The sequence below is a fragment of the Xiphophorus maculatus genome, chromosome 19 (genome assembly GCF_002775205.1).
Source record: "Xiphophorus maculatus strain JP 163 A chromosome 19, X_maculatus-5.0-male, whole genome shotgun sequence".
Taxonomy (NCBI): domain Eukaryota; kingdom Metazoa; phylum Chordata; class Actinopteri; order Cyprinodontiformes; family Poeciliidae; genus Xiphophorus; species Xiphophorus maculatus.
Genome location: NC_036461.1, coordinates 17,368,626 through 17,496,978, shown reverse-complemented (window position 1 = coordinate 17,496,978; position 128,353 = coordinate 17,368,626). Strand labels below are relative to the sequence as shown.

At 39.7% G+C, this 128,353-nt stretch overlaps 6 protein-coding genes and 1 long non-coding RNA gene across 11 annotated transcripts; 4 read left to right on the top strand and 3 right to left on the bottom strand.

Moving 5' to 3' along the window:
• The first annotated feature begins 7,694 nt into the window (after nt 1-7,694).
• Nucleotides 7,695-26,129, top strand: LOC106699598 (protein FAM163A-like). 2 transcript variants are annotated; one of them, XR_002754457.1, is made up of 5 exons: nt 7,695-8,046; nt 8,618-8,670; nt 20,783-20,897; nt 22,679-23,381; nt 23,508-26,129. XR_002754457.1 is itself a non-coding variant. In XM_023352418.1 (4 exons), exons 3-4 carry the CDS (start codon nt 20,805-20,807, stop codon nt 23,048-23,050), a joined length of 465 nt encoding a protein of 154 aa, XP_023208186.1. In that variant the 5' UTR covers nt 7,695-8,046; nt 8,618-8,670; nt 20,783-20,804; the 3' UTR covers nt 23,051-26,129. The 2 variants fall into 2 exon arrangements, 1 of the variants encoding a protein (XP_023208186.1); XM_023352418.1 differs by having other exon boundaries at nt 22,679-26,129.
• An 837-nt stretch (nt 26,130-26,966) lies between these two features.
• LOC102226558 (rab GTPase-activating protein 1-like) lies at nt 26,967-33,730 on the top strand. Its single transcript, XM_023352169.1, has 8 exons — nt 26,967-27,474; nt 29,529-29,603; nt 29,707-29,817; nt 30,352-30,456; nt 30,547-30,630; nt 30,757-30,828; nt 30,946-31,191; nt 33,264-33,730. The coding sequence occupies exons 1-8, from the start codon at nt 27,364-27,366 to the stop codon at nt 33,486-33,488; spliced, it is 1,029 nt and encodes a 342-aa protein (XP_023207937.1). The 5' UTR covers nt 26,967-27,363; the 3' UTR covers nt 33,489-33,730.
• LOC111612137 lies at nt 33,367-35,224 on the bottom strand. Its single transcript, XR_002754428.1, has 3 exons — nt 35,146-35,224; nt 33,727-33,902; nt 33,367-33,459 (listed from the first exon to the last, which is right to left on the bottom strand). It is a non-coding gene; the product is annotated as an uncharacterized LOC111612137 (long non-coding RNA).
• On the top strand, nt 33,468-38,863 carry ebi3 (Epstein-Barr virus induced 3). Of its 2 annotated transcripts, XM_023352170.1 has the most exons (8): nt 33,468-33,564; nt 33,805-33,925; nt 34,028-34,068; nt 35,199-35,313; nt 35,412-35,511; nt 36,558-36,675; nt 36,838-37,001; nt 38,438-38,863. In XM_023352170.1, the coding sequence occupies exons 1-8, from the start codon at nt 33,489-33,491 to the stop codon at nt 38,591-38,593; spliced, it is 891 nt and encodes a 296-aa protein (XP_023207938.1). In that variant the 5' UTR covers nt 33,468-33,488; the 3' UTR covers nt 38,594-38,863. The 2 variants fall into 2 exon arrangements, with proteins under 2 accessions (XP_023207938.1, XP_005816969.1); XM_005816912.2 differs by lacking the exon at nt 33,468-33,564 and having other exon boundaries at nt 33,881-34,068.
• LOC102228007 (outer dense fiber protein 3-like protein 2) lies at nt 38,861-42,290 on the bottom strand. The gene is made up of 5 exons (XM_023352171.1): nt 42,169-42,290; nt 41,305-41,415; nt 41,024-41,146; nt 39,816-39,957; nt 38,861-39,227 (listed from the first exon to the last, which is right to left on the bottom strand). The coding sequence occupies exons 1-5, from the start codon at nt 42,215-42,217 to the stop codon at nt 38,882-38,884; spliced, it is 771 nt and encodes a 256-aa protein (XP_023207939.1). The 5' UTR covers nt 42,218-42,290; the 3' UTR covers nt 38,861-38,881.
• A 3,878-nt stretch (nt 42,291-46,168) lies between these two features.
• LOC102237421 (cytokine receptor-like factor 1) lies at nt 46,169-72,979 on the bottom strand. Of its 2 annotated transcripts, none has more exons than XM_023352227.1 (9): nt 72,474-72,979; nt 60,771-61,049; nt 58,460-58,589; nt 58,123-58,292; nt 53,724-53,881; nt 51,045-51,119; nt 49,445-49,538; nt 47,173-47,355; nt 46,169-47,019 (listed from the first exon to the last, which is right to left on the bottom strand). In XM_023352227.1, the coding sequence occupies exons 1-9, from the start codon at nt 72,544-72,546 to the stop codon at nt 47,003-47,005; spliced, it is 1,179 nt and encodes a 392-aa protein (XP_023207995.1). In that variant the 5' UTR covers nt 72,547-72,979; the 3' UTR covers nt 46,169-47,002. The 2 variants fall into 2 exon arrangements, with proteins under 2 accessions (XP_023207995.1, XP_005798404.1); XM_005798347.2 differs by having other exon boundaries at nt 47,177-47,355.
• Nucleotides 72,980-86,474: 13,495 nt separating this feature from the next.
• Nucleotides 86,475-103,590, top strand: LOC102226304 (kelch-like ECH-associated protein 1). 2 transcript variants are annotated; one of them, XR_002754494.1, is made up of 13 exons: nt 86,475-86,625; nt 91,586-92,391; nt 93,821-94,020; nt 94,119-94,275; nt 95,544-95,636; nt 95,790-95,936; nt 96,064-96,170; nt 97,376-97,505; nt 97,650-97,846; nt 100,273-100,478; nt 100,599-100,775; nt 102,343-102,569; nt 102,687-103,590. XR_002754494.1 is itself a non-coding variant. In XM_023352925.1 (12 exons), the coding sequence occupies exons 2-12, from the start codon at nt 92,179-92,181 to the stop codon at nt 102,516-102,518; spliced, it is 1,803 nt and encodes a 600-aa protein (XP_023208693.1). In that variant the 5' UTR covers nt 86,476-86,625; nt 91,586-92,178; the 3' UTR covers nt 102,519-103,590. The 2 variants fall into 2 exon arrangements, 1 of the variants encoding a protein (XP_023208693.1); XM_023352925.1 differs by having other exon boundaries at nt 86,476-86,625; nt 102,343-103,590.
• The last annotated feature ends 24,763 nt before the right edge of the window (nt 103,591-128,353 follow it).

The window sequence follows — 128,353 nt, the reverse complement described above, 5'->3', positions numbered from 1 at the left end:
TTCTCATTTGCACATTTGTTCTCGCGTACCCTTGAAGTGACCTTTATCATCTCTAATGTGTGGTTAAGATGTGTCACTCAGATTCATTCAGTCATTTATGCTCGCATTCAGAAGTTATGGGTTAAAATAAAAGAAGTCAGATTTTATAAGAACCAGGGAAAAAATATTAAATTAAGCTCAGAGCCAAACTTCTTAATTAAGAGGGAATTTGCAGGGTATTTGGTAATGTCCCTTAATCTTAATAGACCAGGGGAATTTTTTCTTTTCCAAGAAAATTGAAGGCATAAAAGAGGATTTGCTGAGCTGGCAGAAAATGACTTTCACTGAATGGAGAAAAAGCCTACTAATGAGTTTCAACACAGCTTAAACTAGACGTGATCTATGCCAAAAGTGGGGTGTTGTTACCACCAACTGTGCAAGGTGGCCAATCTTAAGCTACTGTGCCAAGCTTTTTTATATATATATATATATATTTTCCAACACTGGAAAAAGGCAGTGGCACTTTGCTCTACAGGATGTAATTAAAATCTGATCAAGAGCCCAGCAGAGCGTGTTAACACAACTGACTAATGTGCCCACGGGAAAGTCTCCCCTGGTAATAACGATGCAAAATAGGCCGAAAATAAAAGGTGCTGGAAAAACGCAGCCAGATGTACCTGTGGGATTGACGCTGCGGCTCTTCTTCCCACTGACTCGGTGTGGAAATCGTTTGACGGGTTCTGGGCATATGCTTGCAACATGCTGTACAGCAAAGCCCCAATGAGCTTTCTTGCTGATGACAAACAGATCTAATTAGCTCTCAGCTTATTGTGATCTGAGCTGCTCCTCCCTGATGGATCGGCCATGGTCATATCCTCTGGAGACTACAGGATATTAAGCATGGGTTACTTGTCCTACATTACACCGCGCAGACCTGAGATACTGCGGCTTTGATGGTGGAGCAAATTATGAAACGGCAGCTTTTTTAGCTCAAGAAAAGCAGCACTCTGTTTTTTGTCTCTCACCACTGCCGCCATTTCCTCAAGGGCCAAAACGGAGAAACCGCCGTCGATTTTAATGGACAAAGAAAATTCTGCTCTTTCTGGCTCTGCAACATTTTAAAGAAAGATTTACCCGTCGTGTCTAAAGCCAGCAAAAAGTACTCGACTTTATCGTTTTATATGAAATCCTATCAGAAAAAAAATATTACAACAAATGTTTAAAATTTCCATCCGTGAAGAACGATGAGGCTTCTAAGACATTTCTGATTACATACAGGGTTGCAAACCATGTTTTTCCACAATATCTGCGGTGCATGATCCGAACTGTGGCTCATAAAGTTTTCCTCAATAGTCCCAGAATAATAACATCCGGTCGCAACCTAACTCTATTAGCTTATTAGTCTTTTTTGGACGATATTTGGATGTGGATATTGAGTAGAAATGTTAATTTCTGAGACGTTCAAGTAATGTAAACAAACAATTAAAACCATTTTTAAAATTTAACTTAAAAAATTTGAATTCCAGGAAAGAAACTCCCATAACATCAAAGACGGGTTACATCAGGACAAACCCCTTTCAAAATCTTGAGCAATAGTTTACGCAGCATTTTGAAGGAGGTTTCAACCTTAATAATTCAGTCTCTGACGGTAACAGCCAGAGTGAACCCCATTGTGAGCTTGAAAGAGTCTGAGAAAGACTGCAGCTTGATTGTCTGGAAAGGGATTTAAAGAGCTCTCAAAATGACTTGAAATCACCCTTTCGTCATTTGGAGACTAGTTTATGGGCGGAGAACATTCACAACATCGCCAAGTTCACCTGAAATGACCGCAAGATGCTAATAGGAACGTCGAAACACCCTGGAATGCCTCCATAACACAGCAGCAGGTGCTCCCAACTGTTTATAAGAAGGTGTTTGATTGTAAAGTTAGAAAGAGACTTCACAAGTTTAACTTTGAAGGGCAAAAGCGTGTCCAGTTAAAGGACCAGCTGTGACAGAAGAGGACGTGTCGGTCTGGCCTGATCACCATCATGTATTCTACAACGTATCAGAGGGTGCTTAAGGAAGTGGTAGACCATCTGGAAAGAAAAAGAAAGAAGTCTCCAGCAGAACTGGACCCTTTCAATATGAGAGTGGCCCCCATGCCTACCAATAAACCCACCAAGGACTGGCTGAGAATTAAATGGAAAGTCCCAGATCTGGATCACATTGAAATGATGTGAGAGCAAAACAAGCAAAAACCCTTTAAAGCGTGTTGTTAACTTTTGGTTTAATGGGCTAAATGTATTCAAAACCCTTCTTTTTCAAGAGATAAATCACCTTAAATGTTAATTTGAACATTTCGTTTGAAAGAGCAGAATAAATAACGGGGTGCCAGGTGAGAAATAAACTTCAAATCTTCAAAGGAAACGACAGCATTTTCACATATCCGTATGTCGGCGACTTATTTTTGTTTTTGTTGTCTTGGTTCGGTTTATTAGTGAAGCTGAAATATGCAGCTGCTGCTGCGCCTCACTTGTGCGCCTACGCAGACAGCAGCGAAGCAGCGACGGAGCTCACCGGATGAGAACAGTCATGATCGTGGTCTTTGAGGCATGCAGCCGTGTCACTAGTTGTTGAGCGCCTAAAAGTGAACTCGGGTGGAGCTGTCCGCAGTAGCTGGTCCTGCTAAAAGAGCCCTTGTGTGTTTGTCCCACAGTGTTGTTTTCAAGCTGTGTTTCCCGTCGGAAGCTATTCGGTCTCCTCGTATGCTAGAAGGAAGCCTATCTCAAATGCATGCGGACAAGCTTGCTCGTGAATCAGCGAAGATTAGATTTGTTCACCGGACACACACACACACACACACACACACACAGAGGTTTTTGTGGCTATCTTTGTGAGGACTTTCCATTGACTTCTATTCATTTTTACAGCCTAAACATTACCCTTACTCTAGCCCTAACCCTACCCATTGCATACCTAACCCTAAACCAAACTCAATTCATACCTTAGTCCTAAATCTAACCCCTGACCCAAAAACAGCGTTTCCCCTTGTAGGGACCAGGCTTCGGTCCCCACAAGGAGCAGTGGGTCCCCACAACGTAGCATGTGGCAGGAAAATGGTCAACACAAGGTATTACAAACAAACTCACATGCATACTTGCTCTTTTTTTCGCCCTTTGTGAACTTCCTATTGCTACACTGTCATTCCTGTTGTCTTTCTAATTTCATCTGAGGAACCCTGCCAAGGCTGTAATGAACTCGAGTCATGAGAGGCCGCCGTGGAAGGCTGTGATGTGCAGCAGGGAAGGAAAAAAGGGAACAGGAAGGGAAGGCACAGACAGTGTTAAAGAGAAAGAGGGCAACCCATGTTAACGCGACTCGTTTCTGTGACTTGCGTTTGTGTCTCTCCGTGAGCTGTGCGTAATGTTGTCCAGGTTTTAAATTAATCAGTGCGGCGGGGCGGATCATCTAAGCTGGTGTAATGTGTCGACTCCTTTATTCAATTTGAGCAGTAATCTTACCTCTCCCCACTGGCGCTGCCTTCATCAGCCCCCCGCTATAAAACTAGCTTCGCTTAGCCACGGCCAGACAGAGCCAGAGAACTGCTACAGGGATGAGTCATTAACAGGATGGGGGTAATACTTAAATAAGGGAAGCCATGCAGACTAAATCTCCTCATTATATTATATTATTATGGTCAAGAAGGACTCTGTTTGCATGAGCAGTTTGAGCTCTATTTGGAGTTAAGTAGATGGGGACAGTGCTACTATCTTTTATTGTAAGGGCCATTAACCAGGATTACAAGTATTACTGCTAATGTGATTTTTTAATATTTTTTTTTGCCCCTTTTTAAATTCTGACCTACGACTGAAGCGCTCCATTAGGCCTCTTTCACACTACCCTGCGTAGATCATCATAGCAGATTTGGAAAACCTTATTTTATTGCGAAATCAATCAATTAACATCCAAATGCATCCTTGGTACTCAGGACATTGGTAACTCCCTGCTATTTTCTTGACCATCCGACCAGAATGTCACCATGGGCTTCACACTGAACAGAGGCGTTTCACATCATTCTACCAATTGTTTCTGTAAATATAATGTGAGGTTTCTGCACGTCCACCGTCGGATTCAGCCTTCCCTGTAAAGGAGAGCTGTCACTCGATGATTTATTTTAGAAAAGACAAAACATTACTCTGACTTGATTTGGCAAAGCCCATCCGCACTGATCTTAATTACTTAGAATTTGAGTCTGCATGTTGTCGACCAATCCTATTCCTGCTCCTGCCAGCCATTCTATGAAAGAGTTGGGCTTATGACAGGATTCCTCTTTAGCAGCGAGACGAGAACAAATTTTTTTAGAAAATTGGATGATTTTCTAAGAAAGTGAGTGAGTGGCTGTAAGACAACGATCAAACTACTCTCACAATTACAGTTACAGTTAGTAACGTACCAGGGAGCATTTGGAACTTTTACAACATTCAAGTAGTTAATACAGTTGAACATTAAAGTAAGAGTTCAGTGCTTTCTAACAAGGTCACACCATGAATATTTTAGCAGCTTATATACAGGAGAGAATGTCTTGTTGTTCAGCAGAAGCAGTGGCCATTTTTCCAAATTAATGTTACTGTGGAAAAGTGTTTTCTTTGAACAAAAAAAGGGCACATGAATAAATTCACAGCCTGTGTGTTTCTTGTCCTTTTTTTTTTTTTTATCCAGGTGATCAAACCAGTGTTCAGTTTTTTTGAGTCGTGATGCAATAATTCCAAAATCATATTATTAACCCAATGGGCCCTCAGCTTCTGTCTCTCCCTCCTCCTAAAGATAATGCCTAAGATTCTCTTTCACAGCTTCACAAATATATTTTGCATTTTAACAGCAGCCCACAGACCTCACAACTTCCCTCCATCACACAGCAACCATGTGCGCAATTTGGAGGTGTGGGTGCTTCTCATTTTGGGGGATTCTTGTGTAATTTGCCCTTTTCTCATCAGGAAGCTTTACACAAATAAATTTCTTCAAAGTGAAACAGACAGAGGAGCTTTTGTGCGATCACCTCTCCTTTTTGCCACCCTTAGCATCTGCCCAAGGTTAAAACTGTCTTGTCTGCATATAAGAGGGTGTAGTTTTGCAATCATGGTTTCTCTTATCATAAAAGTGTATTTAATGGCAATTTGTAAGGCCTTGCAGTTTATTGTAAAAAAATTTTAAATCTATATTTGTTTAACTTTCTGTATTTAGAAAGTTACAGGTTATGTAATGAGGACGACTGCATGAAGTTTATTCACAGCAACATCCTCTGATTGCAAATGTCAGACGTTAGACCGTTTACAATATTGGCTTAATCGTTGGTGAGATAATGGCGGAGTGGCCCACGCCAGAGCATGAAATGGCTTTCTAGTCAATTATCTAATTAAAATTGAGCTCTGCATAAACAGCGTGCTGCATACTGAACAGCAATAACACCTCACCGTTTTATCCAGTTTCAAAACAAAGCTGTGAGAATTGACTCAAAGCCTGTTCCTGCTAGATTAATTGTAAAATGTTCAAATCTTTGCACATAGACCAAATGGCAAAAATAGTTTTTAAACACTTTTCAGGACTCACGGATCATGTTGTTTTATGCAGACTTGGCTCTTTTTCTGCCCTTTGCATTAAAAGGAAAACATAGGTTGCCACTTCCTTATGGACTTTCCACTGAGTGAGATATACAGGGTATATATCTCTTAAAGCCAGACGTCCCTCGACTCAGCAGCACTTTGCTAAATGATTGTGAGGCCTTCCCAGGCCAGAAGGGATTTAGAAACCCTTTTTATAAAAATATCACATTTGCATGACATTGAATTGATAAATTGTGTCAGGCTACATCAGCTCTGGAGCAGACTGGCCTTTAGAAATACCAGGGGATTTTCTGAGTGGACTGCAGTATGAACAGGCCAGTAACCTATGTGTTATTAAAATAAGTAGAAAAAGCTGCACAGGATTGAGTGACTTGAGCATTTAGCAACCAGGTGTGGTGTAAAAGTGATGTTTGTTTTGTTTTTTTTGAGTGGCCCTGGTCTGCTATGTGGTTTCACTTACTTCAACCTTGGAGCGAAAACAGCTCCTTTACGATGGTGATGCTGCTCGATCTGAAATACAAACCAGGGCAGAAAGTAATTACTAATTGGATAATGGGGCAAACCGTGGTACCTAATAATTGAGAGATTTAAAGAAAGCAGCTCTACTAAAGTGAGCTGTAGCTCTTAACATCACTGACAAACACTTACTTCCTTTAAATCTAGACTAAAAACCCCACCTGTTTAGAGTTGTATTTGAAACATAATCAATTACGAATTTAACGGTTGCATGACTTTGTGCTTTTGTGTTTTTTATGATGCAAAGTATTTTGAAATGCCTTGCTGCTGAAATGTGCTATCCAAATAAAATTTGATTTGACTGATTTAAAGTCGCTGATGCTGCTACTTCTGCTAGCAGGAGGGGGAATAATAAGTCAGATGAAAGATTCAGAGGGTTAATTACTTTGGATCAGACATCAGAGATGACAGTAAAATAAGCTAATGAACCCGAAAACAGCTTCTTCAGTGATTTCCAGAAGAGCCTAAAGACTAAGTAATGTACGTTACCATAACAGGGTATCAATACAGAGTATTTTTTTTAAGTATTTTTCTTTTGTGCCATCCGTCAAGCATCACTGTGGAGAAATTGAATCCACTCCCTTCTGGATAATTATTTTTACTTCAGCGACGCTGGAGAGTTTTCTTCCATGAACAACAATTTAAGGTCCTACTTCACCATCACAGCTGGATCAAATCCAGATTCAGACTTTTTCAAAAGATCCTTGTTTTTGAGCCACTCAAATGGACTTGCTGGATCGGATTCAAGTTTTCATTAATTTTGTGACGTTGTCCAGGTTTCTGAAACAGCAATGCATCCCCAGACAATCACACTACCACCATCATGTTTGACGGTGGGCAAAATACGTTTTCCAAAATACTCACCAGATATTTTCCTCACAAAAGGACGTAACAAATTGTACTTCCTGAAGAAGTACAGTACAGCCATAATCCGTAAACGTTTTCTCCGTTTGCGGATTATGGCTCTCAGTGTGGTTCAATGGAGTCCAAATGCTTAAGAAAGGACCTCAGAACCCTTTTCATATGGACAGATGTCAGACACTTTGTTTGTTTTTTACCTTCACCTATGTTTATTTATATTGGAGTGTGATGTCTTGCTTTTCAAGATTAGCCTACTTCATGTTGACATAAAGGTTACACAGGTCTGAATGAAGTCGTGCAGGATGCAGCAAGGGAAATCAACTATCCAAATAAATATTGTTCAAATTTAGCATAAAACATTGGGGTAACTGTAGTTTCACATTGGCTCAGACTGGTTTGAAAATATTATATTCCAAGACAGTCAAGGCACTTTGAACTCCATTTCTGCAATAATGTAGTTCAAAGTGCTTCACGTCATAAACCATTTATGAAACAAGCAATGACCATTACGTTTTGATAAATAAACATTACATTTTGTCAAATGTCATCATCAAACCCAACAGGTAAATAAACATCAAATATATTGATCAATGTATTGATAAATGAAATCCTAGTTTATAATTATTTTTTTTTAATTTACTCAGCTAAATTGGGATCACTCAGAAGAGACACAGTCGTTACCCTGAGTGTTTCTGTTAATCCCGCCCCACCGGGACCACTCGGCGGCAGCGGGTGTCAAACCTCCCCCTCTCCACCGAGGACGCAGCCATGCCGAGCTGTGACGCTGCGCAGCCGGGCTGCTGCTGCTGCTGCTGCTGCTGGCGCCTCGCCTCGTCCGTCTCCAGCTCCTCGCGCTCAGGGGAGCTGCCATGAGATCTCCTCGCGCTCCTGCTCACCGGCATCTGGCTGCTAGAAGACGCGCGGGAAGCGGGACCGACCAGCCGCAGATCATGACTTCATAGGTTTCTGGTTCGGAAAACGGGCTCCGGGCATCTCTAATTGCGCTGACCGGTGCTGGGGGGTCGAGATCTCTGGACCCTGAACCCGTCACTCAAACAGGTTGTCGGGGTGTTTTTCACTCTGAAAGGTAAGGCTTTCAATTGATCTGAATGGATTCCTAATTAGGTTAAAATGGGCTTAATGAGGGCTGCGTAACTGACCTGGCAACCTGTTCAAACAGTACTTTCAAATGCGATTAATTCAGCAAAACTATGATTTAAAGTGGCTTTTACTGTAATTATAAGACTGTAAGGTCAGTGGAATTATTACAGTTTATTTTAATATTTTATATGTATAAAAAACGAAAATAAAAGTAGAAAATTCTTCTTTAATTAAAGCACAGACTAGTAATGTATGTATTAGTGAGTTACAAACCCTCTTAATGAGTAAATGGCACCAAATATATTATTATTATTATATAAACTGACATAGTAAATGTGTAAGAGAAGGGCGGGTAAATGCAGAGCCTGATAAATGAGATGAAAGTGATAAATGAAGGGATGCAGTCCCCATCCTAACAAAGACAGATCTGTGTTTGTGACTCTCTGCCCTCACCTTGGCTCAGTCCGGCTCATCTACTCTGGCTGCTGGGGGTGGAGGTGTCTCCTGACACCACGGCTGAACCTGAGCTCATCCCTCTTTCTTTCCCCCCCTCACAGGGGTCTTCGGGGCACAGCCGAGGATGCTATCCCCCAGATGGTGACTCCGAAAGGTAGAATTTGTCGGTGGCGTGAGTGATGTCTTGTTCGAATGCGTTCACGAAGTTGCAGGTGCAAACTGGACAGATGAGTCCGTGTTGTTTTTGGAAGGGAAGGTGCTTCTTCTTCGCTCGTAGGTCAGCCGAGGTTTAAACAGTTGATTTTGGTTTTTCTTGGCACAAAAGCAAACCAAAACTAGAACTGCAAGCAGTTATTATGGGTTCCTCGCCAGGCCCAGCAGGTCATCATCACGCCTTTTTCTCTTTCCTGCTGGATTTGTCCTCCCGTGCTCTGGCAGCAGATATCTCTGTCCCGAATCCAGTGGAGCTGGATCTGTTCCTCTCCTCACACGCCCAGCTCAGTGCTCTCAGCGGCGGACGAGGCGGAAAAAGTCCAGATTTTACTACATGGCTAAATTGCCCCTGTGATGGAAAAATATTGTTCAAGGAACAATACTTGAATAATTGAAGCCGCAGGCTTTAAATTTTGCAGGGAGAAACTCGCTGTGATTTCCAGCGCAAAGTTGGCCACCTCAACAAAATATTCATATTATTATTTCAGAATTGATATATCAGGCTTTGCTGTCGTCTCTTGCTCTCTCTTTCCGCCTGTGTGTCTTGTGTCCCAGCCGTCACTGGTTGTAAAATCATCTCATAGTGTCTTTTGTTCTGAAAGGAACAAACGTAGCTTTCATCAATAACTTTTAGAGGTAAAAAAGCTCGATTTTGGGGGGATGTTTTTTTGAAAATGTATAACAAGTCTTTTGCCCTTCTTAAAAACAGATGCAACATTTAGTCCATCATTCCTGCCACTTACTCACATGTTTCTTGACATATTTTCCTCCATTTCATGCATATAAACAAATCATTTTATACCTACAGGGTTCCTCTAAAGTTTATAAATGGCTGGGAAAGTTTAGAGTACAAAAGATGCAAAAAATCTTTTTTTTTTCAGACTTTATTCCCTTTCACATTGTCCAAATGTTGAGTTCTTCACTCTACCCTATCCTTCTTTCGCCCTTTCTTCTTTGTTCCCTTCCATCTTCTCTTTATTATTTCCTGCCTTTCTTCCTGTCATGTCATTCTCTCCTTTGTTCTTCTCTTTGCTGTCTTTCCTCTTTCTTGTTTATTCCTTGCATTCTTTCCTTCCTTAAAGTTCCTTAAAGTTTTTTTAAAAAACTGAAAAGTGAGAAGAATTGAGATAATTGGAAATCTTTGGAAAAGTCCGGAATGTTGAAAGGAAAAACGTAAAGGAACTTTGTACACAGTTATTGGTTTGTTTTTCCTGGTTTCTGAAGAATTATGGGGATAAATTCAAATACAAAACATACAAATTTTATGTATATTTATTTTAAATGTTTCTTTCTTCTTTCTGTATTCAAAGAATTAAGATAAAAAAAACTAGCAAAGCTTTCAAAAACGGGAAAGAGCTGAAATGACCAGCACCCAAACCAGTTGTGTAGATTTAGTACCTGGGTGAAATTAATTGTATTATTCAGGTGCTTATTGCGCTGGATATTACACCTTTCTTCATCCTGTGCTTGTTTTTTAGTGTCCTCTAATGTCTTTAATGTTTCTAAGTGGCAAAATGTCTCTTATATGTGTAAATCTAGTAGCATTTGTTCATCCAGCTGACTGTCGACGTGCAGCAACATGTGGGGGAAGGACAGTTCCTCATTTCTCCACACACTAAACATCTATTTAAGAGAATTGCTTGAGAGAGACTGAAGTTTGAAGCTGCTTGGGATCGGTTCACTTCTTTCCTCCAAGGCCACCAAGAGAGTCATCACAAACACTTTCACATCTAGTATCACCTACATAATTACTTCATAATGCAAATGGATTGGCTTCTTGCTGTGTAAATCATCACCTTTTGTCTCTTTGCACGTTTTACTCTGACATAGGTCGGCTTCCATGTTCACATTTCAGCTGCGCCGCAGACCGTATTTTCCCATATGTCTTTTCTGAGCTGTAGCTCACCTACAGGCCTGCATCTTTCAAAATAATCTCCTTTCCAACTGCCAACATGAACAGCAACTAATCCGTGACTAAAAAACTTTCACAGACTGAAAAACAGCGTATAGAAAACTCCTGCTTGGTTGACTTATTATTCTTGTTTTTGAGATTACTTATTGCCTTCTCCAAGTACCATCAAGACTCTTATTGCCTTGTAGTTTAGGAGAGTTGTCTGCAACAACATGCTTCGTGCACCCACTCATACCTGCTGGGTCCAAAACCTTTATTTGTTTTTTCTTTTGGAAAAGTAAAATATACACATATATTTCATTTTTGCATGCTCAACTACAAACTAAGCTTGTAATATTTCAATGAAATGACCAAAATGGGCTTTTGTTGAAAGCCCATTTTGAATGCGTTGTAAGTCTTTGAAGGTTCCAGATTTTTGGGGGGTCATTTTTTTTCTTTTATTTGATCAATAACAATTGTCGGTCTTTAGCAACAAATAAAGGATTTATGCTTTTTTTTTTTCAAAAATGTTTGCTGTATGTACTCAAGTTTAGTGAACTGATGCAACTAGATGTGCTTTTGAGTAATAGTCATAGATGTTCATGGTCCAACTTATAATAAAATTAATTAAACTGCCTTAAATCACCTCTAAGTCCTTCATGGTTTTACAAAATGATTCCAGAGTGTACATATATGAAATAAAAGTAGCAATAAACTAGGTCAACAGGAAAAACTGACCTAGAGCTGCTACCAATGATGATTTTGATTGTTGACTAAATTATTAATACTTTGCACAGTTTGCTGAATAAGTCAACAATTATTTCAATCCGTCTATATTCCCTGCTGGATCACCTCCTGTTGTTAGTGCTGGATTATATTTCACCACATCTGTTCATGTCTGAGGATGTAGGCAGGAATGTAATTATTGCATAATTAGGCATAATTAGTAACGTAAAAGAAGGATTTTATGTACCTAAATGCAAAGCTTTACTTAAACTTATGTAGTCAAACTTACTACAGAAGCTTTAAAACACAGTTTGTGGTCTGTAAAAATCTTTATTTTTGGAGGAAAAAATGCAGGGTTTGATTCAGCATCTAATTTGTGAAGTGCTCCAGTTCCTCCTGTAGCAAAAAAGCCCCACATTATCGCGCTTCCTCTACCGTTCTCCCATCTTTTGATGGTCCCTAAGCACTTTATTAGCTTGTAATTGGCTTAAATGTTTGTTTTGGAGTAATTTTCCAGCCCATGTTGGTATTTCATTGCAAATAATGGCATTCTCTTACCAACTACAGCCAGTATCTTCTCTATTTTCTTTTTTTCATTCTGTCTTTTATCAGAGACACAGAACCAGATCCTTCTTAATTTTCTGTCATATTATTTAAGAAGTACTGGAATGGTGATTTCTGTACTTTTGCGAGGCTAATAGAGATGACACATTCCAGATTTAATAAGCTAATGCAGTATCTCTTCCTACCTTTCTCTCAGCAGGAGTTTGAACAAATTTTGTACCTAAATGTCAGAATATTCCCATGCACCTCTGAGTTTCCTAATTAAATTTTCATTTCAAAGCTTCTGTAATTTCCATGGCTCACTCAGGGATCATCTGGGAGAAGAAGCGTCTATTTTCAGAACACAAATCAGCATCCTACATAAAATGTATCAGAGAAGATATTTCTTTATTTTATTTTATTTTTTACTTCTACCCCCTCACTGTTTGATTCATTTGTGGCTGTGTGTGTATGCGTGTGTGAGCTACATGTGAGGTCTTGCGCATGCAGCTGACTGCTGCAAGGATTGTTTCATTTCCCACAGAGAAAACGAATTAAATTATGACACCTTTCTGTGCTGCCTCTCATCTGCTGCTTTTCACTCTGTCGAGGGATGACAAAGCCGCTAAATATAGGTCCACAAGTGGAGTGTGAAACCTCTCCACCTCGCTCTGCGTTCGTGTGGGTATGTGGCAGCCGAAAACAAGAGGCTGTCGTGGCAACCTGAACAAAGGTTTAATCGTCTCACAAAACAACGCGATGTGTGCGTTTTTGAAGTAAAGGAGAGAAAAGAGTAAGAAGGGGTCATTTTAATTCAATATATTTACTCGCGTGATGGTGCGGAGAGAGAGAAAGGACTGGAGCAATAAAACCAACTGATTCCCTAGCAGGAAGAGCACAATTGCATTAAAAATGATGGCAGAAACATCAAGTCTGTTAGATAACTCAGAAAAAGAACGCGCAACCCTTCGCGTTAGCTGAAGTAATGATACAGAAAAAGGTTGATTTGGTTGTCGTTTCAAATAGTAATTATTCCCAAATTGCACAACGAATGGATCCAATTCATCTGCTGTAACACTAACCCAGAGAGCCAGACATACCCAACGCTACTTTAATTATTTCGGAGCGCGCTAGATATTTGTTCAATTTAGTAATTAGTTTTTATAAATTATTAAGAACTTAATTAGACTTCAAAGGGCAATAGATCCAATGCATTTGGTTCTGAACACAGACAATTCATGTAGTTACTTTTGTGAAGAAAAGATTTTTAAATGCATAAATGAAAAAGTATTCCACTCCATTGTAGATTTCTCTTCCTTTGCTTTAATGTTTCAGCTCAGCAACCAAGCTTGATGGTAAAATAGCTTTAAAAATTAATTTGGTCATGTATGGAAAAAGTTCCACTTTTTCCCCACCAGATTTCAAATATTTTCGGAAAACTCTTGGAGAAAATCAAGACGTTTCTGCCAAATGTGAGGTGGGACTTTGTGTTCATTTTGGCCAGCAGTGGCCTTGAACCCCCCCCCCCCCATGGAAATCATTTTTCCAGCCTCTTTATTATTGTTGAACAATGCTTTACTGAGGGAATAGAGGGCTTAGGTGTTCAGTGTTTTTGTTTTTTTGTGCCTTCCTGTTTCTTCCCTCCTGGAGTCATTTTGTTACGCTGACAGCTACTACAAAAGTTAACAATAGTTCTATGTTTCTCCATGTACAGATAATAGTTCCTGCTGTGGTTTGCTGGAGTGCAAAAGCCTAGAAGTGACATTGCAACCATTGTTCTAGACAGATAGTCATCTTTCTCGTCTGTTTTCGAATGTCTTTATATTGGAATTTGTTGCATTGTTGTTTGAGATATTTCATCCTTTTTAATGTTGTCTGACAGGCTGTGTTGAAGCAATTTCTTGTCTTTTACAGATGTGGTAGTAATGAATGAATCAAAAGTTAATCACGGTTACTTTGTTCACACAGGGCCAGGTTGGTTTGATTAGCTTCTTTCCCTTAATTAATCAACCATAATTTGAAAATAGATTTTTGGATTTGCACAGGTTACATATTTTTAGTAGTAAAAAAAAATAAAAACTTGCTTGCTTCAAACCGATGGACCAAGAAGGGAAAGATGTGCCGAAGAAGAGTTTAAAGGGAATAAGGGCTAAACAAAATTAGGGAGGAGGGAGAAAAGAGAGAAAAATGTTTAGCAAGAATGACCTCACTACAGTTCTAACAGCATTACTGTGGGTCAGTCGTGTGTATAATTCAGCACGGTGACACAATGGAGAGTACTGCATGGGGGAGGCATGCATGCTCGTTTACACTTCATTTTTTCTTTCTCTGATTATGTAATAAGTTGGAATTTGTCCAGTCACATCGGCATGTCTGCAGACTCTGGGGAATTTAATGTTTCAGTCTTGTTAGACTTTCAGCAACCTTTGATACTGTTAGCCACACACAGGTGTCCTGATTAACAGACTTTATCTCTTTGGTTTGGATCTCTGGAACATCTTCCCAGTAGATCCGTAGTCTTTCTTTTTATTGATTCGATGTAATGTTGTAATTTTAGACGTCTTATTTCTACGCTGGGTGGTTGGATGGATGGATGGATGGATGGATGGATGGATGGATGGATGGATGTCAGTGAACAACTAGACCTTTGGTTTCATTACCTAAGGTCATACCATTTTCTCAGTCTCATTTCTCAGGTATATTTTCGAATAGTGACGGAACGATGCGAAGATTGAACAAGTTGTTTTTGAGAATTTCAGTTCTGATCTGGGAAATGCACCACAGCTACAAAGCAAAACTGTAATCAGAATAAGCAAAAATAAATATAAATATATCACTCTAAGAGATGCGCTTTACATTTTTCATTTTTTGAATTGATTCACTTGGATGAATGACCTTTTAGATGATACTCGCATCAATTAAGATGCAAATAAAATCATAGACCTTGAGTGTTTTAATAGATGCATCTTAATCACATTGTTTTGACAAAGGAAGACAAACATTGTTATTATAACACTTTTTTATCTGACTCTCAAGCTGAGGAAGACGTGTCTCTTAGAGCCAATCAGTTCATTAAGTCACCCAAACACTTTGATTTATCAAAAAAAAAAATGCTAATACAGTTTATCAATCAAGTGTTTGTAGGTTTAATTTTTAGCACATCAACAAATAATTTAATTTCACTGCAAATTAATGCTTTGTGTAAATTACTTAGGGCATAAAAACGGCATAAGTAGCACTCGGGAGAAGGAGATTTTAAATAATCAAAATATAATTAAATGTTGCACCTCAGCTGAGAAATCTCTGCGTGTTTTAGTTAATCAAGTTGAACAGTAGACAAACAAAATTGCCTGGTGTTGTAATTACTATAATGGGAGTGTTTAAAATTAATCATTCTGCATGAGGTGAGCCACATAAATCATTCCAAATTAGTGTCAAAATAATTTGTTTTACATGCTGATTTAACGGGTTGTCCTCTGCAAGTGCTTTTGTGTTGGTTTTCTGAGCTGAGATGGTTTATGGGTATTTGATGCTTCTCTCATTTCTAGCGAAATGGAGGAATTCACAGCAGCCACTTGCAAAAGTCTAGACACCCCAGGAGCGTTTTTAAAATTACGTCACATCACAGCTATCAACTTCTACGTGTTTTATTGGGATTTTGAGGGTTAGACCAACACAAAGTGCTGCCAAATTGAGAATTGAAGGAAAACTATATAGAAAAATAAAATGTTCTTTGCAAATAAAAATCTGGAAAGTGTGTATTGTAGTTTAACGCCACAGTTTTGTTAGAGAACATTAGTGAAGGGACATTTGAAGTTTGCTACAGGTGGTTTAGGAAACAATGTTCATGCTGAGGTTTGTGGCTGTAATATGATGAAATGTGCAGAAGTAAAAGCACTATGATTACTTTTGCACTGTGCATTTTTTCACACTGGAAATTTTTCCCTAATCTTGGAACCTGATAAAGATTGGATAGACAAACTGTTAGATAATCTTCTGAGTGTGTTTGCTTTCTCTGTTGGATGTGATCACAGTTTGGATGACTTGATTTTGCTTCTTTTTTTTTTCTCCAAACTCTGTTTTCTCATATATTTCTGCCAATCAGAGCTTTTTGTTCAAGACTTGCCTGGAATACGGAGAGGAAAAAACAGGTGTTCAAAATTCAAGCACGGCTTTTTTTAAGATGGTTGTGACTAAATTTGTCTCATTTATGAGCCTGGTGTTTTCTTTTCAGAAAATTTCATAATGGGAACTCTCTGCACAGCTTTTAGAGGTTATTTTTAATTCAAGCCAATCTGGCTCTATTTATTTGTACAAATAGAAAGCCATCTCAGGGAAGCAGAGGAAAGCTTAGGATGAGTGGACTGCACTCAAAAGATGCATGGATAAAAGATAAAAACTGTAGTTGATTGCAAATATCTTTCCTAGAAACATAATCTATGTTGGTGGTAAACAACTTCAAGGTTTCTCATTTGGGATGGAAGGCGAAGTAATGCCAACCATGGCAAAGTGTTGTTGTTTTTTTTCTGAAACAGTAACATTGCAACGCAATTCACCCGGCCGCATGGATAAATGCATTGGGAATAGTAACATTGTCTTGGAAGTACATATAAATAAAAAAGTACTGCTTCGAGCTGTGGAACTGTACGGACCCATTCAGAAAAAAAGGAGAATATTGCCAAAATGTCATTTATTTCAGGAACTTTATCACTAAAAGAAACGTGATATTGATTAATTACACATAGACGTTTGAAAGCCTTTATTTCTGTTCCTTATGATAATTTTCCACTTATAGGCAGTGATGTTACATAGTTACTGACGTCGGACCACTTTTTTCAGTAATGAGTAATCTAACGCGTTACTATTTCAAATCCAGTAGTCAGACTACAGTTACTTATCGAGGTTACTTTGCGTTACTGCGCGTTCCTATTATCTTTTGTAATTTAATTGGGGAGTAACCACCGTTTCTATGCGACAGTATCAGCAGCGACAGAAATGTAAACAATGGAGGGAGGAGAGAGATGCGCATTTTGTTGCAGGAACTATTTTGAGTTTCGGTCACCAAGTTCGATTATTATAAGCAGCTTTCGGCTTGTTTTTTTCCTAAAGTCGCTTGCACATTTAATGAGTCTCGGGTTGCTCTTTTTGGGCTCGGAAATAAGCAGACATAAACCCCAGAATGTGTCTGACTTCCAGTTAGTTTTAGTCAGGCTCCCCCTGTCCATCATTTCCCGGATGATCCGTCCCGCTGTGTCTTTGTTAATGTCAATTTAATATATTACCTGACGTCGAGCTCCGCGTTGCGCTCCAAAAAAGCCTGCAAACATCAAGACTAATCTGAACAGCGCAATAAACATGAAAACAGCCACGAATGAACGAGTCCGTAAAGTTGTGCAACCAAACGCCATTATAATCAGTAATAAGTGTCACAAATCTGTGCAGCGGGACATCTGAGTTGTGGAGCCGCAGGAGGAGCAGCTGTGCGCTGCGCTCTGACAGCAAACGCAGGGCCGTAACGCACAACCTGGATGCTGGGGCAGGGTCCCCCAAAGAGATTTCACCTTTTGGGGGGGCTATAACCTATTTATAGTTTTCCAGACAACACTGGAACACACAAAAACACGCACAAATTACTAAAGTTTTTTTTGTACTGTTGTAACCATTAAACAATCTCCCCTTCAGTTCAGCCATATAAGTGGAGACATATTGTTGATGTTACCATTATAAAGTAACTTACAATTAAGTTTCGGCAAAGATCAATGTCATTTTCACAGGTGGCGGAGCGATGTTGTTTGCAGCTGCTGAAAGTAACTAAAAAAGTTACTTTTAATGTAACTTAGTTATTTTCCAAATAAAGTAATCAGTAATCTAAGTTACTTTTTCGAGGAGTAATCAGTAATCCAATTAAAGTTACTTTTTCAAAGTAACTATGCCATCACTGCTGATGAAAACATGACATTTAAAATGAAAATATTACATCACACCAATAAAAACAACATTATATAATACAAAAGTGTGGGTTAAATGAAAAGTATGTTTAATACCTACTTAAAGGACACTTTTAATCCATTTTATTGTATTTGTGTCGGCTGTTTCCATGACTCATCATACATATGACGTTTCTGCTGAAATGTAACACGAGGTTTGGTTTGCTTTAACTATTTATTGGCATTAAGAGATTTCACCTTTTGATTTATTGCAACCTGCCTTTCTCAAAGCCATTTTAAAAATAACAAAAAAAGCTCAGTTTTGAATGGCGCCAGAAGCCAAACCTGCTCTGGTTTAGTCTTTTTCAGGAACAGAAATTTCAGAATCGGTTTCTGTTAAATTCAATAGTTTGACCGTGTCAGAGTTAGTGTGCAGGACCTGCACTTCACCATGCATACTGTATATAACGTCGTGTTCTGTGGGTCATGAGCACAGTTGGTGCTGATGCATTCAGCATGTTAATCTCAGCAAAAGCTATTCTATTAAGACTAAGCACATATTGTAATTGAAGCTTTTAAATATTCCTAGGCGAAGGTAATTAGCCGCAGGGCATCTCTCTACTTTTGAATTTCATTACAAGCACATACCTTAAGGCCATATTTAATCTTTTCTTTTTTTTTTTTTAAGTTTTTCTTTTCAGTTGTGTTCAGGCCTGCAGTGGTCTTTGCAGTGTCTTGCTTGAGTGACGATATTTTTACGACCTTAAGGATAATGAAGTACTTTTCCTTATTATGAACTCAGAGGGTGTGTAGCTTAAATGCTGACGATAAACTCTATAATTTTTGAACCGCTCCTGCAAACATAGTTTTATGGGGGATAAACCAAAACTGATTAATGCAAAGCAGCGGCGGCGTGCTGTAGGTTTGCAGGCTTTTAAGAGAACCTGTTAATAAATTGAGTGGAAAAAAGTGTGAGGAGCAGACAGTAGTAATATTTTATGTATTTACCTGTAAAACATTGCAGCATACGCTCAGTGAAAACATATATTTCATCTACAAAGCAACTCCATGTCCGTTGTAATTTGAAATAGAGGCGGGCGATGTGAATTTAGTTGAATCACGATATTTTGTGATAACAATAAAAATGACGATAAGAACTATTTATAATTTCTTTTTAGATAACTATGGCTATTTCTTCATGGCAACACAATATTAACCCCACTAACACAAAAACCGCTCTTGAAAAACATTCCCATTAGTAATACACTTCTTTCAATCAATCAATCAGTCAAGTTTCATTTGTACAGCACCTTTCAGCAACAAAGCATTTCGAAGAGTTTTACATCTTAAAAACACAAAAATACAAAGCCATAGGACACACAGTCAACAACATTACATTAGACATCAGAGTACACATCAGATTATCTATTAATGTTTTATGATTATGTTTCAAAAGCAACTCTAAACAGCTGTCCAACACAAATAATGATCCCACCGGAACACGGTGCACTAAATAATAAAACATAATTTTATCAAACTTCGAGGCAGATATATTTTCCTCGAGGACTTTTAATAATCGAGGTACTCGAATCTTTCGAGGAATCGTTACAGCCCTAGCAGAATCGAGGAACTTTAGCTCATCTACTTTCAATACCTCCTCTTCTTGCAGATTATGTTAATAAGGTTTCAGTCCATAATGAAAAATAATAAAATTGTAAAGTTTCAAACTTCAGTGGCCACGAAAGCTAGCCTCTCATGCAAATGAGGCACTTTCCAAAGACACCTGATGTTTGGTTTTTTTTACGATTTGTTGTTTAGTTTTTGTATTCTGTTTTATATTATTATTATTATTCAAAGCTGAAGAGACGTTTGTCCTTTTCACGTCTTTGTTTGCATCACTTTGAGGAGCTCGGTTGCCCCTGACCTACAGAAAAATCTCACCTTTTTCCGGTCTGTTAAGGCAACACCACTAAGCACAACCAGAATGGAAAAGTTCACGTCGCAAGAGTTACCATTAGCGCTGATTGCATAGCCAGGGTGACAGCCATGGGGGGAGTGAGCTGTAGAGAGCTGAGCTAGTTTTAACTGCAGCTCTGAAAATTTCCAGGGAGGATCTGCAGGTGAGATCACAGAAATCTGCGACACTTGTTTCACTTTTTATGGTACTTTTCCAGGCAGCTAGATAAGCAGGAAGATTTTTCATGTGTGAAGACATATGATAGCAAAAATCTGAAGAGCTTACCACAGATGTGTGTGTGTGTGTGTGCTTCTGTTGACCTATATATTTTATTACTGAGACATTAGCGCTGTCTTTGCACAAAGACAAAAAAAACAATACAGTATCTTCAGATTTTGCAGCACATCTAAAACCATCCGTCCATGTTTAGATCAGATTCATTCCTGTCGAAAATATCCAACAATAAATGTACAACATGATTGAAAGTAACTCGCAAGTTTGGAGAACTATATAATTCTGACATCAAAATAGGATTCATCTCAAGAAAAGCAAACGTTTTCTCACTCACTAGTGAGAGTTTTAGCTTCTAGTCACCAGCTCAAACTCCAGTGAGTGGATTGTTTTTACTTTAGTTCATTTAGACAGCAGCATTTCCCAGCTACACCCTCAGAGTATGTTAAGACACAGTAAACATTTTGTCTGAGTTCTGTTCGTCTCAGCCACCAGGCTATAGAAATGACCCTCGTGCGTTATCGGCACTTTTCTGCAGATTAGCTGTGGGGCTCAGACATCATCGCTCATATATACTCGTATAGCGAGAAAAAAAATCATCTCTTTTCAGTTATATAACCCAATATTTGCAGCATGCATGCTCCATCATTTACAGGGAATTCAGAAAGTCTTGCTTTCCTGTATGTACAGGTACTCTGCTGCAGCAATGTTTTCTGGCTGCTGCTTTTTTCACCTTTGTACTCTGACAAGCTCTGTTTCTCTCTCCGTCTCTTCAAAGGGTTGGATGGAGAGCTGGTCGAATGTCAGCGGGAACTATCGTGATAACCGGAGGAATTCTTGCTGGGGTGATACTGCTGTGCATCGTAGCAGTTCTCTGTTACTGTAGACTCCAGGTATCTAAGAGTTGCACACAAATATGTCTCTCTCACTCTTTAAAAACAAAGAAAATATTTAAAATAAAAGAGCTATTCTTAAGTTGTTGTTTTATTTATAAAATGAAACTTCTTTTGTACCTGTAAAAGGCTGGCAATAATAAAAAAAATATCTGCAAATGTCATGAAATATTATTTCTGCCTGTTTCAAAAACAAAAGGTTAAAAGTCACCATGAGCAATATATAGATAGATTTGGATAATTATGTAAAATCTCTTTTAAAAAAAAAAGCTCGTTTTGTTGCAGCAACGTAACATTGAAAATTTAAGATAAAGGACAACTTTTGATTTTAATAGCTGTATTCAACTTTTTGGCTAAGACTCAACAAAGACATATTTTCAATTTTCTGGCATTTTGAACAACCTATAATAACCTTGTTGCTCCCAAACAAGGTTCCTAACAGATGTTCTGCTGAGGAACAACATGCTTTTTGTTTTGCCCATTTATTATTCCATATTGTTTGTAGTTTTGGTAGTTTCATACGTTCGTCATGCCCCCGATTCATAAATGTATACCTGCAGGAGATGGAAGCCTTAATGGGGCTGGCGATAAGCCGTTAATAGTTAAACAGCTATCAGCCCTCGTGTTGTTTGGCATGTTTAATACTTCACTCTTGTGGGAACGGGAGCTTTGCTGACAGTTTTATGCTCCTCATAAATATCACCGCCGGTCTATCTGAGGCTCCAACATGTTTGTGGAGCGAATCAGCTTTCTGGCCGCCGCTAACAAACACGAGGGCTCCCAGCACAGGAGCTCATCGACGTCCTTCTGCTTTTCCCGTTCGTCTCGAAACAACGCCGGCTGAGATTATTGACCAAAGACGGCGTGTTTTCCCACAAACCTGCCACTTTACAACAAGAGTCTAATCCTCCAGCACCAACTCATTGTTTTCTTTTTCAATCTCCAGGTAAGATGCCAAGTTTTGTGGCAAGGTGAAAATGAATGAGTTTATATTGATATTGATCTAAAATCCATAATCGATTATTTATAAATATGAATTACTATGACAGTCCCAATATATTTTAAGTTACAATGGTTTACTTGCTTGATTTTCTTGTTCCCTAAGAATAAACCTTATGGATTATTATCTGCCTTATTATTCTGCATTTTGTGCAACATTAATGTGCAAATTAGACGCCTCATAAAAGAAAAAAATATATATGTATGAATTAAATATTAATGTTATGATTATAAAAGGATTGCTAGGGGTGAATTTGTTAGTTTTATTTCTTATAGTATTATTTTCTTAGTGAATAAATGTACAAGGTGGATTTTTCACTATTTTTCAGTGTGAGATTGTTACTATAGTAAAAGATTATTTATTTTATTTTTTTAGCGTTTTAGGTGTCCCAATCTAATTAGATGTATCAACAGTGAACCCAGCACAGAAACATTTTTTTAAATTTTACATGAGCCTTTTAATGTGTTTGTGCGTCGTGATGTACATTAAACACTAAATGAGGAAAAGAGGAAAAATGGGATTATTACAATAATTTCTGAATCTCGTTACTAAAAATCTTAAATGATTACGTTCGTGTTTTCTTCAACACACAAGCTTATCTTCTCCAAGACAATCTTTGAGCGAACATGAATGAGCTCATTTCCGACTGTGCCACTTTCTCTTCAACACAGCCGAGTCTCGCTGCGTAAAACATCCTCGGAAAGTCTCTTACCCGCTCTCTCTCTCTCTCTCTCTCTCTCCCGTTCTCTCCCTCGCTGTGTTTACTGTCGACCTGCGCCAGTATTACTGCTGTAAGAAGAACGAGTCCGAGGCGGACGTGGGCTCGGTGGCGGGAGCAGATCCTCTGTCTCACTTCCCCTGCAACGCCTGCAACGCCCTGGCCATGGACGGGACCGACATCACGCCCGTCTCCCTGGACCAGCTGGACTCGGGTTCGCACCACAGCCCCTGCCCCTCGTGTTCGCCGTACCCCGTCCGCTCTGGACTCACAGACGACATGCGTAATGGAGGGGAGCGGCTGGGCTTCTACTACGAAAACCCGTCAGTGTCTCTTCCTTTGCCCGTCAACCACCCGACTTCGTCCCCTCTGAGCTACTACAACCCCACGGACGCTTTCCCTGCCCCGCCGCGCCCCTACAGCACCGACGTCTGACTCTCTCCTCACTGGACCCTTCTTCACACACTTTTACACCAACACACTTAACTTTACTTGCACAAGCCATTTAGAATAACAACAACAAAAAAGTAAATGTATTAAAACACAGCACAATTACACCTAGATTATTGCACATTCTGACTTTAGTCACAGTCACCCACAGACTCAGCCCACTGACTGAGCTCCTGTGTGGGCAACAAAATCATGCAGCAGCTCACAAACGCTGCAGCGAGAATTTATTTTCCTCTCCTGTAAAAGGCAGACTGTTCTTCCACGGCTATGGGGCTAAATCACTGGTGACTGCATCTGAGGCAAGACCACTCCACCAGTAAGGATAAACAAGATAAATAGATTACAAAATCTAAGGATTTGTAATCTGCAATATACAGTAAAAATTCAACCAACATATACATCATTTGTTTGAAGGTTGTTTTTTTTTGTGTGCTGTTGCTAGTCTGAAGGAGATGAGTGGAGGAGTCGCAGTGGAGGCAGAAGTTTGGCTTGGAGACTGCAGCCTCCAGGTGGAGCGGTATGGAAGAGGTGGCGCTCGGCAAGAGCGTTCGCTCCGGCTCCTCTGAATGGCTGCCACTGCAGATTAAAGGATTTCTCAAACATGCATGAAACAATCAAAGCAACACTCCAGGTATATTTTTGATGAGGGGATAACCTTATAACATGATGTAAAGCTCAAAAAAAGAAGCCAATCTTACATAATAGCCCCCTTTCAAATAAAACAACATGGCTTGCCAAACCTCTGTCAGTCTAGATTAAAGTCACTTTTTAAGAAATATGCTACATGACCAGTAATCTCTGCATAGAGCTGAAAAACATGGGCTTCCCCTGCCACTAGAGGAGTATGTGCACATCATCATCGCGCCGATTGCAGGAACCTTCTGTAGGGGAGCCATTTTGTGGTTTATGAATGACATTGCACCAAATTTGTGTAAATAAGGTTGATTAAGATTGTCGATAGATCTGATGTGTCACTCTTCTTCTCTCAAACTGAAAGCATAAATAGTCAAGGAAATTCCTGACTCTCAGTTCAAGCTTAAGTGACTAGTGGATTTTTTTTTACCTCTCATATCAGCAGGAAGTCACATGGGAACCGAGAGTTAAAATCCGATTAGCAATGAAGGCACATGATCGATCTGTGTTCATGTGTTGCTTCACCATATAAAGGACTTTCCTCCACATCGGCTCAGTTTCTGTTTCTCTTTCTCTTTCCGGATGTTAACTCAGACACTCAAAGTGTGACCCCCGCCCTCCCTGAGCCTTTCGGCCTCCTGTACATGAGGGCTAACAGTTTTCTACTAGGCCTAGTCATTTGCCAGTAATAGAAACTCACCGCGGAGTTTTGTCCAGAGGTGAAACAGGGAACGGAAAGGGGAGTTTTTATGCAATTTTGTGCATCTTGCAGTTTTTTTTTTTCAGTTAGTTTCAGTCAACAAAGAAAGTCTCACGTGTGTTTTAGCGGTGATCTCTATTCTGGTAAATGTAAGGAAGCCAGACTATTAAAATGAAAAAAGGTTTGTTTCATGGTGTAAAAGCTGGTGGTGCTGTGAGTCTTTTCTTGTTTGCGAATTCAGACGAAAGATAACGGACGATCCTTTTCTCTTTTTGTTTAAGTGAAAACGAGAAAAAAAATCCAACATAAAGTAAGATTGTGTACTATATTTTAGTGATTTAAAATCGCCATCCTGTCTGCCACGGTACAGTAACAACATGCAGTGTTATTTCACAGTATATGCCTGAATTGATATATATTTTTGTGAAACTTCTGGTGAATATCATTGTTGCTTTATTTCCTACTCTTTTATTTAATGTTCTCTTTGTATTCCTGTGTTTTTTTGTGTGTTCCTGTCAGAAAAATGCGGTACTGTAAGTAGGAACAAGAAATGTATATTTAGAGATGGAGTTTTACATTCCTAAAAAATTATGATAAAAGTTGTGCTCAGACAAACAAATATACTACTGCCAAGACTTCTATTTAAGAAACAGTATTTTGTCAGAAACAAGTGATTTGCACAAGTATTTATAGTCCGTTAACACCTTCACATTTTGTCACAACTTTCCTGTCAGTTTTGGGGTTTCGTGCCGTAGACCAGCTCAGAGCAGAGTCTAGTTTTGAAGTGAAAGAAAGGGGGGAAAACTCCCCAAAGGTTTTAGAATTTAAAATGTGAGAAATGTCACATGCATTTTTCATGTCCACTCCCATTTTTCTTTTAAAGAAAACATCTACCGGTTTTATCCTTCCAAACTTTTTCAGGGTTTTTCTGCCCATTTTTTATTGCAAAAGAAGTTAAGTTCTGTCAAATTAGGTTGATAACATCAGCCAACATCGACACCCCCCAAAGATTCTCATTTGGATTTAGGTTCAGACTTTGACTAGGTCATTCTAACACATGATTATTCTTTTATCCACACCGTTCATTTAGCTCTGACTGTGTTCAGGGCCTTTGTCCAGGCGGAAGGTGAAACCTCTTCTCCAGTTTCAAGTGTTTTGCAGCCTCTAAAACGTTTTTCTTCCAGGGTCGCCTCCTGTTTAGCACCATTCATTTCCTGATCAACTCTGAGCAGGAAACACCCCAGCATGATGCTGCCACCACCATGTTTCACTCTTGGGTTTCTTCCACACTTCCTGAGTTCAGAGGATTTTACTTCAGGGTGGCAGAGGAAAGGGGAATGAATGCATATAAGCATTTTTCTTTGTAAAATACTTGTGTTCGTCTGCTGCACAACAACATGCAAATGTGAAAACTTTCCCTGTGAATGAATGCGTTTTTTTAGTTTTTTTAAGGTGCTGGCCTCCTGTTGCATCACATTGTCGATGCAGAGCTTTGCTTCATCAGTTTGCTGTTTCAAACGCGCTTTTGTGTTTCCATGATGCAGCACAATGTCATTCCCTGTCTCTGGCAGATGAAGCTCTGTGCTTTTGTTCAGCGGTTTGCTCTTATTTTCAGATTTCTCTGATTTCTTTTCAGCTGCATTGATGGGTTATCTATTGGTACACCCTGTTAGAGTGAGAAAATCCATCACCTGTTCACACCTTTTTATTATTATTATTGTTATTATTTTGAGGAGAAAATAAATGTTTATATGTCTCCCTTGGCTTTTTTGTGTGTGTGTATGTGTGTGCATCTTTTCCTACTGTGACTCAGAGGGACAAGACACCATGTGTTGAAGTCACAGTTTTAGTGGAGAAACATATATATATATATATTCATATACACAATAAATTGACCACAAAGGGATAAACGTGAAAAAAAAACAGTAAACTCAAACACAGAAGTGAAAATCAACAAGAGAAGTGAGACTTTGGGGAAAGAAACAGTGGCTTCCTCCTGGAGAGAAATGACAGACTTCACAGTCAAATGGAGAAATTAAGAGAAACTCACATTAACTGGGACTTTGGAGCATGCAGGATCAAAGTGGAAGCTGCGTACAGGTGGAGCGGCACTGCAGAGACTTCCCCGTTGTTCTGCGTCGCCTTACCAGCTGGGCCTGTTTGCTCTCCGGTCTGGTTGCTCAGCCCATGACAATAATAGAGCTACCGCACCAACACCCCCTGGGAAACATATCACAGATGCCACATCATTTACTTCTTACACTCACGGCAGGTTTGACTTGACAAGTCTAGCAGGTTCACACGGCATCATGTCAGAGTGTGAATAAAAGGGGGCGGGGGAAACAAAGTGCATGTGAAAAACAACAACAAAAACAGTTTCCTCCTTAGACCTATTTGAATGATTTTTAAACCATTAACTAAATGGACATTTGCAGGTCGTAAACAGCTGGATTTGTGCATCACAGAAGAAGACAGGTGAGATAAGAAATGTAAACACAACTGTGGGTGTGTCCAAGGCTGTCTTTCCTTTCACACACTCTCAGGACACATATAAACCCTGCTGAACCTGGTGCTGCCCACACACACTGTGACACACACCACACCTGTGCACTTCACTTGTCTCTGGTGTTGCTGTGTGAAGATTTCTCACCTTTGGACTGCAAACAAAGTTTCTTTCCTTCCGGGAATCGTGGACTTCAACCTCACCTCTGGCCTTTTAAGATCTTTTGTGGGTGTGTGTGTGTGTGTGTGCGTGTGTGTGTGTGTGTGTGTGTGGACGGCTGTGTCTTCAGAGCGAGTAAAAACCGCGCGGTCAGAATCATTCTGAACGTGCTTCACATCGCTCGAGTCACTCTCCTGCGTCCGCAGGTGGATGTTCTTGGCTTTTACGGTTTTGAATCTTGGGCTATAAGTATTGGGGTCTGTTTGGGTGGGAGCAGCCCAAGCCGACGGAAATCCGGGCGCGATGATGCAGGAGGTGTCCATGGTGACGGCCTACGATGCCAACACTATAGAGCAGATGAGTGAAGAGGAGATCCTCGCCTATCTGGTTGCTGACACTGAGCCTACGTTCAATGTAAGATTCATTCACTCTGGAATATTTTTATTGTGGTGTTAATGTATGAAAATGCACTTTGGTTAACAGAACAGGTTTTTCGTCTCTTGCAGGTTTTAAATAGTTTAATTTACTGAAGTATTTTTGCTCTCTCTGGGTTTTTCTTTTGCCTCGACTTCATCACTTTCTGAACTGACTAATCAAGATTTCTGTCTCTGATGCCAATGTGAGTCATTTAATATCAAGTGTTTATTGATATTTTTCTCAACCCAACATCTGCATTGTTCACATCACAGGCTTGAGGATTACATCATCGAAACACAATAAAGTCCTTCAAACATGTTCAAGATAACAATGGTGGCTTTATTAAACTTTTGTACTGTCTCTATTTTTTATACACACCATTGCATTTGGAAACACTGCATATCTATTTGATTGACTGTGGCGTTAGCCAACAGAAATTACATTGTTTTCCTGACCAGCTCTAACATTTACTGCATAAACTGAAAAATATTTGTAGATTAAGTTTTCCTATGAATCATTTAACTAATATTAAGTTACATGACCACTTTTAATTTACACCTGTGTTACATGTTGACCCAAGTCTGCAACCTATTAAAATCCGGGTTTGCCGCTTTCACTGCCGGGTTTGGGGGTCTCGTTTTGTTGCGACAGCCACTTCACTGCGTTTTCCAAAAAGGCAACATGGCATCTTTAAGTATAACGATTTATTCAATCGGATTCAATCATTCCTGGTATGTGATAAATAGATATTATTCCACGACATGGAAAAGAAATCCCCATACCATCAAACGTGAGCCGCCGTGCTTCACAGTCTGACAAACTGTCTGCTCTTTCCAAATCCCAAAAGAAACATTTTGCTTCTATGAGTCCAGATAAAGCTTCATCCCTGATTTGTGTTCCAGTTAATGGGTTGCTAATGAACGCTGGAAGCCCTTCAACACGTGTTTTTACAGCAATATCATTCTTCTGGGGATTTTTGCCAACAATAGCCTGGCATCACACAGGCGACTTCTGTTTGTTGCAGTACTCACAGGTAACTGAGTAACCTGTCTGGTCATTCCAGACCCTCTCTGACCAACCATTGGCTGAATCTCTTGACATTTTTCTTCCAATCCATTTGGCTCTTCGTCCATTTCATTCTGGATTTGCATCTCCCCTTGAGGTCCAGATCCTCAAAACCGCTGAGGTTGACCAGTGAGCGACTCTGATCCAAGTTTGCATCTTGAGGTTTTAATATGCAAACCAATCTAAGAGTTTGATAAATACCAACCACATTATGTTTAAATCAAACATAAGAACAAACACGCTTCCAGTGGCTTTCTCTGCTTCAGCATCTTTGAAGAAACTAGCATAAATACTCGTTTCATATGTAACATGCAATTTTTTTTTTTTACATATCTGCTTTTACTGCTTAAACTCCTGATTATAAGAGTTAAGATAAGTTAATTCCTTTGTTTAAATACAGATATTCTTTAGCTATTAAGTTCGTAAACAAAGTCCTGCTTTTCTGTTTTGAAGCTGTTGTTTTGTTTTAGATGAAAGGCAGTGCCTCTGACCCACTGTTTCATTTTGAACAGGAAAGATCACATTTATCCAGAGCGCTTCAGTTTACTTTGTCTCTCTGCATTCCTCACGTGAGCCGTCGCTGACTGGCCATGACAAAGCATAAAGCCCAACGCCGAACATAATTCCTCCACAAGTAAGATTTCTGATTCGCGACACCCCGAAAAGATCTTAGATTCGCTGTTTTAGGTATTTAAGATACGAAAATCCATTTCATGCTTTGCCTTAAGCCCCTTCCATCCTCCATAATTCCCCAGATGCGCTGTAGATTACCATGTCCCCCATGTACTCGGCTTTATCTTATCTTTGAATTATCCTTGTTTGGATCTCGTTCTGAGGCCTGTTCTTGATTTGTCAAGCTCATCCTACATCCTACGAATCTCTTTTTGGGAGAGATGGATTTCTCCATTTCATCCAAACGTGTCAGGTTTTCCAAATTAACAAGAAGTGTCTTTTTTTCTTCTTCTCCTCCTTCTTCTTCTTCCAAGGTCCCCACAAAGAAAGTGAAACTCGGGGAAAGTCGGCTTCAGATCATGGACGATGACCCTGTGGACAAATACTTGGTCAGAACCGACTCCTGTCCTAGTCTTCTTTTTCCTGAAATAATTTGATTTTCTCTCTTCAGCTGCAGAAACTCAACAGAACTTTTTTTTATGCAATTTGCAGAAAGAAAACCGGCGGCTCCAGCAGGCCAGCCTTCGCTTGGAGCAGGAAAACGATAGCTTGGCCCACAGACTAATCACCAGCAAGGTTGCTTTGAGGAATTGTCTAGACGAGGTACTATTAAGAGGTCAAACTGAGAAAGGCAAAGGTTTTGCATTTCAGGACCTCATTTACATCACATCCTAGGATACAATTTATTCTGCCAGCTATCTAAAATGCAGCCTGGCCATATTTACAGTAGCAGTCAAAAGTTTGAGGTTTGTCCAGGTACAGCCACAGCTTTCCGTGTATTTTGTTTTGTTTTGACAAGATAGATCAACTTATAGCAAACTGGGTTTTCTTACACAGCTTTTCCTGTATTGAGCTTCATCAATCTTCTCACCACGTTTCCTTTCTCAACATGATTCTACCACCACCGTGTTCCTCAGTGGAGAGTGGTGTGTTTTTAATGCTGTGTTTGTACTCTGACATGTTGGGTCAGGGTACAAAGAGCACCTTCTTCCACATGTGTGCCGTGTCAAACTGCATATCGAAGGGGAATACCTACCAACTGTGAAGAAGGAAAGGGGATACTTTTACAAGGCATCACAAATATAATGAAACAAGCTTGTAAAGGCGAGGATCTGAGTCTATTTTCATGTTTCACAGGCAGAAGACAGAGTAGACGAGCTAACCAAAGACCTTCTTAAGATCCAACATCGACTGCAGGCAACTGAAGACGAGAAAAGAGGCAAAGAGGAAGAAGCTGCCATGGTGAAAGGATTTTTTTTTTTTTTTGATCCATACTGCAGTGTCTAAAATTATTGCAGGCTGTTGTAAGAAAGAAAAGTCTTTTTTGTGTAGCTGAAGGAAGTGTTTCGGAGAGAGCTGGAGACGGCAGAGCAGGAGATAAAAAAATCGTCCGGTATCATCTCCGACTACAAACAGGTACCAGTCCATTGATGGCGCTGTTTGTGCAATCAGAGTGTCCTTCAGCGTTCTCACAGATGTATGTAGGTGTGACTAGAGGAGGTTTCGTTTGATGAAGTCGAAACGGGATGCGTTGTCTCTCAGATCTGCTCTCAGCTGACGTCGCGTCTGGAGAGGCAGGAAGTCGCCCACAGAGAGGAGTTGGATGCACTCAAGGTGAGTGCTCCACTCTTGCTGCAGATGTCTGCTTTTTATGTTATTTTTATGTTACACTCATACATTTTTATTTTTTTTTGGTGTACAATCTTTTTCTTTCTAATTGTCATCTTCTAGAGCACGGTAGAGGCTTGCTCCCAGTGTCGACACGTTGCGGAATCGATCCCCGCAGGCCACAGCGCCGCCGCACCAGTGCATGTGGAGACCGAACCGGGCGGGCAGGAGTCCGGCGAAAGCCCCCAACAGGAAGTCGGGAACAGGAAGGACCAGGAGAAGGAGTCTCTGAAGGCCCAGATCAGAGAGCTGGAGAAGGAGCTGGCCCAGACCAAGCTGCAGGTGGTGGAGGCCAACTGCAAGATTCAGGTAAAATCTGATTGTTTGAGCGGCTGGACATGTGCAGACCGGCCAAGAGCCGTCAAGGTTTTAATAAGGATCAAAACTTTAAGGCGTGTTCTGCCATGTAGTACGCATGATGAGGTTGTTTGAAACATGGAGTATCACCCCTCCCCCACTTGTTGTTTGCTGAAACACAATTCTGGATTTACATTAAAGGGGGGACAGGGTTACATAAAGCAGACTTTTTGTTTTACCTTTATATCATGTTATGTTTTTTTTTCTCACAGAGCATCCCTTGCCCCACTCAGCACCTCCAAAGTTAGATGTCTTTTATTTCACATTTGATACATACATCATTTTTATAAGAACTGAAGGTAATATAGTTACTTAATTGTGCGCTAAAATGGCTCTATGTGCCTGGAAAATAATGTTACTGCCCCTTTAAAGACAGAATAACAACATGGGTAGTAAAATCTAACTCATTACTTGTAATAAGGTAGGGCTGTTTATGTTGGTTTATTTTATTAGTTTGCTTCAAATATGGTCGAAAAATATAAAACCAGTAAAAGAAATAAAGCTATAATCTAAAATAACTGATGTATATCAGTTATTTTGATTATTAGACCAAAAGTTTGGACACACTTTCTCATTGGATTCAATGAGAAAGTGTGTCCAAACTTTTGGTCTGTACTGTGTATGTATGTATGTATGTATGTATGTATCTTTTATTTAACCAGGAAAAATAACTCATTGAGATTAAAAGTCTCTTTTCCAAGTGTGACCTGGCCAATAACAGAGATTTTACACCGATTGCAGTATAAAAGCCCAACAGGGTTTCTGAAATGCAATAGGAAGAAGTGGAAATTTCTTGAAATCTTGTCCAGTTCCTCTGTCTCAAAACTGTTCTTGTTTCATCATGTTGGTGGATTCATCATTAGCCATGAGAGAGTGACGTTTGGGCATTCCTGTGTTTCCACACCGACACTTTTTCCACATTTCCACTCTGCAGATAGAAACACAAAAGTTGCTGCTTATAGAGAATACATATGCTGGACGGTGGACGCCTGTTCAAGGAGTAGTTTGGATTCTTATCAGTAACATTCACCTTATCTGCTGTAGGAAGATGACAAAGTGCAGAGAAGCGGAAGGCTAACAGCTAGCCAGAGGGTTAATGTACCAAGACAATCTCATAAAGTCACAAAAGGTCCCACAATCACTTTACACAGAAACATCAACAATCAGGGTCAAATCTATGACATGTAATGTAAGCAAACCTAATGTGTTTGCATCTAAAAGCCTTTAGATGCAAACACAAGGAAAAGTAATTATATAATCTGCGATAGAGATTTAGTCTTTTCATGGGGTTGCAGCAACATAAGAAAACCAAAAGAGAGGAAGTTGAGACAGTTTCACCTTAGTCAGGGTTTGAGCTAGAAATCCTGACACTGTCAAAGATGAACTACAGTAAATGCGCCTAATTTCCAGGAATAATTTTCAACATTTTCCAGGAAATTATTTCATTTCCATGAATCAATATATGCTTTTTACGAAATCATATCCTGTAATGTTGTCATATGTCTCAATTTGCTAAAAACTATCTATCTATCTATCTATCTATCTATCTATCTATCTATCTATCTATCTATCTATCTATCTATCTATCTATCTATCTATCTATCTATCTATCTATCTATCTATCTATCTATCTATCTATCTATCTATGTTAGAAGTGTTTTAACAATACTGGTGATGAAACATTATTGTTGTTTCTAACTTGTTTTTTTGCATTATTTGGGCTCTGAAAGCACTACATCTTTTTTGTTACTTCGACTATTTTTCATTTTCTGCAAATAAACACAAAATCTTTGCTTTTAATCTCGGAGACATGTTGTCAGTGGTTCATGGAATAGAAAAACAATGTTTATTTTACTCAAACATATACCTGTAAAAAAAAAGTCAAATCAGAGAAACTCATCATTTTAAGTGGGATCTTGTTTTTCTCCAGAGTTGTAGATGTGTATATATTCTTTTGACTAACTTATTGTCCCTGAAAAGTCAACAGCATTTCCGTTGCGCTTTGTCCGCATCTTCTTTCCTAGGAGCTGGAGCACCGGAAGGGAGTCCTAGCCAACGATCTCCAGGAAGCAAAAAACAACTGGATCAGCAAGGCCTTCACGTCGCTGCGGACCTCCGCGGGGGGACACCACAGCACCGGCATGCACAGAGACGGCCTCCTCATGTGGAACCTCCACAGCTCCTCCCTCTCAGGATGGACTCCCAAGAAGCTGTCACGGCCTCACAAAGACAATACAAAAAACGTTTGAATGGCTGGACTGCATGTGCGTGCCGGTGATATTCATCTGGAGTCGAGACGACAAACGCACAAACACGGACAGAGAGGTACCTGGGAGTGCAGGCGATGATGTCACAGGGACTTTCTATCATTTTAAACCAACTGTAGCTTGTGAATATTTGTATATTTTCTTTATCTAATGTCAAATACATCTTTAACTGTGAAAAAAACAAAACGAACATTTAATAAAATTCTTGTGATCTTCTTACTGTTTGTGACGTAAAGAAACATCCTTTTTTTAGTGGGTTTCCTGAGATAAGTCTTTGGTTCCTCTTTCCTTTCCTCAGTCCTCAGTATTAAAAGCGAAGACAAGCTCCTGCCTCAGCAGAGAGAGAAAGAAAAACCACCGGTGAGGCAGCATTATCTCTGTAGTCTCCACACTGGGCTGAAGAGAACAGCAGAACATAAGTAATTCATATTTATTAAAATTATTTAGACAAAAACTGTGGATATATTGATGGCTGGGACTGTGTGTATCACAACTATCATCCTCATTTTTGGTGTTGGAAGTCAAGCTCTGGATCTTCTCAAAGCAACTTCAGTTTTAGGAGGTGAGTCTGGATTTGATGGATAATAAAATATTGTGTGTGATGTAGCAAGAACTTTGCAAAGGGTCACCACAGAAACATTATTTCTCCGTGGGTTAGGACTAAGTAATGTCTCATGGGTCTTTGCTTTGATATTGCTGTTGTCCAAAAAATATGTGGTGTTCTGGCTTGTGTGGTGATCATGCTGTTTATGTATTTAAACTGTTTATGTATTTAACAGTGTACGCTGCACTCACACTGCCACGGCTTTAATTTCCCATGGCACGTCAAAAAAAATAAGAGTCAAAGGAAAGAATCTCACTACGATCTTACCTACTGAAAAGTTAGTATTTTAGTAAAAACTGTTTTTTTTTATCTCATAAAATCAGAATGGGAAAAAATAAAGACAAAAACCTCTTAACAAAATGTTATTTGTGTTGTAGATTGTGTGCCAAAAGTTATGCTCAATATGTCACACTCTATGTATTTTAGTAAAAACTGAGAAATTACATTAATAATTAAACCAGTGCAGCTAAAAAAAATTATTACTACACGATCACAACACAAGCTCGAAGTAAATGTAGCTTCTTAGCTTCTCTACTCTGTTTTATGACCAATTAATGGTCAATTAATTGACAGTTTGTCAATTAATGTTCAGCAGAGCTAAAGTTAGCAAGAGCTAACTACACAGCAGCTAAAAGGTTAATATAAAAAACAATAATTCTCTAATGTGAACTAAAATGATTAGGGAATTCTTCTGAGATTATTATTATACAGGGAAGCTCACCATATTATCGTTTCCTATGTTGAAATGTTTAAGAGATTTAATGAAGATCAATCAGTTAACCACAAAATTAGGCAATTTATGACCCATCGTTTGCTAAAAACCACCAAATTTCTCTGCCCGCAGTATAAACCTGCCCAGCATCTAGATGAGAGGAATTATCTGCAGTTTTCTAGTTTGTACCTCATTAAATAATTAAAAATGTTCTTTGTGTCTTCTTGTTGTGGATTTTCTACATCGTAGCTTTGAGTTAAACAAAACCCTTTCATGTGGCAACATAAGACAAACAGAAAGAGAAAGAAAAACAGAAACCATACCCGGGGGTTTGCTGATGAAAAAGACTAAAATCTCTTTTTTTTTTCTGGTTCAGATCCTCCTTCCACTCCTAAAGTGCACTGCTGGTGTTCCAGCTACCCCAATGTGACGTTTTGCTCCTGGCCAGAACCTTTGCCCTCCCATCCAACACAGTACATCGCCACCTACAGGTAGACTGCAAGCATGCTTTGTTCTCTTCCAGTAAAAAACAATAAAAGAAAAAAAAATAGCATAAATCCTTAGGTATATCAATATTTCCTCCTGACAGTGAGCGAGACAGTAACGCTGACCCAAAGACGTGCCACCTGGTCCCACCCGGCTCTTCATCCTCTCTGACCACAGAACCTCCGTCTTCACTGTCTGAGCAGGTAGGAGCAGAGCAGGGGGGTTTCCACAACCACCACAGCTGTTCTTAGATTAAATGAAACCCAAACAGGCTTGATCGTCTGCAGAAAGCGTTACACTCTACCACAGGATCACAGAGTGAAAATAATTTTCCAAAAATTCCAGAGTCAAAAAAAAAAAAAAAAAAAAATCCCTGATCAGATTTTTGATTAAAAGTTTTGGGAATTCTGAGGGTCCATAAGTGAATGTTTTAGAGTGACCACCAGAAAGCCCCGATTCGGTTTAATAGATTATGGAAAGAGTTGAAAAGGTTTGTGAATCAAGGTTGCTAACGAACATTAGTTCTGTCAATAGGAATGGGCAAAAATTACGGAAAACTGCGTGGAGAATGTTTTTGACCGATCCCCAAAAATGTTTTACCCAGCACATGTGGTTTAAAATGAAGCCTAGGCGCAAATTCAAACTGGAAGACTCTTTTAGCCCCACCTGCATCATCCAACCGGCTCCAGCTCGTCATCGTTGATTGATCGACGCCGGTCCAAGACTTGTCACGTCCAATCACCGTCCAAGCAACCAGCTGATAAGGACCACCATCCATGGCGTCCTGCGCTTTCCAGCAGAGCTCAACCCACCTCCACCCCTTCACCTCCACTCGCTCGGCTATCCGGCCGCATCCTTCATCGCCTCCACCACCAGTGCCGGGTCCCGGGGGATGATGTTCCTAACAGCATATGGAAAGCTCATCCGAGCCCATCGCAAAGTTTGCGATAATCAATGTCCTCAGCCGGGGCCCGAGCGCCAAAGATTTAATTCATGCTCTTAATAAACTTTTCTAATTGTTTCCCTTTTCTCCGTCTGAGTCTCCAGATTGAAAAGCAATTCTGCCAAACATTAGAGAAATATACAGTATGTCAACTCCAGAAACTAAGTGAAATATAAGGAATATCTTTTCTGCGTTTTTTTAATACAAATATCTACATCTCAACTCTCACCTGTAGATAGAGCGTTGCGTCAAATCGTCACAGTTCCAAATATATTTCTTTCTTTTTTTTTCTTTTCTCTTCTGCAGCTCTGGCACTGTCACTTGCCCAACCTGAAACTTCTCACTGAATACATTCTCAACATCACAGCAGTTCATTCTGGGGGAAGCAGCTTTCATCTAACAAGTTTCATGCTGGAGGATATTGGTGAGAGGGAACATTTTTGCTGGGTGTGACAAGTTTGTGTTCTTTCTGAAGAGAAAAATAAAGTAGACGTTTTAAAACTTTCTATCATATTTAGGTCATACTATGAAACAGCCCATCTTTATCTGTCATCCATGAAATGTCAAGACTCGTCTCTCTCCACAGTGAAACCAGATCCTCCTGTAGATGTCCGGGTTTCCCCTCTTACTACCAAAAACCTGCTGGTGGAGTGGTCTCCTCCTCCCACCTGGACAAGCACGGACATCTTCCCTCTGAAGTACCAGCTACTGTACCAGTGGGAAATTAGGGGCAGACCAAAGTTTATCAACGTAAGGGGGAAGGGGACACATCATCATCACCACATGCTGGGTCAAAGACAGCAACATGCTGACACATATCTTTAGTGGAAGTTGAAGTTGCCTCAAGGCAAACCTCATGAGCTTCTAAAATTCCCTTCATTTCCAAAATCCACAGACTTGCTCAGTTTTGTAATCTTTTCAACTTATGCTAAACCTGTGGTTGAAACAATTACACAGCCATCTTGAGGAGTAGAAGATAAAAATAAGAAGTTGTAGTTTTGTCTGTATTTCGTGAATAATTATTTGATTTCAACCGTCTTAGAAAAGTCTTTTAAATCCACAAATTACAACTCTATTAATTACAGCCACATGTCTATGCTAGGCGTGTTTGTGTGTCTACTTTTCTTCTTTTCTTCGTCACTGCATGCATACACTTATTTACGTTTTGAAAACCCCACCAAATAGATACTTATATAAAATGTCAGCACATGAAGAACAAGTTGGGACAGAAGTTAAATACATTTTTCCATGTGTGGAAACTTGACAAATAAAGCTGATTCCAGTACGTTTAAAACAAATGACTAAACAGATCAGTCAGACAGAAAATGAAAGTATTGAAAAATGAAGTTACATCCTCAACTCTTAATAATTAACACAATGTGGCACAACAAATTTATTTACCAAAAGAAAAGGTAACACAGAAAAAGGGGAAGGATTAGCTTGTAGCAACAGACATTTAATAATTCTGTTATTAACTAACTCAGTGACTTTTATTTTTTAGTTTATTTGGTTTATTATACAAAGAAAAGACCAAAAATGATTGCCCACAATTGTGTCACTGGTTATTTTGTGAGAGTTATTTAGTGTGATTTTTCAAATTTTCTGGAAATCCCATTTCAGACCATTTGTTGTTTTCTATTTTTTCCCGTTTTGCTGCAACAGTTCGTCTTCTGGCAGTAGGATCTGGAATAAAGACTAACGCTGCGTAGCTATATTGTCTTCATTTAATAAAATAAGGTCGTAGAATCATAACAAACCTAAATCAGATGTTCATCAGTCCTTGAAGGAATAAGAAAACCCATTTTAATGTACTAGATCTGCAATAAACCATCAAATAACTCAGGAGTAATTCTTCAGAGTTAGAAAGAATCAAATAAAAAGTGAACAATTTCCCATTTTGAAATGGTCAGTGGTCTAGTCAAATAATCATATATAAAAAATAAAAAGACTGAAGCACTAAGTTGAGCCTGCCTCAATGAGAAAGTCCCCAATTTTCTGCACACGGAAACATCAGTGTTGCTGCAGAGCCATGCTTGTCCTGTACTAAAGCAGTTTCAGTTTCGTATTCTTGATGTGTGATCATGTAGTGACATGCAGTTTCACCTGTTTGTGCAACAAGCTGTTTCTGTGGAGAAATAGCTTGATTTTATCTGACACTTTTTGATTGACTTGTTCTTTTTCTTCAGCTGGGTCCGTTTGAGAAAACCAAGGCCGAGCTGAGGGGGTTGATCCCAGGGAGGACCTACCAGTTCCAGGTGTGTGCTAAGGAAATGCTGGGCCTGGGGCAGTGCAGCGACTGGAGTTCACCTATAAAAATCACAATACCAACAACAAAACTATAGGAACTTTCCCTCGCTTTCATTTTCATGCAGACAGGTTGCTGCAAACCGACATGGAAGAAAATATGCTGTTCTTTATTTATGACCAGAGCTGCAGAAACAATGCAACTAAGAGTTGTTGATGTTCCGTTTTATTTATGCTAAAATGTATTAATAATATCTGTACAGCGCAGAAATCCCATTTATTTTTTTTGTATCTTTTTACGGTTGTTACATTGCTTGAACTGAAAAGGGAACGTTTAAAACGGAATAAAAACACGATTACACAAAGTATTTTCAGAGTCCGGTCAGTCAATCGGCCACATGCACCACCAGCGGGGTAACAAACTCAGAGTGCCTGATGCCCATGCTGAAGGACGGGGACTTGTGGAGATGCCCGTAGGTCTTCTCTGGGCTGTACGTTCCCGGACCCGGAGCGGCAGAGGGGTGGCTGAGCCTCTTGGTCCGGCGCTGCATGGTGAAGGAAGGCTGTCGCTGCCTGTAGACGTCCGGGTCGGTGCTTCTGTACTGCCCCGGTCCCGGTGTTTTGGAGAGATCCTCGGACGGAGCGCCGGCTGTCCTCCGGCCTGAGAAGCTGTAGCTGGCGCTGGCAGGTTTATTGGGGACTTGGGGACCCAGCAGTCCAGGAAGAGTGTAGCTGGTGGATTTGAAACAAAGTTAAGCAGGTTGAGAAAAACACGACGCTTGAGTTGAATAATAAGGTTGTTGAGGGTAACTATTAACACGTTCTTGCTTGGAAAAATATTCCAAAGTGTTTCCCAGCATTCGCCAGGAGATTACATTTATGAGCCACAACAGACGTTTGAAGGATATGGTTTGAGTCCAAGATGAATTTCTTTGACACTTTGGTGACTATTTTTCATTAATACCAAAACCACAATTTTCCTCTAATCAGTTCAAACAGATAATATATGCAAGGCAGCTGTGTTATTGTAGGATATAAAGACTTTTTCCAAAACAATGTTTTTACATAGCCATTAATTGTGCATTTACTGGGGCGAAACCATGTTTGAAATGAATAATAATTTATGCCAGCTGCTTGGTATCAGTGGAATAACTTAGAAGCCACTTGTGACTATTTCCAAACCAGAAAGAAAAGAAATCTGAAAATAATCCAGCGAAGGGAAAACAGAGGAGTGAGTTTTAGTTTGGTGCTGTTTGCACGCACGTTACCTCATGGCTGCCGCATTGAGGTAACGTGCGGCAGCAGGTGAGCTGCTCTCACCTGTTTGGCGCTGGAACAGGATCCACAGAGCGGTACCTGGTCCGCTCGGCGATCGTGTAGGACGGAGGCCTGCGCTGAGCGTTCAGAGGCGGCGCCCGCTCTGGGCTGTAGGCCCCCGGACCCGGAGTCTGGAACGGCTCGTCTGTGAGCGGGAAAACAGGGTTTAGACGAATCACTCAACAGAGAGAAAAAACAAAAACAAACTCAGAAGCCACAGTCTTTAAAAAAGAAATATTCACACCTCTTAAAGTATTTCACATTTTGCCTCTGATATCATTGTATTTTACTGGGATCAAATTACGTGGGGATGTTTGTGAAGTGGAAGACAAATTATACATGGTTTTCTTTTCTTTGTTTTTTGCAAACTTATTCCTGAAAAGAGTAGCATGGATTGATATTTTCCTCACCTATCTTCATTAGTATAACCGCCTTTTGCTGCTATTAAAGCTGAATTGACTTTTTAGTTTTTCTATACCAGCTGTGTGCATCTGCAGTCTTTACAAAACAGCAGAAGCTCTGTCAGAACATCTTTAGGGTGTCACTTAACATCAGTTATCAAGTCTTGGACTTGAGTGACCCAGTCAAAGGCCGTACCTTTGACTGGGCCACTCTTACACACTGATATGCTTTAATCTAAACCATTACAAGATCTAGGGCTTTTTGTCTTGCTGGGTCGGTGAACCTTCAGCACAGTATTGAGTATTTTGTGATTTTTCTTCCAGGATTACCCTGTATTAAGGTCTATCTTCTCATCCCCACAGCATGATGCTGCCACCGCCACATTTCACTGCTTAGATAATGTCCTCAGGCTTGATCTACAGTGTTTGTTTGCCATCACACAAAGAGCTTTGCATGTAGGCCAAAAACTTTCGTATTAAACTCGCCTTCCTGTCTGGTGTCAGACTTGAACTGACACTTCTTTTTTCAGCAACGGCTTTCTCCTTACTACTTCTTTTTATTTACAAAGGACAGATTTGTTATTGTACAGCCTGACGGTTTTATCTCCCGAACTGTGGATCTCTGCAGCCGATCCAGAGTTACCAGAAGTCTCTTGTCTCCTTCTCTAATTTATACTTTATCTAATCACATGAATGACACAATTTCCTATTGCTCATCTGGTAAAACCAACTTCCTCTTTCTGTTTCCTGAGTGATTTGGGATTTGTCTGATGCTGTCCTGAGTTGCAGCCTTCCCTGATTTGTTTTCACCTCTCTTCCCAATTCGTCTGCCTCTTCCTGACATGGAGTAGGACGGTGTCTCTGTCCGACCAAACCGGGTGAGCTTGTCCCCGATGTAGTACCTCGGTCCAGGGCTGGAGTCAACAGATATCACTATAAAATACAAAAACGCTCCTTTATCTCCTTCTGTTACAGTGGTTAATAGATGCTTTTAAAACACTGGAGCATTAAATTACTAATTTTATTATTAAATTTGTTGCTAAATTTTGCTTCCTGATAGATGTGCAGCAAGATTTAAGGCCCAAACTTACTGGCAGTGCTCATGCGGCCGTGGAAGGAGTACGCAGGGCTGCTGGGCTTGGTGAAGTCATGGTTAACGTATCCGACTGTAGGGGGCAGAGCGTAGCGGGCGGGGCCCGGTCCTGACAGGTGGGGTCAGGAGTAAAGGTGGAAGAGGAAAGAGGAGAGTGGTGAAAGTGATGCGACGGCTTCCAGCTCCGAGCGTCGCTGCCGCCTCCGCGCCCGGCACGCTGTGGCTCCGGCTGCATTGCTTCTGATCATTCCCATCTGGACCCCTTTGACTTATTTTTCTATGGTTATGCATTTTAACATTCTTCCTTTGTTGTTTTGGAAAAGGATTCCAAGCAATGTCAAGATCTCGAATCAGAAAAGGAGCAGTTACATTGTGATGCTGTGAAAGATTTCACGGCAAAACCCAGTTCGGCCCTAATACAACCCATGTGGATGCAAACACACACACACGCACGCCCACACACACATCTATGCGTGGCTATCTTTGTGGGGATTTTCCATTGACTTCCATTCATTTCTACAGCCTAAATCTTACCCTTTTTCCTAAACCTAACCATTACATACCTAACCCTAACCAAAACTCAATTCACACTTTAGGCCTAAATCTAACCCCTGACCCAAAAACAGCGTTTCCCCTTGTGGGGACCAGGCTTCGGTCCCCACAAAGAGCAGTGGGGCCCCACAATGTGGCATGTGTCAGGAAAATGGTCCCCACAAGGTATTACAAACAAACACACACACACAACCTCATATGGCCTACAGACACCCCTCTCCTCCCCCGCCCACCCACGCACACACACACACACACACACACACACACACACACACACACCCACACAGGCATATACATTTCTCCAACTGACCTCTTTCCCTGGCGGAGATTATTGGTCGCTTCCTCACCACCTCCTCCATGCTCCTCCACCCTCGTCCTCTTTCCTTCTGGCGCTAGAAAGACACATCCTTTCCTTTTGCTCTCTTTCGAGGCGAGTCGTGGCCTCCCATGTTGAATTATTCATGACCTGGAGCGGAGGAAATCCTATCTTGACCAGAGGCTTGTAAGCGTCCGCAACTTGCTCTCCACACCTTCTTTTCTCCAAGGTTCTCACAGAACAAATGGTTGCCTCCACTGAGAGAAATATAAGGTTGAAATCCAAAGAAATGAAAGAAAAAGAGCCTTGAGATTTGGTGCATTTTGACACCTAACACCCGAGTTACACCCAGGTTATATGGGGGATTTTATACAATAGAGGGGGAGAAAAATGATACTTGGTTTTTATTATTTAGTAAGGAAAAATATTGCATTCCAGATGCCCTTCTAGATGCGAATCGCCTGCCATTATCCCCAAAATGGGAGCGAGTTAAGCCCATTTTCTGTTGTCAAGCTTCATCGTTCCTGCAGAAGAAAAACAATCTCCACTGCATGACACTGCCACCACCATGTTTGACTCTGCCGGTTATAATATTCAGGGTGATAGTCATGTTTTTACTTAAATTATATTAAACTGACACACTGAAATTTAGGGTCTGTTTATTAACTAAGTTACATTTGAAGGAAGTCGGTTGTTCTGGATTTTATTTAGGGTGTCAGAGTAATAATATATAATTGTCGCCTTTTTCGTTTTTTTCATGTATTATTTTGCTTCTTCTTCACTGTTATGTATTATACTTTTTCTTTTCTGTCTCATAAAATCACACTAAAGCACATTCAAGGTCTATTAATATTTTTGCAAGACATAATATTTCCATGTCAAACAGTTTAGTAAACAAAAAGCACAGCAGCACGGCAAATGCAAAGGCTTATAGAGAAAACATGATCAATCATGCCAGTCACAAATATGCATTGCAGCCCATATTAAATTATGTTTTCAATTTGCCCTATTAGATTAAAGGACTTAAACTGCACAATAATATGTGAGTCGCCATCCAGGTGAGCAATACATGCTGACTAGCTTTAAGTCAGATAAATGTGAGGTCGATACCAGAGCAGGGAAGTAATGAAATACCTGCAGCTTCCCGTCCATGTCTGGAATTTCAGGACAACTTTCAGAGGGAAAGAGAAGCTGCGTTTCGCTGCTTGTTCAATGTCAACAATTCTCCAGTAACCAATTAGTCTGACATGAATTATTTAAAAACAAAAGACCCCTAAGAGCAGCAACAGCGTCGCCATAACCTTCCTAAGGCTCAGAAATACAGACCAACCAAGTGATTTAACTCTATTACTGAGACAGAATTGATTTCTTTTTGCAAGTGGCACGAAGTGATTAGTAAAAGGCGGACTTCTTCCTAGAGGTCAGGAGTCACCGTCTGTCTCGAGCTGAAGGATTCAATTGTCTTGGTGTCTTGTTTAGGTGGAGAATGGGGCCTCGCACTGCCACTTAGCGAATCGCCGCCCTATAGGAGATACGCAAACGGGATTGAAAATGAGCTTCAGAACATGAAGAGGTTAGATTCCTCGGTGGGGACTCAGCGTTTGAGAAAGGTTAAGACGCTCCGTCAAACAGGAGGAGGTTGGAGTAGAGCTGCTTCTCCTCCTTTGAGCGCATGAAGTGGCTCATGGTCAGCACGCCTTCTGGATGTTCCCTTTAGGAAGATTACCCAGCATTTCCCACTGGAAGAAAATCCCTGGTCACACCGAGAATGTGATGGAGGGACTATAGAGACCTTCTGGTCTATGAGCATTATAGATAGATAGATAGATGGATGGATGGATGGATGGATGGATGGATGGATGGATGGATGGATGGATGGATGGATGGATGGATGGATGGATAGATAGATAGATAGATAGATAGATAGATAGATAGATAGATAGATGGATGGATGGATGGATGGATGGATGGATGGATGGATGGATGGATGGATGGATGGATGGATGGATGGATAGATAGATAGATGGATGGATGGATGGATGGATGGATGGATGGATGGATGGATGGATGGATGGATGGATGGATGGATGGATGGATGGATGGATGGATGGATGGACGGATGGACGTCACTGAAAGGTTATTCCTACTAAAATCTTTAACATGCTTTGTTCTTGTAACCTGTTTTTATTTAATACTTTCATTTAACTGTAAATATTGTACTGAGTGTTCGATTTGTAGTCCAGATAAATCACTCAGAATCCACCTTTCATCTGCTTGCACATTTTTTTTCACTTCAAAATATCCTGGAAGTTTAAAAATAACTTATTACAACAGGTGGCATTCAAGGATTTCCAAACCATTCAAAAAAAATTATGTGAGATTACCTCCCAATAAGTAAAATTATCTTATTTTGCATATTTTTAAATTCAGAAGTTTATAAATAATACATATTTGGTTATAAGTTATAGCTTAAGTTGATTTATATTTTAAAATCTTGAATGTCAACTTGTCTTTTAATTCAATAAAATTCTATTTAAAAATAAAAATGTATAAAACAGCTCTTCAAGGTTTGTTTTTAGCATCGATTTAATAGTGAAAATCCTTTAGTTGTATGAATTGTAAAATGTATCAGTAATTAATAGCTCCTGTTGATTTTTGTCATAATTTCCAGATGAGTGCAGACATCTTACATTTTAAACAAATCAAAATGCTGAAAATACACAGAAATAGCCATGGGAAAATAACCGATCACATGAGAATAACAGTAATAATAAAAACAGGTTTCACATGGTCTTACAAAGGAATCATTTGTCAACGATGGCAGAAGAGCAACAAAACGGATGAGCTTTTGGCAAAGACAGAGGTAAGTAATGCCCTGAGAGCAAGGCCAGCGTTCAGACTAAGCTTCATCCAGGTTAAGGTTTCAGGCAGCAGTAACCGAGTGGTCACAGATGCAGTAACAAGACTCTAATGTGTCAGCAGAGGGAGATGAATCCGCTGCACAGTCGGGCACTGGCAGGAAAAACACAAGCGGTGTCTCGGGTTTCCCAGACTGACAATGAAACGGCACACTGAGAGGTGTTCAAAGACTCCCCGTCCGTCGACCCAAATCAGGGTCAATGGACTGGGATGAGAAGCAGATTTGATTCATTAGGATGATTATTATCACTCTTTCCCAAGTCTGCAGTAACCAGCAGGAACAGTCATGTTGCCAGGGGTCAAATATAGAAATCTTGGTTTAACATAAATGGTGCTGCAAAATCGAAATGACCAATTCGTGAAGTCTGAATAGGATTTCTCATAAGAACACACCGAGTCACGTTCCCATCATTGCACGCATGCCTCTGAAAGCAGCAAACCAATCCATCACGTCCATGTAGTTTTAGTTTTCAATTAAACAGAGAATGAAACATTTAATTACCTTTGACACGCTGCAGGTACTGCTTACTGTCAGCAGGTGGCAGAGCTGCATCATTTAGTGACATTAAACCAGCAGGGATTCAAAGATGAGACACAATTACCTCAGATCAGTTGTATTACTATGAAAACAAACGACAATAACGCATTTTTGGCAGCATATTATCTTGAACTTTTAGTTACTGTTTACTCACAAGGCAATGAGCCAAGCATCACTTACTAAAATAAAATAAAAAAACACAACATGATCAAACGTCTTTTATTAAGAACAGCTATTCATGCTGCTCCTAAAGCAATTCAACAAATTAATTATGAAAGTTAAATATATATATTTTATTTGCAAATATTTCGATTTCATACATAGAAATAACAATATAGAATGAAGATGTACTAAATTTAGTAGTTTAAAAGCAGCATTATGTTAGTTTAAAAAAAAAAACAGTATTAAGCAGGAAAAAATTGAAATTAGAATGTGATGAATTGCATTGATCTGTGTTGAACTGTGTATATTTCAAGCATTCGATACACACACACGCATACACACACGTGCAGTCACACACAAAAATCAGACCACGTGTTTTTCTGTCAACATTTTTATAGAACACAGTTAGAGATTGATAACAACTTCAGTCATTGTACAGTCTTTACTGACTAAATTTAACTTAAGAATTATAAAACATAGCTTTATACTTTAAATATGCTGGTACGATTTAGTACAAAAATAAAGGCTTTCCGCAGCCAACACAAACACCATCAGTCACATACTGGCACTCAGAAACAGACAAATCCTGTGTGGACCAGTTTGGCACACTATCCACCTAACATAGCGGAGCACTCGTTAAAATACTGAATCATAATTTGTTCATGTTTCTTTTTACATTGGGATGTGAGAGAAGGGAGCATTTAGAGAATTTGTGGATGCTGACTAGCCACTAGATGGCGCTCCGAATGCCACTAACAACACGTTTAGGTGCTTTAGCCAACACTTCAGCGGAAATCGGATTAGTTTTCATCTCTTCTGTGCGCATTCAGGTCAAATGCATGTCAAATGTCTTTACCGCTGTCCGACATCTTCATGCTACAATGTCGTTTGCGCCCACATAGTTTCTTTCTGGCAATGTCCGTGACGAGTAAAAACAGCTCCACCATTTAGACGAGCTCAAATCGACTGGAAAGGATGCAGAAACGAAGAGTCTCCCACTTTTTTTAAATTTATTCCCCTCTGGATTTCTTCTTTTACATTTCCGATATGAGAATGCAGTCGCTTTTTTCTTTCTCGTTATTTTTTTTTTCCTCATTCACACATATAGACAAAAAAAAACAAAAAAACAACAACAACAGACAAACAAAAGAAATACAAACTGGATTTGTTCAGTTCGTCTCTGCTTGCAGGGCCTGCATGTGCTACGACTTATCCCCTTGGAGAACCTGAATTAAAGACACAGGCTGTTACAAATCAGCTTTTAGAAAATCATTTCCAGTTTGTTTGTGTTTGTGTACGCGGGACATGTGGGCACGCCCGCTCGCGGTTGCATGGAAGACGTGTGTGTTTGCTTTCTTCTCGGCTTTAGGGATGCTTACCTACCTGGTTGCGAGTTTTTGGCGATTTCTGCATGTCCACCCTCCACTGGTCGTACAACTTCATGGACATACTGCTGCAGCCGTAGGCGTGCTTCTTCACCCAGCCGAGGAACTGCTTCAGCTCCCGCCGCAGGGTGGAGTTGGAGTCGCCGCTGGACTTTGAGTCGCAGGACATCAGTCGCTCTAAGGCCCAGGGAATTGGGGTAGGAGAGGAGATCAAGAAAGGATTTGAAGATTAAATGTGGAGAAACATCTTTATTTATTTATTTTTTACTTGCCTGCACCGAGTCATTTTTCTGTTTATTTTTTTTAAAGCAAGTTGTAAAAGAGTGATCTTAAACGTGTTGCTTTTATGGGGAAATTTTAACACTACGCTAGGCATGAGCTGGTTACAGGGACAAAAAGGTTTCTAAAACATTAAATGGAGAGTTCTCTCCAGCTGTACATTGTTTGTACAATGTTCTACGAATTTACATTCTTGGGTCCTGTGCTATGGCGCTATTTTCTTAATAAAATTATCCTCCGATGACAATCTCACACCCGTCACAAGCCAACATTACCACAGGATATTGTTCATACTACCTTCTGCTAATGATAGACACAGTAAGAAACTTATTGTAGCCTCAAATTGGTGTGAAAATCAAAATTAGACAACAACAGAGTAGGAAATTGGATGTTCTCAAAGCAAGAATGACTGAATTTTTATCTTATTTAAATCATCACCAAATAAAAAGCAGCGTTTAAGTCACCACACACCGTAATGATACCAAAGTAAACAAAGGCATTTTTCGCATGTTGAGTTGTGGAGTAGAGCAGATGTCCCTCCATAGCTCATATATAACCAAGGTTCATCATTTGTCGAAACATGTTGAAACTGGGTACAAATCACGCTTTATCAAGAATAACATCGCAGGGTTTTTATTTTATCCATTGTTTGTATCTTAGTTGAAGTGATTTCACGAGTTTGACACGTTCATTGCATTACCGGCAACAAGATAACGCTAATAAAATTCCTCGTCAGTAACAATCTATGATCAATCGACACAAAAACAAAACTAGTTTTCCGAGCGGTGACCACTGGTGATGATCATCTGCCTCAGTATCCTGTCAGTCTCGCAGCTCCGTCCCAACATTTAATGAGCTCACCTGGTTCCTATACCTGTAATCACCCTCTCTAGATTATTTACTCCTGACTTTCATCCACTTCTTGTCAGATCCTCCTGCATGCTTGTTAGCCAGTCAACTCCCTAATGTCACTAAGGGACACTTTAAATCTGTCCAACCGGTTGCTCTTCTCATACTATAAATCAAAACTAGGAAATATATTTCATTTAAGCTTCACAAAAGCTTGCCAACGATTCATAAATGGGTTAATAATCCAAATTCCCAAAAACAGAAACTGGAATGTGATTGTTTGTTTCATTGCCGTGACAATTCCACCAGTCTGCATCAACTTGGTGAAATCCCTGATTCCACAGGCTTTACTTGAGGCAAATTATCCAAAAAGTTTAAATAATTTGTCATTGAAGCTTTTAAACTGTGTCTATAATGAAGTCAGGAAGTAAGTGAAGTAAAATGCAGGCCTGGATGAAAAAAGATTTCACTGCACTGTAAAGAGTTGCATGGAAAGGGCAGCAGGGCCGACGGGAGCAACAACTGAAGACGAAAACAACAAGAACTTATTTCTCCCACTAACAGAGGACCTTTTTGTCTCTTCGCGCTGTAATAAATACTTTCTGAGCCTTTCCCCCGAAGAAACCCTTGCAGAAAAATGTGAGTTTTTATGAACAGGGTTTTGTTTTCATAACTGTGGTCTTTTTTGCGGCCAGTTTATGATAACATTTTATACAGCACTTACTGTATTCCTGAGTCTGGAGCGACCTAACTGGATCCAGGATGGCAAACAGCACAAGTGCTCAAAGATTTCTGACAGTTTTCATCTCTTCTTTGCCAGAAAACGATTCTTTTGTTAAAACATGGTAAGCAGGTCTGTTTCTTGTCATTTCCTGACTAGCTCAAACTATATTGGATAAATAAATATGACAAAATAATCAAAAGGAAACAGACTGGAAGACTGAAAGCACAATTATCTGTTTCTATGCGGCAGCCGCAGAGAGCTGCTGGGTGCTCAGTACACTGTGATACCAAAAATTGCTCCTTTATGGACCAAAATGATCCCAAACTCGGAGATCAAGAATGAAAAAAAAAGCTCTTGTGAGGAGACCCCTGACAGGGCGCCCGTGTGTGTGCGGCTGTGTGTGATCGTTCTCACCACTGTGGGGTGTGGAAGCAGCTGTGGGGTGGCTCCACTCGCTCCAGATCCCAGCTTTGCGAGAGCCGTAGATTCCCACGGGGTTACACCGAACCTGTGGAAAATACGACGCAAATTAACAACGGCCAATCGCTAAACCTTTAATGGCTCTCATAAGTGTACACACCCCTGCTAAAATCCAGTTTTGTTTTGTTATTCTCCCCTACGTGAAAAGCTGAGACCATTATAAATCATTTCCAAAGTTGTTTTTTTTTTCCATCTTTACTGTTACGTAGATGTGCTTTTGAATGCAACTAAAGTTTGGTTTGTAATTTCCTGTAACGGAAAACAAACAAACCAGCTAAAGGGAAAAAATAAATCAGATCTCTTGAATTAATTTCAGAATTTAGATCTCCCTTCGGTTATAGAGAATCTGATGAACCTGAGATAAAAGTTCAGCTCCACAAAAAAATAGAGCTTTGGGTGTTATTCTTTGTTGGAAAAAATCCGTCTTAGAAACAAATTTTATACCATAATTGGGCTGGGTGTAATCTGGCCAGTCAGATTATTCGGCCCTTGTCTTCTGCTTGGTTTCTTTTATTATTGTAACAACAATAAAAAACCAAACACAAATTTTACAAACTTTTCTACACCATGGTACAGTTAAAATAGTTATTTAGAATCACATTGAAAGAAACCGGATGTTTTTTCCAAAATTGATAAAAACACAAGACAGAAACTGGTCAGAATCACTGCAAGAGCAGCAATTTCCAATAAGTACTGGTTCTGCTTTAATGTGACAAAAATCAGTATTCTGAAGATGCTTAGAGTGGGGAATATAGATGTGAGATAAAAGCTTTAATTTGGCTTTAAGAAACCAATTCCAAACTTTTCCGAAGGACAGAAACAGCACTGACATCGTCTAAAATAACGGCATATGCAGTATGAAACATGGGGGTGAGAGCATCGTGAGTAGGGATTACATTTCTTCAAATACGCATGTTTTCGTCAAAGTGTACAAAATTGTGAGGAGGTACAAACGACAGCAAAGTTTTGACTCAAATTGTTAAAATGTTTGGTGTAAGCCTGCAGAAGAAAGGGATTTATTTATTTAGCATCACAGTGAGTCCAAGCGCTCATCCACATCAACAAGGAAATGACTTCACCGGGAGGAAATTACAATTTTGTGACTGGCTGAACCAGAGTCTAGAAATAAATCTGACGGGACATATGTGGGATTGAAGAGAGATATGGACAGATTTTAAGAACTTTTGCAAACTGGAGTGGGAAAGTGTTACCTCATCGTGGAGTGGCACGCTGAAATTAAATCAAAAGGGGCTTCAACTAAGTGCTAATTTAATTCCCGACACTCAACGATGTGCATAATAATGCTGATATGCTACTGCAGCTATTCAATATCTTTAAATCCTCCTCCTCAAATATATTAGCTAGTGTTTTTTTTTAATTGTTCAGGATATACGTGACACCAGCTGTGGAAAGTTGGGGAAGTGATTTATCGCATTATCGATTTGTTTAGTCGCCAAAACCAGGAGCTTTACCAGGGATGTGTAGAGTTTCGTTCACACTTGGCCACAAGCCCATTGCTACAAACTCGCCATACCTGCACGAAATACACCGTTCCAGGTCTCAGCCCAGCCAGCCTGCACGACGTCTGATTCCCGACATCATTCATCACCTGGGCAGCGGAGGAAATGCACAAACACAGAAGAGCTGAGCGCTGGAGGTCCGACCACAGTATTAAATACCAATGGGCAAAAACTAAAGCACAAAGCAGAATCAAGATGCAGAAAACACAACCGCAAACCATGTACAGACCAAAACATGCATGTGCACCACATTGTTTAGTGGCTCCTGATCAGCATGTTTATGAAAGTATTTTAACGTAACCGTGCCTGCTGGCTAAAATCTGTTCCCTATTATTTATTACAGACTCAAATACTCCAACACACACACGCGCACGCCCAGCCCCACACACACACCTACTCACACAAACAAGAACTGAAGACAGGGAAATACTTTAAATGGGAGGAGAAAGCAGCACACACACATGCTGCAGTTAATAATCTGGCCTAATAATCCCCCTCTTTCTCTCTGACATCCTGTCTGTAAACACTTGTTAAGGAGGACTCCAACAGAAAGCAGAACATGTAAATTACAGGCATTGGAGAGCTAATGATGTGATGCACAGGCGGCCAACTGAGGCAGACGTTACAGCTGAGCGTCTTTGCAGCCATATTGAAGACATTAACAGCTGAGACGTATCCCCTCCGTTCCCCAGCATGACCTCATGATTAGGGCCGCTTCAGAGGCGCTTTGTTTCCACCATCAACCCTTCAAGCCACTTGGATTCGGGCCTCTCCTCCCTCCTCCTTCGTATTGGTGTCAGCCCGCCGCCGCACCGCGCCTCTCCACTCCTCCGCCTCCTTTTTTTTTTTTTTTTTTGCTTTTTAACATTTCCACTTTGCAGGTACCGACTTGCTTATATTACAGCGGTGTAATTCCTCCCTAATTACAGGAGAATCTTCCCTCCTATCCTGGGGAAAATGATTTCTCTACAAAACCGTCCGCATCAAAAAGAGTGTGCCGCTGCCTTTCTGTTTGGGCCTGTTTACGCACATTTTGCAGTAGTTTAAAACAACAATGCTGCAATTTCTATAAAAGAGGCCTTAAGCCCTCTAGTTCGTGCGGCGTATGTGAAAAGAATGTCCTTTAATTTTATCCGTCTTGGAATGAAGATATAAAGAAATATGTAGGAGTATTTTTTAATTGAAAATAAACCTGGGGAAAATTTTTATGTCCATCCATCCATTCATTTTCTAACACCCTTGTCCCTAATGGGATCAGGAGGGCTGCTGGTGTCCTGGTCTCCAGCTAACGTTCCGGGCGAGAGGCGGGGTCACCCTGGACAGGTCGCCAGGACTTAATTTAATGTAATTTCCCTAATACAGCAGAGATCGGCAGAGGTTTAGGATTAGCTGGAGGTAATTCATACAAAATATATTAAATTAACTTTGATCAGCTTGCCTTACTGTACAATCTTTCTCTTTTTTTTTTGTTTGCCTGTAAATTCCTGTTTGCACACCTGAATTTCAAAAATGTACATGGGTATTTCTATTCTATTCTATTCTATTCTGCTCGAAATTCCATGAAAGAGGTGTACGGAGCCTTGTGCCAGAAGCCCATTAAAATGCCTCTACATCGTTTTAAACTGTGTGATTGTGAGCGTGAGTGGGAATAAAAATAGCAACAGGTATTTTGTTCCATATAACACAGTAGGAGTGTAACAGGTAAACCTTCTATGGATGCAAACTCGACTAAAAATCCACCTGTTTAGAATTGTATTTGAAACGTAATCAATTACAAATTTATTGATGGACCCTGACTTAATGTCGTGTTTTGATTGTTGATTCTATGTTGCATTGTGTTTCTGTGTTTGACATGATGTAAAGCACTTTGAAATGCCTTGCTGCTGAAATGTGCTACACAAATAAAATTGGATTGATTGATTGATTGATTGATTGATTCTATTCTATTCTACGACACCTGATTTTACCAAGTACAAAACACTGTAAGGAGTTTAAAACTATCATTTGGGGATGGTCCGTATCTGCTTTGACAATGTTTAACGTTAACTTTACCTTTTTATATTGTACTTTAAACACGACATCGCTGAGAGTTATTCTGGTTTGAACAGTTTTCACAATCTGTCATATGTCACATGCATTCAATTAAACTACATAAGATCTGTGGGGGAGTTTTGAGGTGATTTGCATCCATAATTCATTCAAATACATCTGCCAGAGTTTACACGCATTAATTGCTAACATGGAGAAAATTTGCAAGCATGTTACAAAATTAATACTGTAACATGCTATAAGATGATTTTGTTTATTTGGGGCCAATATTATCATCTCGTGTTAATATTGCTGTTTTGGCCGGTAACTGATATTACACAGATTACTGTATCCTTTTGACGGCGTGAAAAAATTGCTTCACTGCTTCAGTTCAACACCCAACAGTCCTGCACTGCTACATCTGACCTGAACATATAACTAAGTCTTATGTTTACACACCCAAAGGGAATCTTTATCTATAGTGTGTATAATATTAAATTAACAAGAATCATTTTAAAACAATACAAATACAGGCCTATGCTGATAATAATCACTGCTCTGTTGGTAAAATAAGACAAACAGACTGTAATTTGGTGCCTTTTGAATGCAACTTTCATATATATATATTTTATATATATGTATATAAAATATGAGATATTCTTTACCTTCCAGTCTTGACTCTCCTCCAGCCTGTAGCGGATCTGGTATTTAGCCTTAAACAGGAAGTCTTTGAGAGCCGGCGGCGCCTCCCAGCGAACGCTGAGCTGGTCCTCCAGCTGGCCCAAGCGGCTGACGGTCACACCTGACGGAGGGTCTGTGGTCACTGTCAGGAGAGAAAATGGAGAATAACAAATATTCTTTCAGCATCTAAAGAGAAAAAGAAAAACGATCGTGAAGAGAGCTGAGAAGGTCATTGGAGAATCCCTACAATCTGACCAGGATCTGGTTACAGCTGTTGCAGAAACAGGCCTTAAAGTGTGTGTGTGGGCGTGTGTGTGTGTGTGGGCGTGTGTGTGTGTGTGTGTGTGTATTGTACAGTTGGAAGCTCACAAAACCAGCAGGACTTTGTATGTGAATTGAGAAATTAAAAGGTTATTATAATACAATGCTCAAAGTATGAGTTAATCTGAGAACAAACAATTGTGTATTTTGTTAAATTAATATGTTGGTGGTATATTTTTAAGGTATAAATTATTAAGCCTGCCAAGAAAGATTTTCTCAGAATGAATGAATGCAACACAGAAACTATGAACTCAATCAATGAGCTAAAGTCGCTATCGTTACTCTTTTTCTGATGATTAATGAGACCCAAAAATGTTTTGTCTCATAAAAACGATTCTCATTTTTTCCCCCTGAAACCTTGAATATTATAAAGAATGACTTTTAATCATAAAGACTGTTCTAATGTACATCCCATAGGCTGTCTGCGCAATAGACAACTATTTCAATTTCAATTTAAATGTGCAAAGTAGCTCGAAGTTGTTCACTTTGGCACAGGCCGACATTTACCGTCTCTGACTGCCTTCCACTGTAGTTTTTGATGATCACTGTAGTTTCAGATGAGATCCGATCAAAATAAAACTAGTCAATCCTGAACTTAACCTGGGAATCGGAGTTAAAAAGTTGTACACCATCAATAAAACTCACAACTGAGCATGTAAAACCTTTCCAGTCAGAGAACTGTACAAATAATTGCAGCATAAGAACAACTAAAACAGAGTTTACTTTAACCGCCATAATATATATATTTTTTTTTTCAAAATGTTACATTTACATCAGATGGTTACTCTGACAGAACATGCTCCCTTCTTGGTACTTGTTTCAGTCAGGATGATTATTGAGGGCGCACTGCCTCCAACCTCAATTTCCTGTGTCATTGGTTTCTGTGTAAATAACTGCTTAATGCGAATATGACGTAGGTTTCAAAATTTTAAAAAACGAGTGTTTACATGGTTTGTTTGAGATTGGAGTTGATTCTAGAAGTTAGAGGCGAATTCTCACCCGTTACCTCTCGTCAGAGCCGATAGCTACAACCTCCTGAAAATGAGACGGTAATTGAAGTTGACAAGAGAGGTATCTACTGCAGGTAAGATATTACCGAAACCTTGCAAATTTCGTGCAAGTGTATATGCAGATACTTGAGACGTGACACACTGCAGATGAATCAGTGTTTGTATATGTTGTGTCACCCCGCAACACGTCATCATTTCCAAGTTGTACGTGTACAAGTTTCCTCTAGCTCTCTATCTCCCAGCGACTGAGGAATGCGGGAAACCCGTAGGAGTTTCCACCTCGCCTTCAGGACTGATTGGACCCGACTGTAGGTGTGAGTGACTCACACCAGCTCGACACAGGTGTGGTTTCCTAATGACCTGCTTTTGCCGTGGAGGACGCTTGAATGAAAGCAAAGGCTGGGTAAACGAGACATGAGAGAAAACCCAAACACAGCACTCACTCACACGAATCGAGAAAACGCCCACTCCCAGGATGCCCCTCTGTTTCTATGCGGGGCCCAGCCCAGCCCTTGAGGCGTGTAAACAGGTGTGTGCTTGCATACATTAATAAGGACAATAGGATTAACGTTTGATGGACGCTCATTTCCCTGCCTCTGGCAAGTCCGGCCCAGAAACTTTGTATTCTTTCAGGACGTTTTCCCAGAAAAGTTCACAGTGAGCAAGGTGAAGAATTCCAAGCTTATCAGGTTGTATTATTTCAGGTCCAAGACTTAAAGCCTCAAAGCCCGGGTTGCTCAGGCCTCGGGGTCTGCAGCTGCCTTGGAGACAGGATTAGGTTCGAGGATCAGCATGGAACATTCCATCAGTCTGCGTGTGTGTGTGTGTGTTTCTCTGTGTTTATGTCCACCAAGCATGAGTAAAGAGAAAATGAGCTCGTCAGAAGAGACGCTGGCTTTGAATTGAGTTCAAAGCCAGCGCGAAACAAAAGTCATCTTCGGGCGCTTTACAATGAGACGAGTCCGAGAGTCAAAACAAAAAGCATGAATGTCCAGGTCAGAGTCTACGTCTGGCACGGTGAGAGAATTTGATCGTGTTACATGCGCTTTAGCTCCCTTAAGCTCAGCAACTGACCACATAACATAGCTTTAAAAGGGAATGCAACTCACTTCCCATCAGTATGAAGTCAGATGAAAACTTTGCCGTGGCGCTGTAGCGATGGAGACTCATTTAATGCTCTGTTTTGTGCTAGCGCGAAATCAGATTACAATGTGATGTAATGTGACGTGCCCCAACATATTAACGTTACTTGGAAAATCGAAGCAGTTGGATTTGTTTGCCTTTCTTACCACTCATATAAACTTAAGGATATTATTTTGGTATCGAATTCTAAAAGATATTTTTATGGAGACCTGATCATATTTATGTTTAAAATATTTTAGTTAGTTTTTTTTCTTTAAAACAAAACAGATCTGATGAATTATAAATAAATGGGATGCCTTCAGTTGTTCACCCGTCACAAAGTTACATAGAAATAAGCAAATTACAAAAGCATAATCTAACACTGAAATTTTTTAAATCCACCTTTTAAGTTACTTACATTTACTTAATCCTGTGTTAAAAAAATGTTTTACAAAAATGCCACAAAGGCACATTTCCCTGTGTAAGAATGTGTACTTCACTTTTTTTAGTTGATCAGGATGTCAAGGACTTTTAATAGTTTGTTGGGGGGTTTTTTGTTCCCCTTTGGTATAAATATGGCCACTCTGTCTAAGGCACTGTACAAAATGAGAAAGACGGAAGAAAATGACATTCAACTAAGTCAAGAATGTGTTGATCTTTGGAAATCATGAAATGGCCACACACCTAAAATGCCCCACATTATTGCAATTGTCAGAGCAATAACTAAAATATCAGATTGAATCGTCAGTCAATTAGAGACATTTGATCACTGATCGGTAGGTTTAAACCTGAATTCATTTTTTCCCCCTGCATGTTAAATCCATGAATCTATCATCGTGTACTGTCCATAAAAGTATCAACCCAACGCCACTTATGCTAATGAATTTTTTGTGGATTTAGTCAGGTGTGTCATAAACTCCCTACCTCTCACACTAAATGTAAAAGAAAACAAATGACTATTTAAAAAAATGAATTATAAACATCAAAAGAATAAGTTCTGCAGGTTCATTTAGTTTTTTGTTTTATTTTAATTTCCAAAGCCAGAATCGTTCCAACCACTTTGGACCACTGCTGTTGCCATACTTCAGCAGGATCAGACATCATTTCTAGAACAAGTAAAGGCTGTACTTACGCATCCCCCATTGGCAACGCGACTTAGCATTTTTTGATATTGCATAAGTTGATGAAACACATCAAGAAGGTGCTCTTAAGAGCCTTGCATAACGTGGAGCTGTAAGGTTTCCAGGCAGTTAAAAGACAAATGAGAGCACTCATTCACATTCCTCTGAATGTCTGCCGAAGGAAAAAAAAAAGCCCTTTAGGCAAACTACATCATTACACATCTTTCATTTGTACAATTATGTTAAGAGCTACATTAAGTTAAAACAACGTTTTTGCTCTCAGGTTTGTCAAGTTAACTGCTTAGGCGAGGCGAGGTTAAAGGGTGAAAACTGACAAGGAGCTAACCTGGCTCCATTCAAATCGCTGCTGTCTTATTATTAACAAATAACAAGCAAATAACATTCAAACGTATTTGCACCTCGTATTTTGTAATGATGAAGCTGGTGTTAAGAGGAGGTTTTAGATTGCTTGGAGCCCTGACGCTATTTAGCACCGTTTACAATGTTATGGCTAAGGAACAACAAGATACTCCCACTTAGACAATCAACTTTAATTATTCACCTAATTTAATTAAGATTTACCAGGTAATTAAGATGAGTGATTAAATTTACCCAGAGGGAAAAAAAAATGCTATTCCACAGAAGACCAAGGATTTATTTGAGTACATATACCATCTGTAGTGAGGACAGGCAGCAAGATATTGTTCACTTTAAAAAGCTTATCTGCTATCTAGGTTGTAAAGCTAGACAGTACAAAGACAACATCAGACAAAGCAAAAGGGTCAATGTGTGCCGCTTCGCTCACTCACCCACATCTAGGATGTCAAGGATGATGACATCAGAGGTCGCTCGGCCCAGCCGGTTGGAGGCCTCCACCCAGATCTCATACGGCGTGAAAAGGTGCAGGTCTTGCGTGATGCTGCAGGAGTACGGCTGCGTGTGGCTGTAATCCTCACACTCCTTCTCGGTGCCGTACCATCTAAGTGGGGAGTAATGACACGGGATTTTTTTTTTTTTCTGTCAGCCGAGACTTTAAGAAGTTGATTTGAGACTTTTCTTTAAATGTAGTTTGCAGTTTTCAGGCATGATGCTACGTGACTTTTTAAATCAGTCATCAGTTTGAGTGGTTTGAGTGTGTCTCTTTACCTGAGTTTGTACTTTAGCTTGTACAGCGTGCTGATATTTGTCTCTCCTTTACCTCCAGGCGCCCAGCTGCACGTCAGGTCTTTGGTGTTCCGGGACCAGCAGGTCAGATTGACTGGTTTCTCTGGAGGCACTGGGGTGGAACGAGGTGTGCCGAGAGCGACGGGTTGGCGACAGGAAGTGGCGAACATGTAGGTAAGAAAAGGAGATAAAACAGAGGATAAACAAGTCAGCAAAGAGCTAAAGTTAACTCTCGTCTTTCCTGCGTTTTCCAAAGTTACTGTTGGAAATTTTTTATCTTCCTTCTTAATTAGTGTGTGTGTGTGGATGTGTGTGCACAGTCCAAATCAGATTTATGGTCACCTTCTCTGAGGAACACAGAGTACACGGAGTACCAGTGTCACTCAGAAATTATGATATCAGCTTCATCTCTGCTAATGTGTTTGAGAAAAAGCCAGTGGATATCTCTCTGTGGTCTGAGCTGTGTGAGTCCAACATCGTTCTTCATCTCCTCTTCAGTGAAAACCGTGAACAAAGGAATGACGATGTAGTCCATAGTATACTACATCCACAGATCAAACAGCAAAAATAACCACCAGCTGTAGTGATTGAAAATGTATAAATCTTATTTGTCTTGTTCTTCTTTGTAGCACAGATTCTGCTCAGTTCGATATTCTGAATTTTTGCTGCTTTGATCATTTGGTGTCCCCATAGTTTTCACATTCACTTTCTATTTACAATGAAACACAATATTTTTTTTTCTTTCCCTTAAAAGGTGTGTCCTTTAAAACACTGGACATTAAAAAAGCTATTTTAAAGAGGTAGACATGAGTACAAATAGGAATCGACAAAGAGAGAAGTCACATGGTCCCTTACAAATTAAGGATTTCTGAAGATATTTTAAAAGAATTTAAATACATGCACTTTAATCACAATGAAACAAGACTTCTCTGAGTAAATTTGCCTTTTCTTATCCATAAACATGTATTTTAAGCATGTGTATCAACATTTCTCTTACAAGTGATGAATTTGGCTGAATTATAGAGATAAATATTCATAAAACTGCCAAAATGACACATATAATGTAACTGAAGCTTGATTTATAATATTTTTTAAAGACTTTATGTTGCACCTCATGTGAGGGGGAAATATGAGGGATTATGATCAAAGACTAAACCAAACCTCACATTTGTAGGTATTAATTGAACTTAATTTATTTCCAATACGTTACTAGTAGTAGATTACAAAGTATTACACTAAATCCTTGTTACTCAGGTGCAAAATTACATGCATGGCCAAAATGTCAGATGGTAAAAGGACAAAAATCTGCACCTCAAACAAGTAACGAGTCTAGAATTACTAAGACACAAAAGTGATTTCAAAACAGTAGCTGCTACTTGCCTTGGCATTTATTTCATGAAGTCAACTGAGCAACAGGAGAAATTTCTCATTTTCCCATTTTTGTAGAGCAAAGACATCCAGACCGACAGTGCGGCTTACCTTGGTCACTACAGGACACCACACACACACACATGACTTTGTCCAACTAAGACGACATATTTTTTCTCTTTAACTGACCCAAAAGCTTTCGCCCTCTGTCACAGTGTCAATCTCTTTGTGTAAGGTTTTGGTTTTTCTGTGTGTTTATTTAGGTCTCCATGTTGTCCTGTCTGTCCCTTGATTGTTTACATCTGTCCCTTGTTTCCCCTGATTGTCTCCCTGTATATTTAATCACACCTGTGTTCCCTGCCATTGCTGTTTGCTCCCCTGTGCTGCCTGGATTTTGTTACACCATTAAAATCATCATTACTCAACAACCTGGGTCCTCCGCATTCATGCTCACCACCAGCTACTGCACTTCATGACCCTTTGTGCTAAAATGTTGCTTGTACATTAGACCTCCTCAGAGGCAAGGTTATATTTATGAAAAAAATGAGGTGAAGGGCAGGAAAGGTTGATAGATGCTTGCTCATACAAGTGCAAAAGTACAAGTGGTTTCCTTCGTCTGTAAATTATCAAGCCTTTGTAGCAACAGTGGACCACACAGATGGTCAAAGCATCACTGAGGCCTCTTACTGGGTCTAAAGGTAGTCATAAAAAGCATAAAATTTAACTTCAACTGTGCAGGGACACTTAAAAATCTACCCACTACTTCCTCGCTCTCCCTTTTACTCCCATTTCCTCTTTATTCCCCTCATCGCTGCATTTACTAAGAAATCTGCTGTAGATACGACGAAGCATTAAAAAAAACAAAAAAAAAAAACAGATGTAGACACAACTGTTCAAATGTTATACGTCTTAAACATCAACTTACTCCCAACATAGAGACAGGAGCCAGCTAATATGTGTCCCTTGTGGTTGTGGCAGACGAGGTTGTCGCCAGAAGTTTGCCTGGAGGCGTTGAGCCCGGCCAGGGTCACGCTCAGGTTGGTCGGGCTCAGCACTCGATAGAGGGAGCTGGGAAGCTGATGACCATTCAGCGTCCAGAAAAGAGAGTTGGCGTGGACCCCGAGTTCAGGGTGGACCCAGCAGCTGGCGGTCAGGTTGGACCCCATGCGAAGCACAGGGTCCTGGGGGTAAACAATTGCTACATCTGCAAGAGAGAAGCCAGTTGATGGTATTAGTATATGTTAGGAGGAGGACATGTTATTGTGTCGGAGAGATAAAAGAACAGGCTTTGGACTTAAAATGGAATAATACAGAGCTAAAGATTAAAAAAATCCTGTGAACACATTGGCTTTACTTAACATTAACTCTGTGGAGTCAATTTGTTATAATAAACCTTCAATCAAAGAATATTCTTGGAAATCTTTTTTTTTTTTTTGGTTATTTAAAGTAGACAAATCCTTTGTTTAGCTCAGAAAAATGTTATGTTTTAGCCCAAATTTTACATAAACCGACATTTGAATTTTCCTCCCAGCTTTTCACCCACATGAGCACACAAAAGGAAATTGGACTCCAGAAACACAGCACTATGGGAATCCATATTAAGAGTTTTCATTTTTGTCCTTTATTACGTCCTTGACACAACTCTTGATGCCCAGGTGGTGGCAGTAATGAGCCTTTGAGTTGTTGTTAAAAGTAGAAGAAGTAGTAGTTTCCCCAGCTTGAATTACTGTAGTAGTTTGATGCCACTGGTATCTAAACTTCGTGATATAGCTTAGGGGAGTCCATTTCTAATTAACAGCTTTTTAGACTTTGGTTTTCATCATCGTTTAGGGTAACCAGAAGGTAACGTCATCTTTTCTATGCCCTCTGTAAAGAAACCATTCATTTAATTCAACCTTAAATTCCTTCAGTCGACTCTTGTAAGGTTGAGTCAGAAAGACGGTTACATGGTTAGCAGGTTTAGTGTCTTTAACCTTTCACTTTCTCAGCTGCTGCGTTGCAGGGGTCTAGTTTTTACAGTTTTCAGTGGAAATTGGGGAAACTTTCAATGATCCATTACAGTTCCAGACTTACTGTAATGGAAGATACCTGAAAATGCTGGTGAGGCAACCAGTTGACCAACCTGACAGAGGGAGTGTTATAATGGATATAATGTGGTGTGCAGAGACCGAGATCAAGACCGAGACCAGGCAGCACAGCTGGTATCTTGCCATGGTTTAAATGAAACAAGGATGTCACTGTTTTGTTTTTCAGTTAAAATTACATAAGTTGACCAACAAGACTTGATTTTTAAAGATATGAGTAAATATGAGGCAAGTAAACAGGGAAGTGAGAGACTGCTGTGTTTTTGACTGCAATTTCTCTGAGTTCAACTGGATTTTCTGCTAATATATTTCCATTTATGTGACAAAAAAGTGGCTCTGATATGTACACTTCATATCTTGGATCTGTGAATGGCCTGAGCTAAGACCTTTTGTGAAAATGGAAATGGTGGGGACAATCAACATCGATCCAGTAGTGGCCACACTGATTTCTTTGCCAGTCTTGAAGTCGTCTAATATGTAGCTTGCTTCCAGCAAATAAATTACATCTTGCTTGCTCTGTACTGTTTTTTCTGGTCAGGACATGCATAATCCAGCATGTTATGATTTTTTAAATAGGCTTAATATATCACACATCTCCTATTAACGGTGTTTAAGGCAAAGAGGAAATGGTGTTATAATGGACATAATGACACCATCTTCCTCTTAAATAAGTCTATGACTCATTTAATTTTCAGTCTTGGTTTTGTCTCATTAGACTAAAGCATGCCTCGTCAGGAAGGAAGTGACTAAATCCCAAACCTTTAAACAAACCAAAACGTGACTGCTGGTGTTCATTAAAGCAAGATTCCATCTTTGCTCAACACACTTCTCAGTGTCTATTAAAATAAACCAATTTAAAGTAAATTGTAAATTATAGACTCACTCGTCTTCAGGCCATTTACACCAAATGACGTAGTAAAGGCAATGCTGGGAACACTTGGTCGCGTTACCAAGCCTAGCAATGTCTTTACAAGTTGGTTCTACTTTAGCACTCAAGGTTTGGTTACAAGAACTAGTGGGAGTCCAGCCCCTAAAACCCTAAATGGTCTAGACAGTGGCGTTAAACTTACTAGCAGAAGTTTAACTGTGGTGGGAACACGTTTATCTAGCATAACCCAGGACCTCTCAGATTCTGCTGTCACAGACGAGTCCCGATCATCGAGAGTCCGGTCATCTGTTTTATGGTTCTGTTAGTGATTTTTGCTCCTCTTATTGAATGCAGATGAGCTTGGCCTGCAGATAAAGTTTGCACAGTTGTCTCTAATACCAATAACACTTTGTTCACACCACTTGTGTGTGTCACTTTCAGACTAACTTCCAGCTGAAAGGCAATTAAAGATGGTTTTACTGCCCTCTGGAAATTGCCTGCAGAAATGCGTTTTTTCAATAACAAACCCTGGAATCACCATTCTATTGTTCTTAATGAACATTTTTTCTTCAGACTGATGTGAAGGGAAACAAAACATATATAGAAATAAACATTTAAACCTCATTCAAACTTTGGTCTTACATGATACTCATCAAGAACGTAACATATGACTGGATATGTTTAAGAAAAAAATTAAAGCACCTTTGATTTGGATCATTTCGTTCAAGCGTCACCATTTTGTCAAGAACACTGACATCAAAAATTAAAACATAGGTTTTTAATGCAGAGCTACACTTACAATTCTAGGATCTCTCATCCAGCTCAGTGTCCTGTTCAATGTTTTTAAAATAAGTAACATAGAAGTCCATGACATAACTCAGCTTTTTAGAGCTTCTGTCTGAACACTTGCAAATTTAAGATGATTCATAAAGCTAAAAACTTTCTAAACTTAGAGGTCATCAATGGGTGTTTGTGGGAATACACATAAATTAATGGGAAAAAAATTGAGAAACAAAATCCAGAAAATTTAAATATTACTAGAAGTACTAGGTTTTCGATTTCTCCCCAGACTTACTGAAACAGTGCCAAAAGAACCAACGACTCTTGATGGCTCTGATGGCTCAAATTAGCATCCATTCTTCAATTGTAAATGTGGTCGTTGACCGTCAGGCCAGAAGGTAGGAGTGTGAATAGTCCATGTTGGTGGGGGGTATCTATGATACCAGCAGGAGATCAGATCTCCTGCTGGTAATGCTGGTAATGCTGGTAGGTAATGCTCTTCAGTCTAGTTTTGAAGCATACATGAAGTGTTTTTGGAGAGATGTGACCTTTTGCAGCTGATGTTGTGCTGCATTATCCAGTCTAAGTCGAAGTCTAAGTCTAAGGAACAATTGTGCAACTGTGAGATGCATTGAGGCCATTACCAGGGTACTTAAGGGTACTTACAATCCTTCAGGCCATTTGGACTATCTCTAGACTGCATAGGAGTGTTGTCTACGTGGACTAACTCCAGCACTTCTAGTTTAAAGGCTTGGTCTCTAACAGGAATTTTAAAAATAGCTGGGAAAAATATATTTTACCATAAACTAGTGTAAAACATGCAGTTTTTGTGGCTGCACATTTAAGTGCTACTATGCAAATCCTCAATCACCCGCCCCCTAATTGCACAGTGCATTCCTACACAATAGAGGTGATTTCGAGAACCCTGAGCACCAAACCTACTTTATTATAAACAGGGGCGCTGCCAGGAATCTTGGGCTCCCTGACAAAAAACGTATTTGAGCCCCCCCACGCAGCTGCTGTTACAATTTTTTGAGTCTATCTGACCTATTAAAAGCGTCACAATTTTAAAGGCTTCCAACTGCTTTGCTTTCTTTGGTCCAATACTGATAACTAGGACAATATTTACTGCTCATGAATTTTACATGCAACTGTCTGCATACAGTGTGCAAGTAGGTTGCTTAAATTTTTTCTATTAGTTTTAGATTACTTACATGTCTCTCCCCACGAGCAACAGTCATAGGCACCGTGCAAAAATATACATGAAGTAATCCAGACATCTCAAAAAATGCTATGTAGTTGCAAAACTTTAATAAAAAATATGTTTTCTCCATATTTGTTAAAGCTGGCAACATGTCGTGACAGTTTGTTATGAGGCAGATCATCTGTGAAAACAATCAATCTCCTCCACCTCCTCCCTGAGCTGCTATTGCTAGCTAAAGTAATGCAACGTTCAGGCCAAAAACAACCAATCAGAACCAGGAGGAGGGTTTTAGTGCTGTCAATCAACTTCATTCATTCATCCATCCATTTTCTTACACCCTTGTCCCTAGTGGGGTCGGGAGGTGCTGATGTCTATCTCTAGCTAACATTCCGGGCGAGAGGCTGGGTCACCCTGGACAGGTCGCCAGTCTGTCGCAGGGCAACACAGAGACAGACAGGACAAACAACCATGAACACACACACTCACACCTAGGGAGAATTTAGAGAGACCAATTTACCTATCAGTCATGTTTTTGGACTGTGGGACCAGAGTACCCGGAGAGAACCCACACATGCACAGGGAGAACGTGCAAACTCCGTGCAGAAAGACCCCGGACCGGGAATCAACCCCAGGACCTTCTTGCAGCCATCCAACTTCATTCCCTCACTGCTAAATGTGCTAATGGTGGAGAAACAACATATCATTACAGGAAAACCGTTTATCTGCCATCACTGGTAGCTATGCTAACTAAGCATTAACAACAGGTTGCGCTACCTTCAGCATAGCACAGAGCGAGGGGGAGAGAGGATGAGCAGCAACACGAGATTGTGATTGACAGCACTGAAACTCTCCTGCCACTGACTGGTTGTTTCTAGCACTTTGAGAGAGCAGAGGAAATAGATTTTTCACAGATTATCTCTCATGCCATACTGTCACAACATAATGACAGTTTTAACAAATATGTGAATAATATATATATTTTTATAAACGTTACATATTGCAGCTTTAATTTCACCCGTCAGGAGGGACGTGGGTTATTGCTGCTGCTGACTGACTCACCTGTTAAGTGGTAAAAGGTACAGGGACAAGTTAAATATATAAATATCTTGGTAATTTTTTTCCTTAATTTATTAGATGCTAGTGAAATGGAGGCAAACAGCAGTCTGCAGCTAAGCTAACTATGCTAAATGGTTGATAATCTCACACAGTCTACCCACCTTTCTTGGAGAAAAACTGGGTTATAAATGGACACTTTTACCTTTTTCTCTCTCTGTGTCTCTATTTTTTATTTTTTTATTTGAAAACCTGATTTTATAATTTTTCTTAGTAGCATAGTAACAGCCACAGTCGTTCTTGTTTTCTACTGTCTGCTGCTGAACACCTTCACCATCAAGCGCTCCAAGCAGGAACGAACCATTTCATGCAGATCCAGGGGGAGTGCAGGGCAAATATGGATGTGTGTTTTTTGGTCTGGGAGTGGGAACATTACATTTTTACTGCTAAAAACAATCTTCGAAAAATCTATATGTTTTATTTTGTAATTGACAGGGCCCCATTATTTTTTTTTAATTTTCGAAGAACCAAAAATAATTGTGGAGGGCCCTTGTTGGTCAAGGGCCCTTAGAATTGTCATCACTTTTCCCCTGATTATAAACCATGTATTTCATCTAACAATGTGCTAATTTTCTGAAAAAAGAGAGCAAATTTTTCTGTAAGTTTTGTTGACTTACAAGTACTTGAAAAGATACTGGATTATGCTACGAGTCTACACATCAACAAGTCCTATCAACGCAGAGTAAATATGGAAATGTTAGCCTAGCACTGCAACAGATATAGAAATGTCATCAGTGGGAGCAAGATGGGAATTTATTGAAACCTTTTGCTGCATGTGTCGAATCAGACATACGGTATGTTCAGAAACAAAGTATGTATGTTTTAGATGACATGTACTGAGAAAAATTAAAATAGCTTTCTTAACCTCATATTGGGGGTTCATTTTGAGACTGCTTTGCAAAAACTACAGTCACAAGACAAAATATCTGTCAAAAATGGCAGATAGGAGAGAGCGCGTCAGACAGAAAGATCATTGATAAGAAAGTGTAAACAAGGTTTCCCCCAGAAAACTTGCTAAACCCGGTGGTTTGGCGCTAGGGCAGACATTCATCCAGTGGCCCGTCGTCTTTTTGAGTTAAAAATGTTTAAAGTTGAAAATATCACTTGATAATTATGTGTTATTAAAAGATTGGAAGATTAACACCTGAACACCTACTATAAGGTCCTAAAAAATGCAAACATTTAAAAACAACTTTAAAAAATAAGCAATGCTTAGCCTGGTGGGGGCACAAGTAAAGCCTGGTGGCCCCCCAGGCTTATAATACACTGGGCTAAACCCTGGTGTAAGTGATGAGATTTAGTATATTATTCTGAATCTAGCTTTTTTGTCTCTGGTGGCCTGTTTTTTTTTTTTTTTAACGTGCCAAGACAGGAAAGTAGGTAAAGAGAAATAGGGAAGACATGCAGCAAAGGTCACCAGGCTGGGAATCGAACCTGCGACAGCCACGTCAAGGACTAAGGCTTTCTTATGTGGGTTGTATCTAACCCTTGCGCTACCAGAACACCCTGAATCTAGCTTTTTAAAGCTGTACACATAGCATTGATTTTTAACATTTTAACGTCAAATTACTCAGATTGTATCAAAAAACAAAAAATACCAAAATGCACACCAGGAAAATGAACCTGTGCATTAAGATTCAGTGAGCAGTAACTCTCTGCTGTCCAACTCCAGTCGCTTTGTACAGAACTGTTCAAATAGCTATAGGAGGAAGGAAACCTAATACTACAAATCAGCAGTTTCTGATGCATTAAGCACAAGAAGTTAACTATTTTGTGCTAAAACATACTCATTCATCTTTTTTATTACTATAGGTTCACATTTAAAGAGAGTCCAGCTCAAAATTGATAATCGCAATTTCTAATCGGACTTAAAATAAAAAAGCTTTTGATCTCTCAGGTGAACCACCTGATAAAAGGAAGGATCAAGGAGAAAAGATGAGAAGAAAGGATTTTAATTTCTAAAGCAGCAAGATCCTAACAACAAAAAAAAAACAAGTTCCCAACCAGTGTAGAAACCAATACGAACGCATCTGAGAGGGTTTCTATGACTGAGCAGCTTGCAAGCGAGAGTGTCAACACTGTGTCAGACCACTACAAAATCTGTGCCCGAGGCCAAGCCTATTCAGCAGCCAGCCACCTTACGTTGACAGACATTGTGTGGTCTTTTATGGCGGAGCCGCCTTTGAAGACATCAGCTCATCTGTAACTCCACTCCTCTGTTAATATCACTGCCGCCTCTCGAGGCCTTCGACACGACACTTCCATACATGCGTGCTCACACACGAACACAAACAAGCCGATGCAAAGCGGCTGTTTGTCTTTGTCACTGGATACAGTGGACCAAAGGCGGCCATGATTAGCCAGTAATACCCAGCTCCAGCTGAATAACAATCGGTGTTTATGTATTCCAGGCGCTGAGGACAGGACATTGCCCCGGAGCGGGGTGTGAAGCCCAATAACACCCCTTTCCTTCACAGTTCAAACACTGCAAAGCGAGACACAATTACTGCTGTTTATTGTCTCTCCCTGACACGTTCACTGGAGGAAATCGCTTGTAAAAAATGATTTGTTTGGAGAGACGGAAGCTCTCATCACGCCCGAGGATGAGCCCAACATCGTGATAATGGGTGATGGAATTCAGGCTGAGAAATGAGAAAATGCCTTTGCTTTTGTTTCACGACTGCCAACTGCATTACTAGTCCCAAGTGGCTAGACTCTAGTCTGCGGTGGTCTTCGAAGGTACGTCACATTCGCTGTTCCCACCAATAAAGCAACGATTCTGCACTCGTCTATCCAACAGCTGAAAGGGAGCTTTCTTCTGGGCTCTTTGACAACCGATGCACATGAGCCGTTTGGAGATTTTCGAGGAAGTCACGCAACATTTGGTAACAATGAGCCATGCAACATTGTCTGCAAAGAGGCTGAGGAAGAAGCAGAGCTGGATTTCTTCTTCATTTACAGAATCATATAGTAGTGTTTATTTATAACCTGAGGCAAAAGAAATTTACAAAATGTGAGGTATTTCGGTTACATAATTGCTTTGAGACCATTTTTTCCCCCCTTTCTTAGAATCTCATAAGATAGACCAAAATAATGCCTAAAATGGAAGAAAAATGGCAAATAGCTTCAGTCTGTTGGACTCGGAAAGGTGCAGCTTGCATTTGCATATGAGCTCTTTTACTCTGATACCTCTAAATAAAATGCAGTGCACCCAGCTGTCTTTAGAAGTTACCTGATTAGTAAGTAGAGTCCACATAACCCTGAAGAATGAGGTGGTAGATAGAAACCCAGTTTGATGCTGCAGGTAACTTGAGACCAGGCACATTTCAGCTTTAGAATGGCCTCATCAAAATTCAAGCTTGAATAGAATTGGGAATTTTTGGTTGGACTTAATTACTTTTCACTGCTTCTTTTTTATATATTCTCTGTGAGTGAGTTCACAGCATTGGAAGACAGTGACGATCTGCCAGGCATTAAATCAGGGAGCTAAATAACAACTTCTTTTTATTGAAAAAAGAAAACTTTGCGTTGGTTTAGATCCCAATAAAATCCAATGAAGCTGGTGCTTTTAAAGAGTAGGCAGAGTGATTACTTTTGCGAGGCACGGTGATAAATGCGATATTTGTTCTTTGGCCCTGAGATGCAATAAAACACCAACATTTAAACAACTTAATTCTAGTAGCAGATTGTGTGAAGGGGCTTTACTGCCCTTTATAACAGTGTTAAACGCTAACAACCATTTGCGTTGTGGAATAAGCAGAAGGAAAGGTTACATTCATTGTTTGCTATTCCCTTTAAAGCCCCGAATCCTTCCTTTTATTGTGCCTTTTAAAAAAAGGATGAGGGACTGGAGTGCTGCTGTTTGCTAGTGAGCTCACCATTAAAGCTAATCCAGCCTCTTAGCGGCTGAGCCGGACATAACTATGATTTATTTACATTATTGTGCATTAAGCTGGCGCTCCCGCATTCTCCAAAACCCTGAGCAAGTGATGTCACCGCTTTGTTGCGGTCCGTAAAGCCCCCATGCTCGCCATGTGCTAAACGAATTATGGCCTGACTTGTTGAAATCCAGCCTCCCCGGAGGGGAGCTCTCGCTCCGCATGGGATACAAGCAACGCAACTGCAGCAGGAGAACATCAATAATCTGGGCTGTCAGACAGACAAAATGGCATTTGTCCCCATACCTCACCCCGCCAAACGTATCCACAAATCAAACGGAGCGCAGTCATGAACGATTAGTACGATTAATTTAAGAAGTTGTTTAGAAAGTTGCAACCTCTATAGCGCTAAAATTTTCAGCCAAATGGTTTAAAGTTGTTTTTTTGTTTGTTTTTTTTAATGGGACGTTAAGAGAAACTGCCTGGGTTTTCTCCAGCTCGTTGGAGCCTCGAGTGAAGGACCGTTGCCCCTCGATCAGCCTGTTGCTGCAAACTGTTGGTCAGCTGGCTGAAAGGAGGATGCTGTTACATTTTTTTCCCCCTTCCAGTATGATGCAACAAGCACAAAGCGTTGTGGTGTGGCAGCTGAACGTGCATCGAAATCAAAATTCTAATGAATGCCAAATATGACATTATTATGACTGAGTAATTCATCGTGTCAGATTATTTTAGTGACAGTGGGAAGAATTGGAGCTGCACCTGCTGCCTTGATTTGCTGCTTTGAGTTATTTTATCTACAGTGTCAGTGTTGAATCTTAACTATTGCTGTTTTTCACTCAGGTCAATTTAGTTCCTGAAAACTGTAATACTCAATGAAAGAATCCAAATGCCTCAATAATAAGTAAATACAACTTAATGGTTTTTGGACAAGACAGTAAAAAAAAAAAAAAAAAGCCGTTTAAAAACAATTCTGCACATTTTTGATATGAAAATAAAAACACTTTAAAGCTTTCCAGCAATGAGTCGACAGCTGTATTTTTATGACTTAGGAGAGTGTTATTTATACATTTATTATCATTTTTATTCAACCAAGAAGTTAATTTCTAATAGTAAATGAGATGAACATTTATGAAAAAAAGTGTAATAAAAGGAAGATCGGTTTTAAAATATATATAATAATCTGTTTTTATTTACATTTTGTATATAAAAAAGGACAACGATCATTTATACCATTCTTATTCACTATCACACCAGTTTAACTCTTCTTATAGCTGCTGACCAGCTTCCTCTTGAAATCTGATCATTTATCTTTGCTGATGAGCTTAACGCATTTCAGGTCAGAAGGCCTTTTTCGGATCACCCGAATCTTTGCCTCGCTACCATCTTCAAATCATAGCCCTGGCTGAGCCACACCAAAGTATGAACATTATTTCCAGGCAGAAGAAACAGGTTGGCAATCTTTCCAGCATTGCATCGAGGCGCTCAGTGTTTGCTGAGACTGCAGGAAAGTCAACAACACAAGGCGAGCCATTTTCAGCTGGCGCTACGCGTTCGTCCAGGAGGAGTGAATGCTGCAAGCCGATGACTCAATGCAGTCGGCTGGCCAGGTTTCCTTACACAGAAAACTTTTTCAACCTGAACACTGAACTGAACTTGATGCAGTAATTTCAGATTGTATGTATAATTGGACTGAATTTACCTTTTCTTGTAAAATGCCTTGAGATGATACATGTTGTGTATTGGTCCTGTAATAAACCTACGTGAATTAAATTGAAACGTCTGCATCTCTGACTACAGGATGTCAGAGATGCCTAACATCCTCATTGGAAGATGGATAAAAAAGACCAGATTAATATCACGTTAGAGGGCTGCTGCACAGCTTTTATTGAGAAAGGACTGCAATTAATTCAAAAGTTTTAAATCTATAGGTTTCAAATAGGGATTCTTCTTTATCTTATTTGTCAGAACATAAACTGGGAGAGTGTCCTAATACTTTTCTTGTGTTCAGAATGCCTTAGATCTGCAATATATGTACTAATAAAAACAATTAGAAATTCTCTTTTTTTTAAAGAAAGGAAAAAACAGTTTGTATTTTTAAAACGTTTATTAATGTTGAAAAAGAACTGGGATTCCTCATTTTCCATTAAAAATTGCTAATATTCTTGTCTCACCAGCTGTACAGTCTGACCTGGATGTATTGTTCCACTCTTACCCTATTTTGTCCCCCGTTACATAAATGGTGTTTTTTGGCTTACTGTTTTATCATATAGTTTATCAAACTGGCTCATGCTTATAGTATATATCATACAAGAATCATTGTTATTATTATAATTACTTATTGATAATAAAAAAAGCAGTTACATACATATTTATTATCACTAAAATATGGAATCTTATCTGAAAGTGCGCGTCTTGTATAATCATATATATTTTACTTTTCCACGTCAGTTAAATGCAGCTGAAATCCCAATGTTTACTGGATTTAACATGTGATGTAACAGCGCAGTGATCCAGTTCTGCAACAGGTTTGGCTCTCAGGACGCTTGGCTCCGCGCGGTGCCGCTTCAAGCTCAGATCTGCTGCCCACACTTGGACACGAGCAGATCTGGGAGAAGCAGCCCGGATAGAGAGCGTCAAGCCGAAACCCCCCGCTGCAAGGAGCGGAACTTTGCGCATCGGTGGACATCTGTGTGCAACTTACGTGTGGACAGGGACAGCACGCCGGGAGAGCGCAGCGTGAGGAAAACCAAGCAGAATCCCAAGGCGGCTTTCATTATGCGGGGTTGTGTTTTTCTCTCCCCGCCTCTCCAGAACTCCAAGCGGTATTCTCGAAGCGATCCCGTGTCCTCCTGTTGTTGTGGTGTCGCCTTCTTCTTCTTCCTCCTCCTCTTCTTCTTCTTCTTTTTTTTTTCTTTTCTTTTCCGAGCCTCCACACAGATTACACCCAGCGCAGGGAGACGGAGGGGAGAGAGAGTGAGAGGAGAAAAGCAGTAAAAAAAAAAAAAAAAAAAAATCCGGATTGTATTAAGAAGACAAGTCTCCAGAGTGAGGGAGCGCAGCTGAAACAAAGTGTGACCCGGTGGGAAAAGTTCTCCTCTGAGGAGCCAGAACGGAACCCGTCCCTACACTGAAAGAGTGAAAGCTGCACGTCCCGTTTGCAGTGTTTTTCCTTCTTAATGCTTCCTGCAGCTAAATCATACAGCCCTCCCCTTTCTCTCTCTCCCTCTGTGTCTTTCTCTCTCTTCCCTCACGGTCACCAGTCATTCCCCCGCTCTTCCCGTCCATCTCCCTGCCCTTTTTTCCAGCCTCTCCCCCCCTCCTCCCCCCAGTTCAGTGATGGGTAGGAGTCAGAACCATTGACTTTCACTGAATCACTCTTGTCTGTGATAGTTTCCGAGCCTCGGGTCTCTCTCTGCTCTACACGTTTGCACAATAGGAGGCTGTTGAGTCACAGGAAGATCGCCTAATTAGAGAGCCACCTTTGATTATTTTTGGCCTAAAACTCAAAACAGTATAAAACCCCCACTTACAACTCAAGTTTCTAACAAATTTAGTCTCTAAATGACTAAACTAGGTTGTTCTTTATAATCACATTCTTATAGATAGGCACAAAAGAAATGTGTATATGCGCACAAGGATGCCGCTTTAGAGGGGGTGCCAGAATTATTTCTGTATTTATTGCAACTTGCATGTGTAAAAATTGATCGATAACAGAGGTTTACGGTTAGGGTTATAATGTATCTGCATACTCCTCAGAAAGTTTCTAGTTGCACCCCCGGCCTAGAGTGATTTGAAAATAACATGTCCTGCCAAGCACACTGTTTCTCTTTCTGCTTCTCCATCCCCTGACGTGTTTGAAACCATCAAACCAATTATGATTACGTTCAGGAAACTTAAATATATCCTCTCTGACGAAACAAAGTAGGTCAAAAGATCTTAGAAATCAACACATCAGGCGCCAATCTAAAAAAATTTAGGAACAAATGAAAAACACCGACATCTACCACTCTGGAAAGGATTATGAAGCCATTTTAAGGCAGTGGGAGTCGGTAGACCGCAGCACCATAAATCTGCTCTCTACCAGAAAATACTGACGAAGAAGAATGTTCAGTCTGTGTGTGACCTGAAGTTCAAACACACTTGGGCTGTGCAGCAGGACTAGGATCCAAAGCACATCAGCAAATCTTCCACCTCCGAATCCTCCGAAGTGACTAAATGATTCTGCAAAGAAGAGAAAATTTCTCCACAGCGATTCAAAAAGCTCAATGGTAATTATCGAAAACACTTGATGACCAGTCAGTTATCCATATGGAGTAATCACTTTTACACAAAAGGGCCAGATTGGTTTGGTTTGATTCGCTGTTTCCTCTCTTACGATCACTCACACCTCTCCAATAAACTAGAATACTAATTCCAGTGGGACGTCTTGTCAAATCAAAAGTAGCTACCTCTTGAAAGTTAAGAAACAACTGTAATTAAACATACTTTTCACTAATCCCACATTTATTTTATCTTAAAATGTTTTTGTTGGTCTGATGTAATATTCTAATCTTAAATCATCATATTTAACAGAAATAAAGGCTTGAAAACGTCAGTCTGTCTGACTAATCTATGCATTATGTTTCACTTCCTGAAATAGAAGAGCTATACTTTTATAGGTTTACCTATTTATGTTCTTACAACTAAATAAGAAGTGGGGTGAGTTTGACTGTAACAGAGCAAAAAATCAGTGGTTGCACATTCATGTTAACGTACAAGAATGTCCCAGTCAAAGACCAAACCTTACACAAAAAAAATTTTAATATTTGACAAGGCCTGACAATTGATGCTCAGTGACTCCCTTCAATCAATCTGATCAAGCTGGTAAAAATGACCCTTAGCTATAATTGAGGGTAGTTCTGCCAAAAAGGACTATATATATATATATATATATATATATAGATATCTATATATAGATATCTATATATCTATATATAGATATATATATAATAATGCAACCTTATCTCTACATTTACACTACTTTTCATTTGTTTTTCCTCACGAAATCAATTGGTGAGTGGTCATAACCTGAGAAATGTAAAAAATCTTAAGCTTTTAAATACTTAGCTTTTAAATACTTCTGCAAAGCACTGCACACAGGGTTTCAGAGTCAGTTTTTACTATGTAATTATTGGACAATTCCCTTTAAAACTTTTAGCCAAGCTGGTAAATTCCTCGGTTTGACTTAGATGTGAAATATTGGATTGTTTTTCAGGGGGAAGAGCAATGTGGAGAGAAGCATCCTTGTTTTGCCATCAGATAATAATTGGTGTCTGAGATAAAAATCTTAAGAACACAAGACAACTTTTTGTTTTCAGAGAGGAAACGTTTTCCACAAAAGAAGAGTTGTTTTTTTTTTTTTTATGTTAGCTCAGGGGAAACTAGTCAGGATTGCTGTGGGAGTCCTAGGCCAACCAGCCAACACAGCAGGGGACAGGAAACACAGTCATGTCACATCACACTACGATTGAGAAATCCACGTTTCGGCCCCAGACTGTGTCCGGACAACAGAAGCTCTCTTCATGTTCTTCCTCCGGTTGGAATGCTGTGACTACTATTTGACTAATGTTCAAGTTCGGACAAACTCAAATTAGTCCTGGTCGTCGTCTGTCGGCGAAAGGCAGCGGTGACTCAGCGGGGGTCCAGGGCAAAGCGTTCGGACTCACAGCCGTGGTGACCTTTAGGTCCCTGCCCACAATGTCCCCGTTTCTCCTCGCTCAATGGACGCTCTTGTCGGCGAAGCAGTTCCCACTCGCGCCAGGCTGTTGCTTTACAGTAAATGTGAAAAGATTTATGAGACACCGTTATGGCTCTTTTGTCGCTTTCCTGTTATTTTGCTCTTTCTTCTGGTTCCCAATGCCGTACAAAGAGCAGAGGATTCATGATGAGCGTTTGTTCCCATCTTAGGCCAGTGTGTCCCTGTCTCAGCTGCTGTGCTCATTTTTGCCTCAAATTTTAAAAAACATCTCTTTAAAAAAAATAAAAAAGAAATCCCACTTTTTGGTTTGGCAGCAGTATCACATAAAACTATTTACACAAGCTGCATGCAGTTGTGGTATACATTTGCTTATTTTGAACCCCCAACATTGGCTTTAAGTGTCATTTGACCCCCTTTGGCATTAATTTAATATGGAGTCTACGTATATCAGAGTCAAAGTTGAAAAATTGGGTAAGGAGCACAACAAGTCAAAATTAATGAAAAAGTGGCAAGAAGAATGTCGTAATAGTCGAAAGAAGCCATTAGAAGTCCTATTTGGACAAGTTTTCTTGTTGGATGAGATCAAATTTTAACTTCTGATGCGGCTCAAGTTGTGTGTGGCAGAAATGTAGATATTTTTCCTCACACGCTATCCCCACAGTGGCATGGTGGTGGCAGCATTATGCTGTAGGATTTTTGTGTGTGTGAAAGAATGTTTGTTGATAAAATAAGGCAAAAACTCAAAGAGTGACGTTGGTGAAGAGTGTGTGTTGTGGGACGCTAACACTGTGCACTGTAAAACATGGTAGTGGCAGCATTGTGCTGTGAGGTGTTGACTCAATTTTCCTTCCACAGCTGTAGACTACTTTGTTTTGTTCTATCACATGAAATCCCGAAAAACATAACTTTGTGGTTGCTACGTGACAAAGTAGAAATATCAAAGGGGTGTGAATACTTTTCCACATTCGCATTGCAAATGGAAAAAAACAAAAAAAAACAAAAAACAAACCTATCCAATGTTGCAAACATATTGAAACGTACAAAAATAACCGGCAGAGTGCTACATTAAATGCCATGGCAGGAAGTCCTTAATTCAAAACATCACACGGGGAGCGGAGGACAAAGTGTTGAGAGGAATAAGTGGTGGAGTCAGACAGCGAGAGCTGAATCTCGATGATGAAGCCTTCTCTGGTGTAATGAAAGTCATGTGAGGACAGTGAATCTCTCAGTCAGTTCTCTGGATGGACAGCATGTTGAGCGCAGCCTCACTGCAAACCACGTGTCTGAGATGCAGGCGCCCTGCAGAGAGCTGGTGAGTCCTCTGCTCAATCCCTGCTCTTTGCGGTTTGTTCTTTTCGCCTGTCACCAAAGGGAAAATATGTGTACTTCTCTCTATTTGGCCGTTTACTGCAGAGTCTGGCATCATGGGACACGTTGCTTCTGGGAATAGGCTTCTTCTAAAGCCACCTGTAGAAAATACAAACATAAGGCGGTGTTTTAATGAGCCACGACATCTGAACTCTTAGCTTTGTCACTTCAAGTAAACACAAAATCAACACCCTTCTATGAAAATAATAACCTTATATTAAATAAGAAAATCAGATTCGTCAGTTCAGTAGTGAACTGATCAACTTCTCACAAAGAGTTTATTTAAAGAGCCTTACAAAAGCACTCATACAATAATATCATGTTATAAACACAAACCTCAATGCATTTCATTTTGATTAAGCAGAAACACAAAATAGTCATTACTTCATTTATTTATAATAAAAATATGAAGTTTGTTCTCTCTTTTTTTTTTACCCTAAACAAAAATCAAGCGTTGCTATTTGTTCTTTAAAATTACATGGTAGTTTGTTAGAGATCATTGATGAACAAACATAAAAACCGGGGAACACAGGAGGCAGGTCAAGGAAAAAGCTAGAGACAAAACTTGAACACAATGGTGGGTTCAAGTCCTCAAGTGAAAAATAATTGCATAATCTACCAAAAAAATACAATATTTAATCAAACAAACAAAGCTATCAGACTTTATTTATATTAAATTTATCTGTAAGTGAGTGTTCATTCAAGACATTAAACGTAAGAATGTGACATAAACAGGAAATGGGCCACTCCTTAGCCCGAGTAAATAAATGTCTGTGCCAAAGACTGCTTTTGAGCTAAAGGACCATGAGTGTTTTTTTTAATGTACACTGGCAAAGAAAAACATTGTGGTAAGTAAAAGACAAATATGTTGCACCTAACATTTTACAGTTTAAGAACATTTGGAGATTTTAATTTGTCAATGAAAGTCTTACCACAAAAAATACAAGCATGCTCTAGCAGACTAAATCTGCACAATTGTCAAAAACTATTCCTAGGGCGGCATTTTGTCCAGTCCTGTGCTACATCCCATCTCACTGAACTATCTGAGTACAAAGACATAAGACATCGCATTGATTACTGCAACAGCGTCTTCACAGGTCTGTCCAACAAATCAATCAAACAGCTGCAGCTGATCCAGAACGCTGCTGCTCGCGTTCTCACTAAAACCAGGAAGATAGAGAACATAACACCAGTTTTAAAGTCCCTACACTGGCTCCCTGTAGCTCAAATAATAGACTGTAAAATACTGTTGTTAGTTTACAAATCACTGAACGGCTTAGCACCACAATACATTAAAGATCTGCTGTTGTTGTATCAACCTTCCAGACCTCTCAGGTCTTCCGGTTCTGGCCTGCTCTGCATTCCCAGAATCAGAACCAAACGAGGAGAAGCAGCTTTCAGCATCTCTGCACCACAAATTTGGAACAAACTTCCAGAAAACTGTAAAACAGCTGAAACACTGACTTCCTTTAAATCTCAACTAAAAACTCACCTGTTTAGGATTGTATTTGAATCGTAATCAATTACAAATTTATTGATGGAACTTGACTTAATGTCATGGTCTGATTGTTGATTCTATGTTGCATTGTGTTTCTGTGTTTGTAATGATGTAAAGCACTTTGAAATGCCTTGCTGCTGAAATGTGCTATACAAATAAAATTTGATTGATTGATTGACATATTTCAGGTTTTGATTGATAAAAGACTTTAAAACTAATGTAACTCTTCCTTCCAGTTCACAATTCACACTTTGTGTTGGCTTGTCACATAAAATTCTAATAAAATACATAAAAAAATGTGTGGTTTAAATGCAACAAAATTTAGACAAGCACAAATGTTTTTGCAAGGCATCACACCGAAATAGGAGATGTGCTGCATCAAGCAGTCAAGAGTACGAATCTTTTGTATTTTTAAAAAAGGTTCCAGTATATATGACTTTAAAAAAATCACACAAAGGCGTAAATATTAGTAAACATGACTTTAGCAAACACCCTTCCAAAACACACGTCTGCGCTCGAAGCTCCTCTCCTCATCCACATACGAGAAACATTAAAGACGAAACAAGAAAAACAAATGAGGAGCTTCTCATTAGCTGTCGTCATCACTTGATGAAGCAGTGATGAAGTGTTTTGATCTATGTTTACAGACGGCCCCGAGCTAGACTAGATGTAGCGGAGAGAAGCAGCAGCTTGACAGAAATGAAAGCAGCTTCCTCTGGTTTCATGTAAGCTTTACGTTTTCATTACTCCGCCGTCTCTTTGCCACGCAGCTCTGTGGGGACAGATGGCCTGGACAATGTTGGAAGGAAGTTTGTGAAAGTTTCACAAGCCTTAGCAACCGCCGAAGGCAGATCAATTTGCTTTTTTCTTCACATAAGAAAATGCACTATGGAATATGACGCGAGCCTCTTAAGCTAAGAATTACTAAAAAAAAAATTTTAAAATGTAAAAGTATGTGAAATTCAACATGTTTAAGCAGTTAAATCAATGTTAATGTCCATTTTCACAAAGGTAATGTTATCAGCTATCTTAAGTGAATATTTATAAACAAACCAGTCGCACTGGTTATAAAATTTAGCTCACCCCCAAAGCATAAATTATACCTTCCTGAGAGAGCTTAAATATAACATTCAAAAAGAATAATATTTACTGAAAGATTTGTATAAAATGATGCAGAAGGGATAAATCACATCTTTTGCCAATCAATAAAGACGTAACTCTTTTTCCCTTCTGTGAATAACTGCAACTCATATTTGTTTTTGGTCACCAGTCGATGTCAGAGCTACTAACAATCGCACAAATCAAACAGCCTTGGATGGACTCTTACTATTTAGAGAAACCGATTAGCCTCACAATCACGTGTTTGGGATTGTGGGAGGAAGCTGGAGTAGCTGTTCTCCTCACACATTCTCCAGGATAACCTGGGTGTCAGGTTTAGAACAAAAGTGAAAGATCTGATGAAACTGCTGGCTGAAGCTGGTCAGACTGACCGGAGTCCGGTACCAGCCTGGGCTGAAACGCCACTCAGACAGAAAGAGAAGGTCCAGTGGTTTATTCTGCCCTTATGCTGCGGCTTTCCAGTGTCAGAGGAAGCCAAGCAGGTGCAGAGCATCACTGAGCCACCGCCATGCTTCACTGTACGCATGGTGTTCCTTTCAGCATATATTCTTTGTTGCAGCTTACTGTTCCTATGCTTTTTGATGGATACCTTAGAGTTTAGGCATTGAGTCCGTCCACATTGTATGTGGAAATGAAACTAAGTGTTTCTGAACTTTTTTTGCAGTCATTTGATTATTTTTTACCACCTGCTTCCTGGGGAATTTGGTTGAGAGCTTCTTTCTGCCACCAGCCAGCATAACCACTGTTCTTGTTCTGTTTGTTCAAATATGTTGCACCTAACGTTTTACAGTTCCTGTTTGTTCATGTTCAGTATTTTTAGAGTTTGCAGAAGTCATTAAAAATGGAATGTAGTTTTGAATTAGGATACAACTTTTGGAATGTTCCTTCAAAGTTGTCTTGTCCAATCTGCTTATGGCAGACTATTTCAAATGTGTCAAACTTAATTTGCTATTCGACTGAAGAATTTTATGGGAAATTGAATCTAAATAATCATTTTAAAAATCCCAGCTGACTTGCAAAAATGTTGTGGGTTTGTAAAGGTAAAAAGGTTCAATTTAAAGTTGGTTCACTCTACGAAATGTACCAAGGGATGCAATACAACTTTTTAAATGCTTTTCTCATCTTAAGTAACCAACTTGTTGAGTTTTGTACGTTTTGTTAACAAAAGACATTTCCCAAGACAAATGGGAAACTTTGAAGAGGCCTGGATGTGGAAAAGGGTGGAGATACAGAAACGTAGGAGAAAACAGTGAAAGGTTATTAAACAGACAAAAGCTAAAGCAGGCAGTCCCCGAGGCTGAGATGTTTGAGCCGAGAGACCAAGGGCAGAAAGCAAGGGACTAAGGAGAGACAGACAGAAAGAGCAAAAGAAAGAGGGAGGGAGTAATCAAGGAGAATCAAGACGTTTCCTCTGCAATACCCACAGGCCTCGGCTGAGCCCCAGCTCCACAATCCTCGCTGATTGAAGGGAAGGGTTTGTTTGAAGAGGAGGTCAAGACCATCAGTACCTTGTTAAGGGAAAGTCGTGTCCAGAGGAACGAAGAGGGCCGACTCCTTCCTGAGGAATTCATAGGGGGATAGACGGTGTGTATATGTGCGAGTATGTTCTATGTGCAAAAGAAAGCACTGAAGATTTTTTTAAGTGTGTGAGAGAGCGAGCGGGAGAGAGAGAGGAAAAAAAGAGAGAGAGAGAAGGCGTATGGCTTGCTTGTGCGCCTCCAATCATTAAAAAGAAGCGGCAGACAGGAGGAGGAATTAGACAGAGGTTTTTTTGACGGACCCATCGACCCCCTCCTCACATACTTTCTAAAGCCAGGATAGCAGCGTTGGCATTTGCTGCAATAATGCATGACAGATGTACATCTTACTCTATCTCTTAGTTTGCGTTTCTCCCTCTCTATCCTTTGTTTTCAGCCCCGTCTCATCTGGACCCAATGTCCTGTTTTATTGATTTTTTTTTTTTTTTCTGTGATGAGCATCAATGAATCAGTAGATTTTTTTTTTTTAAATCACAAAATGAAGATTATGATCTTCTTCAGCACATCTTCCAGGCTGTAAATCTCTAACAAGTATGGCAGCTTTTGTATTGTCGCAGTGACAATACAATGACCTTCTACACACAGAAAATAATATAAAACAAATGATTCATGAAACAGCGGAGAAAAAAATAAATACATAAATTATAGATGAAGCAATTAATTTTATTAATCAATTGCTGAACTATTTGTCAATTAATTTAGTAACCGATAAATCGTTAACTGGAGAAAACAGACACTAAAGAAGAACAATACAGTCAGAGCAGTAATTATGCCAAAACTGTTAAAAATATATATACATTTTGTAACTACTACAGATAAGTTACAGATTAAATATATTTATCACGAGTGATTCAAGCTCTTGTGATTCTGTTTCATCACAGCTTTGTGAGATTTGTCTGTGTTTACGTGATCGTTCCCAAGTTTCCTTGTGACTCGCTTTTGGACCAGCAGAGGGCAGCACATTCCCACAGAATGAGAGGATAGTGGAGCTCATGCGTGAGGCAGGCTGAAGTGGAAGCAGGAAGACCAGATCTGATCTCTCTCTCTCTTTCTTTGTGTACATGACAGAAGTGAATAGTGCTGTGTCACTGTGCAGTTGCACTTTGCCTTTCCTTTCCTGTTGCAGTAAAATAGATTTTATATCATTTCCAGGTGTAAATTAGACACAGACCTGCTCAAAAATAGTCTACAAATTGAAATTAAAGCACGTGCATAAAAAAATAAAACAGAAAACACTTGTAGTTGAGAGAGTTGCGTAAAATTGAGAGTGTGGCTGTTTTTGTTTATGCTGACTCTCTTAATCCTTTATCTGTCCTTGAAATTGTGCACGTCAACACATTTCTATTGGGTTAATTTTGCACTTGCATGCTTCCTCGATAATAATAAAGAACACAGTTGCTGTGTCAATGTTGAACAATACCTCATCAGCTTATAAATCATGCTTTTGCGTGTGCGTTTGTTGTGGGCCTTATTCACGTGTTATATTTTGCCGAGAGGTTCTGTCCTTGCTCTATAAATCTGAAACCTGCCAAGTCAGTAAGAAGTCTGACCGTTCAAGTCTACCAGGCCCAGAAAAATATGCACCAAAGATATTTAGGAGTGTGTGGACACTGATACATTCCCTGCACCACACCTTTAGTGACTGTAGCCAGGCTGATTCGTGAGATGTGCATCATAAGTGAGGTATTTTATAGGTAAACACCAGAGTTACTCTCAGGGAGCTGTCACAAGTTAAATCAACGTGGAATATTTGCATATATGTATAACAAGAGAAGGTCTGTCTCGTTATACCCCAAAGTATAGCGATAATACTTTGCGATAATGGAGGATCAGTTCAGCAGGAACACACAGCCTTGTAAGCTGCATTAAAGAGGACACGATAAGATGAAAAGCTGTATATCTCAACACACAGGTAAGTTACAACTCATCCTGTTATCTTATCTGGAGAGGATTTTATTTCTATCTGCCTGCCTGACTCATAGGGTGGGGTGCAGTGAGGAGGAAGATCCCCGGCTTGGTTAAAGGTGAAACCAATTAGCCGGTAAGTTTGTTCTGAGTAATAATGTGTGTTTCTGTTTGTTTAGCTGTAATCCTCCGGAATATTGTCGACACATCTCTTTTTTCTCCCCACTTACTCCACAAACAGTTAAAAGGATAAGTCGCCGTGAGAGAAGACCAACTTGCGAAATTTAAATTCAGCCCGATATAAGTTGTTCTCGTCAGGATAAAAACATTAGATAGAGATGTCTCTATGTATTGACATTAATTGGAGATATTTTTAATTTGCAGTCAGGGCTCAATTCAAAACAGTTTTATTTTTAGCGTAATAAATGCTGTGCATCTCAACTGATTATCATTTTATAATAGTTTTACTGGAAATCTGAGTAGTTATTATCACAGGTTAATATAAAGGGCAGGTACTTCTGTTTAAGAGTGTTTTACAAGAGAACTATTTTTAGAGATAATTATCTGAGCCGACAAAAAAAAAACAACCAAAACAACAACATTAGATTAGGAGTTCCTCTTGGTTGACTCTGGATTACATAAATTTGACTTTAAAAACATCCTGATACTTGCGTGGGAAGTAAATATTTTCTGGTCTTCTGTTTGTTCATAGGAGCTAAATCTGATTGAACCTGTTTTGTTTATTTTTTTCATTCCGAAACATGAAGCAAGACCCGCCTCTAGAGTTGCACGACTAAGCAAATAAAACGCTTAGTCGTGCTCATGCAGTTTGCCTGTATTGAAAATAGGCATTTGTAAATTTAGTGGTAAATGGACTGAACTTATCTGGTATTTTTCCAATCATCTCGACCATTCACACACATATTTAGCCACTGATACACAGTTAGGCTTGGGGTTACGTTTCGTGCCCAGGGGCACATTGACATGAGGAAGCTGAACTCGAACTTACAACCTTCTGATCACAAGCCATCTCTACCCAAAGAGCCACAGGTGCCTCAAATCAATAAATGGTCTAACTTGTGTTAAAATCACATCGCATTGACTAAACACATGGCTGCTAAATATTACAACAAATGCTTCACATGCAATAGGTGAGGCATTCTGAGGAATCTCTGTCTTTCACCCATTGTGCTGAGGGTAAGATGAGAATAGGCAGGAGGGAGAGGGATGGTGTGTTCAAGGTAAACATGAAGGAGCAGGTTAGCAATTGCAATAAAAAGGCTTCTTCTGCATTAGAAGCCTTTTTTTCATTTTAGTTCATTTCACTCTATTTATGTAGCACAGTGTTACAACAAATATCATCTCAAGGCACTCTACAAAAAATATAGTCGAATTTATATACAGAAATATGCAGTCAGCTCATCCCAATCACAAAAAGATTCAAAGTCAGTTTCGATTGCATCAAATCAATTATTTTGCATAAAACCCTCCTCTAGCAGAACCAATGAAACATTAGCTTGAACACAATGTTTCTACCATTAAGGGGATCTTTGAGACTGGAGCTAGGATTTGCCTTTTAGCGGAGCAATAACTCCAAAGAGCTACAATAAGCATGTTCATGTGTTAAAACGGACAAGTCAAAGTAAATCCAACTGGGAATCTGTGGTGAGACTTGAAGTTTGTTCCTTCTATCTAACCTGACTGGTCTTGTGCAAAAGGATGAGCAAACTTTTTTCTCACCCTCAGGGAAAGTTCCTCTGGTGCTCTGCTGAAAGCATTTAGTTTGTTACTTCTGCAACTCTCTAAGTTCCTACATTTTCTATTACGTCATGCAAGGACATTCATACATTCGCTGTTTGACATTTCACTGGCAGGACACAAGAACATTACTCTGGAGAAGGGGCAATCAATGGGGCATTGCTGCTGTACAGTTCACAAAACAGTTTTTATTTCTTTCCTCCAAGATATGCTGATGGTAAGACATTTGAATGAGTTAGTGCCGGCTGCTTGAAAATCAACAATTCCACACAGATGAAGCTCAAAAAGTTGTTGAAGTAAACATCTTCACTGGCGCTTAAATACTCCATCACAGTGATGATTGATTACGACTGACTGTAAGTTCATTGCAATAGAAAATGTATTTATGCCAAACAAAATATGTTCACAGCTGGTAGTAGTTTCTTTTTTTTTTTCTTGAGCCTTTTTGCAAACTCCTTCATGCACTATATCAAAGTAAATGCTCAAGATTGGTCTGTAATTTGCATTTTGCAAGTCGGATTTGTTTGAACCTAGGTGTCTGAATGTACAGCCAAACAATTTAGACTTGCCCTGGCAAGTTTCACTGCCAAAGTTTATTATGTCCCCTTAGATCATTTATTAAATCCATCATTAATAAAAAAAAAAACAAAAAAAACTATGATTACACAGGAAGCGATATGCTTTTACTTGTTGAGCTTGATTTATTGCTATCAACTATTCCTGTTTTCCCAATTAATTTGTTTGCTCTGTTCTCTGTGTTTACTTCAGTACCGTGGTGATTTGCACAGGATGAAATGGTTCAGACAAAAAGATAGGAATGAGTTATAATGACGTAAAGCTTTAAAGTGTATGCTGCTTAACTCAGTACACAAACTGGCCTGATTAAAAACAGCACCTTGCTTCATACAGAAGCTCTGGGCTCTCGACAAGGCGACTTTAAATGTTAACTCACTATTTGGAAGCGTGGCCAACACTATAGGCAGGTCGCAATTCTAAAACAGCGCAGAAAATTGACGTCATCGTTCACAACTTCTCCTTCGGTACACCGATTGGTGTACCGATCAACAATCGACCGGAGACAATCAGAGTCAAGTGGAGAAAGCGAGAGGTTTTTTACACAAACACAAAGGCTTTGCAAAATCATTCATGCCTGTTTAACTATTCCACTTTTATCATGTTACAACAAATTTTATTGTAGTTTATTGGACCATATTAGTTGGAAGCAACACAGTGTGTTTAATTTACATAGGTATTGCAACGTTTTTAGTTATTCATCTTTGTGTTTTGTTGCATTTTATGTTTTCAAAAGATTTCCCTCTCTAGAAAAGTAAGTCATGATGAATCATTGGAGGAGAATGAATGTCTCAAACAGTCGTATCCAAAGCTTGCCTTTCAGTCACGTCTGGAATTCTGTTTTGAATTTTCTGCTCGACAAAACGTGGAAAATGAGTGTAATATGGACGCGGGGTTTCCCCCCTCCACTCCCCTACCTTTGCATGATCCGCTTTTGCCAGCCGTGTGGCTGTTACTAATGGCCAAGTCTTCAGTGTGCGGGGTTCAGTTTCAGTTTGAGGAATGCTGCCCCGGTCTGTTTACCTGCTGCTGGCTGTTCTCTCACTGTGAAAAGTTGCAGAGTCATGGAGGTGTAGAAATTTCCTCCCGCCCTCTAACGCATCCCGTAGAACGGCTTGGCCTCAGAAACGACGGCTGCTGCTGCTGCACTTTGAACTGAGCACAGTTCTGCTTTTTTTTTTTTTGACGTAGCATGGGACGGACAGTTTCGTCCAAGAGAGAGAAAAGGGGACAGAAAGCTGCAACCTGCCTGCCACCGGAGAGGTCATCCTTCCCTCGGACAGACACCCGAACCCTGCTTCGGTGTGAATGCGGACCGCCGCGTTTTGTTGTTGTGACCCAGGGAGTTTGACAGCTGGTGAGTTGCTACAGCTGCTTCACACGATGTGTTGACGCTCGGGGGAAAAAACAGAAATCAGTGTAATACGACTGTTCGGGTGTTGGCACTCGTGATACAACTCATAGCAACTCTTATCCCACACTGGATATTTAAAATCCTATTAGTTTATGGGGTTTTTTTTTTCCTTGACGGGCGCAGAGTCCTAAAAAGAAAGTGAAACTTTTTACTCACTCCGGTTTGTTGACGATTTAAAACAATCTTTGCAGTGAGACAAGTGGCTCCAAATATCCCGGTAAATGAATGATTAGATAAATAATATTGTTTAATTTTAAAACAATATAACAAGTGCTCCATTATTATTTATGCCATTTCCCCACTAATTGTAACCTGTGCTTTCCATCAGTTTTGAATCAATATCGTTCAGGTTTAATGTGTAGTCAGTGTAACTACTAACAAGTTCATTTTCTCTGCTTAGACTTCTTGGTTCACTTAATGGCACCCCTAGTGGAAATGTGTGAAAGCCCTTAAAATAAAATCATCATATTTTGCAAAAGCAGACATACAGTATGTATGTATGTATGTATGTATGTATGTATGTATGTATGTATGTATGTATGTATGTATGTATGTATGTATGTATGTATGTATGTACAGCACAGACCAAAAGTTTGGACACACCTTTTAATTCAATGAGTTTCCTTTATTTTCATGACTATTGACATTGCAGATTCACACTGAAGGCATCAAAACTATGAATAACACATGTGGAAATATGCACTAAACAAAAAAGTGTAAAACAACTGAAAATACCCCTTATATTCTAGTTTCTTCAAAGTAGCAACCTTTTGCTGTGATTACTGCTTTGCACAATCTCTGCATTTTCTTGATGAGCTTCAAGAGGTAGTCACCTGAAATGGTTTTCACTTCATAGGTCAACCTGCCCTGTCAGGATAATAAGTGGGATTTCTTGCCTTATAAATAGTCATGAAAATAAAGAAAACCCATTGAATTAGAAGGTGTATCCAAACGTTTGGTCTGTACTGTATATATATATATATATAAAGTCAAATCCAATCTTTAGTTTGAGCACCTCTATTTAGTGGAGCAAAATTCCCATGTTTATACATGTTTTTATGCATTTTTGTTAGCAAGCCTATCTAGATGGCACGTAGACAGCGTCTTATGGTTGCTATGGAGATGTGTTAACCTCAACATGCCACTCTTTGCTGCAGATCTGTAGGTAAGAGGTTTGAAGATTTTTTATTTTTTTTATCTTCCTCATCATCCTGTTCACTGTGGAGGACGACAGGATAAATATTGCTCCTCATCCAGCCTGATTGGTAATGACTCGCTGAAAGAAATGGGCCTAATTGATTATTGATTGGATGCCTTAAATCTCAGATTAACTTAGAAAATGAATGTATAGATTGAAAAAAGGCTTTATGTAGTTATTTCTGAAAAGATTGTGAGGAATATTTCTCTTGAAAGGAAGATATGTAAGATAAATAGCCAACTGACAAAATGTCTAGTCACTGCAACTCTGCGTTTTGGGAGCGGGGGGTTTTCTCCAGGAGCTTCCTTATGCAAAGTCCTGCTGCTTGTCACGTTCCTTGTGCTGCAGCAACTTCAGCTCAAAGCTGACAGCACAAGTTCGAGTCAGCTGATTGCTGTTCTGCTTGGTGCTGTGTGCAGCCTGCCAGCTCAACCAATCTGTAAATGGTTAACTCCTCTTCTCTGAGCTGCCAACGCTACGTGTTGAATTCTGTCCTGAGCAGACTCACCGAGCACACAGTGATTAAAGTCAAAGGGTGTTAGTAAGTCTTTGTTTGGAATCGGATTTTGATCTGTTTTTGTCCCACTTTTCACTGCTACTCTATCCCTCTGCTGATTTCAAGTGCATTTTTAATGCGTTGAATCATTATAATCAGCTAACTGAGAAAGCTCTTTACACATATGGTCCTGAAATCACTGAGTTGGTCATAATGATGTTGTAATAGTCTAACCTCTTCACGTTTTGCAACCTAAGCAAAGCAGGCAACCAGGGACTGGAACATTGACGAAAATCTACATACACCCAGCTGTAGTGTATGTGTATGCGTGCTCATTTCTTCCTCTACATGTTCATATGACCCACAAAATGCTCAAGTGAAAGTTGGAGTTTACACAAAATTGATTATGCAACTGATTTCCTTGTATCCTTTGGCTTTGCTCAGTGAAACATTCACTACGTTTGGAAATCTGTTCATATGTAAAATATTACTCAGAGGTATGCACCAATTTATTAGTAACAGAAGGTTTTTTTCCTCCTGCCAAATGTAACGGTTAATATTTTTTTTCTGTTTCGAGCAGCAAAAGTGCATCTCTTTTACCTCAGAGATGCGCTGATCAGTTTTCTGGCTCGATACAGCTGCCCGGTTTCCCCATCATTCTAAATTTGGTTTTGGACAATAAAACAAAAATGAATTTTAAAAAATGTGCTGCATGTTTTTTCTTTTGTTTTCTTTTTTAGTTTTGAAGATTATCTTCATTTATGCATCAAAGCATTTATGCATCTCTAACCATTATCTGAGGTGTATCAGAGTGTATACTGTGGGCTGATTCATGTATAGATTTAAAAATGTAGAAATTAGTTTCATTACATCTAATTTTAAAAAAATATCAACATTTTATTTACTTATTTTTTTATTCAGAGATATACTAATTACAATTGTTCTTGTCATATGCCAATACTTTTGAAGAAGTATAATAATATGTGCTCACTGGCCACTTTATTAGGAACAATTTTTCAGTTTCTTGGTAAGCCAAATAGCAAGTCCAGTAGCCAATCACGTGGCAGTAACTTAATTCATTTTGGCATTTAGATGTGGGGAGGATGCCTTGCTGAATTAACACAAACAATGCATCAGAAAGTAGATCTAAATGTCTTTGAATGTGTCGTGTTGCTTGTTGTCAGATGGGTTTTGCAGAGTTTTTCAGAAGCTGCTGATTTGCTGGGATTTTCACTCAGAACCGTCTCTCAGGTTTTCAAAGTGCGGTGCAGAGTGGTGCAAGGTGATAACAGTGCAACGTGTGCAGAAGTGGAATTTGGTCTAATCAGAATGTAAGCATAGACTGGTTCAGTCTGGTGGTGGTATAATGCAGGGTTTACTGCAGTGTATTATAAGCCTGGCGGGCCACCAGGCTTTACTTGAGCCCCCACCAGCCTTAGCATTGCTTATTTTTCAAAAGATTTTTTTTAAATGTTTGCATTTTTTAAAGACCTTATAGTTGGTGTTCAGGTATTAATCTTCCAATCTTTTAATAACCCATAATTATCAAGTGATATTTTTTAACTCAAAAAGACAACGGGCCGCTGGATGAATGACTGCCCGAGCGCCCAACCACCGGGCTTAGCAAGTTTTCTGGGGGAAACCTTATAATGGGATAGAGGATATTTTCTTAGCACCGTTTTGTTATTTCTTTTTCTTTCTGTTTTGTGGCAACGCTCAGCCTAACGAAGCTACAGGAAGCCCCCCTCATTCTGGACTGATCCCCAGCATCACAATCCGGTTATAATAATCTCTATGATCTCAATCTCTATGATAACATCATAGAGATTGTTTTTAAAACATCTGCCACATCTTCAGTAGCAGATGTTTTAAAAACAAGCTTCAACACACAGCTCTCAACTTTCAGGATGAGACAATTGACTTGTGTGTACTAATGCTTTATTGACACTGACATATTTAATGTACAAGTCAAACTGGTCCAGTCAGCTCAGAGATGAGCTGGATGAGAACACCTGCCTGCAAGGACTGGTTTCGCTTCATTTTTCCTAGAGTCTCTTTTACATTCTGGGAAAAGAATTTAGTAACGACAGCGTGACCCTTTGCTGCATTCATTTACTTTTTTTCCCCTTTACCTTCAATGATTTTGCACTTTTTTGTCTTTATCAGCGAGCTACTGTGTAGCAAAGTCTCAGGAGTCATTCCTCCATGACTCACACTCTTTTAGCGCTTCACCGGCAGACAAAACGTTTTCAAGCAAACCTTACGTACTCATATAGTGTCAATCTAATAAAGCAAAGAAACAAACCATTATGGTTGCAATAATTATTTTAAAAGAAGATTAGAATAGATTAGATTACCTGGCCATGGTTATCAAAAATTATAGCGTTGTTGTGACGTCTGAGTGCTTTATAACATTATAAAATGACTTTTAAATACCTGCGAACACAGAACTCTTCTAAATTACGTAATTCAAGCCAGTCAAAACAGCAAACGTCACCTCCAGCTGTGGGCTGGTATTTGGTATGACGAACGTGGGTGAAAATACCACAAAGAATATGTATCAGTGTAGGATCTAAATAAAATAACATTAAACTGTAGGAACAGTATGACTGAGCGATATTGAAGCTGTCATTTTCTTAAAATTGTCACTGTATCAAGGTTTTTTATTGAGGCCCAGATTTAACAGGGTTGTTGAGTCAGGCCCAGTCCCACACCCCGATCCAAAGTCGAGCAAGACAAAAGCAAAAGAGAGAATTTTGATCACGCCTCACTAAGTTTTTCAGGTCACAGTGTCATACTTTCTGTGACGCTTTTATAGCACTTGAAGCAGTTTTCAGGATTTTGAATGTGAGACTCTTGTTTGTGTGCTACTGTTGCCCTGTAAATAAATAGAAGTATAAGTTTAAATAAATATTCATCACTATAATAGTCATTAAATTTTTTTTCTTGCTTTTGCTTGGTATTGATTCACATTTGATCGAAAAAGTAAAAATATAATTATAATTTACTATAAATTCTGAAAAAAAAGTAAGAATTTCAATAGAAAATGACCTTTTCATGAGGTGACAGGTGGAGCAGACGGCAGCAGCAGCAGTTTTATGGTTTCAGCTAAAAGGAAGTGAAACTTCAAGTGTGTTACAAAAGTACATTTTTAAGAGATCTGCTTGCTTGTTACTCATTCAGTTAACAGCATTCCTCTTCTCTTACAGGCTGAGCATCCTAAAGAGTGGTTTAAAGGAATCCCCACTAAAGCCTCCTCTGATTACGCTCTTCACAGCAGATCCGAATCTCGTCTGGAACAGTAGATGACAGCAACGCCCTAAATTGTGATAATGGCTCACCAACGTGTCTCTGAAACTTGTGAAATCCAGACCAGGAAGAATCTGATCGTCATGATTTGATTCGAAAGCTATCTGAACACACGCTGTCAGCCACGATGGAAATGAGATGTCTGGATAAGGACACATTGTGGGGTTCAACATGGTTTGCCTAAAAGACATGACCTGGACTTACTGGGATTTCCTCTGAGCTGCTCGGACTGGATTTTGGGTTTTGCTGTGGCTGCTAATGGAAACGAGCGTCGTTCTGTTTACATCCCTCATCTCTCAGGAAATCCAAACTTGACTGAATAGATTTTTGTGTGAGGTTCTCTGCAAGATGGAGCACACGAGGAAGCGTGCTCCTGTTCAACGCCTGACGCCAGTGACATAAGAAGGATTTAAACCGATAGAGACTGTATGACTCTGGCATCATCACGAAACATAAACCCTTAATCTGGAGTTTTTCTTTCACCAGCTCCAGCATGCATTGCTCTGTCAGGAAGAAACGTCCCACGTGTGAGTCTGATTTCTTGGCTATCGTTGTTCCCTCCATGCACGGGTCTGGCTACCTCGATTATACTGTCGAGAACCACGCTTCCAGATCCTTTTTGGCCATTGATGAGTTTAGACGGCAAGAGATGCTGTGCGATCTGGTGTTACACGTCACGTACAAGGACCGGACGATGGACTTCAAGGTAATCCCAAATATACAGCACTTTTAACCTTTCCTCATATTATTTTTCAGATTACAAACAGGTTAACACAAAGTGATGCATATTCTTTGCATATCTAGAAACTCAAGATTGTCAATTATATTGAAGGATGAACTTTAACTGGGCCATTTTTGCACAAAATGATTAGATCGTTGACATGTTTGCACTTTCTACTATATGGCTTGTTGCAACCTGCAGACTTTGCTTTACCCTTTGACCTGCTGAATCTGCGTAGTGCATGCGAAGGGGAAGATTAATTCTTGCAAGACAATGTAGTTAATCCAGGAGGTTTTGAATAATTCATGTACTTCTCATTGCAGTTATCAAATTTATTTTAGGTGTTGTTTATGTGACTCAAGCTCGTGCCCTCCAGTAGTATCGTTTATTAAAAATAGAAAAGCTTAAATATGATTGTGAATTCCAGTTTAGATGGAAACAAATATTAATCAAACATACATTATTCCAAACTCCAAGCTGTCAAACCTGATGACTGACAGCTTCTTCATTAACTTACTGTTTACTCTTTTTTTTATCTAATTATGATTATAAAAAATCTAAATCTGATAGTTTGCATTTAATCACACCTTCACCTTACTCTTTGTGCCAAGAACTAATCATTTTATTCTGCTATTTTAAAGCAACTTATCCATCCCAGCTAGCTATAAGTTGAGTAATTATATATAAAAAAGAAATCTCTCACAAAGTGTGGCTTTGTTGTCGCAACATTGTGCATTTGCGAACTTCATGTATTTTAATATTAAATGTTGACAAATGTTTACAATAAAAATGTCGTCCGAGTTAAACAGTGGATGTTATTAACCCTGATGTATTTATGGTTTTATTGTACCCTTGTTTAATTTAAATTTCTTACTTGGTTATACATTATTAACAGAATTAGTTCCCTTTAGGATAATCTGAGGTACAAATCTCTGCTGGACGGCTGGGTGTCAGTCTGTGCCCGATTCTTTATAAATGTCCTGCCAAAATGGCCTAAATGTATGTATTACACAGACACAGACCTGAAGATCTGTCTGTCTGAAGGAAATTCAAAAATGTTATTGTTTTAGGAATTGAATTTTGAAGATGACAAGTTCACAGAAACAACTACTCGATCACGAAATAAATATCCCAAATAAAGAAAAAAGATTGGTACATCCATAAGCTTTTGGCAATATATTATAAAGTAAAAACAAACTTTTCAAGATTAGTTAAAAAACTGAAGCATCAACAAGAAGGGATTGTGAAACACCCAACAATCCGCACTCGAAGAAACATTTTAAGGTTTCCCCTCATACATAGTGTTTTATTTACTATTTTTTGTGAGTATTATGTTTCTAAATAAGCTTGTATTCGTCAGCCTTGACCATCTTGTGCAGTACTTTATTATTAATAACTACTTGTGTGTCTTCAGGTTCACAAAGTGGTGCTGGCCTCCTGCAGTGCCTTCTTCAGAGCCATGTTCACCAGAGGCTTCAAGGAGTGCAGTGCTTCGGAGGTCACCCTGCGCGACGTGTGCCCCGAGGTGGTGGGAAGACTCATCGACTTCGCCTACACGTCCCGCATCACGGTGGGAGAGAAATGTGTGCTGCATCTGCTTTTGGCTGCCATGAGGTAAACGCTCCTGAACGGCAGCGCAGCTTCGAGGGAAACGGATGAATTCGAAGGTCGACTCTCTCCTCACGTTTTGCTTTTATCTTGTTCCTGGGAAGATATCAGATGGAGGACGTGGCCAAGGCGTGTTGTGATTTCCTCACAAAGCACCTGGAGCCGGCCAACGTCATCGGGATCTCCCGCTTTGCCGAGGAGATCGGCTGTACGGAGCTGCACAAGACGTGCCGAAAGTACATCAACTCGCACTTCAGTGAGGTGAGGTGCTCAAACCGTTGAGTCTCTTCATATGGTTTGCTTAAAGCTTCACTCTGGTGAAACATATACCAAGAAAACCAGCTGTATGTCCTGTGAATTTGGTTTAAACCCTGTACAAAGAAGGAGACCGCTGAAAATATTGACGATATTGTTTCTAAAAGTAAATCTGACTGGGTACACATAGCCACCAGGTGTAATGAACTCAAATTCTGTTCTACCTTGCAATGATTTCATTTCAGTTGTTTGCTAACATGGTAGGTTAGTGGTACCATCTGGTTTTAATGATAGTTCCACTCATAAAATGTTTCACAAAAAAAGTGCTCTTTTTCAGAAACTTAGTGCGTTTCTTTGAACATCTTCAAATGCAATGATTGGTATTTCAGCTGCTTTCTGTGCAGCTCTGCTACATTGAGATCTGCCCAGTGATACCTGATCTCAGATATCTGATCTCGGATATCACTACACAGAACAAAGCAGAGGACATTGCTAAGATGGACTGAGAGCCAGTCAGTATGTTTGTTTTTTTTTTACAGTTAACTTCATAGTAAAAATTAAAAAATACTCACGTTGTGAAAAATGAGCTTTTTACGAACTTTGGGCACAAAAATGGGTCTGAATCTGACCGTAGCCTCGTCAACATGTATCAGGAGTTTGCAAGAGACCTTTGATTATGATCATTTAAAAAAAAGCTTTGATCAGGATACATGATCTACATTTTCATTTTAGTCTTTTTCATGCCCTTTGTCTGAAGTAACTCAGCCTTGAACTTTTCCTGGCTGTGCTTTCAGATCCTCAATCAATTTCCAATAATTTTTCACTTTCTTTTCCCTGCTCTCCACTGACTTCACGTCGTCCCCCACGCGTGTTAAAGTTTAGCTGTGTGGACGTCTACGCATAACCTAGTGCCATTGAGACCAGCAGTTTTGATAACCAGCAAAAATGCTGGTTATCAAAGAAGCTAGCAGCAAAATTGTTGGTTGCTGCATTTCACTTATGCAATATGAAATGTGTCACACAGCATGCTGACCTTGCACAATCTGATAAGTCAGCGAAAAGTTCAGCTGCAGTGTGTCATATCTGAAACCCAACTGATTGGTATCAGGGACAGACTACCAAGACTCAAAACTTTGGCACATGCGTTATACTTTTTTTTTTTTTTTCCCCTATGTGACATTTTTAGATTTGTGAATGCAGCAAAATCATTCAACATGAAAAACACTCAAAGTGAACGGTTTCCAAAGTAGCTGTTTTTGTCTTTCTGACTCTAGGTGACCAAAGTAGACGAGTTCTTCAGTTTGTCTCACTGCCAGCTGCTGGAGCTCATCAGTCAGGACAGCCTGAAGGTGCTCTGTGAGTCTGAGGTACGTAGCAGCACTAGAAATAAATGGTTGCATCTATTTAGTTTCTCCCCTCCACACTGACCTGCATGTTGCTTCCTAGATTTTTGATTAAATAACGACACTGCTTTCACCCTTTTTTACCATAATCTGCATGTTAAAATAATATCCTTACAGGTGTATAAGGCGTGCACAGACTGGGTGAGGTGGGACATGGAGGGCAGAGCCCAGTACCTACATGCGCTGTTGAATGCTGTTCATATTTATGCGCTGCCTCCTAAGTTTCTAAAGAACCAGCTGCTGTCCTGCCCCATCCTCAGCAAGGTAAAAGCCCAAGCTCGGAAATCTAACCGAGAGTTTCTGCTAGAAACCGCACATTCAAGTGTTTAGTTCTTCGTTCAGTTTCAAACTATTCGTGCTTTTAAATTGTCGTTCATTTGTTTATCTCCAGGCCAATTCCTGCAAGGACTTCCTGTCTAAAATATTCCAGGAAATGACGCTGATGAAAGTTACTCCTGCACCCAATCGTGGAACCCAGCTCATCTATGTGGCCGGAGGGTATGCACTCTGTACATCCTCAACAGCAACTCGATTGTTTTTCAGAGCCTCAAATTTTTGGGGGTTTCATATTAAAAGATATTTGCCTCCAGAAAGAGGTTTAGCCTGCCACCCAGTGGATTATTTTAGGAAACACAGCCATGCTTCTCAAAGAGGAGGCATTCTTCCTTTCCAACTTTTCTATTGTCCGCAGCTTTCCATTCAGTAGCTGATAAATATATATTTATTTTTTAGGACTTCCATTATATATGAAATCACATTCATCTGCTTGAATATAACAAAGTAACAATTAGTCCTATGGTTGCTAGACATTAACTATTACATTTAGAATAAGGTTATTTTCGGAAAATTACATGTTGTTAGATTCATTTTTATACAAAGACTTAACCAAACATAAACTAAACACCAGGCAAACTTAACATGCATTTCCAATGCAGGAAACAATTTCTCAATAAAAATATTTTCAATTGGTTTATGAAAAATTAAGGGTTTTTGAAACTAAGACTGTTTAAAACATTAAAATACCTTGATATTAGGAATCAGTTAATGCCTAAAATCAACACAGATCATAGTAAGATCAAAGACCATGTAGATATCTACACATATAGATATAAACATCTTTATATGTGTATTTTATGAAATCTACCTCATTCTTCTGAAGGAAGTGAAGATGATTACAATCCTGAATTCATTTCAGTTCAATTGAAAATATTTTATTTATGTCAAAGGAAAATTAAATGTTGCCAAAACAAGTATCTTCAAAGAGTCGTTGCTGTGGGCATGAGTTATTTCCGGTAGCAGTCTGTCTTGCAACGTATCTAAAGAGGCCTCTGACTGAAGACACTGTTGTTGTGTGACGGCTGGTTAGAAAGCCGTTCCTATCCATACCTGTTATGATTAATGAAAGAAATGGTTTGAACCAACTCCTGTGGGATTTGGTGTTGTAGTTCAGGGCTTTTGAGATGCTAATCAGCTGCTCCCAGGTGTAAAAGCCATACCTTGTTGCCACAGTTACGCAACAAAACAACTGTCCGAAAGTAAAAAAGAACAAAATAGTCAAAAATACATAATAGAGCTTCTCCAATATGCTGCCACCATTACCATGCTAATCATGTTAATACTTCTATATGAATAAAAATAGTCTTTTGTCACTCTGGATATTTCTTGGAGAACTTACTCACTCTTTATGTCGTTTTTCTCTTCAGATACCGGCAGCATTCCCTGACCACCATGCAGGCGTACGATCCCAGGAGGAACGTCTGGATGAATTTGGCCGAGATGGGAACTCCATGCAGTGGACTGGGAGCCTGTACGCTGTTTGGACTCATCTACGCTGTAGGTCAAATCGCTTACATCCGCGCGTTGATCAAAAGAATGCATGGCTAACAATGTTTTTGTTTTTGCTTTAGGTTTAGGTTGCTGTACTTGAAATGAGATGATTTTCATGTGATTTTCTTTTCTTGTTTTTGTAATATCCAGGTGGGAGGCAGGAACCTGTCACTTCAGACTAACTCAGACTCCAGCGCTCTGTGCTGCTACAACCCAATGACCAACCAGTGGAGCCAGCGAGCCTCCCTCAACATCCCCAGGAACCGGGTCGGCGTGGCTGTGGTGGACGGCTGCATCTACGCCGTGGGCGGCTCCGAGGGCTCTGTGCATCACAACACGGTGGAGAGGTGAGACTCTACATACATTAATCTATACAGACCCTCCAGAAATAATTCAATATAAGTGACAGGATGAATGGTCTTGAGAGTTTCGCTCCTTTACTTTTAAATCACGCTGAGCCTCCCTTTGGGTATTTCTCAGTGAAACCTGCAGAAGTGGTTAAGCAGATTACTGCTTGTGGCAAAATCAGACAAAGCATGTTGGGACAAACCTTTCTGGAATGTCAATCTTGATGGGAATGCTTTGCATCTTCATGCTGCCTGAAGTAGCTGCGTCGACGTCATTCTGTTACCAAGAAATGATTTTCTTTCTCTTTTAGCCTTTTTCAAAAAAGAATGGATTTCTAAAGCATGCAAGAGGAGAATCATTGGCACTCATCTGCACCAGCCTCATGATAAATTTTATAAGTGCTTTTAAAACGCGATGTAAAGAATAAATGTTAAGCATTAATAAGAATTATGTTATTAATGTTAGGTGGGGAAAAAAACAAGGCAAGAAATTCATGGAACAGTCTAATGCCTCGGCTTTAATACGGCTAAACTGAGATGAGGAGATAATGTCATTACATGCATACTCTGCTGCTGATAAAATACCACGAGTACAGAGGACGGGTTAACTGGTCAAAGGTTTAAAGCTAATGCCATTCTCAAGGACACCTGGTCAAGGTGACTGTAACGCCGATCGATTTGTAGCTCCCAATCAAAGAACAAAATGCATGACACAAAAAACTGTAAACCAAGCTGTTTCCTTTTTTCTGTATTATATTTTTTTCTTGACAAAAATCTGTTTGCAAGACATCATCAGTCTCGAAAGCAACCACAACAGCAGTGAGCATCAAATCTGACAAGATCTGAGGTAATTTCCTGTCATATTGGACAGAGACACTTGCTGCACTCTGATTTGATTTGCTGTACAGTGAAGGTCTATCTAACTCTGTGGGACTTTGTCTGTTTCTTTTCTCCTGATTTAATGGTTCTGCATCAAAATCGTCTCTGGGTTTGGTTATCTGTTCGTCTGAAACACATGAGCGTAATGTGACATTTAGCGCAGCAACAGTTAGCTTCTAAGCAAGCATGTACTGAATTTGCAAAATAATACCAACCAATGGGCTACATACAGGTGCATCTCGTCAAACTGGAGAGCATGCAGACTTTTCTCCACATTTCTCTGCATTTAGCTCTGATTTCTGCTGCTTGTTTGCCTTGTTTTTTTCCCTTCCTTTTCCTCTCAGTTTTCCACTAATGGAAATTTAAATGTGCTGTTCCTGCCTAATTGTCGTCTTCTGCTGCTGTTCCTGCTTGGTTCTCTTTAGCATTGCTTGGTCTCTGACCTCAAGGCTCCTTCATTCAAGAACAGAGACGCATCAGTCACTCCCTGACGTGTCGAACAATACGGACACGGAGCGATAAGATTGGAGCTCGGACGCTAAAATCAAACTCGCACAATGTTGGCTAATAGAGACGTATTTCAGCATTCACGCCTGACTTGTCTGACTGAAATGAATTCAATATTCTCGGGGCTCATTGCTGCACACAGACACCTGTTACCTCTAAAGCAGTGTCAGCACTGAGCATTTTAAGCGTTTGTTCCACATTACGGAGAAGTTTTCAGGGTCGCTGACAGATGCCTCAAATTGAAACCAAGTTCGTTGGCGCTCGCCGAGCTTCCCCTGCTTTTTAACTCTTTAAAGATTCACGTTTGTTTTACTTTGTACAAGTGCAGCTCGGTGGGTGTTATGAATAATTCATTCAAGAAACGAGTTTCTGAAGAAGGTCCCGAGGGGGCAGAGAGAGAGGGGGGAAAAAAGAATCTAACGCATGCAATTAAAATAATGAGGTTTACAGAGAAAAGATTTGATGCGTTGCAAAAATACAATGAATTCAACGTAAATTAATCTTAAGAACAAATTTTCATTTGCTTGTAATTTCATCCTATTTATCCAGTCATTGAGCTCATTAACCTGAACTATTCCGCTTATGATTTCCCGCTCATGCCTGACATTCTCGAGCTTTGCAAATTAAACTTTTTTTTAGAAATTCTTAGATATGCAGAAGTGTACATTTATAGCTAGTTCAACAACTTAATTTTTCATGCTAAATCTTGGAGTCGTCTTGAGCCGGTAACTTTTAAAGTGTCTCCAGGTCAACATGTTTGCCTCCAGCCTGCCTCCTCTGCTGTTTCAACATCTTCGGCTTCGCTATAAAGCTTGTTAATATTTGCCGAGCACGGTTGCGGGCTTAACCTAATCCACTCAGAAGTTGACTGGCTCTCGCAGACCAAGGAGGTCATTGCACTTGGCCGCGCCTCTCTCTGCATCCGTTTGAAGTCTGCAGAAGTGCTGCAGTGATTTATTGGAACCGGTTGTCAAGTAAAGTCGTTAAAGGTAGGTAACGGGCGATCGCTCGACTGACTGACTGCCGTTTGCTCCCTACAGGTGGGATCCGGAATGTAACCGCTGGTCTTTTGTGTGTCCGATGTCCGTGGCTCGACTCGGAGCGGGCGTGGCGGCCTGTGGGGGGGCTCTGTACGTGGTGGGGGGGTATGACGGACAGAACCGCTGGAACACAGCTGAGCGATACCTACCTGACTCGAACACCTGGCAACCTCTAGCTCCAATGAACACTAGACGCAGCGGACTGGGTGAGCTGGATCTGACCACGCTTATGTTCATCTCGGAAGTATTTTTCTAAAAATATAAACATTAACAACCTCCAACTTATTTTGCTCCTACTTTTTTTTTTTTTTTTCCATGTTTTGCAGGATTGGTTAGCATGAACTCTTACCTGTACGCCATAGGAGGCTATGATGGGCGGAACCAGCTGTGCACGGTGGAACGCTACAACACCACCAGGAACATCTGGGAGCCCAGGGCCTCCATGAAGCACTGCCGCAGCGCGCTGGGAGTCACAGCCCACCAGGGACGCATCTACGTCTTTGGTCAGTCTTAGCACTGATGTTGGTCGCATAACACACAAGTCAGAAAAAGTACGCTTGTGAGTGCCTCACAAGCGTACTTTAACCCGTTCCCATCGGGATTTTATTTGATAGACGAACACAAAGTACTTCCTAGACGTTTCAGCAGAGTTCAGCTCCATCCGAACTGCAGGTTCAAAACAAACACGATGGATAAAGCATCTGTTTCACTGTCAGATGAGTCAATTTGTCAAAGTTTTTCCAAATGTCTGTGAAAAAGCTGAACTGATGTAAAAGTGTTCAGGAATTCAAGTTGGACGACAGTAAAAGTGGTGCTTTGATGGTGTGTAGCGTCTGCAGTCTGCAGGCGTGACGAGCAGTTAGAGACGAAACATTTACTGATGAGCCGAAGGGACAAAAAGTCTAAAAATCTTTTCAAGTTGCTAAGTGCGCTGAAGTCTGAAGCGTCTGCCTGCCACATTTCTCCTCAACAGTTGTTTATGGAAGTGATGTTTTTGCAGTTTGTGCATAAAGGTGCAGACTTTGTGCAAGTCCATAATTTAAATATGTTCTAAATACATCCAACTTAAGGCAAACAGACACATAAATAGCACATACATTGATTGAATGTTGTCTCCATTTTTATAAGTTAAGGAAGTGATGCAATAGAAGCAAATACTTTTTCCATCAAATTGCACTAAAGACTGCGTTTATATTTGTCAATCGTCATATTTGACCTTTTCTACTAGTAAATACATAAATTGGAATAAGGATTTCATTTTAATTAGATCTTGATGACACGCTGTAGAGGTGAATCAGGTAAATGGTTTGATTCAAGCGTATTGAAGTTGGAAACTCCAGTACAACCATTTGCACTGAGCTAATTAGTAAATGTTTGTGAGTTCAGCTAAAGCCTTTAAAGAAAACATGAGAATCTCTTTTTCCTGTCAGATGTCATATAGGAAAGACAGGAAACATGTGTAGGAAGGTGCAAAAGAAACTTTTTTTTACCTACATGCAACATTCTTTGGATGTGCAGATAGATTAGATCAAAGCATATTTATGTCTTAGAATGGCCTAGTCAAAGTTCACACCATTAGGAATCTGTGGTAACACTGTATCGTTGACACACTACTGGTCTACCACCAAAGATCCTGATAAAATACTTTGGAGTTTGTAATGTGATGAACAAAATGTGAAGCCGAATAAAATTGTTTTAATGGGCGCCATTCTGAGGCAGCGTAAGATCATTTTTATGCCCGGGTCATAAAATCTCTCTGTGGTTATGTGTTTCCAGTAGGTTTCTTCTTCTGGTTTGTTAATTTGAAGCTTGAGAACAACAATAATACCATAAACTAATTAGGTCATTCTGATTGTTTTGCAGGCAGGTCGATCAGAAGGTGATGCTTTGTTTTTACAGAGAAGCATGGACTCTGCTTTAGCTTTAACTTTAAGGTTAACAGGTATTAACTATGGATATTGAGTTCCTATACATGAAATCTATGTTTGCTAATCCTGAACTGGGCTAATAAACTGGTTAAGGACCAAATGACTTGAAGCTGCTTCCTTCTTTAACGCCACTCTGTTTCAGGGGGCTTCAACCAGCACGGCTTCCTGTCCAGCGTCGAGTGCTGCTGTCCGGACCAAAACGAGTGGGCGCTCATCACCGACATGCCCGTTGGACTCAGCGGCATGGGCATCACCGTCACCATGGAGCCCTGCCCCGGCCCCCTGCCCGAACGAGAAGATGAGGATGAATACATGTAGGCCAAAGGACGAAGAGGTGTTGCAATTTAAAAGCAGAAACAAGCGAAGAGGGTTCGTGAAATCAAAAGACGTTCCAAAATCAATAAAAAATTTTTTTATTTTTTTTTAGCCGAATAAAAAAAAATTTTTTATTTTTTTTTTATGTCGCCTCCTTCATGGATTTCGCAGAGAATGCATCTCAGGAGACCTTGATGCGGGCCGAAGAGTAGTTTCTGTTTCAAGCACAATCACGCACAAAAAAAGAAACTACCTGACTGAAAGGAATGTTTATTGAGACTTTTTCTTAAAAAAAGGAAAAGACAAATAAGGCCGTGCTGAAGGACTCTCTCATGTTATTTCCCCTTTCTTTGTCCCCTTCAGGTTGTCAGAGCCGCATAAAATTTCTAAAAAGTCCATTTAAATAGATTTGATTGTTTTTATTTCTACTCTTTTCTGTTTGCATCTTTGACAGTGATTCTCAAAAGTTAACCCCTGTTAAACATCAAAGTTTTTAGACTTACACCAGTGAGACCATGATGAATAATTTTCACTTTTAAGTTCATCTATATCCTTTACTATTTACTATTTTTAAAAACAAATTTGCCCTGTAGCAAATATAATAATTATAGCTGCATAGAGTAATCACTTCCTGGGATCTATGTTTTTAATGATCCCACTGCAGAAAAACGTCAACCCTGTTTACCAATCTCAACATTCATCAAGTTTATTGCATATCAATTATCGATATATTGGTTATTGCCATCCTAGCAGACATTATTCCTAGCTGATACTGCCACATAATGAGATTATTCTGATTCTACTTATTTCGTTTCCAGTTAAATTTTACTATACAAATGTAAATATTTATCATGGTCTCATTCGTTGGTGTTTTAATGGGTTTTGTAAAGTTTTGAGAGCCACTGTTTCCTGTTCAGAAGAAGCACTTTTAAAAAAAAAAATGTTCTGCTGTTAATTCAATTCCCTGGTTTTTGTGTACCAATATTCCTGTGCAATCATTATTTTTATTGTTGTTGTCCGTGACGATAAATGTAATTTTATAAGTTAATTATAAACATATTTCTATCAGTGTTTACGTAATAGTCCTGTTTTTCTTTAACATACATCTCCTGTCACACAGTGCAGCTTCAGTAGATTCTGTAACAGCCTTCGTGTCACCACTAGATGGTGGAATAAGGCTGAAAATCGAGACAGAAGGAGGTCTAAATGTGTTCACATCCTGACAAACAACAGGAGACTCAAATATGTAACAATGCAACGTGGGCACGATGAGCTTGGACGCGTTTGGCTCGTGTTTTATTCATACTCGCAGCTACCGAGACCCTCCGAGAAGCTTTCATTCTCGCAGTCCAGAAGCAAAGACACAGGCCACTGGGCTGCGAGCAGAGTTAGTCATCAAACACAGACGTCACTCAGTGTGTTTGCGTCCTCCTCTTCCGCGCTGCTGCTCCCCGTCTCCTCCATGTCTCACCTGCAGTCATCCCAGCAGGACTTCAGATAGGAAGTTGAGCACAGCCTCGGTCACCTCATCAGGTTTCCGAGATGAACAGATGAGAGGAAAATGTTTCATTTGTCATCTGGGATGTTAAGTTGGGACGTGGTTACTTGTCCAGTTCCGAGTGCGTCCTGCGTACGGCGTTGACAGAGCAACCTGTTGGGCGATGAGTATGGATGGGCATGGAGGAAGAGGAGGAGGAGGAGGAGGAGGAGAAGGGGGCAGATGCGCGCTCGGGGCCCCGAAGGGCGCGTGCAGAGACGATCGAGAAAGTAAAGGGCTCTTACTCACCACTTGCAGCCCTACATAAGAACGAGTGACTCACATGGCGAACGCATGACGCAGGCGTCTCGTACACATTTGCACTTGGTTACACAAATACGGGTATGCGTGCGCACAAACACATTTGTTCTTTATCTCTGTGTGTGTGTGTGTGTGTGTGTGCATGCGTGCGCACACTGGTGCAAAAACAAAGCTGCCTGTCTCTTATTCACAGGCTGTGGAAACAGATTTGACTCAATGTGTTCATTGTCTCATGAGGGGAGGGGAAGAAAGACGGGAGATGTCGCACTGTACGGCAGGGAGATTTGCCTTTTGCCGAGAGTCACTGGAGGAAAATTAGTGCGCATGCAGATGTAGGCTGTTGTTCATCTTTTGCATGTTTGCCGAACAGTTGCACAACCCCAAGAGAGAATCTGATGCTCACAGACACAAGATGCAGTTACTGATATTTATAATGAGCGTTCATAAAGAATAATAACTGGGCTGCTTAGCCCAGTTATTATTGGGGGCAAAATCATGAGTTCCCTAAAGAAAGCCATAAGAAGGCACATTTGTAGTTAAGAGAAAATCCAATGTCATAGAAGGTGCTCTTGTCAAGCAAGACAAGCATCATGCTGTGGGAAGAGGTGGCCAGAGCTAATTCTGGGCACTCTGGTCCAGTCAAAGTCCAGACCTAAGTCAACACAACATGACAAACAAAGTAAAGTCATTGTGATCTGCTTTTAAAATGTCTTTGTTTTATGGTCCTAGTATCACTTATAAGTTAGTGTGACGGTCCTTATTATCAAAGGTTTAGAAGACTACTGGTTGATAGGAAGGTGGATGAAGCCAACATCTTCTGTGGAGATGCATAGTAGTGGCAGCGTCATGCTGTAGATGTCTGGCTTTCCTTTTTTTCCCATTTAGCAGTGGCAGAACTTGTTCTATGTTTGAACTGTTTTAAATAAGACTTTCTGAGTTATCAAAACTTCCATCTCCATCTATAAACCTTCAATCTGTATCTTAGACCCAAAACCATTAAAAAGTTATTTTAATTCTAAAATACATACATTCCAATTGATCATATCTAAATATGATTGATATATCCTTAGTAACAGGCATGTCCCACAGGCCTTAAAGGTTTACTTGAGATGTTCTCTAGATCATCTCAGAATTGGCCTATGTAGATGCTCATCTTCCAGCAAGGCAACAACACAAATCATACAGTCACAGTTGCAATGGCATGGTTTAGGTCGAGGGAGATTCTGATGTCTAAATGGCCCAGTCAAAGTCCTTATCCTAACTCCAACTCTTTGGCAAGACTTAAACATTGACTCTCACCGATGCTCCCCGTGGAATCTAACTCAGTTTGAGCTATTTTGCAAAAAAAAAGGGAAGGCAAAAGAATTTCCGTCTCTAGATGTGAAAAGCCAGAGACCTACCCTGAAGTCATGCAGCTGGAATCGCATTGAGCTCACATTAGCCCTTGAAAGCATCGTTTTAGACTGAAATTCACTAAACACTTTCAGATTTATTTTGCTTGTGTTGGTCTAATCATGCATAAAATCTCAATAAAACACAATCAGCGTCTGTAGCTGTGCTGAGACAAAATGTGAAAAGGCCCATTTTTTTTTTATCTGGTGTGTTGCTTGACCATTAAAACAGATGAAACTAAACTCACAATCTGGTTCAATCTGGTCATCGGGTCTTAGCTCTTAGTATGTGGAAAAACTGAGAAGGGACTTTAAAATCAATCACTGACATATAATGTAATGACATTGGTAGTATTACTAAGTGTTACAATGAGCTTTATTCTGTTGGATGTGGTATGTTTGGTCTTATTTAGATCTGGGCTGAATTGAGGCTCTCCAGGACCTGAAGAGGTGCATGTGTGTAAAGGGGGACGGGGTGGAGACTGTTAATGCCAGTGGGCCCTTAGGTACACGTGTGTAAGTGTGACCTTGGGAAGTGATGACCTCATCAACATCCCTGCCTGCAAAGCTAATCTGTTTCATTCTGAAGGATGCTCTCGCAATGGAGCCACTCATGAAGGTGACATTGGTGAGTGGGGCTGCTGGTGGCGTGGATACACACCCCTCTGTCTTTCTCTCTCCCTCTCTCTGAGCCGCATGCACAAGCACGCTGAAATACGGATTACAGGCACGGCGCATGCAAGTAGGTGAGTGTGCTGCAAATGGGATAGAAAATGTGGAGAAAAATAATAATAATAGCGCACACTCTCGTTAATAAACCACTGCAACTGCGAAATAAACCTCCGCAGTTTGCGTCTGCTCAGGGCCAAAAACCCGTGACGCTGGCGCACAGATCAAAATGCTGCAGATTTCTGCTCTCAGGGCAACCCAGTTGTTTGTGCATAAGTATGGACTCAACAATAATTTCTGCGTCTATGTGCAATTCAGTAGCTAATCTTCGGCAAGCGCCCAGATATATATATATATAAAAGCCCCCAGCAGGTTATTTTAAGTGAAAATAAAGCGTAAGAGTTTTTCTAACCTCAGTGCTGAGTTGCTGCACTGGAGGAACTTTGACAACTACACCACTTTTTTTTTTCTTCCCCCTGATCGTGTCATCTTACACTGCATGCATCTTCACCCTCTTCACTGTAAACACATGCCCTTAAGCAAGGCACCTCTTGCTGATGTGGTGGAGCTGATGGGTAAAGAGATATGAGACTGCGAAGCTGATTGCATGCAAGCGACACGAACAAGAAGCAGAGCGTTCTCATGGAAGGGATCAATGCATAAGGCTGACAAGGCGCCGGTTGATGTTTGTTTTATAGTCCTTACCAATATGCTGCGATGTAGCATAAAAATATTAAGGATTCGTTGGCTGAAACTTTAATTGTACCATTGCAGTTTGCAGAAAGCAAGAGGAACACGTCACTTATTGATAGGACTTTTTGGATTTGTTCAAGTATTTCTAAAAGAAAACTACGGGACTCATCCCTAAATTAAATTAGTGCTGCAGTGGCATAATAGTACACTGAACATGTTAGGAAGTATTCACATTTTGCGTACCAATTATTTTTGGGGGGTTGGGGGGGAAGTAACCCTTTGGCAAATAATAGTTTGTTTACAAAATCAATAGCGCCAAATGCATCCCTGGCTTTAGCATTTCCTTTCATGTGTACTTTCCTTTTTAAATTGCTTGGAGTATCCATCATTTTTTTGTTTAGTAGTCCTTGACGTTTTGTTTCAAACGTATCGCGGAATAGGCGCTGGCTTGATGAGGACCCACATTTATCACGCTCAAAATTAGAGGACGGTTGGAAAGAATGCCATCTTGTGGTCACCGACTTTCCATAACAGACATTAGGAGTTACGTACGTGCCTAATGGCTGTTTGGGAGGAGTGAGAGAAAAAGCCCTCTTTTACTGTTCTGTCAAAACAGAAACATGCCAGATGGGATTGGTATTGAGCTTTCTGGGTTATGAATATGTGGAAGCACCACCTGCTCACGGTTAAGTACGGTGGAGGATCTGTATTGCTGTGGGCCTGTTTCTCCTCTACAGGCCCTGGGAGTGTTGCAGAGGGCACCCCAAAGTAAAATAATTCAAAAATAAAAACCTTGAGAGATTTGTCAGAAAAACTGAAAAATGGGTTGTCACTGGGACTTTCATCAGGATAATGATCCATAGCTAGATTGGCACAAAATGGTTCACAAAACATAAAATGAACCGACGTCTGTGGTAGTCTCATGCCACAGACCTCCTACAGGAAACGTTTGTGGTAAACCGGAGAGAAGAAATTGTAGTAACACCGACCCGTGGCTCTAATTCAGGGTTCTCAAGCTCCAGTCCAATCAAATTGCTGAATTACATTCTCATCATGGCATCACATTCTTAAAAACTGCCTAAAAAACACATCTCTTTAAATCCGTTTACATGTTTTATTTACATAAACTCATGATAGTTTCCTGGTTTCTTATGTTGTTGTTAACTTGTTTCTACAGTGTCCTGGAGTGTTTTGAAAGACACTTTAAATATGTATAATCATACATGCATAATGTTATAAAAAATGTAGATCCCAAATGTAAAAATCATACTGAAAACTTGAGGAATGAGTTAAAGAGAAGAGGCTGTAACAGGACGCAAGGCTATAAATGATATTGGGAGACTGCATGGCAAAGCACCTCATGTCCATTGTTAAGTACGGTGAACAATCTGTGATGCCATGTGTTTCTCCTTCAAAGAGCATGGGAACCATGTTAGAGTGCATGACATTCTTAATTAGGCTGTCACTCAGTCTTCTGCCAGGGTAAAGATCTAACACATATACTGCTTTAGCAACACAAAAATGGTTCACCCAATCCAAAATTGGCTTTCTTACAAGGCTGTATGAGTCCCAGACCTAAGTCCAGTTGAAAACCCTTGGGAAGAGACAAAGAGCAGAAGAGAAGGTCTTTATATATCATAAAAAAAGACGCAAGGCCCTAGATGATATAAGGATATGCGTGACAATGCAACTCATGGCTATTGTTAAGTATGTTGGGGGATCCATGATGCTGGGGGCTTGTTTCTCTTTCAAACAGCCCAGAAATCTTGCAAGAGTGCATGAAATGGTGAGCTTTTTGAAAGAAGGGCATTTCACATAAATATGAATCATAAACGTAAACTGTGGTGACATGTTGTTTTGAAAAGATAATGAGTGAGAGAAAAAAATGCATGAGAAAAGCAACCATTTTCTTTGGTTATCTCAATCCCCAGGTCTCAAATGCTACTTTAAAAAATCAGTGAAGTGAGCCGAGGAGCCTCAGGTCGACTTGGGAGAAATATTCTTTAACTCAGAATATGAGAAGTTTGCTCTACAGTGACTTAGCCCTCTCAAATCTCATCTTATGGCACAAAACAAAAACCCTACTGAGCAATGCTAGCAACTAAGTATCTTCACAGTGTGCTTTTGTCAGTATTATTAACATTTCTGAGCAGATTCAGCTGCTGTTTTCCGCTGTTGAAGGGAGCCGGCCTGTTGTGAGCTTGTAGAGCGGCGGACTGCTCTGTGCCTTCCCTTCAACTGTGTTTCTCTCAGACTCGGAGGAAAGCATGAGTGGACGGTTTCAAGCTCCCCTCTCGCTGAATTGATTCTACTATGGGTCTTCAAGAAACACGGCGCTGAAGCACAGGGGCGGCTAGCTCCGAGCCAGTGTTTCATTCTTCTCATTCCCCCACCTTAAACGGGCCACCGTACCCTGACTCTTCTTTATAGTGTCCTTAAAATTTAGCTTATCACCAAAACGGGAGCGCTGCCGGTCAAACCGCGTTTCCCCGACCGCGCACGTCCTCGGCTCCCCCCCTGTACCCAAACATGGTATATTCCACAATTTATTCCAGGGAAAGACTGACAGTTTTTTGGGTCATGAAGCAGCTGTTCAAGTCAGTGGTTCGCCCTCCCTCCGCAAGAATAAGGAATTAGTACATTTCAAATTAGATAACGACAAACGGCGGAGCAAGAAGAGGCAAAAGTATGACAATATGTCCGCAGAGCAGAATAACACATTTGAACTTGAGGGGAAAATATTTTAGTTTATTTATAAATTAAAAACTAGTTTGTTTGTTGCTTTTTTTTTCTATGGCTGATTTATATTTCTTCACAATATTGCGTTTTTTGTTTTGTTGGTATCTCCTTGAAGTGAAACATTGTGGCAAACAATTAAGGTAATTTCCCTTCACAATAGTGGTGATATTTAAAATCTGCTCATCTATAACAGATGGAAAATGCCTGTTGACCTCTCTTCAATAAATCCAGTTAAGGTTAGTTCACTCAATTTACCAGTTTGGCCTATTTGGACACGTGGACCACCATCTGAATGAACTTAGTCACTTTAGACAACTATAGTTCTTCCTCCCGAGCGTCCCCACTGATTTGCACCTAATTTATTAATTACAACACATTCTAACACTCGTGCATTCAGCTTCACACCGAGTGCATTGGAAAGCGTTGCGTGTATGAGGCCAGGCCGGATTTGTGCACATACATTGTTTTTGTGCATGCGCGCACGTTCAGCATGGGTCAAGCCCCTTGGAAACAGCAGCAGAGGTCCTCTGCTTTTAAGTGGATTAAAACTCCAGCACAATCCCCAGAGCCGGCAGGCATTGGACAGACTGGGGTGTAGTTTAGATGAGGAGTTAAGACTGATTATCTCTCATGCTGTCTTTGTTTTTTTTTTTTTTGTTTTTTTTTTTTTTTTTGCTGCTCTGTTGCAGAAATGGATAATGCTGTTCTGTGTTATATCCCTGAAGCCATATACACAGAAGCCATTCCAGAAGCTTAATGCTAACCTGCTTTTTCTGGTCCAAAAGAACTGGCTAATGTGGATATGTGATAATTGTCTTGTTTCCTGGTTTTAAGCAGGTAACTGTTGATTGGTGGCATACGTTAATAATTTGTAGGAGTGGATTTGGTGGTTTTACTTGTGGCCCTTTTCCAAGAGAATCCACTCAGCGCAGTTCGATTCGGTTTTACGCGGTTCTAAACGTTTTCCACTAGTAACGGTTAGTGGCACCAACTCCTTTCTTAGATCCTGATTGACTGGGGTTTTGAGCATGTGGAGTCAGGCTGAAAACGTGACTTCTGAAAAATTGCCATTTCAGAACTTCAGAACTAGTCTTGTATAGCGAAACGACCCCGCAGCATAATGCCTCCAACGTCTGGCTTGACAGCTAGCGCAGGTCATTGTCTGGACTTGTCATTGTGGAGAAATCCCAGTTTTTGTCTCCTAACCATAAAGTGTCTCTTTAGAAGCCCTTTGATTCGTCCATATGGTTTGCCTCAGATTTCAGTCAACTCATTTTAGAGCAAGCATTTGCTTTTTGGTCACGGTTAATGTTACGGCGGGTTGACTGCGGATTGTGACGGCGGTGCTGATGTAGATTTTAGGTTAGGATGTGTTCCAGCCTTTGTGGTTCTCGGGCTTATCTTAAACATCCATCCATCATCTTACATGCTTATCACCAGTGGGGTCGCGAGCGGCGCTGGTGTTTATCTGTAGCGGTCAACGGGTGAGAGGCGGGCTGCAGTCTGGGCAGGTCGCCACTCCATCGCAGTGATCTTAAACATCCCACCCAATTTCCATTTCACCCAACAGTAATGGCGGAAACTACTTCATTGCGTGCATAATGATCTAAAACCTACATCAAAACTGAATTAAATTTTATTAAAACAGTTTAACATTCAGTTTATTACTTGGCCTCAACTTCAACCCTATTGAAGTTTCCAGACTATATTTAATAGTGACAGGAAACCAACCGGTTTTAAATAAACTCTGGTATCGTTCTGCCTCTCCCAGCCATAATTACACCAGACCATTGTTGATGGCTACAAAAATTATGTAGCTTACAGTCCAAAAGTTTAAACTTGTTCTATCATCTTTCAGTTTAAATTTATGATCAATTAATTTGGTATTTCTCCCAATGATGAGTTTCTTATGTACTTCTGAGTAAAAAAATTTTTATGTTGTATTGGACAGGTTTTTTTTGTTGTTTTTTTTTTAGGTCTAAATATTTTATGTTTAGTCTACTGTTTCATGCTGGGACCTTTTGCTTTTTCTTTTTGTCATAAAAAAAGCAGATTTTATTATCATGTTGCAATAGTAACCCTTTTACATTTGTATTTTAATTAGTATTTCACTGACATTGAAGGATCTCATCTATTAGAAATATGAACATCGAGAAACAATCTTAAGATTTTTCTGTTGGATCAATAGATCTTTACCTTAATGTTCTGTACCAAAAAAAAAGCTAAAATTTTCTCAATGCTTTCTACTGTCGATGTCAATTTTACCAGTCATTTTTGTGTGTCTGAGGCCACCAAAAAAAACAAAAAACAACAGCATTAGTTGCAGTTGCAGTTTATGAGGCTGGTAAAGGAATGTAAAGAGTTTTCAAACAACCAGCATGCCCTGGCCTGGCCATGTTAGCAAATTCACGCTGAAAGCAAACCGTAACATGCTAAAAGATGTATCCAAAACAAAACAAAAAAAACTCAAACTGGGTCTTGTTACTTTAATATGAAAAGGCCTTCCGGTACAGCTGGAAAGAAAATACAGAGGTGTGCAAGAAGGAAACTGTTGCTCGCTTTAGAGAAACATAAATGTCAAACTGAAGTCTGCCAAAGAAAATCTAGATAAAGACCACAACGTCTGGAATAATTTTGTTTTGACAGATGGATTTAAAAATGAATTGTTTGAATATAAAACCATAATAAAAGTTTTGCATTGAATGTAACACAGCTTTCTAAGAAAATAACCAGCTACCAACTATAGAGCACAGAGGCGGAAGGGTTATGGTTTCAGAATGGTTTACTTCAGCAGGAGGATTCAGTCTGCAACGTATCAGATGGAGCTGAAGGGAAACTGTAAAAGTATTTAGAGTTGAAGCTGAACTAGACCCTGCAGCACAACAAAATCCCAAAACATAGAAGTAAATTCACCAAGGACTGGCAAGAAGAAATAAAAAAAAAATTAAAAGTCCTGTAACAAAGTACAAATCCAAATTCTTTTGAAACACGATTAGGGTTAGGTGACGTGAACATGCAGGAAACCTCTCAAACACCTCAAAGGTGAACATGACTGCTAGATGAAAACGAAACACATCTCACTGAAGCTATGTTGTCCAAATGGAAAGTCCAGCTACCAGATGTTAGTGTTAAAAAAATGTTTAGTTAAAATGTCCATTTTAATTTATATACTGCAATTTGGTTATTGATTAGAAGATTAATTTTGTTGCTTAAATGCAATAAATCCAGCTCTTTAAAGATGAATACAAATAAATGTAATTAGACATTAATATGTGGACATTTCCTAACAACTGCCTACTTAACAGGGGGGCCCTGATCTTTACACATGATGGCACCCATGGTAATTTTACAAAAGCAGAATTTACATGTCTCACCAGAGGAGCAGCTTGTTGACATTTAAATGTTGTGGTGGAAGCATCATGATCTGGGTTCCCTTTTCTTCATGAAGAACATATAGCGTTTCATATAGAGTTTCACCAAGAAAGGTTCATATTTTCCACCGTCACATTCAACTAAAGAATGACTTTACTGGAAAAAAACAAAAAAAAATATTTTAGTAGCCTAGCCAGAGCTAAAGAACTTGATTGATATGCTGATTTATGACTTGTATGCGCTTGAAAAGAAGCTGTTACTTTAAATTGAAAGTCAAATTGTACACAAAAACAAAATCACAGTTGTAAATAAATAAAAGTGGATTTGGCTCTTTAAGCTGCACCGCCTGATGTTCTCAATATACAACACAGTGATGCAGAAAAGCTGTAAAATCACAGTTTAAGAGTTAATGACTGTTAAATAGCGCACACACAGCCAACAATATAATACCACTTTCAAGATTCATTGGCTTACTTGCCAATGCTGCGAAGTTGTTGCAGAATTCGTCTGCGATGCGCCCCCAGAGCTTTGCGCTGAAGCCAAAACGGCCACAATGGTAAATTTACTGAGAAAATGAAATTATCTAGTTACAATGCAATGTTCTGCTGGAACCTCCTGAGTTACTGTGACACAATCCACCCACCTCAACAGAGTTGCAGCTCCTCTTTCAAACAAAGAAAAAATAAAGGGCAGCTGAAGTCTCAACATCAGGTTACATTGGCATGCTGTAATCAAGCTCATATTTTGTTCAGGATTTTTTTTTAAATGTGGTCTCTAATGTCTGCACTACAATTAAGACATTCAGTTTGCTCATTTTTATTAAAAAAAAGGGCTGATATTTTATAATTCATATTTTTTTCAATAACTAACAAACAGATTTGCATCCTGTGACCCTGTACCACTTGGGGTTCTCCATATTTTCTCTTAATGACTTAAACAATATAGAAAACAGTTGTTTTTCCATTTTCATAAAATATCTGTATACAATTTCAAGAAACTGACATGTTACAAAAAATCTTTTGTTTATTTGTCATTTGACTGCCTGTTTCCCCTTAATTTCCCTTAAATGTTGAACTTGTGATTGAAGAAAATTTATTCTTTTCTGCATTTTAATCGTCTCCCTTGTTCTAAAACCTAAGAAATAAGTAGGCTCTGCTGTTTAGCCACTAAACCGAGCACAGAGTGTGTCTCTGTAAACCTGGGAAAACTCCATTTCTCAAATGCATCATGTGAGTTTTGCGGCTCGAGACGCGTTTGTTTACGATGAGAGGGAGATAAAAATGGCTGTTTGGAGTCTAGGAGCAGCTCATCTAAATCCGGTGCCCGTCTCTGGCGGTCATTCGGTGAGAGTTGAAGTACACCCCGGACGAGTCACCAGTTCGTCACAGGGCATGTTTCAAAATGAAACGTTTGGATTTGGAAAATAGTTTTCACCTTTATTCATCATGAGGAAAAGAAAAGTCTTGGTGTCTTCGCTGACTAAACTTTATGTTTTGTTCTAATAATAAAATGATGTGAAACTTTATAAACTGCTGTGCAGCAGTATTTTTTCCCTTTGTAAACAATACTGTGTTTACAATATAAGCTAACCAGTCCTTATGAGGTTAAGTTTGATATCCTCCCCACACCAAGTTTTGTCTTTGTAATGTAAACAGAAACACAGTGTAGTTGATCCCGGTTCACAGTTTGCTTGTTCATATTCATCTTGCAAAACATTAGAGCTACGAGCATTTCTGTTCTGCGTCACACAAAGAGCAACTTACTGGAAGCATTTATAGCACAGCTGGTGATAGGTGAGGATGGGTTGTAAGACTTTGCTTTATTCTTATTCAAAACCAAAGCGGCTTCAAGTAAAATGGACAACTTAAAACTTCCTCACAATCTTCAATGTAAAGTTTTGTGGAATAATTTAAGGGAGAAAGGCAAAAGCAAGGCTGAGCCCTTCGGCAAAGCTTCATAAATAACAGCCGCCTGCTACAGTGAGTGACGAAACTACATTGACCTGGACAATTACTGTCACTCATTACAGTCTGCAGCTGCTCCTAATGTAACCTGTTGCATATGAATGTAAACTCTCCAACTCAAGTGGGTGAAGGCATATTCAAAGATACGACACTGGGAGCTATAAATGATCTGACTTTCTGAAAAACAGATTAAAACCAAAGTGCGCTCTACACCTCAGGAAAATGCACTCAGGACAACGCCTGACTCCGTTCTGCATAATTACAGCTGATTGGCCTCACGAAGGCTTTGTGCTTTACTAACATTGTCTTTTAAAAATGCAAAGAGCATCTTAAAACAACGGCAATAATCAGGATCCCGGTTTCCCAAATGAATAAAAAGTGTAATCAAAATGAAAAGCATTGCAAAATGGCCATTATTTAAAAGCATCAAATGGTCTTTCTCCCAGGTTCTGGAGTTGTTGATAACAGAAGAAATGATTTCGGAACAGAATTAAATTACTGTCAGTAAACAAGCTAAACATCAGTTCTGATGTTGCTGCTTTTATCTGTGAGGGTGTAAGAAGAATTTCAGGAAAAGGGGGATTGTAGCTTTTAAATCAGGTTTGTTGGCTTTTCAACTGGTGCCACTAGCTAAATATACAGCATGATATCCATAGACAGATTCAAAGACTTCTGTGTAACTCCTAACTGGAAGAGTCATTTTTATCTTTCACACTATAAATCTTACTGGTTCCAGTGAGCGCAAACCTAACTAGCAGCATTGTCTAGTTATAATTCTTTTATGACGACGCAGTAAAAGTTGGAAATGATGGCGGTTTCTGTACAGGAACTCCTCACAGTTGCAATGAAGCATAGAGTGAAGAGTAAGCAGTGAGGCTAAGAGCGCTGAGATAAAATTACAAACTGTAACACTTCATTACATGCTGAGCTGTCATAACCAGTAAAGTGTGCACACACCCCTGTTAAAATGTCAGGCAATAAAATGAGACTATAACAAATAATTTAAAAACGTTTTTCTGACATGGTTCCTTTAGAAATTTGCAAGAGGCGATTTTTATTTATTTATTTTAATTTGGGGGGGAAAAAAAGAAACAAAACCCTAACCTGTTCATTTACTCCTGTCTGAAAGGCTCAATTACACATAAATCATTCTAGAGTTCAAACCTGCCATTAGTTCAAGTGGATCTAAATAACCTCAAAGAAAGTCAAATTAAAAATGTTATCATTTCCGTCCTTTGGGAAAATGTACAATTTATATAGAGAAAACATCAGATCTCTTTGCAATTTCTTTCAAAGAAAACACTAAACATTTTTATTGCCTAATTAAACCAAACTGGAAACAACGCCAAAAACAACACTAAGCTTTAACAGAAGGACAAAATAACGTCAGTAAAGAAAATGGTGGCGTCGGCATCAAGGATTGAGCTGAAATTAGGAGCGGCGTTGCACCAGAACCAGAGTTGACCCAAAACATTTCAGTACATTTCAGGATTTCCTTTTCAGCGTCATATTGGGTTCAAATCAACAACAAAAAAACATCTCCAGCCAGCAGTAGGCGTTTGACAGGCAGTTTTGGAGAGGCAAAATGAAATCTGACGGATAATCTGCGTTTACCTTAACAAGCCTGTGGCCAAGAGATGTCCTCACAATCAAACAGATTAGGGGAGCTTTGCTAATCGAGAGGCTGAATGTTTCTAAGCTATAACATGCTCAATATGTTATACTAAAGTAAGCTTCCCTTTTTTAGATTTTCTGTACTGACAGCTACCTTCATGACTAATCTAAATGTGTCTGTGGTCAATGATGATTTACACTAAGCTAATCTCAGATCGACAGATAAAAACAATGTTAACGTTGCTCTGTTGAAGCTCGCATTTGATTAGGTCAGAAGCAGCTTTGTTGTTACTCTTTCTCAGGGTGGCCCTTTATCATCCTCTCCTTTGAATGAAACATGTTAATACTTGATTTGCCGCACATCCAGTAACAAACCGAAGTTACTCAGCAGACACTCCCAGCCATTCGTTCCGGTTCCCCTGCAGCTTTCTCTCACAAATTAGGAGACTGTTGCTTCAGACTTTGCATTTCACGGTGGATTTCGCCGTTTTGATTCAAGGTAGCAACAGCGTGTTTTTACATTACGTGACGACAATAAGCCTCGAACTAACATTATTGCTTCAGTTTCCTCCAGCTGTGGTATTGTTTCACGGCTTGACCAGATTTGACCCGAAGACCTTCTCGAAGAGGAGTTACTCCTTCCCCACTGAGAAGCTGCTCAACTATTCCGCAGGAACAAATCTGACACTTGAACAATTGAGTGATTCATTCATATATTTTCTTAAATTTTGGAGGAAAAGCTAAGTCAGTTTAATTTGGCTGCCAACCTGTGACTCACCAGTTTTTCAGTGTGAAATTGGTAAATAGATTTCTCTTGAATAAACACAAAACCTAATCACTGTAGAAAATTTCTAATGTTTTCTGATGTTGCCATGTTTCAGTAACTTGGTAATGTATTAACACTACAGCAGTGGACCATTGCAGATGACAAGAAAGGAGGACTAAAATGCTGCCAGAAAACTCAGAAATTTTGAGAGTAATCTCAAAAATTTTCAAGCAAAATTTTTTTACATTTCTGAGCTTGAAAAGTTGAAATTCTTAGAAAAGTTCTTGGAAAATTTGCGACTAAGCTGAGAAATTCTTTGGGAAGAAACTTCGTAATTTCTGAATTTGAAAAGTGACGAATTTGCTTGGAAAAACTCTGAAATGTTGAGACTAAGCTCAGAAATTTTCTAGACAACCTTTTAAACAGTTCAAACACCAATTACACTTTAAAACGTACTCAGCCAAAAATGTTGAGGGGATCCGTTTTGGTGACCTCGGGATCTGCTCTCTGTTTTCTGCGACTGATTTTGTTCTGTTGGCTTCAGCAGAGTGGGATCTCTAGCTTTCACTGGAGCAGTTCACAGCTGAGTGTGGTGAGGTTTGAGTAGGATTTAGGTCATCTACTTCTAGACTCCTTTTCACAGCAAACAAACTTGTCTCGAGCCTCAAAACTCACATGATGCATTTCCAAAAGATTTCTTACCGAGGTTTACAGATATGTATTTGTGCTCTTAAGCAATCATTCATTTTATTTTTAGGTTTAAGAACAAGAGAATGACTAAAATGCACAAATATAACATATTTTCCTGAACCACAAATTGAACGTTTATGAAAAATTAAGGGAATGGATGCAGTTAGCAATGAAATGTTCGCAGACACTTTTCATCCAGGACGTCTGAACTAGAGCAATTCTGCAAAGTAGAATGGGCCGAAAAAAATTGCTTCTATGGAGAATTAACTCGGCGGGACTGAACCCAAATAAACAAAACAATTTTCAGATTTATTTTTGTAGTAACCTTTTCTCCATGCTTAGATTTGTGTTTGTATATCAGACAAAATGCCAAGGAAACACAATGACGTCTGTGGCTGTAACATGAACAAATAAGAACATTAAACGGGTACGAACACTTTTGCAAGGTGCTGTATACATTGACTGTTCTGAGAACAGATTTATTTCTGTCATAATCAGTTGATGCAACTGTGTGCAATGCGAAACATCTCCGATGCTTTAGGGAATATGGAGTTATCCCTCCATAAACCCGCATTGTATTTAAAGCTCGCCTTTTGCAAAACTTTGAGTGATTGTGATTTTCCACTCAAGCGTTGGCCTTTTCAGCTGCCTTGTGAATGATGCTTTTAGTATTCATCCCATCCGATTTAGTAAACCAAGCCTCCAAAACTCTCATTCAAGCTCACGATACATCTGGTTTCCTTGGACACTTTTGGTTGCCTAGGAATAATATTTCACTTGCCGATGACGTCACCTCCAGCGCTCCTTACCTCCCAAATCCGCGCCTCAAGGAAAGCAAGTCTGAGCAACAAGAACAATGTCAAATTAAAACACTTACTGTCTTTTTTTTTTTCTTCTTTTTTTGTATTGCATGTATATATTTAACTCCATCATTTCAAAAATGTATTCCTTGCCTCTGAAAAAATCCTAAGAGATGCAGTGGAATCAGGCCTCACAGAATCTCACGGTGCCAGATGAACGTATACCTGTATACCTGGTGTGTGTGCGTAGGGGGGTGCGCAGGCGTGTGCGTGTGCGAGTAGGAATGCGTGCAAGTGTGTGTGTGAAGATAAAAGCGTGTGTGCTGTGTGAGTTTGTGTCTACTCCCAGCCAGCCTCTAATGGGGATCATGTGTGGAGTCAGCAGTGCAGACACACAAAAAACATGCTAACCCAACCCCTCCACCCGAGGCCCCCCACCACCAGCACCACCATGCACGCTCTGCATTAACACACATGTGAACACACACACACACACACATGCACACACACACGCCCGGGCACACACACACACAGACAGAGGTATGTGTGTGCGAAGCACGCTCGCTGACTGAGCGTGCCTCAGTCAGCGAGTTAAGAACAACTCCTAGGGGAGGTAAAGCACCAGTTTCTCTATGTGTGTGCGTGGGGGTGAGTGTGTGTGTGTGGCAGAACACACACTCTGTTTTAGAAAGATGGGGGATGGTGGGGTGGAGGAGTGTAGGAGGGGGCTGCATGGTGGGGAGGGGGGGACTGCGAGGGAGGGGAAGGAACGAGAAGAAGGGGCCTAAGAGAGAAAGGAAAAAGATATGGGCAGTGAGCTAAGGCAAAAAGGATGGAATAGCTGTGTGTGCGTGCGGGTGTGTGTGTGAGTGGAGAGTGAAGGAAAGGGAGAGAAAGCTGAGGATCAACAGGGAGGATAGGGAGAATGTTTGAGAAAAAGAGAAGGAGAGGAAAGACGGGGAGTTTGAGGGGCCCCGTGCAGGAGGGGGTGGTGGCGGGGAACAGGAGGCCCTCTAGTTTTGGCCGAGGGGCAAGATAGTCAACAACACGTTTGTCTAAAACCTTCAGAATACTTCTCCGTCAAGGACAGTCGGCGTGAGCTTCATCCTGGGTCCTTTTAGACGATCTCTGAAAATTCAAACCAATACTGTTGCTCACTTGAAAATGGCCGAAGCAAGAATAACATAAAATCCAACTATTAATGAAGCTTAGGGTAGGGCCTTCGCAAACATCTAATGTGACATTCTTCTGTCATCCTGACAGAGTTCAAATCTGCATTAATGTTCCTTCTGACCATTAAAACAAGCGCAGGACAATGAAGGTAAGATGGACGATGTTGCTGGGACATTTCTCATTTGAATGAAACTGGTATGAGTTTCTAAATAAAAAATGCTAAAGTTATAGTCAGACAACTGGTTCATTGAGAAAGATCAACCAACATCTTAACTTCAGCCCACAGAAAGTAATTTTTAAGTAACACTACTTTATAGAGTTTTACGCAGCACCATCTTTGCGTCGGACACAGTCCTTTCTAAACATTTTCAAACTTCAGTGTGTTTCATTGTGACTTGCTGTAATCGACTAATACAAAGTAGAGCAGAATTCTTTCCAAATGAAGTTATGCCTACCGTGGCAACTTTTCTTTTTTTTTATTTCTTCTCCTAAAAGCAAAACGACTCGGACAACCCAAAACCAAGAACTTTGCTCCATGTCCAAGCTGACCGCTGGCATGTGTCATAACTGCTGTTCGTGACGGAGACTGATCCAAACGCAAAAGCGAGGATGGCAAACTCATGCAGAAGGTGAAAACGGCAAACTGGGGAGCAACTGGGCGGAACAAGCCAAGTAATGGGACGGAAGAAACGGACTGGACCTGAGAATCTGGCGGTGAGGTGAAGTGGCAGGCTGGCCTAAAATACTGGGAGGGTGAATGAGTGATATAAGATCCAGGTAGGACTAATTTGTGGAATGCAGTGCAGCTGGAAGAGAACCTGAGAAGCTGAAACACTTTTTGTGTGGTTGCGTATTTTGTCCTGCGTCTTAAATTCAACTTTTAGAAGAAAACAGGAAAGTTCTGACGCAACTCTCAGCATTGTGTTCTGAAGGTAAGATACTGACTGCAGACGACATCTCCCCAAATTTCACTTAAAAAAAATCTGGATTATCCCTTAATGTCATTAGAAGCACAAACTAGCTCTGTCACAGAAGAAATCGTGGAGATCCGACAGGATTAAACTCCTGTTAAATCATTACGATTACAAGATTGATTTTGAGAAAACAATATATTTCCAGTATTTCATCAATAAACATACATTTCTGTCATTCAAGACCAGGTCCGAAGGGTCCAGAAGGAGGTCCATGACATCCCGGCCTTCCCTCAGTGTCATTTTCCTGTTTTTTTCCTTGGGAGTCCTCAGGTTTTCCCAGGACAGGTGGAGAATCTAATAGTTTTGCTTATTTTTATAATGTGGCTCTAAAAATTGTACTTAGCATCCAAATTTTTTTTGTTATACTTGTTTAAGAGGATCCCTGTTGATCTGAACGAACTGACGAAGCTTTCTTAATTTAATAACAAATATACTTAGTACTCTTTGTACTAAGGGTTAAGCAGCAGTCGTTTAGCCATGCTGATGTTTTCAGTGTTTCACTGATGGCTAAACAGCTTCCCCCAGAATCCCCCAGATTCAGGAAGATTATTAATTTGCAGGTTGAAAAGGATGGGGTCTGAAATAATGACTTTAAGGATTCCTGTTTCAATTTTGACAAAAGATTTACTGCTATTGACGAAGACACATTGTTCACAGTCTTTCATGTATGACTAGAAACCAAGACACTGATTGTTCTAATAAATCAAACGATGAAATCTTTGAAATTAGTGAATTATGTTTCAAAAGCTTTTTGAAGTTGAGGAACACTTTACCAACTATTAGCCCTTTGTCAAGAGAGTGCTTTATCTGTTCTGGCAATAAGCATGTGGAAATGATTGCTGCCAAAGCCAAATTGAAGAGGATGTAGAAGATTTTTAGTTTCTAAATATTTCAGCAGTTGTTCTGAGTCAGTCTTCTCCAGCACCTTTGACATGACGGGAAGAAGACTTACATGTCTGTGCAGTTGTGCCATAATTTTGAACACCTGCATTGTGATATAATTACAAGTTATGGAAAGTAATGTTTTATAATCTAACCTTGCTTGACTCGTCGTCTGCGTTCCTTTGTCTCCATGGTCCTGCTTGCTCACAAGACGTTCTCAGACAATAACTCTGAGGCGTTCAGAGAACAGCTGGATTTATATGAAATGACAGTCATGTGACCTCCGTTTACTAACTAGGTGACTTTGGAAGGCAGTTGGCTGCACTGGATTTTATTTGACTTGGCTGTAGCAGTAAGTGCCTGATCGCAACGCCATAGAGTCTGCGGTCGTAATGTCACAAAATGTGAAGGTCAATCAGTGTGAGCACTTTTTCTGGACATTACAAGATTTAGTGTAATTGTCCTATAGTATGATTGTCCAGTTTAGAAAAACAAGAAAACCATTTGCAAATAATAAAAAAGCATTTCCAACGGAAAAGATATATAAAAGTTTTTAAATTCTTTTTTTTGTGTGTGTGCAATTTTCACAAAGTTCTAGCTGCTGCATTAACCAAGAGTTGTCCCTCCTTGTTAACCAACACTCCTTTCTCTTCATAATCTACCTCTTATGTAGATGTGTTAAAGTTTCACCTGAAAAGTTGCAAGTTATTTTTTGGTTTGTTTGATAAAATTTATTGCAGAATACTTGTAAAAGCATTAGCAACCTGTAGTTAATTTAGTTAACAAGAGCATAAAATCACAACAGTTCTTTGGTTAAGAATGGCTTACATTTTTATAAATTAAAAAGCAACAATTTATCACATAAAGGCGACATTTTTTAATATATTGTTTTCTGTCAAAATGCTTGTGAAGTAATTTGTTTAGATTTTAGCTCTGTTAGCTTTGTATTAGCTAACAGAGTTCTTGCTAATTCTCAGTCTAATTGTTCTGACTGCTGTTAACTCTAAATAAGATACTTAAATACTTTACCCAACACAAGAATAATTAGTGTCTTGCCTCTGAGCTGCTTCCTTTGGAAAGCAGAAAATAGCTAAGTGGTGTCACAAAATGGAGGGTAAACTAATCATTAGCTGTGAAGACGTGATAAAGAAAAATCAGAAACTGAGATTTCCAGCTAATGGCTTTCTTTGTTTCTGTGAACAGAGTCTTCAGCTATGACAATCCAACAAGTAAATTTTTCAAATTAGCTTAAAATTATCTAATTTTTAAGATAGCTGCTAAAATATTAAAGCTTGTTAGAGAGGTGTGTGAAATTAAATGTTGCTACGCTACACTCTAAACTTGCGTTCTCAACCTATGAAGGTGACAGGAAAACAGCATCTGAAATTACTCTGCGAGTTGAAAGGAAATAACATCTGTAGACTGTCTGAGCAGCCAATTATACCACCACACACACAGTTTGTGTCTCCGATAAAAAAAGAGGGGGTCTTGTAACTGTTCAAACGCTTTTGGGAGGACATACAATCTGGTTCCAATTTGACATCCAGGGTAGCACATGTTTCTGTCGCAAGGTTTCAGGTCAAATGTAAATAAAAGAGAGAGAGCCCTTCATGAAGTAGATTCTTCACACAAAAGGAAAAGAAAAAAGAAACTTGGCACACAGCTAAATCCATACCAAATGTATGACATATGTTTATGAAGGGTATGGAATGAAGTGTTAGCCTTCAAGTGTAAGAAAAGAAAGTTAGATGGTTCACCAAAACTATTGAGTTTGCTCCTGTAGTTTTGCTCTTATGAATTTCAATCATTTGTCTTCTGTAAACGTCTTTTTAAAAAAAACTTTCATTTTGGATAAAAGATCCTTTAAAATGTTCATACAATGTATCTTTACTCTATACTTGGACTGGAGAACTTTACAGAAATAAATGAGTAGCTGCCTTGCATTTCTGATGGCAGAATGAACTATTAATACAAATTTAAACAATTATTTTATACCAGCTCTCTAATTTCTCACATTATAAACTCTCTAGTCATTAGATCCCATCGAATTCAACAAATGGTGTCCAGAAGAACATTACACTAAAACAGCCAACTTTTATTCATGTCCAAATGCTTTCATCTCAGTCACAACAATGGCGATAATCACACCAACAATCCAGTTTGATCAAACTGTAATTTATTTTTCAAAATCAGACTCAGACCAATTGGTAAATAAATTATCTATTTCCTACACCAGGCAATTGCATCAAACCACATCATCCTGAGCAAGAAGAAGGTGTTCATGAAGAGATGAGATGAGAGGGCAAGGCAGATAATTTGGAGTTGGAGTTCATCCTTGAACCCCTCTCATTATGGGAAACATTGCCAGAGTTGTAGGTTGTAATAAACTTCATTTCAGCCTCTGACTGTGCAGTTTGTGTGACATTTAGCCAGACGAACACAAAGTTTGGTACCACCTTTATTTACTATTTTTGCTCAGGTTAGAGGCTTGTTCTTAGAGAACATTTTTGAACAAGCAACATCATGGAGACCGAGGAACACAGCAGACACGTCAGGGAGAAAGTTGTGGAGAAATTCAAAGCAGAACTAGGCTATAAAAGAATCTTCAAACAGTGTAAAGCTTGTTTTACAACGTACTTCTGCTTTACGTGTTCAGAGACATAAGTTTTCAACTATTTGGTGTAGAGGATCAGTCAAGCTAATGCTAATGGAGACATCAGCACTTGCAGTTAAAATAGCAGAAAAATGGTATCTTCACCACGTCTAAATGACTAATAGTGAAATATCTGGTAGCAAACAAAAAAAAAAAAAGTTTTATAAAGTTTAGTCCCACCTCAAAGGACTCCACTGACCAGGTAACATTCAGCTTGGCATGGATGACTACACACCTTCAGTCAAGGTTATGCGTTCGCAGACAATCTGACTGGGAATGGCTCGCCATTTTGTTTGTGAAACACTCGTCCACAATTTCTCAGGGAGGCTTTGAAATTGGCAGCAACAATTTGCAAACAGAAAGAGACTAATTGATTAATTTCACCGGTCTGCGAGACAGCTGGCTGCTCATTCTCAGTCCCTCTGCACGTTTATCCGAACGACACGACAGATTCTGCAAGGTACAATGTGACGGTGTTCAGTCCAGAACAGCTTTCAGGTTGTAATTCTAGGTGCATATGTCATTGCAGTGAAGTACAGATGATATGTATACTTTTAATTTTAGAAGCATCAAATAACTCAGACGTTGTGTATGTGCATATGATATGTCTGCTTTGTATTTTATTCCTGAAAAGTAGTTGACAATATTCTAGATACTTTATGGAAGTTATTATTCATGTTTTCTTTCCCTTTTCTGTGATAGGCCAGTTCTAATTGATGACGTAGGGTCTTAAAGTATACAGTCATGATCAATAAATTAGAATATTATTATTGGAAAGTTAATTTTTTCATTAATTCAATTCATTAAGTGAAACATGCTGCACCGATTGCATACGGATTGATGTTTTCAAGCAATTATTTCAGTTAATTATGATTCTGTTTACATGTAATGAAAACGTGATATTTGAATTTCGAATATTACTTTGCAATAATAAAATATAATATAGAGATGCGGTGTAATAAAAATGATGTTCAATATCTGCTTAATGTCAAGTCAAGTTTATTTGTATAGCACACTTCAGCAACAAGGCAGTTCAAAGTGCTTTGCATGAAAAAAAACGTTACACAATAAGCAAAAACTGACATGGCAAAATAAAGAAATAATAGAATTAATTAATGGTCCACTTAATGTTAACACAAGTAACATTAAACAAATGTTTTTTTAGTTTTGATTTAAAGGATTTCAGTGTTTCAGATGTTCTGCCGTTTTCTGGAAGTTTGTTCCAGATTTGTGGTGCATATAAGTTGAATGCTGCGTCCCCATGTTTGGTTCTAGTCCTGGAGATGCAGAGCAGACCAGAACCAGAAGACCTGATCAGTCTTGAAGGTTGATACAGTGACAATAGATCTTTAATGCATTTTGGTGCCAAGCCATTCTGTGATTTATAAACCATCTAAAGTATTTTAAAGTCTACTCTCTGAGCTACAGGGAGCCGGTGAACGGGCTTTGGACTGGAGGGACGTGCTCTAACCTCCTGGTTTTAGTGAGAATGTGAGCAACAGCGTTCTGGATCAGCGACTGTTGTCTGATTGACTGTTTAGGCAAACCTGTGAAGAAATACTTCTAGTAATCAATACAACTAAAGAGCTGACAATACAACTAAACAAGTGACAAAAGGCCGACCTTGTGATTATCTTTTTGTCTCTGAGGGTTCAGATCTGAGTACATCTCCACACCCAGATTTCAGGCCTGATCACCAGTTTCAAGCTATAATAATTGAAGCTTTGCACCGACTCTAGATCATTCCTCTTTATGTCCAAAAATAATAACTTCAGTTTTGTTCACCGGGAGAAAGTTATTGCACTTCCCATGTATTAATTTGTTCCAAGCATCAGGTTAGTGCTTGGAAGGATTTGGACTCACCTGGTTATGTCATCTGCATTGCTATGGTAGCTAATCTTATTATTTATCTACTTGTTATAACCTGAGCTGGAGGAAACATGAAGATATTAAACAGGAGGGGCCCCAGGTTTGAACCTGGGGGTATCCCACATGCAACTTCCGTTTGCTCTGATTGAAAAGTTACATACTGACACAAAGAAGTCCCTATTATATAGGTAAGATTCAAACCTACTACGTACCGGAGTAAGGGGTCTGACCCAGCTGTCTAAATGCTTTAACAATATGTCACGGTCAAAAGTGTCAAGTGCTGCACTGAGGTCCAACAGTACCAGTGTTGTGGTTCTTCCACAGTCTGCGTTCTTGTGGACGTCATTGAAGATTTACTATCTGAATCAAATCAGATGCCATGACAGGCAAAACTTGCTCAAGGAAAGCTGTGGTGTAGGATATGATCACAGCTGAAGAAGGAGCTGAATTAATGTATAGTTTTTTCTTTTCTATACGTTTGTTTTAATTTGACATTGGACCGCTACTGGATTTGATATACAGTATATGTGCAGATGAACTCACTAATTTTCATACGTTTATCAGTCAACTGTGGCAAATAAGGCCCAAGCATTATTGCTGATATTTTTGTTTCTTTCACAAAAGAAAGATTCTACTTTGGTTGTAAGTCGTATCTGCATAGTCTCTCTTTGTCGATGTCACCTTGAACCTGGCGCTCAGTTTTAAAGGTTACTTTAAAAAGGCTCTTTTAATCTTACTATGAAGCCTCATCTGAATTTATGTTCTAATTAATTAGTGACTGTATACAGGTGGACTGCTAAATGTCACAGACAGATGGATGGGTTACTATTTTTGGAAACTGTAGGGTTTTGTAATGATTTGAAGCAAATAAACTGACTTCTTTTGTTGTTCAGTCAAAACCGGGTGATTTCTCCTCTATAATGGATAACATTATGCAAAAAAAAAAGGCTCTGCCATCATCATATTTCTTTTAAGTTTTTTTAACCAGGCCTTAAACAGCAGTGAATAAATCAGTGCTAAATATAAAAATTTTATGTTTTTTCCAGACCAACAGAAAGTAGTCCATAACAGTGAAGTGTAAGGAAAAATATGCCCTTTTTTTGCTTTTTTTACAAATAATATACAAATATTAAACTCCTCTAAGTCAATATTTCTGTAGAACTACCTTTTGCTGCCATGACAGCTGCAAGTCTTTGGGGGCATATCTCTATTAGATTTGTACATCTTCAGAATAAAATTTGCCAGCTCTTCTCTGCAACACGCCTCAAGCTCTAACAGATTATATGAAGTATGTGTGGGAACTGCACTTTTCAAGTCGTGGGACGGATTCTCCTTTGATTTTAGATCTGGACTTCCTTCCGCTCCATCTTTCTTCCACTCTTAGTGGCTTCTCTGTCCCTGCCGCCACCACCATGTTTTACTTTGTGCATGATGTGTTCACGGTGATTTGCAGTGTCAGATTTTGCCTACAAGGCATCAGCAAAAACTTGCTCTGCACATAACAGCGAACACACAGGCCAAGAAGTGTAGCTCTGGCCTAAGCAGAACACAACACCTTCTTCCACAGGCAACAAAATAAATAAATAAACGTCCCTCACATGGGACGTTTTTCTTTGTCTTTTTAGTAGAAAAGTAAACCAAAAATTATTTTCTTCTCCACTCCAGCATTAAGACCAGACTTTTCGGGTCCAGAGCTAATAGTGATTCTGTTGTTGGATTGTCCCACCTGAGCTGCAGCTCCTCCAGAGTTACAATAGGTCTTGTGCCTGATTCTCTGGTTAGGTGGAAGCC

Coding starts and splice junctions, on each gene's coding strand:
- LOC102237421 (XM_005798347.2), bottom strand. CDS start 72,546: ATGAAAGCCGCCTTGGGATTCTGCTTGGTTTTCCTCACGCTGCGCTCT. Junction 53,882..58,122: donor CCTTGACATCCTAGATGTGG/GTGAGTGAGCGA, acceptor CTCTCCTGACAG/TGACCACAGACCCTCCGTCA. Junction 49,539..51,044: donor GAACGGTGTATTTCGTGCAG/GTATGGCGAGTT, acceptor TATTTTCCACAG/GTTCGGTGTAACCCCGTGGG.
- LOC102228007 (XM_023352171.1), bottom strand. CDS start 42,217: ATGGAGGAGGTGGTGAGGAAGCGACCAATAATCTCCGCCAGGGAAAGA. Junction 41,416..42,168: donor AATCTCCGCCAGGGAAAGAG/GTCAGTTGGAGA, acceptor CCCACCTGTCAG/GACCGGGCCCCGCCCGCTAC. Junction 39,958..41,023: donor CAGACGAATTGGGAAGAGAG/GTGAAAACAAAT, acceptor TCCCGCTCACAG/ACGAGCCGTTCCAGACTCCG.
- ebi3 (XM_023352170.1), top strand. CDS start 33,489: ATGGCTGGACTGCATGTGCGTGCCGGTGATATTCATCTGGAGTCGAGA. Junction 33,565..33,804: donor GCACAAACACGGACAGAGAG/GTACCTGGGAGT, acceptor TCCTTTCCTCAG/TCCTCAGTATTAAAAGCGAA. Junction 34,069..35,198: donor AGCAACTTCAGTTTTAGGAG/GTGAGTCTGGAT, acceptor TTTCTGGTTCAG/ATCCTCCTTCCACTCCTAAA.
- LOC102226304 (XM_023352925.1), top strand. CDS start 92,179: ATGCATTGCTCTGTCAGGAAGAAACGTCCCACGTGTGAGTCTGATTTC. Junction 100,479..100,598: donor CACTAGACGCAGCGGACTGG/GTGAGCTGGATC, acceptor CATGTTTTGCAG/GATTGGTTAGCATGAACTCT. Junction 100,776..102,342: donor GGGACGCATCTACGTCTTTG/GTCAGTCTTAGC, acceptor ACTCTGTTTCAG/GGGGCTTCAACCAGCACGGC.
- LOC102226558 (XM_023352169.1), top strand. CDS start 27,364: ATGATGCAGGAGGTGTCCATGGTGACGGCCTACGATGCCAACACTATA. Junction 27,475..29,528: donor ACACTGAGCCTACGTTCAAT/GTAAGATTCATT, acceptor TCTTCTTCCAAG/GTCCCCACAAAGAAAGTGAA. Junction 30,829..30,945: donor AGGAGTTGGATGCACTCAAG/GTGAGTGCTCCA, acceptor GTCATCTTCTAG/AGCACGGTAGAGGCTTGCTC.
- LOC106699598 (XM_023352418.1), top strand. CDS start 20,805: ATGTCAGCGGGAACTATCGTGATAACCGGAGGAATTCTTGCTGGGGTG. Junction 20,898..22,678: donor TCTGTTACTGTAGACTCCAG/GTATCTAAGAGT, acceptor GACCTGCGCCAG/TATTACTGCTGTAAGAAGAA.